This window comes from Aythya marila (genome assembly GCF_965140915.1).
Source record: "Aythya marila genome assembly, chromosome: 8".
Classification (NCBI taxonomy): domain Eukaryota; kingdom Metazoa; phylum Chordata; class Aves; order Anseriformes; family Anatidae; genus Aythya; species Aythya marila.
The window spans coordinates 16,026,973-16,157,462 of record NC_139049.1 but is presented as its reverse complement, the minus strand read 5'-3'; the positions used below and the strand labels follow the sequence as shown (position 1 = coordinate 16,157,462).

Genomic DNA, 130,490 nt, shown 5'->3' with positions numbered 1-130,490 from the left:
ATGAAGCTCCAGGGAACAGTGCGTGCTGTCTTCTGCCTGGGTGACACTAAAAGAAAAGAGACGTGATTACAGTGTGGGCCACAGGTGACATGAAAGAGTAACTGCACAAGGAAAGGTTCAGCATATGACAAGAGGAGAGTTCGATCTATTTTGCACAGAACTTTGTATCTGGGAGCCCTGTGATTGTGTATCATGGAAGGTTTGCTTCCTAGTATAGTACATACTTTGAGAAACTTTATCTCAGGACAGGTGTGTAAGGACACAGCTTTGTATCAAACACTTCTGCATAGTAAGTACAGCTTCCCTATTCATTCAGAGGAGGTCTTGAAATCTTTGGATTATGATAGCAAATACAACTTTACCAAAGCTTTAGAGCCAGTACCGTTCTTCCCATACCTGTGTCACAAGTTCAGCTACAACTGATTATCTAGGCGCGTTGGCCTCAGTAATGATCCAGTACATCTATGGCATTGCCATGACCGCAGCATGAGGAAGGGCCATTTTCTGTCCCTGGCTGTCAGTGTTGGCAAGTGTGGATTCACTGCTGAAGGCTACCTTCTCAGTAAGCAGATGTGATTCACATGAAGTTATGGTTGTTTTCTGCCTGAAGAGAAGAGAGCAAAGACTTTCTCTTCTTTCTCTTGTTGTCCCAGCACATTTAGTACCAAGGGTTGGCTACTAACAGACCTCAAACTGGATTTTCTCCTACTCTGAACCTTCTCAATGGTACTGAAGCTAATGGGCTGGAGCAGGTAGAGTTGATCTTGCAGATGCAATCTCTGTAATGGAGAGGGTGACTGAGAAGCAGTAAGTTGACTTTGTAAGCTAGCGGCCAGAGAACAGCATCAAAGCTTTTTACTTTTAGCTGAGCATGTTTAGTACAGCACGGCAGACAGGCCAGAGAATGGAAGAGCCCATGTTCATTAATCAGAGAAGGACAGCACTTAAATAATGGCCCCTCACACAGAAAAAATAGTGTTTAACAGCTTCTGCAGTAATTTTTGTGCCACAGATTAGTGTTTTTTGCAGAGAAAAGGGACAGAGAGCTGAGCAAGCTGTTCATTGGTCTTCCTGTTTCAGCATAAATATGTTCTCACATTCAGCTGCACTTGGCAAACCAAGTCGTATTTAGCCTTTAGCTAGAAATGTTTACAATTTGCTCCTGAAAACAGCCCTGAGCATGTCATTGCACAGGAAAGAGTTCAGCCGGTGCCAGCTGAAGTATGGGAGGTGTGCAACTCTCTTGTAAGGAGTCTGCAGATTCAGGTACATTTTGTATTAAAATACCCGCCACTTGGTTCAGTCTGGCCCATGTGACAGGCTGAACTGCTTTGTAATTTATTTTTACATATGGCTGGGGGCAAATCATCTCTGTAAAGGAAGATTTAATGACAAGTACTGACAGAGACCTGTCTTGCTCCTCCAGCTATTTTATGATGAACTAGCATCTCTACAGCAGACAAACTCACTGGTCAGGCCAATTTAGTATAATCAATATTTCTTTTAAGTTTACATTAAAACCACTTGGGATTTCAAAAGAACTGGAGGATTTGGACTGGCACTTGAATACCCTGACGAGCAAGCATTGTCCCATAATGGCATCCCTAAGGCCACTGGTACAACCAAGACAGCAGTTAAGAGTTCTTTGCTTCAGGAATTGTGCCAGGTGAGGAGTGCAGAAGTAGTTTTCTGAATAAAAGAGGTCAAGCCCAAGAAGTTCACCAGAGAAACATTTACCTGTAGCTGGGCTTGCAGCAGAAACTAACCAGAAAACCTGCTTTGAAGACGTGACCATCTTAAAGCCTGGGAGGAGTCAGGAGCATGCAGGCATAGTCATCTGTCAGCACTAAGCCATGGCCGTGGGCTCTTTAGCTCTAGTTATGGCCAGTAATTTTGTAGGCATCACAGAAGAGAAGTCATCTAATATTAAAATATTAGACTGCAGCTTTTCTGTAACAGCAACAAAAAAATAAAAAATGTTATATATATATATAGGGAGTATCAGAAGATAATGTCAAGGTGGCTGGGTGTTAGAGGATTTTCCTGACAGGCAGAATTCATATTCCTAGCCAGGTCTTCATTTATATTAGGTAGAGAAATTGAAATTCTGTTTTATTTGAAGAACTTGTAGGCCTGAAAGCATGAAAGCTTCTTCTCCCTCTACCTACCCTAATAAAGACATTGCTTCTACCCAGAGCACTTGTCTTGCATTCTGTAGCCAAGTAGATAATTCTGAAAAGCCATCCAGACCATGACTGCTTTTACTGTTCATGACAGGAGTTTGTGGCCTGAAAGAAACACTCACCCAGGGTGATATATCTGAATGTTTCCATTTTCTTTGATACTATTCTTACCTCGTGAAATCATTTATTCTCACCCACTTTTCCATTTACAGTTTAATATGGCACAGGTTTACATTGTTTGAGTTATTATCAGCATGCAGGATTTTCACTCTGTTCTGGGCAGACATTTTAATTTCTATCAGCTGTCATACCCTGGGAAAGATAATTAAGCACTTTTCATTTTCCATTTAAAATGGTATACAAAAGCTGGACATTAAAACCAGAGAGATTTCCAAATCAGAACATACGAGTAGCTTCGAACTTTCCTTTGGCAGAGAGCCAACTGCAAGGTTCAGCAGAAGTTCACCATTTCCCATTGTGTAAGGCTATTTGTTTAACATTTCTTTTGTCTGAAGTGGCCTTGTCAAATGAAATCTCCACATAATTTTCATTTGGCCCTTCACTCACATCTGAGCTGTCACTTCTGTAGAAGCAGTTTGACTTTGGGCTTAACAAGAATGTAAACATAAGTAGATACAGTTTTTAAAAATTCACATAACTTTTCAGCTAAATTGTAAAGTCAACTTTCAAAAAACCAAGGACCAGCCAGCCTCAGAATCTTATGGCATAAAAACCCAAAGACATTTCCAAGGACCAGGATTCAACAGCTTGGCTCACTTCATGTTTTTAGGCAGGATAGCCCAAGTATCGCAGCCAAACTCAAATATCTGTAATTATATTTTGACTAGATAAAAAAAAAAGAGCCTCACATTGTTTTGAGTGAGGAACATATCCTTCTTAACATCCTGTTCTGTGCTGTGTAGCAATGCAGCTTGTCACCTTCCCTTCCTTTAGCATGAAGCCATCCATGTGTTGTAGGTACACAACATCTGTGGTGCCCTACAGGGTCCCTCTGACACAGTGCTTTCTCATGAACATAGTTCACGTTTGCTCTACGTACATGATACAATGACATTCATTTAACAAATTAATGTCATCTCCTGGCAGGAGTATGTTTCAGAATTTAACTTGGGGCTGAAATCTGAGCTGCTGTTACTGTTTTAGTGCTGTGCCATGGTTGTACACACAACTACCAAGATCAAGGTTTTCAGCTAGGGCATGTACCTGTCTGTGTAAACACTTACCTAGCTAATATGGAGACAGTACAACAGTATTTTTCTCTCTCTCTTTTTTTTTTTTTTATAAGACTATAATAACAATAATATGGAAAGAAATTTGCTGAAACCTTTTAAAGTGTTATCGGTGAATAAGGAATGGGCTCAACAGCCACATGCAGAGCGTGGTGGTCAATGGTTCTATGTACAGGTGGAGGCTGGTGACGAGTGGTGTCCTCAGGGGTCTGTCTTGGAACAAGTGCTTCTCAATATCTTTATCAATGACATGGACAATGGGATTGAGTGCACCCTCAGCAAGTTTGCAGATGACACCAAGCTAAGTGGTCTGGTTGATACCAAAGAAAGAAGAGATGCCATTCAAAAGGACCTGGACAAGCTTGGGAAGTGGGCCCATGTGAACCTGATAAGGTTCAACAAGTCCAAGTGCGAGGTGCTGCACCTGGGTCGAGGCAATCCCAGATATGAGCACAGGCTGGGGGAAGAACTCACTGAGAGCAGCCCTACACAGAAGGATGTGGGGGTTCTGGTGGATGAAAACCTCAACATGAGCCAGCAGTGCGTGCCTGCAGCCCAGAAGGGCAACTGCATCCTGGGCTGCACCAACAGAGGTGTGACCAGCAGGCCAAGGGAGGTGACTGTGCCCCTCTGCTCTGCCTGTGTGAGGCCCCACCTGGAGTCCTGCATCCAGGTCTGGGGCCCCCAGCACCAGAAGGACGTGGGGCTGTTAGAGTGGGTACAGAGGAGGCCACAAGGATGCTCAGAAGCTGGAGCAGCTCTCTTGGGAAGAAAGGCTGAGAGAGCTGGGGATGTTCAGCCTGGAGAAGAGAAGGCAGATAGAACAAGGGTGAATGGTCTTAAACTAAAAGAGGATAGATTTAGACTAGACATTAGGAGGAAATTCTTCACTGTAAGGGTAGTGAAGCACTGGCACAGGTTGCCAAGAGAAGTTGTGGATGCCCCATCCCTGGAGGTGTTCAAGGCCAGGCTGGATGGGGCCTTGGCCAACCTGGTGGGTGGGATCTATAATAGGGGGTTTGCAGTTGGATGATTTTTAAGGTCCTTTCCAACCTGAACCATTCTATGTTTCTATGATTACATTAATAGGTAACATCACTAAACATTGTACAGAACAACCTCTACTAGTATTTGATACAGAAATGAAAAAAACAAACCCCAAACATGATTGCTGGTACAGAATCACACAGGTTGGAAGGGAACTCCAGAGGTCCTCTACTCCAACCTCCTGCTGAAGGCCGGTCCATCTCTTTGGGCAATCTATGACAGTGTTTCTCCACCATCATGGCAGAAATTTATTTTCTTCTATTGAATTGCAATTATCGGAAAGTCTTACACAATCAAAAGGAAAAGAAGTTCAGCCCCAGCTGGTTCAAGAAGGCACACACATTTCCAGCATGGTTTTTTCAGCTCTCAAAAATTTTCCTTCCTCCTTAGCATTTTTGAGCTGCAAATAAAATTACATTTCTCACCAATCTACTCAATTGTCTATATACTGCATTTGTGTTCTAGAAGCTGCCAAGGCCACATCTCATTTTAATTCCCTGATGGCCTTGCTCAAAGGCCTGCTGTCACTGTATGGAAGTCCAGTATACTTAAAAAATTAATTACAGAAAATTACACAGTTACTGAAGACTTCCAGACAGCTTCTTTGGATTCATTACTAAAGATTTAAATGGCTGCAGCAATAGCAGCTGCAATCAACAGAGTTGTCTTTTTAAGGGTCTGGAACACAGCACACTGCAAAGATCACTGCCCTCCCAGAGATGCATTGCCCCCTGGCCCCAAGAAGTCACTGCTATTTCTCTTTTGCTGATCTCCTGTGAAAGCAGGGAAGAAATGAGTTCAGCTAATGCCCCTGCTAACTAGGAACAACAGAGCATAATCCTTATGTGATGGCATATTTCATATTTTGCATATCTTTAATTTGGAGATGCATGTCTCATTATTAATGGGACTGGGACTCTGGCTGCTGCAACATGCCAACAGCCAGCACTGTGCTGCAGAACCGCATGTGAAAGGGAGCCTCAGCTCAGCCTGATGCTCCTGGCAAAAATCTCTTTGATTTTTTCGGTTGCATTCACCAGACTATCCCTCACTGCTGACACGCAGCACTGCAGCAACATCTTTCTGATGCTTCATCTGATCTACTGCACCTTTCCTTCGCTGTCTGAGATACAGCAATGCTAATATATTACACATGAAATGTCAGCTGAGATATGGGCTGTCCCCAGGAGAGCCATTCGAACTGATAAAAGATGAACAACTTGATGTGATCATAAGAATTAACAATACTAAACATGTCTCTGTGAGGCTTTTGACAAGCTCCTGACTGTCACATACGTTTGACTAGCTGCTCTTTGCCACAATATTGTTTTTTTTTATATCCTTGGATGATACAATATAATGCAAGGTACTTGTATGTTTGCCTTACACTGGGGATGCTTCAGCTTTTCCCTCTCTTCATCATTTACTGATACATACCTAACCACAGAGTATTAATCAGAAAATTGATATCCATAATTAGAAAGATTTTTCCACTAACAAAACGAAACACTTCTGAAATGTTGCTCTATGATGTCAAAGAGTTGCTGCTTATCATCTCATGAGAACCTGTAGCTCTGCAGCAGGAGACATCTAGAAGTTTGTAAATTAATACATATTAAAAAATTTAGAATTAAATCAGAAAAAAAACACTATTATTTTATGAGATTAAAAATATTTTTTTTCAATTACTCATGACATTGTGAGGGAGTTTTGATTAATCCCTTCCCCACACCAAACCCCACCAGCCATGCTCCAAAAAGCTATGGTGGGATGGCAATAAGGAGGATTCAGATTTCAGAAAGAATGTGGAAATGTTATTGAAAATGGTGGAGTTTAGTCTTCAGTTTTCTAATCAGGAAAACAAAAATTAGGAAAAATGCAAAGACCTACCTTTAACATAGCACATTTTTAATTTAACAGTGAAACTAAAGAAATCATTTTCAGCCCATTGGAAGGAAGTGCAGCTATTTGCACAGTGTATTCATTTAGGCTCCCTCTGTGTTAACATGCACCACAAACTGCAACTATTTTAATAGTTTTTAGCGACTGCATTCTTACATGTCATTGAAAACATCTGGCTTTCTACGAAACAAATTTGTGTTCTAACAAGGTATTTGTCTAGAGTATCTATTCCTTTACACATTGTCAGATAGGAAGTTTGAAAATGCAACAGTGGAATACACACAAGCCAGAATTCTTTTCTGGATATCAAGAGAAGATTTATAAATGGCAAAACCTCATTTGCCCCAAAGCAGTTAACTCTTTTACAGCTTTAGAACTGAAAGAACTGAATATGTGCATTATGAATTTATTTAACATCCTTCTGCTTTGACCTTCACCACACTTTCTTCCCAGAACTGATTTTCTTGTTTATGGTTGGATCTATTTTCACTTGACTTCCTACTAGGTCATAACTTTATGTGTATTTTTGCTCTCAGAAAGCAAAAAATCCCACCTGTGTTTACCGGGAGGTGCAGACACCACTGCACACTTCTCAGCCAGCCAGCCAGCCAGCCTTACCTCCCCTGGGCACAGAGAGAGCCCAAAGCACAATCACTTCTCAGACTGTCTACAAAATGGTGGGAAATTTAGTCATCGTACTGCTCTCTCCATGATCAGAGTTTTCAGTTATCTATGAAACCTCATGCAAACTGTCCCTGTTATGTATTTGCTGCATGTCCCCAGAGCAGACTGCGACCCCTTCGTCCTTATTTGTACACTGCCTGAACTCACCCTCTCAGCTGCATTGGAGATACTTTCAGTGTTATCTCCTTTGATGTCTAGTGTGTTGTTTTGCTCTTCTAAAATATCACTTCCCGTATCACCTCTCCATTATATCCAATAAAGTTCAAGCTACTAGTTGCATTTTCTCTTCCACTCCCAGATGATTCTTCTATTTATAACATGCTTCAGAAAGTAAAATTACAGAAAAAGGGCATTTTTACTCACCTACTTACTCTTGCAAATTGCCGCAGCATTTGGTTAAAAAGCTATAGCTGACAGGTATGTTTTCAACCCGCCTCGCCAAATTTGCAACGGTTACTCCAGGCTGTTGTGAGAGAAACTCTTGGTCTCACATAGAAGCACAGTATACCAATAGTAAGGGCTGAGTATCAAATCCACAGGACTTTTTATTTTAAAACCTAGTTAATTCCCAGTTAGCAAGCTCCTTTTCAGCTGCCTTCAGCCCTTACCCCATTCCTGGATAACTGCTTTCTTCTAAAACCTCCTCCTCCTCCTCTGTGCTCACTGACTTCTCCATTCTCATGTCTCACTCCTGTGGGACTGTCCCAAGTCTGTACTCACCTGAAGAGCAGAACTCCAGTCCCATGTCCCTTTCAGGAGAGCCTGGTGTCATAGCTTTGTTCTTGATGCAAAGCACCTGTCTTCCTTGGGGAGGTTTGTCATGCTGTCTGGTTTCATGCATCCAAGTTTGGTGCCTAAGGAGACATTAAAAAGGGAGAGGGAGGAGTCTTCACTGGAGAGCACAACTCAGATGGCCTGAAGGAGTCTCCAGTGACTGTAAGTAAAGCCAAGGTAAGTCAGCTTTCTAATGTGCACATTTAAATTGGGAAGTGACCGCTTGCACCGTCACTCTAATGAATTTCCATCACCTGTTCAGCACTCATTCCAAGTTTGCCATTTGGCTTTGATACAAACCTCAGTGTGATGACGTGGGAATTACAGCTCATCCACACGTAGGGAAGTACAGAACTTCATCAAGCTCAAGATGAACACAACTGCTGGGTTGTTGTAAACCAACATCACAGTACTGCTAACAACTTCTTAGGACAAAAATGACATTATGGACTTTTACTTTCTGTTGTCTGAGGATCTAAACTGTATTAAAACATTTAATTTTGGTGACAGACTTGTAATTAACCCAATATGTAGTTTAGTGAGGAATTGCAACAAATACACACTGACATTTACAATATCATTCAAGACCTTTTTGCATGCTGAAGCAATAAAGCTAATTCATCATGCATTTTTCTGAAGAGATTCTTTCTTCAGCTCTCAAAATATTTATGACTGCCAGTCCTTCCTTTTTTTTTTTTTTTTTAAAAAAAATCTATGCAGATCATCAGTTTCTCCCTGAAACTAGCTGAAGCTAGCTTGGGTATTTGCCAGCTTGAAAGGCATCAAGTTTGCTGTATATCAGACTGCTTTGAAGGATGCCTTTCATTTAAAATATTCTGTCCTTTAACACTACATTTAACCTACATTTTATTGGACTAGCTACATTAAGGGTCTTTATTTCTAAAAGTTTATTTCACCTCCCACTGGCATCAAGAGGAAATTTTGTGGCAGAGCTAAGGTAAATTAACTGACTCTTAAAGGGGAGGGTTATTTTTGTTAATAAAATCAGTAAACGTCTCTGTCAGAAAGTTATGAATACCAGAAAGGACAGTTGCTTCACGTCAAATAGAAATAGCATGTTACACGTATTTATTTAGATAGCACATTTCAATCCACATTCTGGGCAGTGGTCATCAGAGATGCCAGGGCACAAACAGGGCACTGAGAGTGCTCAGGAAATGGTCTGGCTTGCACAGAAGAGGTACAGCTTCATGAAGATGAGGGAAGCAAGCAATTCTCCTCTTCGCTTTTAGCAGAAGATAAGGAAGAACAGCAGCAATCTGCTGCACCAAGACCTGCACTATGGACTAAAACACATAGAAGCACAAGTTCCAAAACCACACATGCCTACCTTATGCACAAAAATAACCTGGTTTAGATTTAATGCAAGGTTGACAAGGAAGTTCTTTAAGTCAAGCAACCTTCCCTGCACAACACAACCTGAAAATGAGTAAGAAATACTTTCCAAACAGAATCACTGAGTTCCCTTTCCATATGATTATTACACTTCCCTTTGTCTTTGCTCTGGGATTCAGGCAAAGAGCAGAAAAGACGCTGTGTAACTATATCTCTTCTCACAATCTGGAGCCCACACAGAAATAGGAGCTATCCGAAACGTCCCAAGGAAAAACATACTGGTTCAAATTTCACTTGGCTTTACTCATTCCTATTGAGCCATTGTGCTTTTGGGTACTTATCTGCACCAATGTACTGTAGCTCAACCAGTGGCAGAAAGGAAGACATGGGTAACTTCCTTGGATACTGGAAGATAAATGCCTGGAGCTTTACTCATACGGTGCAATATTTCTTTAGCAAGTATACCATGAAACCCCAGTCCCAGTGAGATAAGAGTTGCTCAGTTAAATTGCTGCTAACAGGGAATTTTCTTCCTTTCACTAAGACACATTATGTTCTTGGTTTACACATAGTTTTCCCACTAGCAACACCAACACGTGTATCCCCTGAAAAACTGAGAGTAAGCATCAACTGATGCAGAGGCACATGTGCGTTTTGGTGACTGAATACAAGGTTTGGCGTTAAATCATCATGTTGGGACTTACTTGCTACTCTCAACACATGAAAAACTATCTTAGATGAATTATGGACTTGATCCAGTACAGATTAACTTTACTAAATTCATAGGAATAGTCTAATTCCTTTGTAGTTCTGAGCACCTAAACCTCTGCTATAACATCACTATGCAGAACACTGAATAATAAGAACTCTTAGGAGCATGCTGGGAGGACTATTTTGCCATCACTTTTAAAGATAAAAAATATTAAATAATGTACAGTAATACATGAAATAGCTATAGTTTAAGCAGAGTAGTAACTTTGAGTACAGCAATGGTGGAAAACAGCAATGGTTACTAGCTAGAAATTGAGATTTTTCAGTAGCAAAGCATCTACTACTTTCCAGTGACCCTGTCTTGCAACCCCTGCTGTGAACAGAACTATTGATCCAGGAGAGGTTGTTTTGCTCTGAGGTTTGAATTCAGATTCCTGTAAGCATGCAGCTCTCCTCCAAGTGTGCTGCCCAGCAGTGCACTCAAGCCAAGTAGAGATGACCCTGTAACACACAGTCTGTTTTCTCACAGATATGTCCCAGCCCAGCTCAGGTACTGGTTAGCCTTCTGGCTGCATATGGGCTGATAACTTCCTGTGAGTCATTTCAGCAAATGCAGTTCCTCTCTCTCTTGCATTCATCCAGAGTTCTGGGAAGCTTTCACTTGCCTTCTGATTTTTTTTTATTTTATTTTTTTATCATCTGCAACTGAGTCATCCTCCATGTCTTCCGCAGTCTGGATTAATTCCTTCTTTGGCATATGGGATTTCCCCTCCCACTCTTCTTCCACAAACGCTTTGAGCAAGTCATCTTGCTTCCCTGCCTTAGTTTTTCCACCTCTAACACAGCAATCAGTACACTTCCCTTCCTCAAAGCTCTTTTAAGAAAAAATCCTCTTCTATCGGCAAGATACTGTGATAACTACCACAGAAACTATGTAAGCAGTATGACCCATGGTGTGCTTTCACAGGAGTATCAGTGAATGAATAAACGTGCTTCTTTTTTCAGCTAACCACATCTTTGGAACAGAAAATAGTAGTCACAGCAAGCAGATGCTGCCAAATAGGAGCTGTTCTACAGACAGGGCTGGTATGGAAGGTAAGGGGCAAAAACTGGGGTTTCCCACATGGAGCTGCGGATTTAAAGGTGGAGAAGAAGGAGGAAGAGAAGACACTTAATGGACAAAGGACAGGCAAGCTGGTTTCTGGGGCAGAGACAACCATGATGAAGCATAAAGCTTGGAGGCACTTCCAGCACCTAATTCAGGAATTAACCTGAGGTTTTAGCAGGCAGACCTACTGAGTGCTCTTCCTCTGCAGCCCTGGTCTCACTACAGTGACAGAAAACACACTCTCCCAAGAAAAACTGCAGCAGTATATACAGTGCTGAGGCTAATGAAAACATCAGCCAACTTTCCACTCGGCGCTGGAACTGTGCCAATACTGACCAAATTGCTGATGTTGTTAAATAGACTCCCTTTCATTTGAAATGCAAACAAGTAAATACTAGTGCAACCTCTAATGAGACTTTGAGAATGCACATACCAAAATAAAAACGTTCATTACCCCTCCATACTGCTTAAATTGTACAAAGCGTTTGGGGATGATGTACTACTACAGCTCAGACAGATTAGACTCAATGATAAGAAAGCTAAAAGCAGGAACAGCTTGCAGTCTATGCTGGACACTGGCTTGTGAGTTGAAAATGATACCTAAATATTTTTTATTCATGCTTCATCTGTATTTTTTCAGCTCAGAGTTAAGGTCTAACAAGCTCCCCACACATCACAAGCGTGTGAGCATACTGCAGAGCTCTCAGGACAGCCTTTTCTGAGAAACCTCACAGGACCAAAAGACACCTGAACACTCAGCTTCCAGGGATGCTTTAATTTATTTTCACAGTCACACAAAACCAAGGAGGATCCAACCCTGCCCATTTTGTGTTCATTCTTTGCAACAAGTGTGGACTCCTTCCTCGGATAGTAAATAAAATACTTGTAGTCTATAAATCTTGGGAAATAGCTGTCTCTTTCAGCATCAGATCTACTTTCCTGGCTTGCTCCAGGGCAGATTGGGTAACAGTCTCCGACTCATCTCTTAGCCCAGAAGGTTTATACGTTTATAGAGCATCCTGGAAAAGATTTTGTAATTTACCTGCTGCTGGAGAGGATATACAGCACTTCTCCTACAACAGAAATAATATTCTGCATATATTGTTAAGAGAGTCCTTTGTAATACTGCTTTGTAGTACACAGTGGGTTTTTTTGTTTGGTTTGGTTTGATTTGCTTCACTTACATCTGGTATCTTTTATGGGCTTTGGACCACTCACATTTCTGAATCACTTGCATTATTCTTAATACCATCATGACTGAGATGAGAGTTTGGCTTTTATACTGCAATTTACTAGCAGGACATGCACGTTGAAACAAATTGTAATGCGAGGGATTTGTATCTTCAAGTACTGTTCCAACACAGCATAATAAAACTTTGCACTGCTCAGGTTAGGAACCAAGAAGTATTCTTTCTCTTTCAATGACAACTGAGAAACGGAGGCACTGAAGTTGATGCCACGCACAACCAAGCCCAGCGCAGAGCTCAGGCTGGGTTCCCAGCTCTCCATCCAAAGCTGATTCTCATCTAACTGTCCTGATCATGCCAAGCGAAGAGAAGGCTCCTTGTTCTTTGCAAATAGACACAATGAAAGAAGCCTTAAACCTCTTTTGAGCCATAGGACCTTGGTGCTTGGCAGGGGAGGGGGTATTCCCACTCAGTCTCACAGTTACCAGGCTAGATTGCTCTTCATCCAACACCACGGAGTTTGGCCGAGAGGGAACCTCCTCCAGCACTTCTTCAGCTGTACAGGCAAATATCTAACAGGCTTATGTACAGCTTTCAGTCTCCCTTCTGGTCACAAGATAACAAGAATAGGTAACGCTTAATATAGTAAAATGGGTAAGATTAATGGAGGTAGCTGTTTTCTGGAAGGAACACAGGTGGTGGCTATGAAACTAAGATGAATATTCCTGTTCCCCAGATATTGTGATGTACATTGAGACATTTAGGAGCCTGACTTGGTCCTCACTGAAACAGAAAAAACACTCATTTTATATTACGATCCTCTCCTTGATAACTAGGATTTGCTCAGTTTCTTGTTTACTGTTTTTTGTTCACTTAATTGTTCCACCTCCAGATAGAGGTGTCCGCTGAAGAGAGTACAAATTGGTCAGTCTTTTCCCTCCACCTTCGTCACATTAAATGAGCTAATAAAATATCTAGTCCTGCTCATCCAGATACCTCAAAGCCTGCTGTGGAGCAGGTCAACGTAATTATGTATATTTGAAGACAGAGCAACAAAAAGAAGGAACTGGGATGACATCCATACAGATCACATGGCAACACAAATGAGAGGTGAACAAGGCCTGCTACTAAAGTATACCTTCAGACACACTGCTTTCAGTCAACGGTCAAGCTTCAGATTTAATCAGATTTTTCAGGCCTTTCAAAGATTATCTAGGGAATCGAGTTACGGAGATGTACAGGGACAAGATGAAAAGTACTGAACAAAACTGATGCCACAATTTTTGTTTATTTTTGAAATGTTTTGCTAGGCTGACAAAGAGTCACTTCTCTTCAAGACACAAATTCCTTTAAAACACCAGACCACTCACTTTCAAGTTTCAAGAAGTAGACAATTAGGAGGAAATCACATCTACAGCTAATCCACTTGAGTTCAGCAGGGTAAAACTTCCTGGCTGATCTGATAATGAAAACTACAGCCCCCTTTTTGGTCAATGGTAGAAGTCACAGGTAACACAGAGGTTTGGGTTTGCTCCATACCTTTTAGCTACCAATAGCAGCTCATGGGAAGGAGAACACATCCCACTGTAACTGAGGGAGGAAATAACACTTTCTATTTCTTTATGGTTGCAGTGCAAAGTGAAGAGAGGTCTACTTCTGAATACTAACAGACACTTGCTTATCTTTAAGTAGCTTTAAAGAGCTATCTATCTTTAAATCTGTCTAAATCAAACTTTCCTTTAGCTTTGCACCTGGAACTCTGAGTTGCATTGAACTTCAGAGACTGGCAGGTATTCCCTTCTACCTCTCCTCACCCTTCTCAGAAGAGCACATATACACACAGACATGTACACAAAACAAAAAGCAAACCAAGTAACAGATGTTTGCAACATGTCAGGCACAGTATGTCATAAAAAAAAATTACACTGCTATGATGCTTGGAGGTAGGTTAATATTTAGTTTCGCTTATAGTTTCTTCAGGGAACAGACCCACCTTAGGGGAGATTGCTAATTGTTTTTGGAAGCCTGGATCACCCCATCCTACAAACAGCAGGCTACAGATCTTATAGCTGATGTAGAAAGGCTGCAGCTTTCCCTTCTTTTCCTGTATCACGGGGGTAAGACCTTCATCTCTTGCCTCCAGCTCAGAAAAGGCTGCATTATCTCTACCTATAATTAGCTTGATCAACTGGGTGGGTATTAATACCACATATTTCACACAGTAATGTGCCTGTCTTCTGCCTCTGCTGTGGCTTCACAATCTACAGAAGCTGCTCGTGAACTTCCGCTAGTTTTGCAAAACTGTAACAACATCCAGCAACGTCTGTTTGTAGAAGAAATGTCTCTCTTTTTTTTTTTTTACCCCTCAGGTCAGATTGCCTTCCAGCCCCAAGGCCATCAGTGACAGACATTCTTGTGGCCTTACATTGGGATGTACAATTTTTTTAGCTGAACATTGAATTCGAATTTCTATATCCAATCCAGTCCCCATTGTTTGGACATTAGCTCAAAATGATGGAGAGACCAGTTTATCGTTATGGTTAAACATGAGTAAATAACAGCCAAACTATGTGTCACATCTTAACACAGTTCAATGGAACCACTAATTCTGATTTGGCCTCAAACCAAACTCAACTTATCTAGAGTGAACTCTGTAGCAATTTTCTATTTTTAAGCACGACAATGTTCTATTATGACTTTGTTGCAGATTTTTTTGAAGTGTAGTCTCAGATACCTGCCTTTTAATTCCCCCTTTTCCTACCATAATCAATTAGAGCAGAACCAGGTACAGAACATGCTGATTAATGGGACTCCACGAATAAACCAAGTCCTTTATGTCACTTTTTACAACCCTTCAAACATGACATACACAAAGCATTATTTCTACTAAGCTATATGATTAATTGGTTCTGTTAGGAAGTACGCTAATACCTCTCTGTTCCACAACAGATACCGTGTAAAGTTGGCAATAACTCACTGCTCCAATTCCTCTCCCTGCCTCGAAGCTACAAAGATCACTAAGAAAAGACTGCTGGCAACACTCTCCCTGTCTTTTTTTGGAAAGAATATCCTTCTTACTACTGACTGTTTTTCTTCTTTCTCCAGGAGAGAAACTTTTGAGCAGCCTAGGGAGCAAACAAGTGTGTTTTGATAAGGAATTGAAAGCACTTTTTCTAGTAATTAATGCTGAGGGGGTAGCATTTCCATGTATTTCTGAGTTGAACATATTCTTCCTCTGGAGGAGGAAAAACAAACTCTAATAAAGCAGGCAAGCAAAAACGGCAAAACAGTTTACATGTTTATTTAGAGAAAGCTGCCTAAAATGACAATGGAATGATTGCCTTAATAAGAGTTACTCCCTGAGGATGGGATTCAGCTCATTCAGGTAAGACATCACAAGTTAGTTGCCCGTGCTCAAGCTAGGTACCTGAACACAATGCAAGCCTCCATGAGGTCATGCACTTCATCTTAGGATACTCACCCAAGAAGGTCAGACAAACAAGCCTTTGGAGGTCTTTATTTCTGTCCCTTACTATTTCTCTCCATTGGCTATTAAAGGAGCCATGGATGACTAGCTGTAACATGGACATTTAACTTTGAGATGCCTAAGATGAGGGAGACAAATACTACACTATAGCTCTGTATTGTAACTTATATGTAAAAATTATAATCAAAACACAACTGTGATTAATCATATATCCTTATAAGTTGTGAAATTCAAAGTAATAGTTCCCTTATTGATTATAATACATATATTCCATCAGCTTAATATTTTCTGTAAAGGTGCATAGTAACAGTAATTCCAAAACAGCTCAGTGTTTTGGACCAAGTTACTATTTCTAAGGGAATCATAACTTTGCCTTGATTTGAATTCAATTAAATTCTCTGCCATAATAGCAGCATAATGGCATAGAATATTTTTCTTTATTTCCTCAGCTTGGAAATTAAAAAAAGAATAACATGCAATGTTGCACAGTGAAATAGACCTTCTCTCCCATATGGACAGCACTATTCTAACATCAGTATGGTTTCCTTTTGGTACAAAAAATAAACAGATAAATCCATTTATTTATATATTGCTTTACAATACCCACCTTCAGTGCATAAAAAGGAGGAACTCATGCTAGCTCTTAAAACATGTTGTATTAGCCACAGCTGGTAGCTTTTCTTCTCTGAGTCTGTGTTCTGTAGGCTACTTATTGAATCACTGTTTGTCCCTGCTTTTCCATCTGTGTAAGAGATGTCGGAACCTGAGACCCTGATCTAATAAAAGTTGTGTACATGTTTATCTTTGTACATGGTGCACAGTTCCTTACTGAAATGCTGATAAATGTCTGGGGTAATACACAAATGATAACTTCACCCATCTTGGCTTTTACTGTTTGAAGCAATCCTTCATCTGGTTAAAAACATGGATTTTTTTTTTTTTGTCTGGCACATTAAAATACATGAAAAATCCTCTAATTCTACATTATTATTATAACCTCCAGTTTTTGTTTTATGTTCTTGCTAAGATTATCTTTATGGGCCCTGAAAGATTGATTTGCGTAAATCTTAACAATGCATATCTCCTAAAATAGCAGTCTCAATATTCAACATCAACAGCTAAGATCTTATCATAACAAGTAAACTGCTACTGTTGTATTACAGTTGTCCCACCAAGGAATCATTACATAGCAACTCTTATCTCCCATCATACCAACCCAACTATTTTCCAAATACTCAGACAGCAAACTCAAAATAAAGTACCCTGTATGAAGGATGGCTTCCAAATAACCCTTCTAATTTAAGCCACAGTTTTGGGAGCCTCCTCCATGACATTTGCCACAACAGCACATCTGAATGCAACCTACATGTATAGTCTGTATGAGCAGGCAGTGCAGATCCCAAAGCAATTCTGGATGGGGTCTCCTTGTGGGACAATTTCCCTTTTTCTAACGAATGGGGTCTGATTTCTAATGCAGACAAAACCATACATTTCTGATGGAAAGGGGAGGAGTGGGAGTGGATGTGTGCTTTGCAAAAACCTATGCCAGAAGGAGAACTCACTGGTGAGCAGAGTGTCCTTCAATGCTCCCAACAGGAGAGTGCCACCTTTCCAGATCAGGAGATGCAGCTGCTCACATAAGTGCTATTTAAGAATTTAGTGTCAAAATGAGCTATGTTAGCTTAGGAGGAATAAACAGAAGACATGCTAGCCTGTCAAAGCAGAAGTGAGAAGCAAGTGTAGACTAGAAGAAAATGTTCTCCACTTTTGGTGCTAACTCAGGAACTAGCATTACTCAGCATGAGCTTTGAATCCAGTTCTGCACAATAAAATCAAATGGCTTTTCTGTTGGTGTCTTAAGCAGGAGCACAGTATCCAGTGCTTGGTTGTCACTAAATTCCTGTATCTTCAGATCATGTACTACCTTGTTAGAGGACAGCTTTCCTAATACATTAATCTGGAATTAGGACCTCAGAATTGGATGCTCTGACACTGACCTTTATTTTCATTTATACAGCATCCAAAATATTCATGGCTTATCTGAGGACTTATCTACCTATTTTGTCTTATCTTGCCTAATTGCAAGGCCAGGTATAGACAGAATAATTTAATCTGAAGAGTAAAGAAACAAACATTGCATGTAAAACTGTGATCAGTAAAGCTTTTCTGAAAATTCCCTGAAGTACCTATAGGTATCTCCTACAGCTGGGCTTGCTTTCGGTCCCAAGTTTTTAATGTAGGCCCTATTCTGTGATGACAAAAACGTAAACAAGAATCTTCAGGAGTATTACTCAGCTATAAGTAATGCAGATTAATCTTTGACTTTTTTTAAATATTTCCATCACCACCCTGCCATCTGAACAGGTGTACTGCCCAGTGAGGTGAATAAGAGCAATCCACATTTCCAAGGGCATTATTTACTCTAAAATAATTATTTCTTAAAATGCATTCTCTAATATGCTGAGAATTTGCAATCCATTTTTTTTTCTTTATAGCAGATTAACACTTTTTCCATTTTAATAACAACAGTGAATGCAATGAGCAGGGCCGGATTGTGCAAAACAAACATGCATTAATTTGTAATCATTTAAATATGTAAAGCTAGACTTTGATGTTAATGCACCATTAAAAAGAAGCCAGGGAGTTCACGCATCTGTTCCTGTATTGCTTGTCAAGCAGCAGAACAGCTCAAAGAGCAGCTCCTTGATTTACAGCATCAAACCCACTTCAGCAAGTACAAATTTTTGTACGTGACATCTGTAAATTTTACAGGGCATGGAAAATCCATGAAAGGAGACTAAATCTAGATAGCCTGTGCATTTCTGTCCTCTCTTCATTATCAAGCAGCACCAGCAATCTCATCCAAGCGAGCCTGGCTCTGATTCTCCTCCTGTCCTTAGGGACAGAGGAATGGCTTAATCATCCTGGATGTCATAATCCTTTCACAGTAATTGTATTTTCCAACCCTAAAGATTATGTTTACAAAGACCTTTGAATATCAGCATGTTTAGGTAAGAGTTCCATGTTTTGGAACTATTATTCTTAAAGGGAAAATGAGCGTGCTGTTGTTGAGGTTTACATTAGCATCTCCCAGGCAGGTTCTAGACACCTATTGGTGTCTATTGGCCCAACAACAACTTACACACATTTTAGTTTTCCTCTCAACTAGCATTGACTGGGAAAAATGTGTAGCAATTTCACCTATTTATCTGTAAGCTGGGCCATGACTTCTCTAATTTTTCCTGTTTCTGAAATACAGAGCTTCATTAAAGTGTCAGGAAATACTGACACTTCGATGCCAAATACTTTTTTTTTTTCTATAAATGGCTTAAAGCAGTGTTTCTAAGCCACCGTTTTAATTACCCTCTTGCCTTTTCCAACACTCCCTTTTACATTTTACGTCTTTGAGGCTTGTTCAGCACATATACCAGCTGCAACACTTTTAAATCTCCCTACATACTTAGTGACAGTGTACTGAAAATGCTCTTTAGTGAATGTAAGCATGCTATAATGTGAGTATGAGCATAAGAAAACAGGCACACAATCCTGCCACAACTGGATCCACACTGGAGATAATACATAGCAGCCAGGGTAAAAACCATACTCTACTAAAGCAGATTTATCAGAATAGAAAAAACATGTCGATCAAGCCAATAAATAATCTATCATAGTGTAAATTTTCAATCTGAGACACCAATTCACCACCTTGTGCACAACTTTAAAGCTTGCTGACTTTGTTGGGAATTAAATTACACACGTCCCTGTCTGCTCCAGCTAGCTCATTGCTGTGTCAGGGTCAATATGAACAAACCTCCCACTTACGTCAGACGCAGCCTCACTTGGTAACAGCTTCCCGATTACAAACCTATTGATTTCAGTGGAACACAAGCTATTATCTTAGAGAAGAAAGGATTCTAAAATCTAGCATGGGAGAATTTAGCCTGGAGTTGGAGCTTCTTTCAAAAGAAGATGATCAGTTGTAGTCTGGAGCTACCGACTCTCTTGGTATTGATTTCTACCCTTGTTCTTCTCCTTTCAAAGATTTTTGAGTGTCTTGCAAGTTTTGTTTTTTTTTTTTTTTTTTTTTTTTACTTTTTCTTACATTAATCCTCTGACCAGAAAAGGCTGGAAAGAGTTTTGTCTTTGCAAGTTTTATCTCTGTCTACCCTTTAAGTCCCTGGATACTGCACTCGAAGTCATTTCATTCCCACAGCAACAGGAGCACCGAATTGAGAAAGCTGGTTTCTTTTTCTTTCAAGATGAAAGCTGTTGTCTTCTCGCAGAAACAACCCGCTGCCCTTGGTTTTGATATTAAAATCATAATTTGTTCTCAGGGCAATGCGCTAATACTCAGGTTCAGGCACCACTAGGCAGGGGCAGAGAATCAGGTTCAGCGGACACTTGGTACCAAATAGGTTCTGGAGATCAGAAATTGTTTACACTACTTATCATCTTCCAGCTTCCAAAAACAACTGCCCAGTATGCTGTCTCAAAAAATGAGCAAATCAAGCATGAGAAAACAGGGAAATAAGTATTTTCTTCTTTTAGAAGTAACGTTGACTATACTACAGCAGTATACAAAGAGTTGATCGACAAATTTGTGCATGGGGAAGTATATATACATGTAAGTAATTCCATTATGAACGTTAACTAGCAGCATGCATCACAAGGAAAACATCAGAGACGTTTGTTCATGGAAGCTAAACAAAATATGTTTGCTTTATGCTGCTCTTTTTTGGTTATTTTTATTGGAATCACAGTTACAGCAGCATAGCAATCATGTATTTTTCACTGTGAAAGATCCATGTGTCTTAGGAAACACTATCAGGCACTCTGTAGCAAACAGGGTAAAAAGCTCAGTTGGCCAACTTCAAACTTGTCAACCTAGAGTTGAAAATATTCCCTCTTCTGGAATCTCTTGATGTTGTTTATGTCCACCTTTCTCCTAGTGATTTCCAATTCTGAGAAAAATAATTAGATTGCTAGAAAGAGGAAGGTAGCAGTGACTGCAAATGGGATCTTGCCAATGATTTGGCAAACAAACTGTTATTTATCTTAACATTTTCATAATGGTGAAAGAGAAATGTCCTTAGATATAAACATCTCTGCCTGGTTTACTGGAAGATGCTAAAACTGTAAATGATAAGAAAAAGTATGCTTACTAAAGTCTTTCTAGTTCACATGGTAGCACTTGTTGGCAAAAAAAACAACCTGAAAAAGCTACACAAGCCTCACCCCAGCCTCCATTTTTTCAGTCAACAGTCCTTTTCATGAAAAACTATGCCTCCATACCCACAGACTGCTTCTGTGGATACAAAAAAGGTTTTGCCTGTGAAATTTTGAGCACATGCTGCAATAAAGCTAAAAAGGATTGAATTTCAGGGGAAAAAAAATCACAATAAGGTAGAGAACCACTCTGCTGCCCCATTGCTGAGCAGGAGAAGGACACCAAAGGCAGAGGAATCTGTTTCGGCATCTCTTACCCTATCTAGATGTCTGGTGTATTCTCACCCCAACACACTTAGACTTCTACCCTGAGATGCTCTGGGTGCTGGGAAGTTCTCCAGAGCATGCTGAGAAGTCCATCCACAGAGGTTTCTTCTCTGTCACAAGACTTTTAGGTCAAGGAGTGAGAATGAAACAAATCCCTGCCCTTTCGCTCACAGACACCAAGTATTGAACTGCTCACACAAATACTGCACATAGAATCAGAGAGCATGTAACGACAGCTTGACCTGATAAAGTCCTATCACTGCATGACTGCCACCCCCGGTGTGCAAACAAGATTTCAGTGTAGTAATTAAAAAGCAGAAAGTAGATAATAACTGTAATTGTATTTGTAACAGTCAATGGAACAGAACAAACTGGCTAGTAGGGAAAATTTTTAAAGGATTTTCAAAATGACTATAAAAATGACACAAGTACTTTACATTACCCTGTCTGATTATTTGTGTTTGAAACAAAGCATTAGAAAGTGGGCATTTTTAATACTAACTTACTACTGTTAAATGGGCCCTTATGAGGCTCTTCACTTTAATTAAGGACATGTTCTTATTTTAAACATCTTCAGAACCTTAAGTGTGATGCATCTGTTTCAAAAGTACAATATGGCCAAGACAGAGCAGACGAGTCTGTGCAGCATTCATAAGCCTTCGGGTTAGGCTACTTCTGCAAACAAACCCGTACTCGTACGCAATGTCAGTAATACCCATCGCCAGGTGATTTATCTGTGAGATCTTTGGAGGCAGGAAGCTACGCAGAAATGTCTCAAAGCCATAGCGTGAAGTAGAGAAAGTGTAATGAGATATTTAGCTAATGTTATCGTTAATCCTACAAAATAAGGAAGAAAGAATGACGGGGATAGTCACAGAAGGGAATGGGGTTTAAACTTAAAGCCAAAAGGACTTGAGCTTAGAGGGGTGGGAAAAGATTCCCAGGGTTCAGCCTTACTGAGAAATCTTTGCCCAGTCTAGCCCAGTTGCCTCTATTTAAGCAGAAAAGGGGACGTATTTCTGCATATTTACGTGGCCCTGGTGTGTCCTTACCCAACATCAGAGAGACAGAGACGGCCATCAGCCCTCCAGCTCCCCCCTGCCAGGGCAGAAGGTGAGGCCAGGTCACCGCCGGTTCAGCACTTCTGTAGCGACAGCCCACGCACAAATTCTCATTACTTTTAAAAGCACGAAGCGCTGAGCCCCAGCCCGTGCAGCAAACCGCCCCTGTGTGAGTCAGGGCCCGGTCCGACCCTACTCAGCACATTCAGGCACTGCCGCTCTGCTGGGAGCTTACCAGCGGAACTGGGAGGACAGGTTACGCCACCGCATCTGCCTCCCTCAGCCCAGCAGAGTTGGGGCAACTCCGAGTCAGGGATTTTCGCCGAGGCGCGACAAATCCACACTTCGCATTCGGGGGCACGTGAGGCGCTGCAGGAGGCAGTGCGGCCGCGGGAGGCCTCGCACCCCGCTACCCTCTGCCCTTAACATCGGCGGGCCCGGCGGCGGCCAGCCAGTCCCGAGGTGCGGGTCGCCGCCTCCGCCTCCGCCAGAGCCCCGCGGGGCCCCCAACGCAGGACGGTGCCGGTGGGAGGCTGCCGCCAGCCCCGCGGCTCGCCCGCAACGCAGCCTCGCGGGGTGGGGGGGAACAGGCGGCGGTGCCGGGCAGGAGGGAGCCGCTGCCCCGGCTCCTCCTCGGAGCCTCGAGGGCAACCGCGAGCGGCCGGCGCAGGGCAGGGCTGGGCGGGGCAGGGCTGGGCGACCCTGGAGCCCGGCGTCACCCGGGGGGGCCGGGGGCCGGCCCCAGCAGCGGGAGGAGCGGGCGGGCGGCTCCTCCTCGGCTCCATCCGCCCCCCGCTCCGCTCCGCACCGCCCCGGCCCCGCCTCGGCCCGCCCCGGCTGCCCGGAGAGGCCGCTCCGCGCCCGGCTGCCGCCGCCTTCGCGCTCGCACGCTTCGCCGGAGCCGCCCTCTTCGCCCCGCGCCTCCCCGTCCTTCTCCAGCCCGCGGCCGGCGCCCGCTGACGGCGGGGGAGCCGCTGCGGGGCGGCAGCGGCGCCTGAGGTGAGCGCCCCCGGGGCGGCCGCGGGAGGGGGGCGCCGCTTCCCCGGCGGAGGCCCGGGCCTGGGCTGCCGGGAGCGGGGCCCGGCGTCGCCCCCCGGGGCGGGAGCCGTGTCCGTGCCCGTGCCGCGCGGCCTCGGCTCGCCTCGTTCCGCCGGGGGCCGGCCGCCCAGGCTCTGCGGGCGAGCCTTTATTCGCGGCCGGGCTTTGTGCGGGCAGCGGCGCCGGGCACGGAGCGGGGCCGGGGCCCTCCCTGCAGCCTCTCGGCCCGCAGGGCTTCCCGGCGGGGGGAGCAGCGCGTTTTTCGTGTCAAAAAAAAAAAAAAAAAGAAACGCCACGTTCTCTTTGAAGGGGCTAGCGCCGGGCGGCCGGAGCCGGGCGGCACGACCGCCGCTGCCCGGTAGGTGTCAGGCTGGCGGTGCGGCTGAGCCCGGGGGCGGCGACTCCCCGCTCGCCCCCCGCTCGCCCCGGTCCTGCCCTGCCCTGCCGGCACCCCGTGCCCCTGGGGCGGCCGGGGCCGTGGGGGGCCGCGGGGCAGGGCAGGGTCGCCGGTGGCCGCCGCCCGGCGGGGTGAGGGGGCCTGCGGGTGAGGCCTGCGGGTGGGTTTTGTTCGTGCTGGCTCTTGGTTCCTCGGGGCCGGTGGGAAGTGAGGTGCCCAAACGCGCCCCTTGCCCTCTTCGCTTTCCCTTGCGCCCGGCCTTTGCCATCCCCGTGCCCCGTTTGCTTGGCTCCTGATGCAAGGCTCCCGGCCTCAGCCTGCTGGGAGCGATCCGTGCGGCTGGGTGTTGCTTTCTGAACTTGCCAACCAGCAGGTTTAACCAGCAGGTTTCTGAATGTCTGCCACATACAGGGGCCGGAGGTTTGTGCCCTTCAGTGCAAGCCGAGCACAGTGGCACTGATGCTCCTTAACCTTACGTTAGCCCTTGCGTTGTATAATGGGGCAGCTGGGTTTGTGTAAGGCTTGGTGGTAATGTAATAAAACGCAACTAGAAATCTTCCCGTCATCTACAGAACCTTTAAATGTTACTCTGTCTTGGGAGGTGCCTTGTCTGTGGGTGTTTCCAGAGGGGTACAAGGTCTAGGGAGGGCAGGGCCAGCTTGGCACTGCTGACTGGAGATCTCCCGTCTAGGCAGCAGAGAGGCTTTTGTGGGACCCGCCATGGAAATGATGCCCTTTGTTTGTACACATGCGATCGCTTGTTTTGGAAATCCGCTGTATACATGCAGTGTAGTTTGCCTAATAGCCTATGTGATAGCTGCGAATAAGACGTGACAGAGTGCGCTTTAATTGCGCAATGTTGTGTTCTGGTTGCAGACCTTTCACATTAGCTTGTGCTAGCAGCGTGGACCAGGTGTGAAGTTATTACGCCGCATCTGCATGCTGCGATACGTCTCATGCTGTAGCCAGCTCCAAAAGCAGTAGCCAGGTGCTTGGATTTTCTTCTTTCTGCATTATCTATTTCACTTTGGTTTTTGTTTTTTCCAAAAAACAGGGTGCTGAAATGACTGATCTGTTAGTTGTCAACAAATCTGGAGACTGCTGCCTAGTTACTTAAGGCTGCTGTAGGTTGTTATGCAATCAGATTAACAAAGTTGAAACGATCATTCAACTTCAGGTAAACAAATGATATTTATAACATCATAGGTTAGGTTGACAGCAGCTGAGAGAGGCGCTGCAGGTAGCGCATTACAAATATTTGACCAAAACTCAAGGGATGGACACATTGACATAGTAAATATATCTCGCTAAACTTCTCAGTATTATAATGTGCTTACTATTGATTGTCTGTATTCCAGGGGCTTCTGCAGTGCATTAGGCACAGCCCGCGTGCATGGGCAAAGTTGCTTGCAGCCTCATTTAGTTGATGAGCAAATGTCTTTGTGCCCAGCCTGGGGTGCTGCGTGGGCTCTGCTTGTTGCAGCACAGGTGTTGCGTCCAAGATGACCAATGCTCAACTGGAAGCTTTAGAAGAAAAAAGTCATTCCAGACGTGTTTGCTGAAGCTGGCAAGCCCCTCAACCAGTCCATTATTAGTTGGCTGTTTCTCCTTGTTGTCGTGGAAGCAGCGTTGCGGCAGGAGCGATTTTTAAGGCTCGTCTCCCTGAATCTACTCAGAGAGGAGGCGATGGGGCATGGCTGGGGTGGGATGGGCTGTGTGACGTAGGCATCAGCAATGCCGGCACAGCGAAGGTGAGACCGTGCCGGCAGGGCTGAGAGCTGGGAGGCAGGAGAGGGAAGCCTGTGATGTGGGGGAAGAAGCTGGAGAGGAGGGAGGCGTTTATCCGTGTTACGGCAAGGACCGCTTGTCCGAGTCTCTCTGTGCAGGGTCTAGCTGGGGACCTATCTGTGGTCGCAGCTCATAGCGCAGCCATCTTGTGTGGGCTCTGGTGCCGTGGAAGTGCACCTCACTCCAAAAATACTGCAGTGTGACATATGCCCACCGGTATGACGGTGTGCACCGGCGTGAGGCGTTTGGGGGCAAGAAGGAATAACTGACTCATGTCAGGCAGATGGCCGGAGTCCTTTTACATTGATGTGGAACTTGAGCCCTTCCAATCTGTCTCTTGTTCAGGGAAAGGTAAGGAAGACCTTAATGTTTCTCCTCCATCTTTCTGCAGAAGATGATAGAACAGCACTTTATTTTTTATAATCATTCAAAAAATATTCTGGAAAGTTTTTTTTGTTCTTAATTGTTGTTACTTATTTCCTTGTTGCCTCTGTTTAAGCAGGCATCTAATTGCAAAGGGATTTCATAGGCACTTGCAAACAGATATTGCTATGCTACTGGCTTATCCTTGCGCTATATAAAATACATGCAACTAAATGTATGCAAGCACATTTTGGGTGTACTGGAATCTAAAAAGGTACTTTTGGCAATTGGAAATACTGTTCAGGCCGTATTATTGCAAGATGCTCAGAGAAGAGGCGGTGTGTAATGGGATGAGCAGTCAGTAACTTTAAGACCATGTCTTCTACTGGTACTAGTCTACTTCACCTCCAGTTTATTGACAGGTCAGTGTCTTCTTTAGCTTTGTGAGCTGAACGAGATCAGTTGCTCTTGGGGAGACCAGAGCTCTGTCTAGCTCAGCGTCTGTCCTCTGATGGGGCTGCCTAGCTGCAGTGCTGTCGCTGTCCTGGTGCAGTCTTCCAGCAGTCCCCGCTCTGCGAGGACTTTGGGCTGGCAGTTCCAGTTGTGTGTAAGAGCTGCTGATGGACGGGCTTCTCTGGAATTGTTGAGTGTGTTTTGAAAACCCGTTAGTGTTCACAGCATTAGTGTTCAGTGTTGGTGAACTTACAGTGCAGCTGTGTACTCCAAAAAGTATTTAAAATCTTTTTGTTTGTTTGTTTTATGGCCTGCCATTTGAAGCACCTGTCTTGTGATTTTCATCTGTGTTTGGGGAGATTATCTTCCTTTTTAGATTTTTACATGGAAAATGCTATGTTTGGAGATGTTGACAAGCCTTAGAATGTATGCAAAGATAACTGCCATATGTTTGCAGTAAGGTATGCTCCCAGCAACACTTTCAGTCACCTTTCCTAGTTATGTACCATTGCAGCTGTCACATTTAGGTGACTGTATGCAAAAAAAAAAAAAAAAAAAAAAAAAGTTAAAACCCAAGAAGTAATGAGATTTCTGTAGCTATACATCCTGTACATAGATTTCAGTAAGTCTCGGTTCAGACCCATGCAGACTACAAAAGAGTTGCTGTATGCCAAGCAGTGACTTCAGCAGTGTTGTTTGAAGTTCCTGCCAAAGTAAATCTGTGCAAGGTATTTGGTGCAGCAGTTTAGGGGATGTGGAAGGATGAGGGAAGCAGCACTGAAAAATAGTAGTAAAGAGCTTGAAGTTAAGAAATAGGGCTTCCAAGAAGTGTGGCATCACACAGCAAAACCAAGGACTGGCTCCCTACATTGGTCTTCTGGTTAGCTTTCACCACACCATCCCAGACCACTTAGGGAATGGGTGGGTGTTAAGAAGTTGCCTTTTAAATCCCCAATTTCTGTGTGGGGTCTTTGGACTGTGAACCAACCTATGGTAACTGCTTTTGTCGTGGTGGTCCAGGCGTCTGCGTGGGTTATAGTGGTAATGGCAGTTAGGTTTGGTTTATTATAAGAGGCCCTCCAGCGGTTCGTTCATTTGTGTTTTATTATTCTGGCAGTTCCTGAGATCCTGTTGTTGAAAGTGGGTCAAACTTCCACTTTTTAAACCAAACAGAAAGTGTTTGTCTTGTCACTTTATACTGCTGTTGCACCCTCAAGCCGGTGAATTTAGGATTGAAGTGGGTGGCATTTCAGTTTACTGGTTTACGGATGGGATAATAGTAGAGAGTGACCTGACAAACACTTTCTGTTTGTTTTAAAAATAGAGACTCTTACATAGTGATGCTCTATGAAACAACTGGGCACGCACATGGTTAAGATCTCCACAAGAGAGCATTAATCCAGCAGCATCGCCTGCATGGCTGTCTGCCGTAGCGTGCCTCTAAGGGAGGTAGCTGTGGAGTGAAGAGATGCCAGTGCCAAACGGCTTCACTGGAATATTGGGCAGCCTCTGGACAGGGCTCTTCTAAACTAGTTGAGCTCTTAAAGTGGCCTCTGTTTTTCTTCTATCTCTGTATCTTTAAGAGGAAGCTGTAGATGTGATCTTTTTCCAAAACCGATGAGTAAAAAGCAAGTTTGCTTGAAATGCATGTTTAATAGGAAGAGCGTGGCAGGATCTATATATACAGGTGGGCATTTTCCCAGCAGGGTGTGTTGGGTGGTTAGGGCCATAGCTATGTTGCCGCTAACCAAAATTCTAGCTCTGAGCATGTCTATAAATACCATCGCCTCACCCCTTGGACTCCGTAAAACGATATTTAGCTGGAACCCAGTCATACGTCAGAACATAAAAGGACCTTGGTCATCGTGTGCTTTTATAACAAACAAGGAAAAATGTATCCAAGTTGCCCAATATGTGCATTGTCCGCACAAAGACAGCTTTTTATTCGGTGAAGGGGAGGCACTTACCTTTTAAACTTTTCTCCTTTGTATTTGTATCTCATCTCTTTCCAAGTTTTTATTAATAAAAGCACGACAACTTTAATGTAATTATGCATATTTGACAAACAGATCTCTATGTTTTCGACTCATGGCTAATTAGATTTGTGGAGCCTGTGCAGTTCAGGATGTTGGGTGGGCAGATTGTTTTAGCAGGAAGGCAGAGCTGGGAGCAAGTTATTATTCTTGCCTTTCTTACGGTGGCGCAGCACTTCCCGTGACCTTGGCAGGTTTCTCGATGGCATGCTGGTGTTGATGCCCAGATCCTGGGGAAAAGGGGATGAAGTTGGCCTATGTGGAGTACAGTACATTTGCCCAGTACGTTTCTCTGAACGGTTAAATAAAGTTCTAAGTATTTGCACATCTTTACTTGGAGCAGTCAGAGAAAAGAACCGCTTGGTAAAAGCAAGCCAAGGCTGCCTTTTTAAGGCTGGGAGTGGGCTGTAAGCCCATTTCATCTTTCACTTTGAGGGATGACTAAGATGTTTCTCTCTTCCGGCGATACCCAGCTTGGGCCCTGCTGCTTCATTTTGCCAACGGGCCTCCTCATCTCAGCCACGCCGTTGTGTGGAGGCAGCTGACACACAGTCAGCATGGTGAGGGTCTCTCTGTGGGGCTGGATGTGTGTGGTGAAGCTGCCTGCAGCGGCTGTGTGCCCGCTGGAGCCGGTGCGAGTGGTGCTTGAAGGTGCGCTTGTGATGCTGACGGACGGGGGGCTGCTCTTTGCCTTCCAGGGCAGTTGCGCTCGTTATGTATGCACGTGGCAGCTGTGGTCTGGTGGATGCCCGGAGGCTCAGCTTTCTCTCCTGAGCTTTTATTTTTGCGCAAATCTGAAATAGCAGAACTGGAGCCACTGAATAAGCCAGGGGAGCGGATATGGCTGCTCTCCCCTCCACCTACTGCAGAAACGCACAGAGGAGCAACTGGTATGAGTATTTCGGGGGTGAAAGAAAAGGCAGCCGGTCTAATGTTGTCTCTGTTATTTTTTCCATTCAGGGTTCTTATGAAGATAGTTTTTCCTTATGATAAATGTTTTTAATTACTCCCTAGTTGTCAGGTATGGTGCCCTATCATTTAAAAGTGGCTGGCCTGTACTACCCAAACGAAAATCAAAACTTCCCAGTGAACAAGTTTCTGAAATAATTTCTGTCGGGTTTTCTCTGTTTAAACAAACAAACAAACAAAACAAACAAACAAAAAACACGTAACCTTTCTACTTTGGTTGCATCATATGAGTATCTTTGAGGTTGAAACTTCCCTGATGCTTGTGGGAGAGGGAGAATTTATTTCTTTTGTCTCAAATGCTGTAGTGGTGGATGCTAATTAAAATCCAAACAAACTGGGTTGAGGGGGTAGTCTTCCTTTGCCCTCACAATGAAAATCATTTCTTTGGAAGAGCTGTGAGAATTATGCCTGCAGGCGTTCATATAGAGATAAATTAGCCCCTGGCTGCCCCAAATCTTGCTGTTTCAGTTGGCAGAAATCTGCCAGGAAGGCTTTTTGAAATGGCAGCAGCCTGTCTGCGTGTTGTGGAGCAGATTGTGTACCGGGGACCACGGCACAGCCCTGAGCAAGGACGTCAGCAGCGGCTGGCGTCCCCAGCACAAACAGCCAGACTCCGTCAGCCTGACAGAGCGGAGAGGAGTGGCGCAACCCTAATGGACACATCCTGATGGCTGTCAGCTGAGAGCATGGGGTTTGTTTGTTGTTCTCCCCCAACGACAGGAGCTGACTCTGAGGTGGATTTTCCTATGGCTAGCGTTCTGCATCTCTGATGTTTTGGCAAGAGTGAGAGTGTTTCCTAAAGAGAGGAAAAAAAAAAAAAAAAGGAATAAGAGGCCTCAGACTTAGTAACAGCATTTAGGAGAACAACAAATGCTTGGCCTTGTCGAGCAGTGTTTCATTGTGCATTTAGTTGGGCATCTTTACCAGCATAATGGAAAATTACGTGCTTGATGCTTCACTGAGTTGCGATGGGATTTGGAGGATGTAATTTCTCTAAGACTTCTAAAATCCCAAGCTTCGTGGTGCAGTTTTTATTTGCATTTATGTTTCTGTGCTAGTCTCCGAGCCTTTTTTCTTCCGCAAGAGATGGCTGGGTGCTATCAAGGAAAGAGCTTAAAGAAGAATGGATAGAGAGCAAACAAGTCAGAGCTTCCTAGCAGGTGAGCGGGGACTGGGGCGGGCTTGGTTTGGCCTGAGGGAGCAGTCTGGGGCAGGAACCATTTGAGCGGCTGGCTGCAGGGAGGGCTGCGCGCCGTGTCCCGCTCTGTGGCGTTGGTGGCACCGCAGTCCCTTCTCTGCCTGGAGCCCAGGGATCAGGCCAATGTCCCGGTGATGGTGTTGGCCTGTGCTTCTTGCCATGCTTCTGCTGTGAGCCAGTGCCTTAAGAGAACCTCGTGAGGTGAACGGCTTCCCAGAAAGTTGTTAGGAGCTTAATGCTGCAATGTAACGAGGTTTGCGAGTCACCTGTGGCACAAGAGTGCTGACAGCTGCTTTTCAGTTATTAGTTTTCGTACAGCCTGTTTTGGCCATTAGGATTGGTTGGCTATGCAAAGTGGCTCCATAAAATGCAAATTATCAGCTTCTATGTGGGTCAGAAAGCATTGCATACTTAGCGTAACTCTTGTAGTTAAACGGCCTCCTTTGTTAACCAAATGATTTAAGCACCGGCTGACTCTCAGCAGTGTCAAAAACATACAGTAATTCTGACTGAGTGTAAATAAAGCATTTCAGCTTGGAGTGATGACTGCAGGACTGGCTTGAAAGCTATTTTCGGGCCAAAGGCACAACCCAGAGCAGGGGGACGGCCGCGGCTCCGCTCCTGGAGCGGCGTCAGGCTGGAGGATGACTCAGTCAGCCCTGCAGCTTCCTTGTTGCTCCAGAAAGGTGGCGATTTATTGCAGTCTCTGTCAGCACTAAGCAGCCGCCCGCCCGGTGCTGATTCAGCTCCCAAAGCTGGGTAAGGCTGCGCACCCGGTCTCTGCCCATCGCGGCCTTCCCAGCTCCCTTCCCTCCCATGCCGTGGGTGCCGAGGTTGAAGCAAGAGCAAACGTGGCCAGATCATCACAGAGTGCCCTTGCTGCTGGGTGGGAAGCGCGTCCAGACCCAGCCAGGCCCTCCCTTTGTAGGCAGAACAGGTTGGGCAGCAGCAGGGCACCGGGGGAGACGCAAAGCAGAAGGTGGAGCTTGCTGAGGACGTTCACTACGTGCTGCAGTTTGAGGGCTCGTGTTTTTTGGGGTTTTATGTTGGCTTGCAGTAGCCAACCTAAAGGAGGAGGAATTTCTTAGCTCCTGGTGTTATCTGATGATTAGTTGGAGTGAGGCAGTTAGTTGTATTGCTATCTTTCTCCTCCTGCCTTCCCCCTCCAAAGACAGGTACAACACTGCCAGTCCTTACGCCTGGCTGTGAAATACAGCACCTGGTGTTGGGTATAGGGGCGATATTGTGCATATCAAGGGTAAGGATTGTGCTGGAGGACAGCATCATAACGGGCACATCTCATCCTCTCACTTCCACCCTGGGGAAAGCACATAAAGAACCCACTTGCTGTTTCTTGCCATTGCAGCCCTTTTCTTTTAGAGGAAGGCAAAGGCTGGAATAACTGTTGTGTTCTTGTATTTTTTTCCTGAAACAAATCTCTTGTTGGTTTTTCTTGCTTTCAGCGTGTGCTTGGAAAAGGCGCGTTTGAGTGGTGCCAGTGGTGGTCAGTGTTGCCCACTTTCCGAGATGTGACCTTTCGCAAGGAGGTGGTACGTTTTTTGTGTGGCAGGGCTAGGGCTGAAGGTCACGGGCGGATTAGCCGTGCCGAGGAAGCTATCCAAGACCATATCTGCTGCAGGTTTTCTGAGTGTGTGAGATGAGTTCTGCTTTTGATCTTGGTTGTGACTCTGAATATCCTGAGGAATAAAGACACATGTAAGGAAGGAGGTGGCCCTGAAGACTCTTTGTTTTTCCTTTAATGGTTCCTACCAGGTGAATTGCAGTGTCAGAGAAGCTGGCAGTCAACAGCAACGAGCAGATCAGTGACCTCTGTGCTTTCCCAGGCATCTTCTCTTTGCTCTGACAATGCTGAGGGTGCCTGGGTATGAAAAAGTCACCTGTGAGCTTCATGGTGTGCTGCTCTGTGCCAGGACCGCCAGAGCAGCGTGGGTATCGGAGAACGCTGGGTGAGCTGAGGCACGCTGCCTGTGGGAACGCCAGCCTGGCCTCAGATCCAAGGAGCCACCAGCACCCTGCTGTAGCATCAGACTGCCTGACTGGTTTTGTAACTCCATTTGAATGCCGAGGAGGAGATGTAAAACAGGAGGCAGGGGTTACTTTTGCCCGTGAGGTAGCGTGTGCCTCCTGGCACTAGGGGTTGTGGGCTGGATTATCCGCCTCTGTCTCCTCATTGCCTCCCAGGGATCAGCCAGCATGTCTGGTAGGTTTGGCTGGTCACCGGAGATACTCTGGGACAAAGTTTAATACTGGTTAAAATTAGAGTGCTGTTTTTGGTGTACTTACCTGGCAATGTCACCCCCCTGGTGCTGCGTGCAGCTGCCTTTAACGATTCGCCTGGGTTTTATCCCATTTGCTACTTGGTCACAGATCTGTTCCAGAAAGGCTTGGATGAAATGAGTGCCCGCAAAGAAAGTGTTAGAGAATGTTGGGAAGAAATATAAAGGAGAACAAGCACGCACCAGAAAATCAGTTTAAAAGTATGCAGTAAGGAGGCAGAAATGGGCACGCTTACAGACACAGCCGGAGGGGTGGTGTGGCAGCAAGTGGTGCTGCAGGCTGGGAGCTGAGGAACTTTGCCAGAGCTGCTGTGCTCGGGGCCCTCTGGGTGCCTGCGTGGTGCCCAGCATGGTAGGACTCTGCCCTGGTTTGTGCCTTGAGGATGTCAGAAGAACAAAAACAGGTCCCTTTGCCTAGTGTGGAGACATTTCTTTTTCTAAATGGAGTGAGCTGTGGATTATATTTCTAGATCCCATGATGAGCTTGAACCTCAGTATCTTAATTCAGTTCTCCTAACAGATTTGCTTTCCAAATACTATTCCTAAATCCAGTTATGAAGAGCATTTTCTGTTCCTGCTGTGACCAACGTTGATGCTCCTGATGCTGCCCCGGGGCTGGGGTAGCTGCTGCTGTTTCCTGGGGGCTCCTGGAGCTGTGCTCTGCAGGGCAAAGGCAGTGCTGGGAGGGTTAATGCTGCTGCTAACTGTAACTGAGAAAATCTGACTCATTGGTCATGGAAGACAGGAGTACAATCAAATATTGTGGCTAGATTGATTTGTTTACATATAGTGAAATTATGTAAATATCAATGCAGATTAGGTTTAGGCCTTTTGTTTGCTTGCATTCAGTACCCTGGAGCCAAAACCCGGTGCTGCTGAAGTCACGGAGAATTTTACTACTGAGCTTAGTAAGTATGGGATTTAGCTTCTGAGCAGTTAGAGATACAATAGTTTTTAATACTGTTAAGTGCTTTAGAAGAAGGATTTTTGGTGTTTTTTTTTTTTGTTTTGTTTTGTTTTTGTTGCTACTACTATGAAAGCCATAACTGCAGGCATGTGAAAGGACATCTGAAAGGTTGGTTTATCTTCATTTTTGGGGTAGGAGCAGAGCCTGGGCCTGTTGTTTCTGGGTTGTCATCATCAGGAGTCAGTATCAATGAGCAGAGAAATGGTGTGGAGAGGGGGAACTCTGCAATTGTGCATAAACATGTTAAAGAAGGAGGTGACAAGGTGGACATCTGGAGATGAAATGTGAAGAGCTAAACAGCTGATGGCACAAGGCTGGAAATGTGGAAAGGAGAAGATGATAAAAGGCTTCCTTTTCTGTTCTTTATACAGTGTGTAGTGTGAATAAAACTTTTCTGAGTGAGAGGCTCAGAACCAGAAGAGTTTTTGGTAGGTTGTGATGGCAGGATGCTGGCTTTCACGTTACTTCTCCTTGTCAAAGTGGCAATGCAAGAAACGAGCCTGCCAAAACGACGAGGACAGAGGCTGTTCCCAGGTGGTGGGCTGCAGCCAAGGGCAGTGGTGTCACGTCCTGAAGCTGGGTCATGGGCGATCACCTCCTGCTGCATATCTGTTTCCATATGTCCCCAGCTGAGCTTATGGGAGAACAATGATTCTGGAAAGCTCAGGATCATAGTGAAAGGTTGCTGTTAACTTCTTTTTTTTTTTTTTTTTTTAAAAAAAAAAAAAAAAAAAAAAAAAAGGTTTATTTATGTGGCACAGGTAAGACCAGAGGTCTGGAAAGGTGAAGCCTTCTTTTGCCTGTGCTGTTCTGCTTGTACTTTGGTTTCATGTATGTGAGATAATATAAAAATGCAAACTACCTGTACAGAGCACAGGGTGGTTGAGGAGTAAAAGCTCAGAGAAATTGCAGGGTATTTCCCCCGTCCGTAACCAGAAGAAACTGCTCAGTTGTGTTGTGGGGTGTGGAGGGGGTGTTACTTGTCTCTCATTTTTTACAGGGTTTTCTAGTCTTCCTCTCGGATGGGTACTAAAAGAAGTGCTTGCATGTCTTCATTCTCCAAAGGGATGATGGATTATCATCCGATAAGGAGTTGAATGTCCAATTTAAAGGGTGAATTTTGAGCATGGTGAGAGTGCTCTGACTCCCTGCATGTCGTTCAGTGACTGTGGCATATGAATGCATGCTTGTGTAAAAGCTCTTTCTTGTGTTTATACACTCAATGGTTTATTTTGGTAACAAACTTATTTTTAGATTCTCTTAAGCCAGCAGAAAAATGAGCCTGTGGAGTTGGTCATTTTTGTTTAAGATTGCACTTCCTCCCCCAGAAGTCTTCATAAAACACTTTTCCCCAAGTTTTCTGCCTCCCTACCTTATGAAATCAGGATATAGTTGTTGTGTCTTTTTTTCTGCATTTAAACTTTTACCATAAACTTGCACCGTATTCTTCAGTTCTCCATCAGACTCTTTTCCCTTAGCTGAGGACAGCATGCAGGGACAGAAGTGATCAGCCAGCAGCACTTCAAGCACCCAAGTTTGTAATGCCCAGCCAGCTGAAATGCCTCTGTTCTGCAGATGAGTAAGGGCACCACAGGCGGTTACTGCATTTCATCTTTCGGTGTCTCCTCATAAGCTGTAATTGCTACTAGGCCTGGCTGAGGTTTTATTTCAGTTTATATGACAAAAATGTACGTAGGATTTGCAGATTTGGGGTTGTGCCTTTGTATTGGGTGCGTGGTTGAACAGCATTAGGGCTGTGCTGTTTCTTCTCTGTGTTTTTCTGTTTTTCAAGCAAGTTCACATCAACTTTTTTTTTTTTTAGTGAGTTAATGCTTTGTAAGCTAAGTAAATGTCTTTTTATTAATTCAGTGTGGATACGAGCAAAAATACAGAACAAAAGACAAATGCAAACATTTAAGAAAATAACTATAATAAAGGTTCTTCTTACAAGAATTGTTCTTAAGTGAATTGATAACACTCATTTTCTGTATGTGTGTGTCTGTGTGTGGACACATATATATTTTTTGCATCTCAGAAACTATCCCATATTGTTTGGTAGTGATACACCATGGTATTTGACTGGGTATAGAAGGCAGCAGTGGAGGGCCATCTGTTGTGCACCACTTAGTAGATGCAGGCTGGTGGCTGCAGGCTCCCATCTGCGGCTTCCAGCCATCTCACTGCTCACCCGGTGCCGCGGGACTGTGCGGGTAAGAAGACTTGCACAAAGCATCGATTGCTGCAATACCAATTTCTCTCTTACTTTACTTAGTCATGGTATCCGCTGACGCAAAAGAAATTCCATACTCTGTGCAGGCATGAAAGCAGTGATAATATAAATGCGTGCACTTCTGAAAAATAACGCTAAGGAAAGGCACGTGTCCCTGCATAAGGTATATGTGGTAACTGGAAGTGTATTTACAACACGCGTAACTTCGTTTATTGTAGCTTTTAAATACCCAGCAGGAGGCACGACAATGCAGAAGGACAGGCTGCGGAACCGGCCCGCTGCCCAGACAAACAGCCAGCGTCCCCAGGCTTCCCGGAGGTCAACGGTGGCGGCCAGCGGAGCCACGGCCTGGGGTTCCAGCTTTGGTGCCCTCTGCATCTTGTGCGATAGCTAGCCATGTACGTGCAGTTGGGTTGGATCACAATGGTTACTGTGATATATGTCTGTAAGGAATGGTGTACAAGTAAAGATTTTTGGAGAAACAGATCAATAAAGTGCAAATAGAGCACGGCAGTGCTACACACCCAGACCATGGAAGCAGTGCAATCCAGGCTTTGCGTTTGTTCCTCTGTTGGCTCCTTTTGTTTTGCCATGTGTGCCAAAGACTCCCTTTCCCTTAACTCACTCTTCCCCCCTTCAAATTTGTTAATTGGCCTTTAGTGAAAAGATGTTGCTGCTGAAGGCTTCAGAAGTGAAAGCCAATCTAAACATTCAAGCATTGCGTATAGTTATGCAGCACTTTGGGTGATCTTAAGAAGTGTGAAGTAGCTACAGCAGCAGATCTGCCTGAGCATCTTGTGTGGGTTGGGTTTTTGGAAACCTGTCTGAGTTGTGTTTTTGGTGTCAGCAGCTGCACAGCTCTTGGTGGCTATCCACTTTCATTTCTCCTTTGCCAGCTTTGGGGGGGAGCAAACTCGAGGCAGAATGAACAGATAAGTGGGGGCTGAAATGAATATTTAAGCACTTCTAGATTTATTTCACTGACAGATAAACTCACTGCTTGATTTCTGCGGGAGGAGTGTTTGCCAAAGCCTTGCCAAATGCTCCAAAAAAGGAGCTGCAGAATGTTCAACACAAACCCCACAGCATTTGATGAGAGTTTATTCGGTTGTTTCAGTAGTGACTCATCTCCAGAATGATCCATCCGTTTCCCTCTTTGCATGTATATGTGGGAAAAGAAATCTGGCAAAGGTCTTGGAGCCACCTACGAAATCCAACGTCCTCCTTCAATTATTACTTAAAGCAACTGAGCATCTTAAGCCTTTGGGCAATTTTGCGAGTTGTACTGGCAAAAGGTGTTTACAGTCAAACCTTGTTCACTTTCGTGCAGTGTATCCTATATTTTTAAGAGCGTGGGGGACAGAACAGAGGAAGAAACAGTATGCATGGCTTTCTTTTTCTGTTCTCATTCAGCCACTAATTTTTCTGCCTGTGGACAGGATTGGTTTTGAAGCTGTGGTTGTTAGGACATCACTTTTTCCTTTCTGTGCATCACGGCTTTGGCTATCTGACCTGAAAATTAAAGCTCAGCAGTCAGTGTGTGTGTTACTATGCTTCCTGACACGGCTGTTCAGAAAGCCGAGCGCTCTGTCTGAATCCTTCTCCTGCCTCCACTCCTCTGAAGGCAGCAGCGAGCACAAAAACAGGAAATGGGAATGATAAAGTGTGGGATCATGGAAATGCTGAGCTAGGGCTGCCAGAAGGAAACAGCTTTCTGGTGGCAGTGGGGATGAACTGACTGCAAAAACTTAGGAAAAGTGAATTTTTTTTTTCCTTTTTTTTTTTTTCCCCTGTGACTTCTTTTACAGTTCTGTAAGGCTGTGTAGTGGAAAGGATTCCTGTTGTCTTGAATGGATGCTGGTGCTGGCATGTTAGTGAATGCTTAGGCAGTGTATGTGGACTGCATTAGCTAAAGGACTTGGTAATGCCTTGTCTGCATGCAAAAGAAAGTGATGATTGGGATGGAGGCTTCCTAAGAGCAGAGTGGACTTGGATCCTGTATATTTTACTTCTACATGCAGGAGCTACTACTTTTGCCTTCAGCCTTGTTTTTTCCTGTTTTTCATTCCCCAGATATTTTGCAAATTGATTTTTGCCATAATGTTCTTCCCCCCCCTGGAATTGCTAGGAAACCAGTAGAGCATCATATGGCAAAACATACTGCAGGCCGGGAAGGCACGTTATGGCTTTTCTGCCCTGCCGGAGCTGCAGACCTGCCCCGAGGGTCTGGTGGGGCTGGCTGCATCCATCACCCCTCACACCTGGGCCCCGATCCTGCTCGTGGCGGCCAGCACAGATGCGCTTTTGGCACTTCCATGTGGCACTGACGTTTCTCTCCTCAAGAAGAGCGTGATGCCACGGAGGAGTGGTGTCCGTCGGCTCTTCATCTGGAATTGGTTGAGTCTGCTCAGTAGCACCACCGTTAATGAGTTTTGAGGGCAGGAGGGAGTCTTGCAAGATGCAGTTTTTTTCCATTTCTGTCCAGGCTCAGTGAGTACCAGCGACTGGGCACAGACAGTGCAGTAGTTTTACAAGCTTGTTCCAAGCAAGGGGAGACCTATTCTGAGGCACGGACGCTTGCATCTCAAAGTCCTCAAAGTTCAGAGCTTGCAATGGAGCAATGGGCAGCGTGCTCCTGAGGACAGCGGTTTTTAAGCAAAAGACTTTGAAAGAAAACTGCTCTGTGTGTACCTGTTCTGCCTTTCAATGTTGGCCTGGTCCTGTGCAGAAGATTTCCTGGAGGTCTGTATGGTGGTACGGGCAGGGCTTACTTTCCAAGCAACATGGAAGAAATGGGGTGAAGCGTTGTATTTGACTACAGTTTGTCATGTATCAAAGAAAATATGTCCTGACTAAGAATAGTTTTCTAAGAAAAGGAAATGAACTGTCAGGAATTATAGTAAACATTTGGGAAGTTTTGAAATTATTTATTAGGAGCAGCATATCCTCTGGGTTTGCAAAAAGGCTCTGCTTTTAGCAGGAGAAAGTTATGTTTACATTAAGATCAATGTGATTCAATGGTAACTAACTGATTACAAGGATCTTTCCTTAATAAAAGAGCTGCCAGTGAAAATGCAGAAGATTAGGATTGCCTCATGGAGGATTTACATTACCTGAATTTAAATAAGTGTATCCTCCTTCTTGCAGAAGGTGCAAGTAATAATTTGTGCTATGCCCCGCCACCAGCAGTGGAGCAGATTGCCTGAGCAGTTGGAGGCAGATTCGGTGCTTTCCTTTCTGGCCCCAGGTGTGCTTTTCCTGGCCAGGAGAGCAGAACAGTGCACCCCTTCTGCTCATCCAATTGTGGACATACAGAAAAGCTCCAAAGCCAGTCTTCCCCAGATGTCAGTGGAAGTTATGCTTTGGAGAAGGATTAGGTCATTGTTACTTTTTTCCCTCTCTCTTTGCTTTTTCCTCCACAAAGAACGTTCATTGTTTATGAGCAGGTCCTTTTCTCTCTGTCAGCTGGTGTGTGTTTTTTGTTCTGAGGGACTTAAGATCTTTTTTTTTTTTTTTCCTATGTTATTTACAAGGGACTTAGGAAAATGTATAGAGATGCCTGCCCAGTGCTTTTTGTGAAGTTTATAATGCAAATAAAATAGCGATGGAGTAAAAAGCCACCTGTGAGAAGATATTGTTAAGAAACAAGTTGTTTTGGAGAAAAGTTAAGCAATACTTTATTTGATTTTGTTTTGCTTTTCTTTGCTTCTTTGGCTTCCAAATCAGCATTGAAAAATACCTGCCAGCTGTAATTATCTTACTGGAAGCTTAATTCAAGGTCTAATTTTACTGGAAGCCTGAAGGACAGGAGGAAGCCAGAGCTGGAGAATGGCGTCTTACGTTGACTGATGGCTGTGTCAGACGTACATAAGGTAAACTTAATAAAATAAACACGCAGTGCTGCTTCTGGCCCAAAGTGGGCAAACTGCACGGAAGCACTCACAGCAAGTCGTCAGTTTTTGTGTCTGGCCCAAAAGCCTTTGCTAGTGGTTTTGATTATTTATCTCTGACCCAAACCTCCTGGCGTACCTGTAACTGACTGTTCAGTTGATAGCGACTGAAGTGTGTTTAAGTGCTTTAGCTGAAGAGAAAATCAGGACTGTTTTGAGCCCAAATGATAAGGAGATTGAAAGTAATAAATTGCTTTAAGTGCTAGCCTTCCATAGTGGGGCTCAGGTTCACTGTTTCCTATTATTCAAAACTCACTATCCTGCCAGTATTTCTCCATTAGGAACCTCCTGAAGCACTTCCAGCGTCTCCAGACAGCTCTGTTAACACCTTCATTGTCCGTGTTTTCTCTTAAGAAAGAGAGAAAGGAGAGAGAGTGAAAAGAGCAAATTTTCTGAGTGAGTAAACCCAAAGGGCAGAGAAGCATTTCATTTCGTCCAAATTCTTGACTTGCTTCCATGGCTGGGCTATCACAGATGTGCAGGCACAAAGAGGAAGCTTGTGATGAGCCCGGTGAGTTCTGCCTGATGGCTTCGTGTCAAGCCAAAAAAATGTGGTGATTTATCTCCATGCCTTAGAGGAAGCATCTCTTCCTTGTTCTTCCAATTGTACATTTAGGGAAACGACCAGAATCATATCAACAAAATTCTTCCCCCTGGATTCAGATCCCCAAATCTTTTGGGTAGCCTTCATCAAGAGTTCACATGGCATGTATGCCTTTCTGGTTTTGCTATCCATTGCAAAAGCATGTGAGGAGTTGTAGTGCAATTCTGATAATCGCAAAATATTTCTGTAAGTAAACAGATTGTAATAAATTGATGTTTCAGATTTGCTTTGTGTGAAGTGTTTACGCAGCAGAAGCAGGAGCAGTTAGCAATGCATTCTAATAGTTCAGGCAAAAATGTTTGGAAACAACACAGTGGGAGATTATTCCTGTGTTTTCAGGGAAAAAAAACAGCCATCCAGTGTGCACTGGGCTGTACAGTGATAGCACTGCGCACAACTTTGGTTTTGAAGCTTGCCGTGAGTGTGAAGAGGATGAATAGGCTACATGGGGAAGGGGACTCTTTTCTCCCTTGCCTGCTTTTAATTTAGGAAAAAAAAAATCTCTCTTTACCTGAGAATTGAATAAATAATAACTTAAAATGACTTCAAAAGTTATTATAAGCCACTGTGTTTATCTGCTCTGTCTGGTTAGGCAAATCAGCAGAATCTATTTGGGGAAGGAGCCAGGGAGGGTATCTGAGCCTCACTTTTATTAGAGTCTCGGAATTAGAGGTTGCGGCACATCCCCTCCAGCATGTTTCATGCAATTTGATATTTACATACTGAAAACCTGTCTGGACTCTCACCAGTAGCGTTTATGGTGTGCAGTGTCTATCACCGCGTGTCTGCCTGTGTCAGTTTGTGCATAGAGGATTTATTCTGATCTTTTTTCATCTCCCTCACTGTTCATTGCCTCTCCCCTTGGCCCCACAAAGGTGCTTGTGCTGGGATCCAGCATCGTGAGCAGCAGCTTTGCCTCTTATGGCAGGGTGTCTCCAGCTCTGCAGGCATGCTGCACAGAGCTTGGGCTGCTGGGTCAGGGTTTATACACCCATCTTCTGAGCCCAGAGTAATTCATTGTGTGCTGGGACTGAAGCTCGGTCTATTTTAATCTGGAACCTGCTGCACTTATAGGCCTGGTGCAGTTACAGGTTGTTGTCAGCATGCCTGGATGCAAAATGGGATGTATAGTGCTCTCCATCTTCTGGAAAACAGCCCCAGTGCCTGCTATGAGCAGTGTTTTGTAAGGACTGGATGATAGCAATAGTAATGTTTATTGTTAAGCTTTATTTTCATTTATTTATTTTTAGTTTTCTGGTGGGTTCAACCAAAGCAAAATGATTTTTAATAGGAATTTTAATTTGTCTTCTGTTTGACTTTGTGCTAATGTTTGTCTTCTATCTTACACTTAAACACAGGCTTTTTGGAGGAGGCTGCTCTTGCTCTGTTTGCAGTGTCCAGCACAGTGGGAATCTTTTCCATGCTACTCCTACGTACTACAGATACTTAAGTAATAATGAAATTGCAGGCAGCTATCTCTCCTCTCCTGCCCACACTGCTTTAAACCATTCAGCCTGTTCTTTTGCCTGTCTCATTTGAAACCCTGTGATTTGTGACTAGAATTGTACTGAGCTTGTCAGAGCTTTCTGCTGCCTGTTTGGTAACAAGCAGCAGTGTTTACTTACGTGCCGGTAAATCCTGTGTATTAAACAGCAGCAGAAGCTGTTTCTGTGTTCTGAGGGCTTCAAGAAAACTTGAACAACAAACAATTTTCCCCTTTTCTAAACACTGAAATATTTACTTCTAGTCTTAATCTTGCAGAGACATTCCTCACAGAACATGTGTTTAAGAAAGAGGTGAATACAAGATCTGTAGGCAAGGGATTGGGAAGTCAAATCCCAGTTTGGAAGGTAGATGTATTTATTCTCTGTGTTCACACTGTTTACAACAGATTACAGCATTTGGTTTTTGTCTGTCTGTTGCTTCTTCTGTAAGCACTTTGCATATTTAATTAACACTTCAACATTTGAATTATTCCACAAGAAATTCTTGCTTCCCACTATCATTTGCTTTTCTTCTGCTGTCATCTGAACCTCTTCCTTTAAGATACAAGAATTAAGCAAACACCAGAGGTCTTGTTTCTGTGGATGTTTGTGAATGCAGCTTTCACAGTATTAAAAGGCTGAAAACCGCAGCTGGTTTCTTAATAATCATACAGGTGCCTTGCCTGTCCTCCTGGGACTAAGCCCTGTGAAATGTGGTGTGTGAACCTGTGCATCCCTGTCGAGGCTCGAGAAAGCACTTGCTTAATTTCAGATATCATTGACCTGTCTGAAAGTGCTCTTCAGACAGCAGCCTGTAGTACTGCAAGGAAATCTCATATTGCCAGGGCATCTGAATTGCACAAGGTGCTGCTTTTTATGACTGGCTGAATGTGAAGGCTGCCAGCAAGGACTGTGTGTGTGTGGGGGGGGGGTGTATAAGTAAGAGTCGCTCATCCCTTGCTTATAAATAAAATGTATGCACATGCGCATGGAAGGAGAGGGTGTTTATTTGTTTGATGGGATCGAAAGCCTACCAAAGCAGTAATAATTGGTTTATTGGCTATTTTTTTTTTCCATTGTTTTCCTTTGCTTGTGTTCAGGTTATTTTGCTCTGCTAAATTCTGCTACCTTTCTCTTCCCTCCTTGTTTCCCCGTTGTTGGGTGCTTTCCTTCTTTTCCCTATCCTGTGCTGCCTTTCCCAACAGCCTTGGCTGTGGTTTTCCTGATCCATGGCTTTGTAGTTGCTTCTGATAGGAAGAGGCAGACTGTAGAGATAAGGTTTTGTTTTCCTCATTTAGATACTGTAGCCTATGGTCATTTTGCATCACTGAATTCTGTACTTCTAGAAAACATATAAATGCACTATTGACATTAATGATACGAGTGGTCTCCTAAATACCTTTGTGCACTGTTTTTGTATTTCAATATTTCAAAAATGCTTAACCTTCATTTCAGAGGTCTGATGTTTCCCTAGCATTGAACTGAAGTGCATGGGAATATGCTCCCTGTAAATACTGAGGGACGCCCTGTTGTAACAGAAACTCAAGTGCTTGTTCAGGCAGATGTATTTTTTTTTTTTTTTTTTTTAACTTTAAAGAAGAGTTCATCTGAATGTTCTCCCAAGGGAATGCCACTTCAGTGAGCAAGTTGGTTGACTTGTAAGAATTAAAACATATCTATCAAAAAGGCAGCCCTGCAGGCTGTAATGCTAAGGGAGGATGCTGAAAAGGGTGTAAAGCTTTTAGGATTTTTTGAATAGGCATTCACTCATATAGGAAAGTTTGGACTAAGGCAGAAAACTAAGGTAATCCTTGATCAGGTAAATGAAAGTACAGTAATGGGTGCTTACATAGTCTAGACCATAGCTTGTTTTTCCTTTTTTTTTTTTTTTTTTTAAAGAAGTTTGAAAAAAAAATGAAGGTGATTCTGTTTTGCTTTGCATTTCTTACAGTTTTCTTTGCCAAATAAACATTAAAGAAGCTATTAAATTGGTTAATCTTCATCGTTATTATCCAGTTTTCTGAATTTTGTAATCTTTGGTACTTCAAGACCTCCATTTTCAAGTTAGTCTGAGTCTTGTGCTTCTGTGAGCATTTGGGATGAGGAAATACTAAACCCCAGAATGATAAAATAAAATAAAAAAAGTTAGGAATTCGGTAGCATTTCACTCCCTGCCTTTTTGTTCACCAAGCGCCATTACTGCTTGCAGCGAGCGCGCCGGGCTTGTGCATGGAATCCAAATGCGGCCGTTGCGGAGCCTGAATGGGCTCCTGCCCTGACCCTTAAGATGGCTGCAGGAATTTCAGGACTCTTTCAATTTGCAATTTCAATTTGCCATTGCCTATGCAAAGCTTTTATTCTTTGGTCTCTCTTCCTGGTATGTTTGCTTTTCCTAACTTCAGTGCCTCTGGCTGTCTGGTTAGACTTCACAGCCGTTTGGGGGGTGATTTTTAATTTAATTTTATTTTTTCTGAAATACAAACTATTTTAGAAAGTGGATAATATGCTGAAAAATTCTTCTGTGCACCTCATATACAATTATACATGTTTGTGGGGGCAGGCTAGTGTCTTTGCAGATTCACAGCTCTGTCTCTGTGTTCTCTGAAATCATTATTTTCAGTAGAACTATTTTCTTACTAACTGCCTTGCTTATTATATTCCTGGTAATTGAAATAAGGGGAATCCTAAATTATGTTGTGCTTTCTGGCTCCTGTCCAGTTATTTATAAAGCATGGTGAATAAACTGTCCTGGAATGCCTGGTAGGTATCATTTTTGAAGATGCTATGTTAAACCGTGTTTTACTTAGTCTAACACCTCTAACTATTGCTCCTCACCTCTTTGCTCACCTTCAAGAATAGTTGGGATTTTACAAGCTGACCGGGACATGATACTTTCCCTGAAGAATTCCTACTACCAGCTGTTGCTTGGCAGAAAATCAGCTGCTCCTTAAAAATGAGATCTCCTATACAATGAAAAAAAGCAAGTTTTTCTTTACCCTCCTGTGCAATTGCTAATGAGTTAATTTGTATGAAAACATCACACTTCACATAGTGCCACTTTAAAGGATAAAGCCAGTGAACTAAGTTTTAAAATGCCATTTAAAAAAAAGTGATAAGCAAAAAGGTCTCCCATATACACAATCCTGTAAGAAAATCACTCATAGGAGAGCCAAATCCCTAAAGCTTTAAGCCTCTTTTTGATCCATGGGATTAGTGGAGATTTCCATTTTTGCATGGCAAATTTGGGGACTGTTAAGGCTGCCCAGAAGAACCATGTTTGGGTAGAAGCGATGTTACAGAGGGGTGTGCTGCTCCAACCCTGCTTGCTCCACACTGGTTTGCGTGAACTCTTGGTCTGAACATTGCTCTTGAACCTGAGCAGGGTCCTTTCGTTATTTAGTTGCCGAAGGAGATAAAAGCCCATCTGTTTGATGACCCAGGCTGTCACCTGCAAAGCGAGCTAAGCTTTGAAGCAGCTTCATTAACGTGGAGGATTTATGAGGCAGCATTTATAGGGGTCTGCGCTGGTCAAATGGGCAGGTGGCACTGCAGGAAAACATGTCTCGCATCACAAGTTGGATTGGAAGCTCCCTGATGAAGGCAATGTTTTTCTTCACCTTCAGTGAAATATTTACAGTATTTCTGGCTGATGTAGTAGAAATCTCTCTAAGGGGAATCCTTAGGTCCTTACAGAGTTGCCCTCTTGCCCATGCTGTGTTAGAAGAGAGAAGGGGGTAGGCATGGGATTGGCTGTATAAGAAGCAGCACTAGAGCTGGCTTGTATCAAACCCATCTTTTTATGTTTTGATCAATTAAGGAAGTGAGATGACTTTTACATGGTATAACATTTTATGGGAAAAGTCTACCATGCTCTAACCCATGCTGAGCGTGGTTGGTCTCCGTGAGGCACCTTCCTACAAGGAGGCTTCGAGGAGGACCATTGGCTATGGTGGGAAAGGCTGCTGAAACCCCAAGAAGGGGATTTTCCTGTGCAAGGAAGAAAATCATGTGCAAAATAAGAAGCGATAAAGGATGGTGGTATTTAGAAGAATATCAGATAAGTATTCTGTAAGCTGACACTATCTGTGTGTATCTGCTGCCCAGGCTGACCTCTTGTGCTCCATTGAGGCAGGGCAGGCACAGGAGTTGGGGTTAGATTTATCTCATTGACTGCCAGCGGTGTTCTCAGCTGTACAGCCCCGAGTCGGTGGGACTGTTAGAAAGTAGTTGGTATTGTACTTGGTGAAACAAGACAAGGTACACTGGTGGTTGTTAAAACCCAATTTTGTAATTAATCTGCTCCCAGTAGGCTGTTAACGTCTGAGCAGCTGCAGTTCCCCATCTGCAGGTAGGAGCCACGAAGGTCCTTGATGAATGCTGCTTTGCTAATGAGCGTCTTTCAGAAGGGCTGTCCCTGGTAGGGACCAGAGATGCTTGGCAAAGAAACTCAAGGTTGTGAAATATACAAGTGCTCTGTGACACACAGCTTAACCTGCAGCGAGAAGCCATGCGAATGCTTCCCTTCAGACTCCGCTCATTCTGTTATTCTCTAAAGCAAAAGAACCAGATTCTGCTAAGCAGATAACAGCAACATTTAAAGTGGTGGTAAAAATAAACAGGCAAAAACTTGTAATGCCTTCTTTATGATTTCAAGTGGAACAGCTCTCCCACTGTTTGGCTTGAGGTAATTGCTTGGTGGTTTATTTTCTGCAGGGAACAGGGTAGATAATATTTATGAATGGCGTGGGCACATTTTTTTTTTAATCTATGTTTTTTCCACCCATTGTAATGTGAGGCTGTAACAGTAGAAGCCTACAATTATGTAAAGATATTAATAGTAACTGAAAATGTCTGTAAAATAGTTCTTTGCTATAAGTTTCTCAGCATGTATACTTTGTGCTCATCTCTTCCTTTAAACTCCTTAATAGTGTTCAGTGTGAAAAGTTCTGCTTTGCATAATGAGCATATCGTCAGTGCATAACAAATGCTTAGCTTTTAATGAAAAACTTTCCAAGCTAAAAATAGTGCTCTTTGTAGCAGATACCCAACTGATGCTCCTGGACAACTGTGTTTTAATTAAAACCTGTATTGTTATTAGTTGCAGCCAAAGATACTTGCCCTGTTGCAAGACATGTCTTGTCGCTTGAATCTGATACTCACACAGCCTGTTAAATATATTAACAATGCTTTATATGTTTAATTTGATGTTTGAAAACAGTGTTGCAAGCATAACCCGAGCAGGGTACAGCTATTTCTTTGCTTCTCATTGTGCATCTGGAATTTTGCTGTGATTTCCTTTCCTCTTAACCCCAAACATCAGAACAAAACTTGGCAGAGGCTGCTGGCTGTTGCCTGGCATCAAGAATTTACATAAATCCAAAGGCTTGGGTTGTTCTTATCAAAAATGAAGTGTCCCGGATTTACTGAAAATTTATCCTGAGTCACTTTGGATTAGACAGTTTGACACCTATTCACACATCCTGAGAGGAAAACTGCGGAATAGTAGAATAGGCTGCTTGCTTGAATTTCAAAGTGCCTTACAGTATTATTATTGAGAGTGGTCTCATTTGGATTAACGTTTAATCAAGGTCACTTGAAGGCGAAGTTAAGGGTAATAAATACAAGTAGCTTTTTATAATCATAAGAAATCATTTTCAAGGTTGTTGCATTTTTTTCTTTATACAGAAATTAACAGAAAAGTGTTTTTAAAGCTTGCATCAGTGTTGAAATTCAGTCTTGCTGTTTGGGGATATTTCTTCCCAGCCTGGTTGAACTGGGAGAGTCTGGCACCACAAGAGGAGGAGGAAATGAGGTGAAGACAGGCGTTTTGAGGAGTCTCATTCTTGAAATACAAAGATGGGTTCTTGTGCCTTTGGAATGTTTTGTTTGGCTCTGTAAGAGATGCACGCACACACGGAGTTTCACGTCAGAGGGAAGGGTGTAGATGAGAACGCCAACACGTGCTGGTGTGCTGCACAAGCAGTGGTGTTTCCTTGCTGCATTGCTTTCACTGAGCATCTTCATCCACAATGTGATGCTTGTTTACAGGGAAAATGCCTACTAATAGGGCATCTCATGGAATGGGAAGCTTAGCTTCAGATAAACACTTAACGAATGGGTGGTGGAGAGGAGCTGCCTGGTAGCATAAGCTGCTGCAATTCTGTTGAGGAGTACAAAATTCTCCCCTCTTTGAAGGAATAAATTCGATGGTGCACATGGAGTTTCTCATGCTAAACATGAAGGATTCATCCAGCTGGGTTGCTCCAGCCTGTGGAGCTTGGGGAATAGCTCAGAGGTAGGCGCCGTGCATGGCAGCGAGGTGTTTTGGAGCTTTAATCAGGGTTTATACAACAGGCCAGAACAGTGTGCGGGAGCACTCACGCATGTTATTAAGGTGCATCATGACAGCTCTTCCAGATGTCTCACACCGACTGAAACTTGCTCCAAAACGGTGCTGTGCCTTGAAGAGTTCAGAAACTGTGAGATCTGAATGGCAGTGCATTGGGGTGAAGCCTTCCAGTGGTAAAACTGTCTGGCTGTTCATGTGTGTAAACAAAATGTGTGTGAGGATGATTATGAGATATAAGCCTGATCACTAAAAAATGTGTGTGTCTGTTACACCCCCCTCACTCTCTTCTTGCAATACAAATCAACACAGATGAATCTTTCCGCTGTTTTGATTCGTTGTTTTTTTTTTTTTTTTTCCCTTCGGTATACAGAACTTCCTGTGGGAAGTAACGAGGTGAAGGCAAGAAATAAAATATTATGGATTCGCCATGCCTTTGGGTATTATTTTCTGTCACACTTTTGCAGCGTTTTGCTTGGTTAATCCCAACTGTACGTTGTCACTGAGCTGTCTGCGGTGGAGCCCGGGTTGCAGTTGTGCATTATTCCTTCTAATCTGGGTTACCTTGCGCTTGTCAAGATAAGTTTATTCCACCGTCAGCTTAATTGTCTGGCTTTTCTCTGGCACTTTGGGGTTTGTCACTTTCCTCCAGTCTTGATTAACTTGCATCGTTTGGTGCCACCCATTGTGTAGGACTCTTCCCTGGCTGCTCTCTTCTGGAGGTGTGATTTAGCTCGTGTCTCTGCGTAATAAAGGGCACTGATGGGGGTTTGGGCGGGTTTCTTCAGTACTGAATTTTTTTAGTACTTGGAGGGAGGTTAGTGGGGAGTAAATGAAGGAAGATGGGCTCTAGGAGCACTCAGCACTCCTCAGGCTCTGGCTCTGATGCATCCATGGAGGACCCATTTCCTTCTGCTGGCATTACCAGAAACCTGCTGAGGGTAAATTTGCCCTCTTTTCACCATCACAGCAGGCTGGATGGCTTTTTAGGGTGCCTTCCAAGCTGCCTCTCCAGGCTCCTGTAGCATTGCCCCTCTGAGATACTGTCACTGCCTCTGGGGCGTTCATGTAGCAGTGATTTTTTTCTTCGCCTGGACAAAGACAGCAAATGCATTAACTCCAGTGACTGAAGCCACATTAAATCTTTTCAATTCGATATGTTTCTCTGGCTCTTTTGAAGAACTTTCATTAATTCTGATTTCAAACAGCTTGTAAGGCGGATTGAGCTGTAATTTTCAAGATCGTGTCTGAGCATTTCCCAGTCCTCCCTTTAGCTGGCTTGGATGGAAAATTGAGTATTTTTGCCTGGTAAATTTTGAATAACTCAAAGATTGAATGTTCTTGCATACTCAAGGTCTGGAAAACAGCAGAGACAACCTATGCATCTTGAGTGCTGAGCCCAGATCATACTGCCTGTAATAGCCCCATTAGCTACCAGCTGCACAGCGGGTGAGAAGTTATTGGGGCAGTGAATTTATTTTTGTATGCTCAGTTTGGGATTTGTTCCTTTTGAACAAATGGGATTTGTTCCTTTTGAAAGCGAGGTTCCTGCCTGCAAGCTGCTGGTGTGTTTCGGAGTCCCTTGTCCGGGTTCCCAGATGTGTCATCCCTTTTCATTGATATTCCACAGGGGTGTGTGGCCGCTTGCAGGGAATGCCAGCCGCAGGACTCAGGCCTCCCGGAAGAGGCGAGAGCCAGCACAAAAGTGCTGCATTTTAGCACGAGCTGAACGTAAAAATTAGATTACCTGCACCCTTCCTCATGAAAAGGGCTGCTGTGCTCTGAAGTAATTAAAAAAAAAAAAAAAACAAGTAGAAGATCCATTTTGTGGAAGGACATAGAAATGTCCTTCCATGAACCTGACCGTAGGCTTGCACAAAATCAGATCCTTTTTCTCTAACGAGGCACTTAAGTAACCTTAAATGAAGGTTAATGCTCCATTAGACTTTTATCAGTTATGTTAGAGATAGAAATGCTTTGGCCACAGGCATATTGATCTCCTATGTCAAATAATAGGAAAAATGGGTTACTTTTTACTAGTCCAGCTGCAAAAATGCATATTTGAATCAAGTAAACCCTTGTTTTATTGAGTCTCTCTTGGGGATCTGTGCGCACAAGTGGATTGTCCAAAGTGAATATGTTAAGTTAGCCTTAAACTCTGAGGAGAATCCACATCGCTCCTCGCATCCCATTTTAGTATAATGTTATCACCTGTTCTTTGAATTCAGATGTCTGTGTAAGATCCTTGTATTGCCTAAAAAGAGAAGAGAAGCCAAGCTGGTAGGGTTTCAGCTCCTGTTCTAGCAAGTACAGGCTAGCAAGCACCTGAGGAGTTGTTGTCCCTGTTGGGGTATCTTGGCAGTATTTATAGTTAGATCCCTGATACTGGCTCAGAAATGCATTTCAGGGAGGTTGGGGCAGCTGTTGGCATTGGGTTAATGAAATCCAAGTGGCTGCTTTGTGTAAGAAGTTTGCAATGTATAAGTACACATAATGTTTGTATAATCCCTTTGCCCGTATACTTTCAATTTCTTTCACCCAGCTCAGTTGGGGGAATAACAGAGCTGCTTAGCATCTTCTGCACCTCTCTGACTGGCGTGGTGACGTTTCTCTCCTTCCCCTCTGCTTTCGGGTCTCTTCTGTCCCGGCAAGCTGTCAGCCTTTCCATTGCCTTGCCACATGCAGTTGCCGCTACGGGGGCCAGGGTGGCGTTGGTGACACAAAGCCTTCCGATTCCGGACCAGAATGGTGTACATTTCGGTACAACCTCTTACACAAACTTCTTACCTTGGCGGGGAGCAGGGGGGGTGTCCTTGATGAGGGGCACCCTTGATGGCCTTAGCAGCAGTCAGCGTTGCTGATAAGCTTACGCAAAGTTGAAGTTATCTTGTTTTATACTGAAAATACACACATGTAAATTGTATATTGCTCTAACCAAAGTTCTTTCACGTACTTAGATGATGTTCCAGTTTGGCCAGAGGTGCTGGCTGACAGGAAAGCTGCTTTTCCAGCAGCGTGTGTGTGTGGTTTCCAGCCAGGCGGCTCTGCTCGGACCATGCAGGTGCAGAGTCCCTGCCAGGAGCTGTGTGCAGTGATCCCGGGGCTGGCCGGTGTTACAGGGGAACTCTGATGGGAATGGGGATGGCCGTGTCGTAAATGGGAAAGCCTAATGTTTATTGCACGACAAAGGAACGTGGTAAGGGAGTGTCATTTTATGGTACAGTATTTATTAGGAAGGAAGCTGAAATTTCAAGGCAGAACATGGTAACCTTTTTTGGTTTTATGCTTTACAGCATATTTTTGAAGCCTGTACACTGAGGCTGCTTCCCTTTTAGCAAAGGGATGAAAAATAGATACCCTGTCAATTCCAGAGTTGATTTTTATCCAGATAGCGTTAATCTTACAACCAGACGATGGTCTCTGGGAAGATGCTCCACACTTTGTTCAGTGGTGCTGATATCTTCTCATCCTGCTGTAGGATAAGGTGCAGCTGTGTGTTCACAGCAGCCCTTTGTGTGCGGAATGGCACCTCTCTCCAGGTCATCCTTCACCAAGCCTCAATGAAACAAATACTGTGTCCGTCCCTGCTCTTTTTTTGCTCTTTCAAGTTTCAAAGATCTGAATTTCACTGTGATGAAGTAGGGTTTATTTATGAGCAGCCAGCACATGCTGGATGATTCACTGTATATGACAAAACAGTGGCTATTCTTTATATAATTTCCTAATCATCAAAAGCATGATTGAAGATAAACAAGGTGAAAAGAGAAGAATCTTGTTTGTTAGCTTCTGAGGTTTTCTGTTGTCTATCCTAATGACACTTCTGCAGTAGGCACTTTGAATTAGTCTGTTTAAAATAACAATTGGAAGTGCTCACCTACATTATTGCAATTCAGCTGCTCAGAACACGCATGTAATGTGGTGATGGAAAAATACAGTAACACTGACTGAAGACTTTATGGTGATTGGTGCACATAGCTCTTGAAGCTGATTTTCATGAGACTGTTTATGGGTTGTCTGGCATTGTATAATTTACAGGTACTATAAATGACGCCAGCATTTACAATTCCCTTGTTTTGAGGACAGGATCTGCCAGAAGTTAATGCCACGCTAGGAAACTAGACTCAGTTATATGGTGTTTCTTACACATGGCATCAAATTAACTTCCAGTTGCAAGCTCCTTGCTCAGCCATGACCATCCATGTTCGCTTGCTTGTCAGGAAGGTGCTGTTGGAGCAGCGGAGCAGGGGGCAGTAGTTTGAATTCCCTCCCCCCACCCTTCTCCCATCCCACTGCCACTTGTCTTATAAAATAAAATATCCAAATTCAATGCATTTTGAATTTAGATTCAAAATTGCTTTCCTAACATAATAAAAACATATCTAAGAGAGCCTGCCTGCTGTGAGAATTCACAAACTTGTTTCTTTTTCTAATTTTAAAAAGAAATCCTTCTCACCCAGGAAGCTAAAAGGGAGAGAGGAAGACTATAATGATATTGCAGGATTTATTCCCAGGAAAGCAGCTGCTATTTTCATGTGCAAAAAAAGCTAAGTGGAGGAGTAAAGGGCCAATGAGCTTAACATTTTACAGCTGTTGGTTGGCTACATTTTAATGCTGGCTCCAACTGCTTTGAAGTTTCACTGTGGTGGGGAGCTGCAGAGCCTGGCCCCACAATGTGGTCCAGCACTGAAACCCGCTGGGCACGGTGAAGGTGGAGGAGAATCAGCCTGCTGAGTGATTGCCCTTAATCCTTTATGGGCATAAAGAGGGAAATAACAACAAAAGGAAGAATGAGCAAAGATATAAATGAAATTTAACCAACATGACGTGACTTCTGCAACATAGTAAAGCTGCCAGGGCTAAATGCTTTGAGATGAGTCCCTAAGGAAGGTAAGACAGCTTTGGGTAGGGCTATACAGCACCCTTTTAGAGCGGATATCAAAATAATCCCAAAGCAACGCTATGCTTTTGAGTTCAAGCACTGTTTAAATGCAACAGTTTTCTGCAGTTTCTGCACCAGTATCAACACTAAGTCAAAATCCTTTTTGTGAAGTTGACATCTGCTAAGGCAGTGTTAGAAGTTCTTTGGGGCTCATGTGGAGAGCACACGTTCCTCATGGTGGCTGCAGTGTATAATAACTAATGTCCTGCAGGTCCTGATGCATTGGCCATTGAGTTGGAAGAGGAGCAGTAGTTGAGCATTTGTATAATAAAGGAATTGAAAGCAAAGCTCAGTATGGGCCAAAGGAAAAGGAGCCCAGATAGCCCCGTGAGAAGGGACGCCTGCCAGGAGGGTGGCAGAAGAAATCAGAAAATATTCCTGAATCAGGGTTGTCCTTGTGGTGTCGAGATGGAGAAAGAGGGGCAGCAGGTGAGATTTCCCCATGTCTTGGATGTGAACGGAAGGCACTGCTTTGCCCTTTCTTCTCATCAACTTTCTCTGCCTGGGTGAGTGCTTTCTGGCACTCTGCAGACCTTCAGTGCCCTCAGGTGTAACCCGTTGCAATATTTTGGAATGGGTTATCCACCAGCGTTACAGTCCTGTATTGTTCTGACAGCTCAATTCATACAAAAAACTCTTACGCATCGGTTCCTACTGATTGCATTTATGGTATAGGGAACCTTGTTCAATAATTTATTACACACTTCTCTGCTCCTGCAGGTCAGCAGAATGTATGATGTTGTACAGTCTGTATGACTTTCTCTTCTTGCTTCAACTCCTGTGAGGCTCTAATGTTTTCAGCTGGTTTTTTTTTTCCTTCCTATTCATACACAAGTTTGGCAGAAAAATCACTCTAAGAGCTCAAATGTGTGGCCGGGTGAGTGTGAGGGGGCGTGGGAGAACACTTCATTCGCCATTTGCTTTCAGGATTATTTCCTCTAATTTGTTCATGCTCTGTTATACACCTTTCACAACTACAGGAATCATGCCAGCAATTCAGCTCCCTGCCTTTGAAAACTTCATGGTCTCGCAGCCAGACGGCTACTGCTGCTCCTCCTTAGATGCACTGTGCTCCATCTGCCATGCGGAGGGGGTCAGGAGCATTACTCGAAATGCCTCTGAATGGGTCTTGGTCCTCGAGTCATTTCCAGCTTTAGTTTTCAGTAGTGAATAGCAGTGATTAATTTATTTAAAAATCAAAATCGCAGAGTTGCTGCTGTGTGCGTGCAGGAGTCACTGCCATGGCATATGCATGCATTGATGCTTCCCTGAAGATCTGCTGACCTGGAGGGGTTGCAACACTTACACAGAAGTGGTTTCAGGCCAGCTGTGCATCAGCTGCTGGTTAATCCTAAATCCTGCCTGGCTGCGTTTCAGAGCAGCAGCCAGATCGGTTGCTTTTAAAAACTTTTGATTGGATTGACTGCAAATAGCTTTGAATTCAGCCAAAACAAGCCATTGCAAAGAGGAGTCTGGGCGCAGCGTGATGTGACCTTGATGTCCTGGTAGGGTGGAGTGGCAGACATTCTGCTCACACTGCTGGGACCAAGCATCCATTAAAGAGGGGACAACGTGAGTGGCTGGGAGCAGACGTGCGTTAGGAGTTGGAAGCTGCTGAGCGACAGCACCCAACCCAAACCAGACTTTCTCCAAGGGGTATGGTGTCCTTGCCCTTGCTGCCCTTCTGCTCAGGGCTACAGGTGTTTTGCCAAGCTGGCGTTCATGGGCAAAGTGTAAATGCTGGCACAGTCGTTCCTAAACCTCCTCTGTAGCCAGCACTGCTCCGTAAGTAGTATTCTGCATGGGCTTTGGTTTAAGGAAGTACAAGCAACATCTAGAGAATGTTTACCTGACTAAGTAGAAAATTGTGTGTGGTGTTTTCCCTAAAATTTCAAATGGGAAGAATTGAATTTGTTTGAAACACACAATTTTTCTGAGGTAAAATAGATCCCTAGGCTGGGGGTGAAGGGATAAAGGCACAGGAGCGCTGAGTAGGAGACAGCTGCCCATACGTGGAAATTTAAAGCAGTCACATTAGCAGGAACATAACATCAGACCAAAGTACAGGGCAGGTTGCCAGCAACCTGAATAACATGCAAGCTGGGGCAGAGTGGCTGGAAAGCTGTGCAGAGGAAAAGGATCTGGGGGTGTTGGTTGATGCTCGCCTGAACATGGCCCAGCAGTGTGCCCAGGTGGCCAAGAAGGCCAGTGGCATCCTGGCTTGTATCAGGAATAGTGCAGCCAGCAGGAGCAGGGAGGTGATTGTCCCCCTGTACTCAGCTCTGGTGAGGCCGCACCTCGAGTGCTGTGTTCAGCTTTTGGCCCCTCACTACAAGAAGGATATTGAGGCCCTGGAACGTGTCCAGAGAAGGGCCTGGAGCACAAGTCCTGTGAGGAGTGGCTGAGGGAACTGGGGTTGTTTAGTCTGGGGAAGAGGACGCTCGGGGGAGACCTCATTGCTCTCTACAAGTACCTGAAGGAAGGTGTAGGGAGCTGGGGGTCGGCCTCTTCTCACAGTTATCTAGTGATTGGACTAGAGGGAATGGCCTCAAGTTGTGCCAGGGGAGGTTCAGGGTGGCAATGAGGAGACATTTCTTCTCAGAAGGAGCAGTCAGGCATTGGGACGGGTTGCCCAGGGAGGTGGTGGAGTCACCGTCCCTGGGGGTGTTTAAGGAAAGGTTGGATGTGGTGCTTAGGGACATGGCTTAGCAGGTGACACTGGTAGTAGGGTGATGGTTGGACCAGATGATCTTGAAGGTCTCTTCTAGCCTTAATGATTTTATATGCATTTTAGGGGATTTTTCAGGGAACACCCCGTTACTGAACACCAATTGGAACACCAGCTAACTGAGTCAAGGGGACTTTTTCTTGTGGAGCTGTTAGGATACCAACAGATCAAGGGGTCCAAAGGAGGGCAAGACCCTGAAAGCATGCAGTTACAGCTAATTGAATCAGAAATCCTTGTGCTTAAAAAAAATGCATGCTGGTCCACGGGAACTACTTTTTTATCTAAAGCAAGAATGCATACAAGTAACAAATCTGCCATTACCAGTTAATGGCAAGATTCCTCTGACATTGTGCTGGAGAGCGCTGCAGCATTAACCAAGGCTTGTCAGCAATGTGTGCAGCTGGATGTGCATCCCCAGCAACTGATGGGAAGAGGGCAGGGGGAATTCAGGAGGGCAAAGTGGCTTTTTCCCTGGGTGGTTACTATCCCTCAAGTTTTTTTTCCAAATCAAACATTCTTGTTGCTGCTGCTGCTACAGGTATAGTATCATTTTATTTAAGTTTAATCCTAAATGATGTGGTTGATTGGTGAGGTGTAATAGTTGCATCTTTAAATTGTTTTTAATTAGGCAAAGCAAGAGGAATTTTCAAAAGTGAAATAATGTTCAGACCCGTGCTTGGATGTGTACAGAACATCACATAAATCACAGTTCCCATACCTCAGGGCTTTCTCTTATATCTTGCTCAGTAAACCGTATCTTGCTTTTAAGCCATGAAGACAGAAATTAAATTAAATAGGAGAGCTGAGCTTATTCTTGGTTTTCTTTATACTTTAGAGGCACTTGGGCACCCTACCCATTACAGTGGAGATGATGCTTAGATATCAGGAAACTCCTGTAATAAGAATTGAAGCTGTTTTTTCCGTCGTCCTGCTTAGTATCTCCCATTGCACGTGCGCGCTTAGCTGGAATGAGATCACTAGCAGGCTGTTTCTGAAACCCCTTTGGAAGTAAATTACAAAACAACCTTTCTTCCCTGAAACTTGAGTTTTAGAAAGTGACCTCAGGCCATCAACTGTCAATGGAAAAGGTCTTGTTGCCTTTAATCAGGTCCCTAAAGCTGTGTTGTATTGGATTTTCAATCAGTTAGCTCTGACTGTAACCTGAACGAAGTACTGTGTAATGGACTGAGATACTGCAGAAACCCACCAGCTCTGAAATAGGCTCTGAAATGTGTTTGATAGCAAAACGCCATACCTGAATGCTTTCTCTGTTGTGAAGGGTCTCCACTGTGATTCTGTAATGTCTTTGTAGCAGATGTAGCAATTGCTCACAGAGAAGTGGGAAATGCAGCTTAATTTCCATGTCCTCTTTCTTTTAATGAAAAGGGCTTGTTTTCTGTGAAGGACAAGAACGTAGGATGAAAGTCCTGATTCTTTGGAAATCCTGGGAGAGTAACAGCATCTACTACGGTAAAGAGAGCTGTAGCACTGGGACAGATGTGGAAAAGGAAACAGCTGTACAGGTGAAATACACTGTACAACACGCTTGCTTTCTCACCAGAAACATACTGTCTCCTGCGTGATTTTGCCAGCCCATAGTCTTGCAAAGTCTCATGTGTCTTCAATATTTTGTGTGTTATTTTTTCCCCCTCTTTCTAGGAGAATTATTTAGATGTTTGAACTGCATTTTGTAATGGTGGTGGTAGTCTTCCTGTTGCTTCTCCTAAGGTGTTTGGGGTTTTGAAAAATAACAGGAAAAAATTAATTAACTTTACGTAGAAAAAGCAAAAGTTGTAGGTCCTGTGACTTGCTCCTGGGTAGCAGGTCTTTTCCAGTTGCTGCCACTTGAACCCACCCTGTATGAATTCAGAGCAAGACTGAAATGCAATTCCCCTTTCCTTTCTCGTTTCTAATTTACTGTGCATGAAATCTCATCCCAGGGGCTCACTACTACTCTTTGCCCTTATGAGACTGAATGGGGAGCAAACGCTCCCACAAGTACCATGCTGCTGTCGAGAGCTGTTCTGTACAGAAAACACTTGTTGCTTTCATACATCAAAACTATGCACTGGAGAAATGCTGACTGCCCAAAAAAAAAAAAAAAAAAGACACAAAAAAACAAACAAACAAACAAAAAAACCCACTAATTTTTCACACAGAAGTGGTAATATTAGCCTCAGTGGGACAAAGTCTCTCTTATAATAACCTGGTGATGCTAATTATTAGCATTCATTCAAGCCAGGCCCTCCCTGCTAGGGAAAGCCAGGTAAGTGAGCTTATGTGCCTTTTCTGCCCAATCTCTTAGCTGTCAAATCAGAGTCTTCTTGTTTGTCCTTTGCAATGTGACTGGTTAAGCTACCAGTTCTGCTGAGCGTGGCTTTGCAAGGAGGATGCACGCAAATTGTGTTTCAAATGTCAATTCCACCTCCGTCCGACTGACTGGCTGGGTTTGGTTAGTTTGTTGATGGTATTTTTAGTGCAGGTCGAGTAAAATGCTATACAAACATGGTGTGCTTTCTCTTTGCTTCCTTGTGCATTATTAATTTTATAGCACTGCACTCATTCTTTTTCTCTTCATCAAGATTGCCACTGCATTCGCCCAGCTGGCCAGAACAGCATGTTTCCAGTTGGATACTAAAATGCAGGAATAAGCACAGGAATTATGCATCATGGGGCAAACGGTTCATGGAAGGGAGAAAAGGTTTAATATCATGGCTAGTAATATCAGCAGGCAGAGGGAGTACTTTGTGGCCGTGTGCTCAAAGGAACAGAGCATCACTACTCACTCTTCCTTTTTTCCTGACTTTTATTTTTCCCCTCCTGCCTCTGCAAGGTGTTGCTCCAGCATCTGCCACCCTTGTTCTCCTGTAACCTTACCCCTCTCATTTAGTAATTCATGGCTTAATTTTCAATATTGCTTTGCTATCCACCAGCAATACTGGCTTGAATAATTTGAAGAAGGAGGAAGAGAGCTGTGTGTTTTTTTTTCTTCTTATTCCCTTAGGCCATTGGTGCACTTCAAAGGCAAAAGTTCTCTCTTTTTGGCTCAAAAATGTCTTTTGGCAGTTGAAAAACAATAAAAAAAGCCATTGTTTGTGGCACAGGTGGGTGAGGGTAGCTGAAGAGGAAGGATATCGTAGTGGAGGGACTGTGGTGCTAACCTCCGATGACCCTTGTGGAATGCAAATTCAGAAGATGGTGCTGCTCTCTTTGATTAGAAAAAATAACTTGAAAGCCAAGTAGACCTATTTCTTATAAGAAGTACATATAATTAAGAGCAGTAAGTTAAATCCTTGGGTTCTGTCTGGACTACGCTGTGTTACAGGAAAAGATAGGGTGGTTTTCTTGTGTAGCTTAGGTTTTTTTTTTTTTCACAGGTGCAGAAAGCTCATTGCTTTGATCTCTTTGGCTCTGTGAAATTTTTACCCAATTTCCTGTGTGGTCAGCACAGAAAGAAGCTTGTAGATGTATCTGCAACATGAAGAAGATGAAAGATTGGTTATCTCAGTGGAAAAAAAAAAAAAAGAAAACAAAAAAGAAAACAAATACACCTCTGGTAATAGAAGAATAAACATTCATTTACTGCAAAACACTGGACGTGCTCCATCTGATATCAGGGAATTGCTTAAGGTTTCCAATGGCAATATCTACCGTAATAACGAGCTCCCCTTTTGAAAGCACTCAGGTGAAACTTGGGGGACCAAATGCAGCATCTGAGAGCCGGTACAGCCATCTTCTCTTGACCTGCACCGAAGATGTTAATAGTAAAGCTGCCACATTTTATTTGGGGGTGGTGTAGACACTTTTGATCTGTTGAAGAGGTTTTTCTCACTAGCGTTTTGCAGATCAGAGCTTGTAAATTGCCTCTCAAATCTTGATAATTAATGATGGTGGGTGGTGAACATGAGTAGCAAATGGTTGGAGGTTTTCTTACGCTTTTTATTCTGAAATCTGTATGCCCCTAAAATGCTTAGGAAGACAAAAGGGAAAATTATATTTGAGAAGAAGTGGGGGAGCAGGCCACGTGGACACGTTATTCCACTGCCGTTTCAAGTGCTGCATCGCCAAAACGATCAGCAGGCAGCCCACTGGATGAGGACCAGCCCCTCATTTTGGAGCAATTCCTGAACCTTGTCACTGCTGGGACAGGAAAGGCTGAAGAGAGCTGGAGCGTCATGGATTTTCTCCCTTCTGCAGAATTAATGCTGATTTTCTTTGCAGTGTCATCTATTTTGCTGCTCTGTATTAACGCTTGTCCCAGCAATGCACCTGGATATGTGTGTGGGAGATCGTTTCGGAAGAGCTTTCTTAACCCTGTTTACTGGCACCAGAAGTTGCCGCCCAGTATCCAAGTGTTAGTTGTGTGTATTTCTTTTCAGACACTGCTAATGCAAAGGATAAAAATGTTTAGTTCCCGTATTTGTGATGCTTCTCTTCCATCACAGCCTGCCTTCCGATGGGGCCGTATTTTTAGGAAGGCTGGTGCATGCTACCAAGGTACCGCAGGAGATGTGGCTGGGGATGGTTTTTCCTTCCTTCCCCAAAGAGCTTTAGCCTGAGGTGTTCTTGTTCTGCGCTGCTTTGCTCCTGTTCCCTTCTGCAGCAACTGGTTGTGGGTGACAGGGCCATCACAGGGCACTAATCAGTGATTAAGGTGAACCCTTTTCTAACATTTTTCATCGTTTTCCCTTATCTGCCCTTTTGCAGTGGCAAAGCCCTGGAGCTGAATAATCCCTGCTGCAACTGAGATGTCTACACGGTGCTGCAGCTTGCTTTGAACCCTTTAATTTTCTGCACGCTTGGTGCTTGTGTAGCCCCCCCAAAACATCCCCTCCCCAAAACCAGCACCACGTGATGCAGTACATGTGGTTTGTGTCGCTGAGCGGCTTCTCGCCCTGGTGGATGTCAGGACCACGGGGGTTTACAGACAGAGGAGGCACACGTGGCAGTGCAGTTTGACAGCCTGCTCCCGGCACTGACTGCTAGGGGACACGTGGAGCAGTACTGAGAACTAACTGGCTCTCAGCAGGGCCACGGCTCTGTCTGTGCCCCTGCCAAGCAGACTGCAGGCAGCTTGGAGAAGGGCCTCGGCCACTGCTTGAGCAAGCAGAGAGCTTCCCTAGCCTAATCCTGGCCTCTCCTGCAAAACCTAGGTTTGCACTGAAAAAAACATACGTAACCTTATAGGGCAAAACAATACATATATTTCTTGGAAGAGGGAAGGCAGCTCAGGGTCTGCTCACTCCCTCCCACGCATGGCAGCAGGGTGCCGCTGAGCACTGGGAGCTGAGGGAGGAGAGAAGGATGGGAGAAGGGGAAGGCTGTGCTCAGGGCATGTATCTGGGAGGGAGGGTGGAAAAAAAGGATGCTGTCACACAGAGCAAATGCGTGGAGGGCTGCAGAGGACAGGGAGTGGGTGCGTCAGGGCAGCTGTAAGCTAGCTTTTTTTCTCCTCCCTTTTATTTTATGTGACATCTGGGTTCTTCAGGGAGCGTTATTCTGTCTTAAAATGGGCATCGCTGCCTTTTTGAGAGGCAGAGCTTTTACAGATCTGGTAGAGTAATGATCACATAGGAAAAAGATAATAGAGCTGGCTCTCCTCTTTCACATCTATTAACATAAGATCTTTAATTGATTTAGGGGGTTATTTTCTCTGAACAATTGCAGTTAGCAGCTCTTAATCACCAAAACACTTTCTTAGGAATCCGGCTTAATGGGTAGATTGTTTAAAGGGGTGGGAGAAGCAGATATTGCCAGTTTCTTATCATCTTCTTTCAAAAAAAAAAAAAAAAAGAAAAAAAAAAAGAAAACAAGAAAAGCACTCTGTGGGAATAGATGGGTGGGTGGGAAACATATCTGTGTGTGGCTCGCTTTCTTCTAGCCCCAGGTTAAAGAGAAGGGCTGGAAGGGACTTCAGGATTGACTCCACCCATACGGTACTGATAGGTATTACTGAATATATTTTAAAAATGTAATAGAGTGGAGACAGCCTGTGCTTTCGTATTCCTCAAACCCCGTTATTTTGCTTTCTGGAAGCACTGCATTTAGCGGTTCCACGTTATCAATACGTGTAGTTCAATATTTTTCTCTCTTATGCTGTCTTTTAGGTAAAAGCCTCTTGACAACCACGCAGGAAGGTGGATTATTTTTAAAACAATGAGCATGCGTCTCTAGACATGATTTGTGGTTCAGTCCAGCTGGAGCTGTCTGAATGAAGCTATGGGCTGTGCGTCAGCCAAGCATGTTTCTACTGTTCAAAATGAAGAGGAAACTCAGAAGGGGAAAAACTATCAGAACGGCGATGTGTTTGGTGGTAAGTGGTGTGGGATTTTACCTTTTTCCAACATCACAAATGGTCTGGAAGGTATTTTTAGGAGCCTTAACCTTTCACAAAATAGAAAGGGAAGTGTTAGACTACATCACAATAATAATGCACTTGGACCCTTCTAGGGATAGTGCCATGGTAGCTGAAGTAGAGGTTGAGGTGAAATCCTTAGCGGCAGATTAACCTTCTGAACGACGTACAGTACTGCCCTGTCTTTAACTTCTCAAGTACTAGGATACTTCAAAGACAGCCAATTGCACAACCCCCCTATGTTTATATATATATGTCTGTGTGTATATATTTGTCATTAGGTGCCAAAATGCTTGACTCATTTACTAAAAACAAAGTAAAAAAAAAAAAAAAAAATTAGTAAGAAAGAGAATTCCCTAGTACTATTGTTCTGTAAAGCAATAAAACACTAATGCTGGAATCCTGTAGCAAACAAGAGTTGAAGGTACAGTGAGACTGGAAATACCCTTCTGGGAAGGAGTCGGTGGTACTGCGAGGCTGGGAGCATGGCATGGAAACTGCCCAGCACTGTGTGGGCAGAGGTCTCGAGTCAGGGTCTGATCACAGGCACTTAGGCTTCGGGAAAGGAAAAGTTGTCTGTAGATAAAATGTATGGCCAACTGCAGGATTATTTCTCCAGATTCTGACAATACAGGCTCAGTAGTTTTTAGATAATGATCTAAATGGTAATGTAGTTTTTAAAATATTAGGAACTGTCTGGAAGATTATTCAGAAATGAGAGTTCTAGTTCTGCCCAGATATTTATCTGAAAACTCCTTACTGTGACTACAGCAACTTGGTACTGTTCTTAAAATAGGTGCATTGCTACTGAGTATGCCAAACTTCTCTTCTCTGGTGTTTTTTATAGCAATTGTTTGTGCAGAAGTGGGTATGACACATCTAGCAGCAAAAAATACCTCCCCTTAATTTCAAAAGCAATGATATTTTACTTTTTCAACCTTTCTGGGGGCTGGCTCCCAGCAATTGATCCCAAAGTAAGATTACCCGAAGTATTATTCTGAAGAGAAACAAATTGTTCAGGAAGCTTCAAGCCTAAACTGCATGTTATTTTCCCACGTGTACTTCTTCATGAGCCTGAAAGATGCCAGTTTTGGAGCTGAGTTCAGTATGTTAGTTTTATTTAAAACAGGCTTTAAGTGCTGTCATGAACAAAAAGCTCTCTTAGTTTCTGAAAGGAATTTGAGTTGATCTTTTAGCTAACGTTTAGCAATGGAGCAGTTTTGGCAATACGTGTCTCCGCATTTTTAGTAGTATTTTTAAACTGCCAAAAGATTCTAACTTTAATGACAAGAAAATTAAAGTAACTTCTGGAGGCAGAAGATCAAGAATACTGAAGGGATTTTGAAGAATTGCCACTTTGCAGAGCTGGACTGGTGTCAGTGGTATCATTTAGCTTTTCTGGGATCCTTCTGAGGACTGTTAATCTTCCCTATTTTACAGAGATCTTCCAATATCAGAAATACTACCTGCAGTCATCTATTTTCTGGTACGTGTTTTAGTTCAGGTACGCTGTTTGTGATAGTTAAAAATCCAGTTGAGCGACGGATCCTCTTTTAGCAGAGTTTACTTACCACTGGTGTCTGGGACTTGTTGATTTGTTGAGTGACAGCTGGAATGGGCACAGAAGGTGCGTTTCTTCCTTGCTGCTGAGGGACAGGCTTCAGCTCAGGAACTGGGTGAATGAGAAAGGTGAGCTGGAGGTGCCTGGCTTTACTGCTATCCTTTTGGGACCTATAAACGATCTCCAGGAAGCTTAGATGCCTGGCTGGAAGTGGCATGTTTCATGTGTAGCATGCCTTGCGTAGTTCCTGAACAGGATTTTTGATGTGAAGATAGAGACAAGAAAATTACACCTTAAGATTATATTTATCATCCTTGTTAACAGTCTTCTGGACTTGCCAAATGCCTAGACATTTATCAAACGAGAGAATACTGTTCCTAATCCCCCTTCTTCCGTGCTGTAAATTGTAGTGGCTGATTGCATTATTTGGTACAAGGTAGGTCTGACAGCCCAGAGTATTCTGCCTGCTTCATTTTCTATTAAACTTTCCTGGCGTGAGACCTGAATTCTATGTAACGTATCTGCAGTTATTCTGTAAGTCATCAAGGAGGAAGTCACTCTGCGCTGTGTCAGAAGGCTCTCACAACCAACTCCCTGCAAGGAGAGAGCGTAGTCGTGCTGGTAATTGCAGCTAGGATGATGGAGCGTAGCAGAATAAGCTCCCAGATATAGGGGTGGATGCAGAGAGTCAACAAAGGATAGAGAACACTGCAATACTTCCATCATGCTTTTCCCCATCCACTGCCAGGTGCCAAGACATACTGAATGTTTCCTTGCTTACTGCTTGGAAGTGACAGAAGTGTCTCATCCAGCCAGTGGCCAAGAGCAGAGCATCTCTACAGCCTGTAGGGATTGAATTTTAACTGTGGAACTAAGCAAGACCAAGGTGAGTGGCAGAGAAATCAGATGAAACAAGAAGGTAATAGAAAGGGAATTAATTAGAGTCAGTTGCTAAGAAAGGTAGTTTTGTGGTAGGAGTTTGCCTCAGAGGACTTGTAACTGGAAGAAATCCTGAAGCACTTGGAACAGCAAGGATGGGATTCAAAGAAAACACCTTGGTGCTGGTGCTACCTTCCCTCACCTGAAAGACGTGGCGTACAGTGTGTTGCCCCTCACTGCTTGCCTCGCGTCTGAGATGGAACTGGCACTCTTCTTTCTTCTTTGAACATCATCTGCAGACAAGTTCCCAAAGGAATCAGTAGTAAGGACTGTGTTTTCCACCCTGCTTTTGCATTAAGTAGGTTGTTTTGAATGAGGAGAGAGATGAAAATACTTGACTTGGTTCTCACTAGTTCTGCTCGTACCTTTGCCTTAGGCTGCTGGGAGTGTTTTTGCCACTTAAGGATTTTTGTAACGCATGGTTGAAAGAAAGCAAGAGCCACAAAGCTGGAATAACTTCTAGCTTTTACACACACCATCCTTTTCCACAAGTGGGTGCTCTGACAAGCAGATGTTCCTGTGATCTTCTGTGAGCTCTGTCTCCTCTAGTTCTCAAGAGCTTTTTCACTTGGCTGCACTGCTGTAACTGTGGCTTCATGATAGCAAGAAGACCTACCTACCAAGGGATGAAGGAGATAGCCATCACTGCCATCGCAGCTGTTTTTCAGGTAGGAAATGAGAATTGCTGGTGCCTGCCTACAGCAATGCCAAGCGTGTGGCTGCTCCATACCATCCTTGCTGCCAAGGTTGGATATGATAGAAGTTTCAGAGGTCAGAGAAGAAGGGGGTTAGTCATAGCCTGGGGTTAGTAGGTTGCAGCTTGTTACTGATGGAAAAGAGATGTAGCTAGAATGAGGATGTTTGCTGGGGTAAGTGGAGCAGACCTGTGTGGCTGTAGCTAAAGATGGATTCTTGCTGAGAACAAGGTCTGTTGTACGTGTAGCAGAGTCTGGGAAATATCCTTCATTGTCTGAACCAAAGAAGGCATTGAGGCAGTCTCAGAACTGTGTACATGGTTATATCTCCAGGCTTCTCATTTTAGGTAAGCTCTAAGTCATGGAACAGGATTTCATGGGAAAGGAAGGGTGGAAAGGACATCAGTAACTGCTATGCAGCTTTTTGCCCTCTGTGCCTTTGATAACAGTCCTCTCCTCACATCGCAGAACTTCCCCGAAGAGCATCGTTACTGTCGTCAGTTTTGCCTTCCTTTGCTGTGAACATCCTTGCAGTCTTTCCATACTTTCTCCTCTTCCTTACAGGGCAGAAGCAGGCAGAGAAGCCCTGCAGGCATTACTAGTGCCAGTGAGGCTGCAGCTTTGCCCTCTGCCTTTTTGTTGCCACTCATCTTACACGCTGTGAGCCTTGTATTTGCTCTGGAGCCCTCCCTCTGAGCCCTCCAAAGGTGGCCTGTCTGAAGATCACTTAACGTTTCCAAAGCTGTTCTTAGGGGTTGGAATGTTTGTTTTATGGTTAACCCAACCTTCTGCAGAAGAAAAGGAGACAGTTATCAGGTGTACTATGTCTGGATTTTCATTTTTTCCTGGCCAGTGGGTTTTGCTTGACTGTAGGTGACACTGGATCCACGGAACACTTTCTGAGCTGCTCAGAGTGGTGCAGTTCACAGCTTTTGCTCTTCCTCAGAGCCTCTGAATGCTTTTTCCTTTTTTTTACTGCTGGTGGTTGGTTGTAGCCAAGTCTAATGACTATTGGAGAGATCAACACTTCTGTGAGAGCTTTTTTTGGACTTCCGAAAGTCACTGCAGGTTATGATTATGCTTTAGCGCCTTATTTCTTCCCCAGATTTTAATGTTCTTTTCAATTGAGGAGACACATTGAGCCAGGTGTGCACTGTCTGTTTGAATCCCTCATGTTTAAAACCAAGAAACTCACCATGAGACCCATGGATTCTGTAGGAACAAATTCTGGTTAACTGCAAACAAAACATTAAAATTTCTGTTTCATCCCAAACTGTAGAAGGCACCCTGCATTTTGTTGTAATGTATATTTAAATAATTGAGTTAGCAGGCCTATCTAAGGAGATGTTCTAGAGAAGATTGAATATAATATGATTATTATGCCTTGTTGGTCTCTAATGACTTTAAAATCCCTCTAATAAGGATAGTAATAATAAATCTTCATCATTTTACTTCAAAGCTGATTTCCAGAGCAATACGTAAGAACTGTAATACTGTAAATACCAGTGAAGAACAAAATGTCATGATAGAGCTTTGAGTGTTGTTGATTTCAGGATATGTTTTAATAATGTAACATCTCTGTTAGATTAGATTATATTTGCTCCTTAAAAAAAAAAAAAAATCATGTGATGTTCATTAGGGGAGCAGTAATTATTGACGTAATTTTTGTGTAAGAAAACAATTGGTAATGTGTTGTGGTAAAAACTACTTTAGAATCTGTTCATTAATCTGGGATTCTAATCCAGATGTTTATATGGAGCTCCTGGACGCTTTTTTTTCTTGTAAGAGTTTTTTTTTCTAAGAGAAAAACTCTTATGGCAAATTGGTAATATCAGAGCTGCAATTGCCAGATAGGATTTACATGTATATTACTAGCAGCAGCTCCAGTTGCTAAGCCAGTCTAAATAAAGCTGAATGCAAAGCACAATAGTATTTAAACCAATTTATCTCAGAACAACAGGGACATTGCAAGAACAGGAAATCTTTAGCATTGAGGTATGATAATGAGATTGAAAAACTGATTGATGAACATTTGCCCTGAATGGTGGCAGCCAGTCTGCAGTGTCAGGAAAGCAGAGACCCCCCTGGCAGGGAGGGCTCCCTCCTCTCCCCAGATGGAGGAGTTCATCTGAGCCACCCAGAGGTGCTGCTCTGGAGCTGCTCTAACTGAGCTGGAAGCAGGTATCTCTGCTTAGGTTCTTGTTCACCTATGCCACAGTTTAAAACCCAAAGACTTTTTCAAGTCATCATGAGTTTTTCTTGCTACCTGTGTGTTTTACAGCTTTGTCGCACTCCGGATAACCCCTGCTTTGCTTGTTTCCACCTTCGTGTCTGCCCTGTCTCATCCGTGTGGGCATCTGCCCACTGCTGCATACAGCAGAGCTCCGACTTAATAATTAAGTTTAAATGGAGTGCTGAAAGGTGATAAAATAACTGAAACTTTTAAAACATACCCACTGTATACAGGAAGAGAAATTTGAGGCTGGACCTACCTTTCCTAAATATGCATAATTTCCCCCCAAAATCTTGTGCCTGAACTTCTGTGGAGATGAGTTTGCTTTGAAGGCTCTTTCCTTGACTGGCAGGACCAGAAGCATCATCTTATTCAAAGCTTAGTCTCAGATTGTTTGGGGCGCTTGTTGTTTGCTGGCCTGTGAGCCCAGCAGACTATTCAGATATCCTTAAATAATGAGAGATAACTTCCCATGCCTGTCTTTCTCCATCCAGCTCTTGTGCATACAGTTCTGCAGATGGTCTTCCACACATTGGAAGCTCTTAAGTAGTGAAGCTTTTAGATAAAAACTGCAGTAAGAAAAATGTATTGAAAGCATTTTCAGTGAATAATATCTTCCTATTACCTCTTTTTTTCCCTTGACTGTCAGAAATAAGTGGTAAAGTTGAGAATGAGATTCTTTTTTTCTGGCCAAGCTGTCTTTTATTGTGGCCGCCCATACTGAACTCAAACTGCCTAGAAAGAAGTAGCTTAAGGACATAACTTCCGTCATTTTCGCCCTGAATGCATGCCATGATCATGAGGTCCTTCTGCACTAGGCTTCACACAAACCCTCAGCTCACTCTGCCTGGCAGCGTTTATTTTATTGACTATCTTGATCAGCTGATGAGCACTCAGTGAGTAATTGCTGCAGCTCATATGTCTGTCTTGCCATGCTTCTGCAGTGTCACACCTTACCTGTTTTAGGAACAGTAGTGATTATACATAAAGGGACCAGCACCATGCAGTGTTCTAATACCAAAGCCGATATTTTGAGACAATAACTTCTAAAGACATTTTCAAACATGAACAAATACATCTGGTACAACCACGGGTGCTCACTCCAGTGGCGCTGAATTCTGCCCTGCATGGAGGTGAGTGGCACTTTCTCTGAAAACCTGGTCTCAGGGGGCAGAGTTGCAAAACTTTAAATATCACAGTGCATTTTTAAGGAGGAGTTTTTCATTGCATAAATGCAAATTCCAGCTGAGCTCCCGAAAGGGTAGCTCTCATGTTGTTTGTGATTTCAGCAGCTTGTGTTGTGAAGTAGTTTTTGCTTAAATGTTTAAAAGACCAGGAAAAGGAACTGAGTGTGTTGCATTGTAGGGCAGAGCTACATCGCGGTATGTGAGCATCTTCCACATTACACTGATTACACTGGACTCTGGTTTTCCTCACTCTTTTTTTAATTAATTTTAAAAGAACTGTTGCTGAAGAACAAATCCCAAACGTGGTAAGGTAGAGTGTCCCTTTTGAATAAAATTGTATTTATTAGTTTAACAACAACTTTGTTTTTATCTGCAATGTTCTAGCCTGATTTCATGACAGTCTGGTTTCTTATCTAAGTAAACATGGGTCAGTATTAAACGCATCTGTTTCAGGAAGTGAGAGAGAAAAATAAAACAAAAAAATCTTTCAGTGGGAAATGTAATAACATATTTATCTAGACTTATGGTGTATTTGTTTAACTAGGACAACACCCTTAACAAGTGAATAATTTACTATTTTATTTCTACAAGGAAGCAACAAGGTTTAAAAAAAATTTCAATACAAAACCAAATCCTGCCATCATTTTTTTCTAGAGACCTATTAGCAATCAGCACTTGCAAAGAAAGCATTTTTCCCATCAATTCAATCTCTGTGTTTTCTTCTTTTGTGAATAAAGCTGGCTCATCTTTATAGCCCTTTTGTAATAGGCTCTGTTTTGCAACGTGAGGAGGAAGTTCTGGGCTTTGGGTACCACAATGGCTAGCATCAAAACAAGCTCTTCATCATGCTCCAGCTAGTACAGGTAGAGAGAAATGTGTAAAGAGTATATAAAGAGCCTTCCGTGGAAGGTGTAATGGGCCAACATCTCCCTGGGAGCAGCATTGGGTTTCTCCAACGAGGGTTGATGAGCTGGGAGTTGAGGGTGACCCCAGTGCTCCCAGTGTCCTCACTGGTGGGGTGAAGTCCTGTGGGGCTTGTGCACAGTGCAGAGCTGGGTGCAGGTTTTGTTGGCAGTCCCAGGCAGTGAAGCAGGGCTGGGGACCAGCTGGGGAGCACAGTGAGGAGCAGCAGGAGGCAAGGCTGGAGACAGGGCTGAGGACAAGCTAGGGTCTGTCCAGGAGATAAGGTACCTCCGATGGGGGGTTGAGGTCCCTCCAGCAGACAGAAGCAGAGGCAGGACAGGAGACAGGTGTACCGCTCGAGTACTGAAGGCCACAGCTTGAGCCAAAAATGATGTTCTTAGATCTGAGGGCAAAAGGTGCAAGCAAGGTCTTTAGGGGAGGCTGGCCGTGGTCTCCTAAACACACTCATGGCCCTGACAGCATCGAACAGCTTTACACGATGAGTGTGGTTGAACTAGCTCTCCTCCTACACCTTCCCCTTCTGTTTTTGCTTGTGAGTGGAGCAGTGTTGGTCTGGAGGTCCTCAGGGGTGAGATCCAAGGCAGTGGGTCCTGTAGGCTCCAGGATGATACCTTGCCACTTCTACCAGGGTTGGTTTTCAGCTTCTAGCTTCCCTCATCCAGCTGTGATGAAAATTGGCTCAGAAGTCACAGTAGAGTAGCTCCTTAAATACCCAGCTGTTGGAAAATGACTCAGTTGTACTGCATTCTGCTGCTGTAAACCACTTCAGTGAAGACATTGGCAGTAGTCGAAGGCATTCCTTGGGCAGGTGCAGTAATTCCTGTGCAACCCAACGTTAGTGGTAGCAGTGGGGTTCCCCTCCAGGAAGGGTTAAGAAACCTGTCCCCACCCTACAGGGCTGTGCACGAGGTGGTAGGTAACTTCTGTTTTGATGGGACACCGGGGTCAGGCAGGACTGGGCATGACTGGTTGTCTGACTGGTTAAAGCTGTATCACACTTTTTATGCAGACCTTCTCTGGTACAGTTACTGTTTCTTACCTATTTTGCAGCAATGCCTGGGTTTCCAGGCTGAAGTCTGAGTACCGTGGCATTGGTATGGCACGCACGTAATCATGCCTGGCACCTTTGGCAGGGATTTATTATATAAAGAGAGGAGATGACCAAAAGGTGGAGAAACAGTTGTTATCCCCATTTTGAGGGAGGGATGAATCACAGGCAGGTTGTAACTTCCCCACTTCTTAATTTAATGTAAGCTTTCACCTTCTGCAATCTGCATGCTAGTGTCACAGCACCTGAAGGAGTGCCCGTGAGGCTCTGCAAGCAGTGGATACATGGACAGAGTTTTAGTCTTGGAAATGACCCATCCCACAAGCTGTTTAGCTCCACAAAGACTGTGGTCAAAGTTGAATAGACACAGAGTGTATGGCATATGCATTTCACAATTGCATTAGTGTACTATAAATAGGGACATACATTCACCTTTAATATTTGCTAGGAAGAAGCTGCGATGCATTTTCTGGCAGCCTTGGTGCAGAAGGAAAACGTTTTATTTTCTGTTACAGACAAACTTATTTTTTACTTTATCTTTTAAGACAAAACTCTTAGTATTTATTGCCTACCAGTAGGTAGAAATGAGAAAAATCACAGTAAAAAGGCCACTGTTCTTGCAGCCTTCCTTTTGTCATTTTCCAAGCACTGTAATTCTTGGCCACAAAGAAAATAAAAACCAAAGACTGAAATTTGTCCAGGAAAACCCCAGTCTGGGAGAAAATCCTCAAGTTTTCTGGGTAAGGCTCAGGCCTGGTGAAGCTGCATGAATGTGTATGCACTTCAGCAACTTGAGACCCTAATTTTATAGTAGGAGTGTCAACTAACAGAAATAACTACCAAATGCAAGAAAAAGATAAGGAATAGGTGAATATTTGTGTACTCCAGCATACACAGACACAGGTTAGTTGCTGTGAAAATTTAGTTTCTCCAGAAGCTGCCGAAATCTTGCATTGCCTGGTGGGCTCAGACTACTGTGAAGCATCTGCTTCCTGAAGGAGAAGATGTTTTTCCACTGGGTGATTCTCCAAAGCAGTGAACCCTCCTGGGTATTTCAGATAAATCGTGTAACCCAGTACATCATCCTGGTCTGAGGCCCCTTTGTCCAAAAACCATGGGAAATGTTCTGATTGCTGTCTGGTGAGCAGTCAGCGAACAAAACCAGTGGGTTTTGGCATGCCCTGCCATGCGTCTTTTGTTCTCATTTGTACGAGGCAGGGCTCTGGCAAAAAGGATCGGGTTTAGGGTGCACTTAAATTCTGTATTTCCCTTCCACTCTTCCGGTGGGAGCTCTGCAAGGGGCTACTTGGGGGAAGATTTTTTAGTTTATTGTGTGAAAGTCTCCTAAGCTGTATTCATGGTTGTATTCATTGAAATTACATGCATTTGATCTTTTTTTTTTTTTTTTTTTTTTACTTCAAATATATATTGAATTTCTAACTGTAGGAATTGGGAGGATCTTGAGATATTTTTAGGATGAAAATGTTTGACTAATATGAGCACTCTAAGCACACATTTCCTATTTTGATTTTTTTTTAGCTATTATTTAAAAACTGCCTTTTCTTACACTTTTTTTTTTTATTTCCCACCCAATCATTTGCACTTCCAGCATCCCCTAAATGTATGTGCTCATGTATTATTGGCATGTAGCAGCTTTAATTTGATTTCAAGGAAGCGGGCAGTGGGGCAACGAATGGGACCAGTGCTTCCAGTCTCAAAAGCAGGTTACGTGCAAGCGATGGCAGTAAGGACAACGGAGGAGATGAGTAACAGCACAAGGTGGTGCGGAAGAGCACATGTGGCTTGCTATGGAGAACTGAGAGCTGATTTGTGACTTGGCACATGTGGTGTTACACAAGCCCGTGGGACTGTATGTCTCTTGTGACTGCACAGTTGGTCCCTTGTGCTGCTGTAGCTTCCTTAGGGTGGCCCCTTTGTTGTCATCACCTGTTGAAGGTTGCACCTCCTTGGGTGGTGGTACATGACTGCTCTTGGGGCTTTGGATAAAACCTTGCAAGGTGGATGCTGCTGGGGAGAGTGGACATCTTTCAGAGATAATCTGTTATCTCTGAACGCTGCAACAAGGATAAAATATTAATCTCTGCGATGGGTTAATTTTGTAGCTCATCAGGTGGCCTGCAATAAAGTAATGTAATTAACTTTTGTATCTATTGCATCTGGAAATGTGTGCTGTATTTTATAAATTCAGTTTTCATTTTTCATTGGTCCCCCCTCCCCTTTTGGTTTACAGAAGTACCAGCATGAGGAGACATCGGTGCTCCTCGTGAATCTTCAGGACGTGGCTGGTCTTGTATAATCATTCTGGCCTTTCCATAATGCAATTCGTAAAATTAAATAGCTGAGGATTTACAAATACTCTTTCTGAGGTACATGAGCTGTGAGAATACGATAGACTAATATTAATAGAAGAAAGCTCTAAGCCAGGATAGATGTGAAAATAGATTCTAAGCCATACGTTGTGGGACAACAATCTCGTTTAATAGCTGACTGATTGGGAATGACATTACTTCTTAAGAAAAGACAAACCAACACTTTATTGACAAGGAAACTGAAGACACGTTGTCATGTATTTGCAATGACAGGAAATGTGTAATTTTGCATGGTTTTATTCCTATTTTTTCAAGGAAGTCTTGGGGCCACTCAGTTCAGGGAAGGTTTTTGGTATGCAACAGTGGAGATTCCAGGAGGGCTGTAAGGAGCCAGTACCTCCATTGCTGTCCAGCATCTGCATCTCCTCCAAGACACAGGTTTTGTCACTGCCACCTACAGGTTTGCTTGTCTTGTGTCTCATGGTTGAATTGCTGCTCACTAAGTATATTGTGAACTCAGAAACTTTCCCAAGGCTTACAGTAGTTACTGTAGCACAATTAAATTTGTGATGTGTGGAAGTTGCCCAGTTATGTCTCCTTGTTTCTGAATTGCTGTGACCTCTGAGTTGTTTAATCACCAAGGGTGTGGTTTTTTTTGTTGTGCTTTTTTTTGTTTTTTTTCCACCTACAAAATGAAGGCCGTGCCCACCTGGCTTAGTGTTCACAAAGGGCTTTGAAAACCTCCTATGAGAGGTGCTCTGGAAAACCTGTTGACAGATTCGAGGGTTTCTCTGTGCTCTGTACGTCTGAGCTGTGGGTCTCAATATAATGGTAGGAAGTTTTAGCCCTTCTTGTATTGTAGTTTGTTATATTCCAAGGCAAAGTTTACTTGTTGCCCACTCATATTCCCTTTTTTCTCTCCCTTCCACTGCTCCATAACTGAGAGGCTTCTCAAAGTGAAGCCAATTCCTTAATCTTCTGCAGTATGAGTGGTGCAGAGTTTTTTCTTCAGGGCAGGGCCACACAATTTACTTGGTCTTGCCAACCACCAAATCTATTTATGGTTTTTAAATGTAATGGGTGATTGGAAGTGAATTGCTGAACTTTCAGTTCCCATAAGATGCACAAGACCTTTCCTGGGTTGTCCCTGCGCAGCAACAGGGCTGTGGTCTGGTGGTGCCCTAGCAGAAAGTTGCAACCTGTGTCTGAAAACCTGTCTACTGATTTCACCTGAATAGCGGTGTTTTTCAAGGCACCAACCCTTTGTTTTCCAGACGGCTGTTCCTTTAACATCTTTCCGCTTCTTGTTTCCTCTTCTGCTTTCATTTCTCAATTTGATCTTTTTAGTGGGCTAGATAATTGCATTTACTGCTTATCCTTCCTGCAGAGCACCATAGTTATAATCTGTTTCACCTGAAAAATGGTTTCCTTTGAACAACCTTGCATCTGGCACCATGTTAAAATGAATTAAATATAAAAACAAAAACAAACAACCCAACAAAAATCTGTGTGAATGTACATATATATATATATATATATGTATGTATGTATATATATATATATATGAGTTGTACAGTTTAAGCATACAAAAACTGCATAGCTGCTAGATAGTTATGCATGCAGAACATCAGAGCTGTTTTTTGGCTGTTTAATTATGCTCAAGTGCATGAAAATCTTTAATTATATTATCACATGGCTGTTTATTCAATGCCATCGTATGTGTAGAGCTTCCTCAGATCTAAAACTGAAATGGGTATTTAAAAGATTTGGAGATTGTGTAATTAAAGACTGGAAATTGTTTGTTTGGTAATTGGACAAGTTCTTCTGTTGGCCTTTTGTGCAAGTTTAGCTTCCTAGAAAAAAATATGTCCTAGAAATTGTTAAAAAGATGCAGGGAGCTGGCTTCTGGAAGTTGTTTGTCTCTCTGGGGGAACTGGTCAGGAGCATCTCTGACATTTGCACCTGGGAGCCTTCATGAAGCAGAGCAGAAGCAGTGTTTCTTTCCTCCACAGGGTCCAGGAGATGTTCAGATATCTTATCCTCCCCTGGCCACCCCCCCACCCCACCCTCCTCGAGATCACTTGTCCCCAGGACTTGGTTTTCACCTACTTTTGGAGTACTCACTGTCGTCTTCTTGTCTGTGCATTTTCCCAGCAGCCCTGTGAAGCAGCAAAAGATACTTTTGAGCTAGCGGTCTGTGGTGTAAGGAGAATTAACCCTGAGGAACATGGAGGAAGGCTGAGCTAGAGCAGTTTGTCATACCCTGACCGCTGATTGTCGTCCCTCTCATCCTGTGAACGTGGGGCAGATGACTGACATGCATGGAGGCCAGCCATGCAGACCATGGGTGGTTGGCACTTGTCTTCCATGGGATGTTAATATTGAGATTGCATTACTTCTCACAAAAAAACTCAATTGCTTGCATACCAATGCATATATATATATTATTTTTTTCCCTGCCAAAGTTCTTGTCTGACCTGCTGGTGACAGAGACCTAGCTGGCATGAGGCACTGCAGTGGGCCAGTGCCCTTGGTAAAAGATTGCTTAGCACGATCCTTTATGCATGATGCGATAGAAAGTTATGCATACCACTGTAGATGTTTATAGTACTTGGATTGCGTGTTAGTCCAAATAGAGAGTAAGCCTAGGAGCTTTTTGGCCAAGAAGAAACCGAAGTGGTAGAAAAAAAAACAAGTGATGAATTCCTTGGAGAAGTTGTGAACTCTGTTGAGGGTGGAAAGCCCTTGAAGAGAATCCTGGACAGATGGGAGAGCTGGGCGATCACCAACCACATGAAGCTTAACAAGAGCAAGTGCTAGGTCCTGCACCTGGGACAGGGCAACCCTGGCTATATGTACAGACTGGGGGACGAGACACTGGAGAGCAGCCCCGCAGAGAGGGATCTGGGGCTTGTGGTTGATAAGCTGAATATGAGCCAGCAGTGTGCCCTGGCAGCCAGGAGAGCCTACTGTATGCTAGGGTGCATCAAGCACAGTATCACTAGTCAGTCGAGGGAAGTGATTGTCCCGCTCTGCTCTGCGCTGGTGCGGCCTCACCTCGAGTACTGTGTGCAGTTATGGACACCTGTGTTGGGTCTGTCTGAGCTGGAGTCACCTTTTCCCTGTAGCAGCCCACACAGTGCTGTGCTCTGCACTTGTAGCTGGAACAGCACTGATATCACTCAGGTGTTATGTCTCTTGCTGCATACATGTAGTGCTGGCACAGCGTCAGGACTCCTTCCAAGCCCCCAGGAGCCAGCAGGCTGGGGGTGGGCAAGTGATGGGGAGGGGACATTGCCAGGGCAGCTGACCTAAACCAACCAAAGGGATATTCCATAACACCTGATGTCACACTCAGCAATAAAAGGGGGGGCTCTCGTGGGGGAGGGGGCTGTTCGTCCTGAACAACCACTACGTGTTCTGAGGCCCTGCTTCCCAGGAGGTGGCCGAACATCGCTCGTTGATGGGAAGTAGAGAATAATTTTTTTTTCCCCTCTCTCTGTGCTTCCATGCGGACTTACTGTTTCTTTTGTTTCTTTTTCTCCCTATTCCCTTTCTCTTTAATTAAACCTTTCTCATCTCAAACCTTGAGTTCTCTGTGTTGTATTTTCTCCCCCTTCCTCTTGAAGAGGGGGAGTGAGAGAGCGGTTGTGGTGGAGCTCAGCTGCCCACCTGAGTAAAACCACCACAACACCACAGTAAAAAAGGATGTGAAACTGCTGGAGAGTGTCCAGAGAAGGGCTACAAAGATGGCGAAGGGCCTACAGGGGAAGACACATGAGGAGGGGCTGCGGTCACTTGGCCTGTTCAGCCTGGAGAAGAGGAGGCTGAGGGGAGACCTCATTGTGGCCTGCAGCTTCCTCATGAGGAGGAGTGGAGGGGCAGGCGCCGATCTCTTCTCTTTAGTGACCAGTGACAGGACCCGCGGGAATGGTGTCAAGCTGAGGCAAGGGAGGTTCAAGCTAGACATCAGGAAGAGGGTCTTCACTGAGAGAGTTGTTGCACACTGGAACAGGCTCCCCAGGGACGCAGTCACTGCACCAAGCCTGTCTGAATTTAAGAAGCGATTGGACTGTGCACTTAGTCACATGGTGAAAAATTTTGGGTAGACCTGTGTGGTGCCAGGAGTTGGACTTGGTGATGTGGTGGTTCTGCTTGAATGGGCAGCCACCACAACCTCCTCAAAGAGGAACAGGGAGAAAATACAATGAAAAGAGCTCAAAGGTTGAGATGAGGAAGGACAAGGAGATCACGCAGTAATTATTGTAACGGGCAAAACAGACTCGGCATAGGGAGACAGTAAGATTTATTGCTTATTACTAACAAGCTAGAGAAGTGAGAAACAAAGGAAAAAAACCAAAAGCACCTTCCCCCCCCCATTCACCCTCTTCCACCTCCTCCCCCTGAGCGGTGCGGGGGAACGGGGGAATGGGGTTATGGTCAGTCTACAGCACTTCTTCTCTGCCGCTCCTTCTTGGTCACTCTCGTCCAATGTGCTAAGGGGTACCTCCCATGGGATGCAGTCCTTGATGAACTGATCTGGCATGGGCTTCCCACAGGCAGCAGCTCTTCCAGAACTGCTCCAGATATGGGTCCGTAGCACGGGGTCCGTCCCTCAGGAGCAAACTGCTCCAACCTGGGTCCCCCATGGGCAGCAGGTCCTGCCAGGTCACCTGCTCCTGCGTGGTCTCCTCTCCATGGGCTACAGGTCTGGCCCAGAATCTGCTCTGGCAGGGGTCTTCCACAGGTGGCAGCCTCCGTTGGTGCAGGTCCACCTGCTCTACTGTGGTCTCCTCCACGGGCTGCAGCGTGGAACCCTGCTCCACCGTGGTACTCCATGGGCTGCAGGGGGACATCCTGCTTCACCATGGTCCTCACCACAGGCCGCAGGGGACTTATGCTCCAGCACCTGGAACACCTTTCCCCCTCCTTCTTCACTGACCTTGGCGCCTACAAGGCCGTTCCTCACTCCTCTCACTCTCCCAGCTGCTGTGTGGCGCAGCATTTTTTTCCCTGTCTTAAATATGCTCTCACAGAGGCGCAAAACAGCATCGCTTATTGGCTCGGCTCTGGTCAGCAGTGGGGCCCTTACCAAACATGGGGCAGCTTCTAGATCCTTCTCACAGAAGCCACCCCTATGGCCCCCTGCTACGAAAACCTTGCCATGATAAACCCAGTAGAGGTGATCCTTATGGGTCCCTTCCAACTCAGGATGTTCTATGATTCTATGGTTTCTTGGTTCAGCTGCACGTGTTCGGCATACAGCAATGTTTCTCTTTGCAAGTCGTGTACTGAATTCGAAAATTAGCCTGATGGAAACAAGGGAGCTAAATTATGGCTTCATCATTAGCTGTCACTCTATTAGATCAGGGGAGAAAAGAAACCAGAAAACCCAAGGTACAAGCACCAGCATCACGGGCAGCAGGACATCATGTTCTCCCCAGGCAGGAGTCAGCCTATGCTGTTCGTGTCAGAGCACAGAGATAACAAAAGGATCAAGAGGTGCAAGCAGTTTGCAGCACTAGGAACTCCTGACAGCGTTATAATGAAGGGTGGGTTGATATGGCAGTGAAGTTTTTTGTGCTTTTACACAAGCAAAAATCTAGATGAAGTCATTTGAGTTAATGGAACTGTGCTACTGTCAAACTTGTTGGCCCAGGAGGAATGTGTTGAAAGCAGTCATGATTGGGGCCTGGAAAAGGATAGTCTGATAAAGCAGGAGGGAATTCGCAGAAGTTTTCCCTTGTAGTTTCAAGCAGGTTTTTCTCAAGCAGGTTTCAAGGTGGTTTCTGCCCTTGAGGGAGCTGATATTCCATGAAGCATCATGAAGTGGGGCTGTAGAAGGAACTGCTCAAAAAAGCTTAGTAAGGAGTGGCCCCTGTCTTGCCTTGCTTCAGGGCAAATGTCCTTCCTGCACACAGGGAGTGGTCTGCTTTTCTGATTGTTTGCCTTGGTCCCCTTTTTCTCTCCCCCCAAAATAACCCTAGCAGCCACATCTGCTTTGTGCAGAAGCAGCATTCGGCATTCCTCAGGTCCATATTAGGATGGTGTAGGATGAAGAAAATACTTTTATGGTGATCATTTCAGACATGCTGAAATCTGTGCTGTACATTCAGGTTTTTAAGCAGCTTTTCTATCTGATGATTAATACCTTGCTGGCAATATTGGTGTGTTGCTTGTGCACCTGGACTGTGTTTAGTATCTGGTGTCCACCACCCCAGCTTCCTGCAGTGGCTTATTTCAGGTCGGATTAAGGTACAGGTAACTTCATTTGGGAAATCCGAATTAGCATTTTCAGATAGACCTTTGAGAGAACTGGATTGGCGTACTTCCTAAGCTATTTTTTCCATTTAGTTCACATTAGTACAAACAGCTCAATCACCAGGATGACGAATTGCCCAGGAGTAGATAGATCTGAGGGCTGACGACAGAGGACAACAACGGGCCACTCGCCCACTGCTGCTCTATCTCCAGTGAAGTTTCACTCTCAGCCCACGTGCAGGTGGATCAAAAATCCTCCCCCACAGCTGCAAATCTCAGCAACTAAGTCAGAACCAAATTAACAATGTCGAGTTGAAATAACCATTTAGATCCTTCTTTCTTTAAGTTCGGTGAAGCTGAAGCTAAGTAGGTAACTGGGATATCCCACATTATCTAGAAGTTAATTTGAGAAACATTCATTTATAGGATTTTTGTAACTTTTCTCTAACTGTTGACTTGTTTTTGATCTTTGACATTACTTTAGCTGACATTCATGCAGCTGATATCCACATACAGTAATAGAGCTGGAATATTCCGTTGAGCCCATCTCATCCATCTCATGCTCCCAAACTGAACAAAATTCTACCTGTAGCAGTCAAGGCTGGTGACCTAAAAGGTCTTTAAAAACCTCTGAATATGGAAACTGCAACCATCCAAGCTACCTAATTCCAGTGCTTTGTTCTCCTTCCAGCTAATGATCTTTCCTAATGTCTGTTTTTAAGCCATAGCTGCTTGTCCAACCAGTGTAGCAGTATTCCTCCTCCTCCTTTGCAGCGGCATTGTAGGTGATGTTTGGCGTGGTTTGCATTTAGCATCTAAGTGTCTTGCTTACTGCACAGGGCAGAGAAATTTGTTGGACAAAAAGTTTGTATTTTACAGAACGGTCATGTTTCATTATGGATGAAGGATGAATCTTGGTACATCCTTCATTTCAAAGGCAAGAGGTGCTGATGAACACTATGAAGCACAGGATCACGAAGGGGTAGTTAGAAACTTTCTTCTTGGTGGTGTGACTGAAGTACCACATATCTCCTGTGCTGCTTGGTATGTCACTGAGAAGAGGGGCTCACCTGTCATTTGTTTTGACAACAGCACGGACAGATCTGTCCATCTGAGATGAAATGGGAATGGGAATGGATATGAATATAAATCAGCCCTCCTCTTTTTTTAAGACTACATTCCTCCAAAGATTGCTCCAAAGGTCTCAGTGAGTCCAGATATGTGTTGCAGTTGTGCTTGTTTTTTGTGTTTTTGAGGTTCATGTTCTGGATTTTATTTTTTTAACTGGGCCAGAAATAACATCATAACTGATGTTGCTGTGGTAATGGCACTTAGAGCAATGTCTGGAGGTGCTGAAGAAATGTTTTTCATTGGAACAACCACAAGGTTTATTTCTTTTTTTTTTTTCCTCTCCCCTCTAGTAATTGTTTCAATATTATATGTTGCTATGCTCATTTATCACTGAAATCATTATTAATGAGTGCTGTTTTTCTTCGTCGCATCTCCATGGCAACTGGGTGACATGTTTGAGTAGAATTATCTGTTTCCAGATGGAAATCTTCATTCATAAGATTTGCTTACTGAGAATTTTTACAGCACATTCAACTTAAAAATTCTTCTTTCATCACCCTTCTAAAGAGTTGTGTCAGAGGTGTTGCTGCTTTCTAGTTTATATCCTGTGATGGTTTTTATGGTGGACATTATGCTGGAAAATATTTCTGGTTTTAATTTGTGGTTCATTTATGTTGGTTTTATTTTTGGGCTGCATTTCTTCAATGCAGTATTTGCCATGGCAGCCCTGTAAGCCCATTCCTCTCCTATTTGAATTATTGCAACTCCGCTTTTTTGTATAAAAAAGCACACACTGGAAGACAGTACTTGATTTTTTACTTCTGTACATGAAAGAAGCATAAAGATTTATTTCCCTTTATACGTGATGTACTACACTCTGAATGATAGTGTCCTAAATTTTTATTCATGTTCACTGCTTGATGTTTAGTTTTGAACATGAAAGAAGCATAAAGATACTGCATTTTGTCCATTTTGATGTAAAACTGTATTTAGGAAAAATAAAAAGATACGGCTGTTTAGAAAGATAAAGCAAGGTAAATATGCACAGACCTCTATAATTTTATTTATTGTGAACTTCATACAATTTTAAAGGTCTTGTTCATTGTCAGATTTGATTGAGATCAGGTAGGGCCTAATTAACGTTTCAGGATGTCTCTGCATTGGCTTCTGATCACTCAAACCAACGTATCTCAAAATGCTGTATTTACTGTAGCAGAAGTCAAAAAGTAAAAAATCAGAAGGTGAATTTAGCGTCCTTTACTTCTTCAGTTGCAGATGCACCCTTACCTGATGAAGCAAAACCTGCTGAGCAGTTTTCACAGAATCACAGAATGCTTGAGTTTGGAAGGGACCTCCAAAGATCATCTAGTCCAACCCCCCTGCTCAAGCAGGGTCACCTAGAGATATAGGATGGCATGCAGGCAGGTTTTTTGAATATCTCCAAAGAAGGAGACTCCACAACCTCTCTCTGGGCAGCCTGTAACAGTGCTCTGTCACCCAAATCATAATGTAGTTCTTCCTCATATGGCAATGAAACCTCCTGTGGTTCAGTTTATACCCATTTCACCTTGTCCTATGACTGGCCACCACTGAGAAGAAATTGGGCCCATCCTCTTTACATTGTCCCCTCAGGTGTCTGCAGAGGCTAATAAGATCCCCTCTCAATCTCCTCTAGGCTAAACAGGCCCAGCTCACTTAGTCTTTCCTCATAGGACAGATGCTCCAATCCCTTAATCATCTTTGTGGCTCTACGATGGATGCTCTCTAGAAGTTCTGCGTCCTTCTTGTACTGGGGAGCCCAGGACTGCACACAGTACTCCAGGTGTGGCCTCACCAGAGCTGACTAGAGGGAGAGGATCACCTCACTTGACTTGCTGTCCACACTCCTCCTGATGCAGGCTAGGATCCCATTGTACTTCTTAGCCACATTAAAGCCATTAATGATGTATACCCTGTGACACTTCTGGGTGGTTTGTCGGTTGCTGAAATGTCCCATCTTTTGCATGTACTCTGCTTTCATCCTGACAGTAATTTCAGAGCATGAACAGTCTCTTAAATACATCAGGATTCATGGCTTCTGAACACCCCATCTTACATACGTATATCTTATCTAGAGAAGATAAATGTAATCATCACCTCATCAAAAAGTTTATGCGTAGCTCTGCCCTCCTAATAATAATATGATGTAAGACTTGTCTTCTCCACCTGCGTAATTGAATTTTGTTGGTCTATTCAGTGTATGTGAAGTAACGGATGTTGTCCCATCCACAGTGTTAGGTGTCAGACTCATTTCTTCTCTGTTTCACCAAGTAGTGATGTCCCACCTAGCTAAGCCACTTAGTACCACCTTCTCCTCCTCCTCTGCACCTCTTTGGCTGCCAAAAGACTCATTGCAATCAGTGTTAAAGGGCTGGGAGAGTGCAAAATATTGACCAGTCCCCTTGGTTTCAGGGCTTGTTCTGCATTTCCCATGTCAGATCCTTGCTTGAATAGATTTGTGAAGGGCTCATAAAAATGAAGAGGTTTTATGGGTTAGCTTGATCCAGGAAAAAGAAGGAAGTTTGACATGAACACGAAGGACGAAGCTTCTGTTAGTGAGCTCTATAAATGCCAAAGAGAGGCCTGCAAGCAAAATTTAGTGTTTCTCATCAGATAGCAGGAAGGTTTCAGATATAGACATCAGTATATTAGCTGGGATTCAGGCAGTTCTGGCACTGAAGCAGCTTAGTTCAAAGGCCATTGGAATTCATTAGAGATGGGTATTTTCATGGAATCATTAAAGTTGGAAAAGACCTCCAAGATCATCTGGTCCAACCGTCCCCCTGCCACCAATATCACCCAGTAAACCATATCCCTAAATGTTTTTCCTTGGTGAATTGGGTGGTTTGGCAAGTGGCTGTTTCTAGCAGTCCCTCACCATACCTAGGAAGCTGTAGGGTTTATAGTCAGCTGGATAGTCCTTTTTCTTTCATTGACAATATAATTACTTAGCTGTTTTTTCCCTTTGAAAGTGGAATCATAGCTATTTATACCTATCTCCAACAAGTGACTACTCAGTATGAGAAAATGATGCCAATATATTGTATTTATGCTCACTATTTTGAGGAAAATATTTTGCCTGTGATAGGAAATTACGATAGCTTATGAGTAATGATACTGCTTCAAATGTAACATTGCTGGTCATTTCATGTGTTCTAGATGCAGCACTTGTGCATGGTCCTGGCCTTGCTTCTTGCGTTATTCCTGAAGTTAAGTTGATCGCTTGCTTTCTGCAGGCCACTGTTGTGTTTGCTTGTCATTGGTGTGTGCATCTCTTGCTCAAAACTCATGGGTTTGATGGAGTTGCTGGCTGTTTGGCACTCCTGCCTGTTAATCATTTATTTAGGCACTGAGGTATGAGTGTTGTCCATTCAGACTGCCGCTTCCTTCATGTGCCTCATCCCTCCAGAGACTGCCTCTTGGCTTTTAAGGTAGGTTGTCAGCTTAGATTTTGGCAAATTAACATTGCCATTGCTTTTGGAGATACAGGTAGAGATTTCTAATGCCCCAATCCATACTACATAATAGAGCTATGGCATTAAGTTTGTAAGACACTTCCTATTAAAAGACTAACTTTACTAATTCACAGAGGCAGATGTCTTCCACTTTGACCTCCTGATTATTTCTATTTCAACTGGGGCTTGGAGCAACCTGGTCTAGTGGGAGATGTTCCTGCCCATGGGGTTGGAACCAGATGGTCTTTAAGGTCCCTTCCAACCCAAGCCAGTCTGTGATCCTCCTAACAGGAAGGCAGATTTCTCTCAAGTAAGACTTCCTAGTTTACATGTTTTTTTCAACTTGTCCCCAAAAATGTAATGAAAAACAACTTTTATTTTTGGAAGCTTTCTTGCTGCTGAGTGTGTCAGGCCTTAATTGTACCAGGCATATGCACTTCTGCCAGTCCCAAGGATAGAGGAAGAGTCACGCTGTCTGCACTGCACCACACAGATAACTGAGTAGCTGTTGTATTGATAAGTAAAGTACTGGGGAAAAACACTTTTACTCACTAACGCTGTTAGTCAGCTGTGGAACTTATACAAGAAATTCTTTAAATGTCCTGTGTCCACCTCATAATCCTCTCCCTTGCCTGGCCTAACTCTGTCCACAGTTTCTCTAACATCTGGCCTCTTTACAAACCCTAGACGATTCAGGAAGTTCTTTGCTGAAGAACTTCATTAGCCTATTAAAAGCAGTCTGGATTTGTAAGTAGCAATACTGCAGTAATTACAAGTGTGGCCAAGATGGTGGGGATGAATATTTGGAGGCCAGGTTCCAGCATGCCTACTGCTCAGGTACCTGAACAGCAGTGCCCCTCGGGACTGGTGGCAGTCAGCTAGAGGAGAAATCCAGAATTAAGCTGCCAGCTAGAGCTTCCTTCCCATCTTACCTCCATCCTATAGAACTGCATCAAACTTTCATACAAAAAGCTGATTATACCAATTATCAAACATGGCCTCATCAGTGCCCTTGCTGCATGCACCAAGAAAGAACATGCTTCATGTGGCCCCATACCTGCAGTCCACGCAGGGAGGTCTGCTGCCCGGGCAGGCGCTCAATGTTCAGTTACAGTAAGTCACTGGGGATAGGCCGGAGACACCTTGCAGAAGTTATTTTTGCCCCTGAACATCAGAACCTCCATGCCTTGCTTATTCTTTACAAGGCTGGGTTGCTCGTTCCTCTCAGCATGTCTTGTTGAGTTGATGTGGATGAGCCGCAGGTTGTGCAAACTTCCTTTGTTCCATTTTCTCTGTCTCATCTGGTCCCTTATTCAAATCCATAAATGCCACTGTGGGAGCTGTGTGCTTTTTCTACGTGTGGGTTTCATTGCTAATCGCAACAGAGATCACTGAAAGAGTGAGGAGAATGTAAGTTAGATATTGCAGTCAATCAAGTACTTCTAATTCTCGGGCTTTATTGTGTTCAGCCTTTTAGGTTTTATGAATTGTCATCTCCTGACTACCTAAATTCCATTTAAAAAGAGAAAAAAAGTTCAGCAAGCAAGTTCACATCTACCAGTCTAATGATTTCTTAATTCTTCGTTCTTAATATTTTTAATATGTTTAATATTATTAATATGTTTTAAGTTCTTGCCTGTTTTGAGTCTCTGCATCTGAGTTGCTACTATGTAATAAATTTACAATTTTATTTAAACTCTGTAATAATCTTAAAAAAAATAGATATGTACTAGTCCAAATGCAGCTTATATCTTTAAAAAACATATAAAAAAAAAGGCTTATATAACATATACTACCTGATTAATAGTTTCCTCAAAACAAGCTTCCTTCTAAATTACTTCATTTTTGTGTTTGTTTGTTTGTTTAAATACAATAGACCCAGGAAAATCCATTTGTGTTTTGCTTTTCCCTTAGCAAGATAAATTGCTTGAAAACCCAAAGAAAAATAATAAAGTTTGGATGGTTTCTTTTCATTTGCCCAGGTTTCACTTTTTATTCCCAGTGTATTCTCATTTCATTTTGCATCGAGGGAAAGGAAGAGAAGAATTTCTTTTCCCCAAATCCTTGAGAATTTGGGAATGTCATGTCCTACTAAGGAAAAAACCATGGTTCCAGCTTTAAGTGATGTTGTTTGCATCTTATGGCATAGCATCCATACATAAAATAGCATTACAGGACTGACACCAGAGCTGGAAGTCAGTATTCGAAAAGCTGCAATATCTAGCTGATAAATAGTAAGGGCAGGCCGGGAGTTTTACTGTTCTTATTCCTTATTTTCATGCTGGATTTCTCTCTGGGTAATGTTCATGTGCAGAAGAAATGGTTGTGGTAGGGACTGGGGAGACGAGGATGGTCAGCATGCTGCCTCTTCTCCAGAAATCCTCATGTGACTGGCACTGGGTACCTTTTGGTTTAACTCTATTAAAACAGTGCAGGAAAAAGAATGAAAAAAGACGCTGTGTTTGGGGGTGTTTTTTCTTTCTTTCTTTTTTTCTTTCTTTTTTTTTTTTCAGATTATAGCCTATTTTTTAAATTGCCTTCATTAGCGTTGCTTGATTTATCAATGCAAAGTACGTACATGAGCAGCCTCCTCTGCATAGTCACTACCTTACATTGCTTGCTTGCCCACTGATAGTAAAAGACTAGGGAGGCTGCAGTAGCAGAGTTTGCTTGTATTAAGACAAATCATACAGAAAACTAGGGAGGTTGAAAAGGGCTTGTCCTGCCATATTCCCTGTACCCACTGTTCACAGTACCGAGGCTATTCCAGCTGAGAGAGCTGCCCACCCATTTCAGGAGGCCAGAACAACTTTCTTGGTATCAGTCCCATTTAAGTCTTTGAAACTATATACCTGTGGTTTTTTGTTGCCGTGTTGAATTAGGATCTTTTCTAGTCAGCTGTTTTGGGTTTAGTTTTTTATTTTTTATTTTTCCCCAGCTGCTGAACTACAGTGGTTCAAAACTTTTTTTTTCTTTTTTTTTTTTTTTTTTTCTTGGTGTTCAGATGAGTATAGGATCAAACCAGTGGAAGAGGTCAAATACATGAAAAATGGGGGAGAAGATGATCAGAAAATAGCAGCCAGGAACCAAGAAAACTTGGTAAGGATTGAACTTATCACTTCTTTAATGAAATAACATGGCTCTGCTTTTGTAATGAAATATGCAACATGCAGCACATTGAGACTGCAGCTTACACACAGCAAGAGGATTTTCCTGAAAATGTCATACCTGTCTGTGAAGCTCACATAGACAGTGCAAAATACTACTTTTTCTTGTGCTTGTCTTTATGAATTAGGCTCTACTTGATCTTGGAGGGAGTGCTTCCATGATTATACTCATCTCCTTTGCAGATATAAATATACATGGTTTGAAATGTCTGTGTCTATATTGCAAACGAGCTGGTAGTAAAACAGCAGTGCCCTGCCATTAATAAAATGACCCACTTAAGTAGACATTATTTGCTCTGTGCCTCGTGGTTTTACATATTTTAAAATTCACAGTTCATGATAGCAAAAGCAATATATTCATAACAGAGCAGTCGCAAAAATCATTTTTCACATTTTGTATTTTCCCTGACTCAAGCAACTTGTTGGCTCACAGTTCTGCCGTCAGGGAGGAAATCTCAGGTAAACTCTCAGTGCTGCTAGAAATAGCTGGGGTGCTGTTGAGGTGGCTCAAATTGTGGCCGAGTCACATGAACGGACTTCTGAGAAATGCCACCTCTGTTCTAAAACTGAAGAAATGTACATTTTGTAATTGGTTAGCTGGGGCTTCACCCAGTTTAATTTTTTGAGGACATTTCACAGTGATAATAGTTGTGTGTGAAGTTTCAGATCTGGTTCCCTTCACTCATCACAGCTTTCTTCATATAGGATTGTTTTTCTTCTTCCCCCCGTCAGTAGGACCAAAGGGGGAATGTAATTAACATCCACTGAACATAATTCAGTGGTCCTATGACCATTATCACCAGCTCAAGATTTGCTCTTGCTATGACTGGGCAGCTGTACAAAAATACACCGTGAATTTGTCTTTTGTTGAAGATGTGTGGAGGAGCGTAACAGAGCTGCGGGAAACCTGGATGTGCTTTCCTTCCCTCTTCTAGATGCATGTGCTTGCAGAACAGAACAACCACACATGCCTTCCTGCTCTAAACAGCAGTTAGTTTGCTGTGTGCTGTCCCAGCCTAGGTGCTGGAGTGAAGGTTGAGCAGCACACAGAGCTGTTTCTGCTTTGCTTTCCATGTGCCTTGGCTACTTGCAGTTTTGCATTGCTGATGCTCCAGTGAGGACACACCTTCAGCTTGCAGCAGGATGCTGGGGATATTTTAGTGCAACACTGCTGAGAACATCGCCTTTTCTAGCAGCATCCGCAGTGCCCTCGGCATTACTGCAGTTTAAGCATGTTTGTTTTGAACTGGGAGAAGTGGGACTGCAAGAATTTTTGCTCATTTTAGAGACCCCAGTACTTTGTTGGTAAACAGGAGAGAATTTAAAAAAAAAAAAAAAAAAAGGAAAAGAAAAAAAAAGAAAAAAAAAAGGAAAAATGATCCAAATATGTATTTTTGATAAAAGTAGAAAAAGCCTAGCAATTTAACTTATTTTTTTCATTTATTTATTTTTATTTTTTTTACTTTCTGCTGCACTTAAAGTACTGGCAGAAGGTAAAATGCCACTTGCATGAGAACCAGGAAGAGTTCAGGAAAGCATAGGTCTGCAGAAGTGACACAGCAGATACAGATATTTTGCACTTTGATTGGTTTCTGCATTTTTGCAGGACTTAAGTGTTAGTCTGATTCAGTTTAGCAAGAGACATTGCTACAGCACAGTGCTTAATGTTTTATTATTGATGGGTCATGCTTGATGGGAGCAGGGGGTTGGTGGAAAGTATATCTTAATGTGGGGCTGGAGGGCTAATATAGCTCTCTTGTCTGTCATATCTGTTGGGAGAAAAAGCAACAGTAATGCAAGAAAGCCTTCAATCAGACTGGTTGCATGTACTTTAAAACAAAAACCCTCTTGCATGCCAAAAAGATTTTATTTTCCTTTTCCTCATCTTACTATAAGGAGATTACAGTGACTGTAAATGCATGCAGCTTAATCCTGGGAATTGTCAGGTCCTCGTCATTCCTGGATTTTTAAGTGGGTTTCGCTGCTCGAGTTCTCCCAAGTAAGCATGTTTAGCGCACTGCTTAGAGGATGGGTTAAGCTACCCATCACTCAGGCTTTACTTTTCTTAACGTGAAAAGTTGGCAAGCACTTACATAATCCTGTCTTCTCATCAGACATTTCCAGGCAACAGAAATTGTCAGAAAAAGAAAAGGCGGTGGGAGAATCATCCAGCCCTTTTCCCTCCTCCCTTGTTCCTTAATCCCACATTTTGTTTATTGTCGCAGGGCTGCTAATTCACATCTCCTTCAGAGATGGGGCCAGGATGAGATGCATAACCCACGTGTCATTACAGTCTTTAGTCAGTTCCCTGGGAACTGCTTGTCTCAGGGCTGTCATACCCTCTGGTACTTTGTCCTTGAATGTCCTTGAATCCGACTGTTACTCGGATGAGAGAAAAATTTTGGTCCTGTTACAAGCATGTCTCAGAATTACCAATCCTCCTTTTTGAAGTGTTTTAAAGGCTGGCTTGAAAAAAAAAAAAGTGTGCTTAGGCAAAAACAAAACTGTTTCCCTTACACCCGAGGCTCTTTGAGTTGCTGTCCTGTGGGGAGCTGGCACCGCTGTGGGTATCGCTGGGAGAAATGAAGCCCCATCACTGGTCCCTGTCTTTCCAGTGTCCACCTGAGGTTAATCAGGGCTCAAAACTGGCGCAAAGCTGACACTAAAGCAGAAATGCTGCAAAAACATACCGACAGCAGGAATGGCTGTGCTAGGGCTGTGTGCCAGGTGAAGCAGAAGATGCTCCATGTGAAGAAATTCTCTGGCAGAATGAAAGGCCTCATGGAATTTAAATGTAGGCTCTTGGCAGGAACAAAAAAAAAAAAAAAAGAATAAGAAAAGCCAGACTTGTTTCATATTCTGTCAAACAATGATTCACTGCTTTACCCAGGTTGGTTTTGTTGTTCTGTGCTTGCTGTCAAATGTTGCAGCTCCTGGTTTCAGTGCTGGTGTCTCCAGACACAGGAGGGCTGCCCGTGGTGCTTCATGGGGCCAAGGACGACTGGGGCCAGGAGATGGTTGCTGTCTCTCCACGTACCAGAGGCAAGCTCCAGATCCAGCATCGTCCCTGACCTGCATGCATTTCCCCACTGGAGGCCCCGATGGCTTGCTTATGCAGTACCGAGGATGGTTGCAGGCTTTTAGGATTGCTGTAATCCAAACCGAAGGGTTTTACCAACTGATGAGTGTCTTACTCGGCAGATCTGGGATGGTTTTGTTTTTTTTTTTTTCTTTACCAGCAAGAAAAGCTGATCATGGCTAGTAATATACCTTGCATGCTTGGGTGAAGAACATTTTGAAGAAAAACACTTTGAAGAACTAAAATGCAAAAAATCAGTAATATTAATATTTTAAAAGGCTCAATCAATTCTAAAAGATACCTGCTACAAGCAGGAATAAGTAATAAATTTTTACCTTCTCTAAAGACCTGTTAATTTTTGTGTAGAAGGGACTTACTGTTTAGCTCTTCAATGTCATGTTAAGTGTATAAAGCACAATCACAACAGCCTATTTAGCATTCATCACAGGACTAATTTCATTGTCCTTATTTCCATCCCCTCAGAACACTGTTGGTTTTCCACTGTAAAACGTTATTGCCGAAAAAGGTAAGGTAAGGTGTGTTGTATTCATGCAGTGCTGGAAACTCGATGAGCTGTATCAATTTTCCTTTGAGATGGTTTGCAATAATACAGATGCCTCTTGTTGCCGCTCTCCGTGCTACCCCAGCCCGAGAGACAACATCGATTGGCTGCCTGGACGTCTGCTCCCCAAGCAGGGACACCAGAGATGGACACACTGTGTCTAGCTCAAGTGCCAATTTATTGCTGCGTAGCATAGCTTCTTATACCAGTACACGCGATCGCCCAGATCCCCATGACCCTCTGTTCCACCCATGGTCCCTCCCAATCCTCCCCCCACATCTCCCCCCTATATATATACTATATATCACGCCTCTTTTTGTCGCACCCCCTTTTCCCGTTACAAAAGGTATTAGCATAGTACAGTGTTAGCTGAAGGCGATCATTCTCTTCTTCTTGTGGCAAGCACTGCCATCCATTATTAAGAAGCAGGTTAATATTCACTGTTCACAGGACTAGCTTTTCAAGGATTTTTTCTGTCGCAATAGTCAAAAGAGCAGGGGCAAGAAGAGCACGCCGACATCCAATCCAATCCAATACCACTGACAAAACTGCCGATAAAAGAGAGGTTATCCATGAATCTGATGTTCCCAGCCAATCTAGCCAGCCCTTCCCCCACCAGTCTCGGTAAATTCAATCTCCATAAGAGCTCTTCAACAACTCCTCAACTGCGCCCTTAGCTCGCTCAATTGCCGTTGTTGCATTCTTTGTCCAATCGATACAACGAAAAACTTTGACGCCAGCATCCTCCAACTCAGAGCAACCGATGCCGGTTCGAGCAAGCAAGTAGTCCACAGCCAGCCTTGTCGAGGACAATCCTTCTTTAAGAGCTTCCATGCCGCCGATGGGATTTGTCAAAGCCTTTGCTGTGCAGTTAGCATTCTTCAGTGCCCAACAAGCTAACCGCTCAATCATCTTAGTATTTCGAACGAGCTGTGGGAATATAAAAAGCATCTCAACAATTGTTTGTGCTCAGGTAGTCAAATACCATCCGTCATCATAGTCAGGATCTAGAGTGGGGTCTTTCAACGAGTGCCTGTGATGGCTCACCTCCTTCCCTGTGGTGTTCCTGATGGGTGCAAGCGGACTAACTGCCAAAATACCAAGCGCGCAAGGTCCGCCATAAGCATTAGGGGGAATAGTCAGGTAAACCTGACCACCCCCACAAAGCAAGAAGATTCCCCACGGCAAATGCAGAGGTATCGAGGGACTGTCAAATACCACGATAGTCGCCCACCTCTTATCATCATATTCTGCACCAGGCATCTGATCATCGTGTCCCCCACCATCGTCCACCACCTGCCTTGACCTTCCTCCGTGGTTTTACTCGCAGGTAGGGAAACCTTAAAGACAGGGGTGCACCAAGGTGCCCCACAGTCCCCTACAGGGATCCCGTCTTCCCCTGAGTCCTTCCCTGCTCCCTTCTCCCTATCACTAGTGTCCTCTGTCTGCGTCCCTTCCCCCCCCGTCTTGGCTGCCGCCATTTTATGGACTGCCACCACTGTGTTTTCCAACAGAGCACTCAATGACTCCACCTTCACCTTCTGACCCTGCCTATATTCCTCTGAGCCTTGCAACATTCCCGCCACCAACTGCTATATGGAGAGCTGCTCCCTCGCCTGCTTAAAGGTCTTGAGGATCTTCCCAAAAGCAGGAATCAACCCCAGAGCCTCCTTATTCCCATTACAAGCCGCTGCCCAAAGTTCCTCCCCCACCTTTTCTAGTGTTCGCCGTTCCAGACAATTGGACGGTGAATCAGCACCTCTGAAAAAAATAGAATATAACATTTTTTTGTTAGATGGTTAACTTAATATTTATTTACAGAATCACAGAATCATCTAGGTTGGAAGAGACCTCCAAGATCACCGAGTCCAACCTCTGACCTAACACTAACAAGTCCTCCACTAAACTGTATCACTGAGCTCTACATCTAAACGTCTTTTAAAGACCTCCATGGATGCCCACTTCCCTGGGCAGCCCATTCCAGTGCCTAACAACCCTTTCAGTAAAGAATTGTATTGTAGCTCAGTTCTTGGATGTTTTTGTAACTTTTGCTAATGGAGATCATTTTCTGGTCTGCAATGCTGCAAAAGGCTACCAATTGGAATTTTTATGCTTTGTTATCCAAACCCTCAAAACAGTTGGGCACAATCCTCTGTTTTGTCCTGGAGCTCAGTAGTGAAATTGCATGTTGGAGCTTGAGATGAATTCCTGCTGGAGCTGGAAGAAAATTACCTCTTTGTGTTTTTCTTGCTATCTCTCACTCCGCCTTTAATAATATGAACAATATTTTGAGTTTTCTTTTCCAATAAGTATAAATTTCCACTCCATTTACCTGCAAATGTCATTTTTGTCAGCTTTGCGTGCGCTGTTATTTCCTATGTCTCGAGCTTCTCCAACCAGCTGCTGTTCTGCATTTATCATTCAGCTTGGTAGTACTTAATATTGCACAACCTCAGTAGCCATCGTTTTGTATTCAACAGCAGTTGTCATTTTCTGCAGTGATACATTAGAAGTAGACAGTAGTAACTGATAGATGAAGTGTATGAAATTAAAAGCCTGGCAGAAAAGGGTAAATGAAGCAACTTTAATAACTATATAAAATGTAACACATGAAATACTGTGTCTAATATCAATATTTAAATAGGTACGCAAAATATATAGTATAGATCCATCAATCAGATAAACATTTTGTGATGTTTGGTGCAAATCTGGACAGATGCCTGAACTTCTGATTGATTTAGGAAAATAAGTTTTTAATTCTATTGCCAAGATCACTGGTCTATGTACGTAAAAGAAAGAAGCTAACTATGACTCCCTGTGGTTAAATTTACTGCAGATATTTCTGGTGTTTTCCTTTCTACAAAAGTAAAATACCACAAGTGGCTCTGGAAACTTAAGCACGGTAATACAATTAATTTTGTATTTTAAAGTGTTTAAATCCACTGCTACTTATTGTTTCTAGATAAGCTTTGAACTGCTGTGTTTTAAATGTCTAAGTGCATATGTTAATCATGGTGCTGTTTTAGTACATGGGTAAAGAGCTTTGTAGAAATGAAAGTATCATATTAATGTATACTGTAGTATAAAGATTTCAAGCTGTGAGTTCCCTAATTATTTATTTTAAACCGCTTTACAACAAGAGCAGTTCAAAGTATGCTATTTCAGGGTGGAATTTGCTCACACTCTGCCTGTCAGGGGAAGGAAACCAGAAATGCCCAGGACCATACCCCTCCATCCTTAGCAAGAACAGGATTTTTTGTTTGTTTGTTTTTAAATTTCATCTGCCCTGTGTTAAGCCCCGGGTTATTTGGCTACAGGAGCAGGGAAGTTGCGGGGTACAAAACAGGGATACTCACCCACCCCACCTCAACCCATTTTCCCACAAGTAGAGACATCCACTTTGCCTGGCTGCAGCCAAATCCTCCTATCCCAAGGGAGGTCTGCGCAAACAGGTCAAGCAGGCTGCTTGGAGATGCTCCCATCTGGACTCTTCCTGCCTTGAGTTTAAGGGAAAAAAAAAGAAAAAAGAAAAAACAAACAAACAAACAAAAGAAAACAAACAAAAAAAAAAAAAAAAAAAAAAACAGAACAAAAGAAGCAACTACAAAATAAGTAAATGAAAGGCATGGATTAAAATTTAAAAGTAACTAAATGACAGAGTAATAAATAAATAAATCCAAGCTCCTTTCTGTTGTAGGTGGCAGGGTTCACACTAGGATAAAGGAGGCAGCATCCCAGCATCCACCAAACAAAGTGTCCTTTCCTCCAGGCAGAGCAGCTCTGAGTGGTACCTGGACAAAGCAAGTGCTTTGCACCACCAAGCCACCAAGAGGAATTTTCCTTTTCACTTTTATGAGGTGATACCCCCTAAATTCCTGTGAGAGTACATAGTTGCTTATTGGATATGTTTTTCTGCAGTCTTCATTGGTAGAGTCTGGACTGGGGCATTTTGTGCTGCACGTGCTCCCAGTCTGCCTTCTATTTTCCCCAGGGAAATTAAAATCTTGAAATCACCCTTCAGACTTTTTCAGAGTTTGGAACTCTAAATGAGTGCTGCCCTATCGGTACTAAAGAAGAAAGTAATTACACATTTCAATTTTAATGAGTCAGCCTCTCCCAATATTTTTGGAAGAAATGCATTTGAAGCTGATTTAGAAGTGCACAGAAAGGATATTGTTACTTGAGTCTGTTATTTTAAACACCATGCAATTAGCTTTTTTCCATAATGCCTATTTCAGTTAAAATTTGCAGTGATATCCTTCAAAGAATGGTTTCTCATAATGAATTTATGTCACTTAGCTCATTTCACTTACGGGTCACTGCACATTATATGGAGATCAAAGTAAATGATTGCACTAAGTATTAATATTCTTTTTCCTCTGGATCCCATAACAAATTTGATGTAAGAAGTATTAATTTTTCCTCTAATACCTAACTTCTGAAAATCTAGAAAGCAAGTGGATACTGTTAATATTTTAGCAAGTCAGAAATAATATAAATGCTAAATATGATCCAGATATGTTGCTTCAGACTGTTCTACTTCAGTCTTCACCCTCCAGTAAGTAAACCTGCAGAGTGCTCTGTTGAGAGGTAGAATGAAACATATCCAGAATGTGATTTTAAAGTAGAAAGCTTAAAAAAATGTAATGGTATTTCTTTCTAAGTATATTAAAATAACAGTGTCCAGAAGCAACATGTAATTGCAGTCTTATTAATGTTTGCCAGGAAAAAAAAACGTGTTAGTCAAGGTCTAATGCCCAAGTGTATGTTTTGCTCTAGCTGGGTCAAATATAAATCTCCAGCTCTGTGTTTGTGATCCATACGCCATTATTTCCTGCAATGTTTTCCATAGCCATTCGAAAATAAAGTAGTTTAAAAAAAAATAAAGTAAAAGACAGCAACAGAAACCAAACAACTAATGGCTACAATCCACTTTATATTTTCAGCATTTTAGTTCAAACATCTAGGTAAGAAGAGAGGAAATACTTACCTAGTGAAACTTTTATCTCCTTTTTATTTTATAATGCTTTGAAAATCAAAAATCGCTTGTGAAAGGCTTGTTCTAAACACAAACAATCTAGGTGCCCAAGGTGCCCTGGCCATTATGTGCAGCCCTGGGCAGGTGTCAGGAAGGAGCATGGTTTCAGGACCAGCCGTGGAGGAGTGTGAATAGAAACATTCACATCAGTTGTGGGAGTTGATTATTTTTTTGTGGGTTGTATTCTTCCATATTTGCATTATTTCAGTGGGTGGGTTCCTGCCAAGGATGGGTTTTTCTGCTCTGGGGAAGGCGATGTCTTTGTGAGGGCAGATGGGCACAAAGCTGTTTGCTGGCTGGAGCAATTGGCTGCACTCGTCAGAAATCATCTTGGCCAAGGAAGTCCCTTCTCGTGGGAGTCTGACCTGGAAGCTCAGCTGAAGGGCTGAAGAGCTGCAGCTCTCCACGTCTGTGTGGATGACCACCTTATCCAGGACTTGTATACAACAGTGCCTGAAGCCCAAACTGGACGTCTGCTGTGGTGAGCTCTGGCAGTGGCAGCAGGTGGGCATGGCAACATTTATCTGTAGTCTGGAGCATCCTGGCCCACCAGCAACACCAAGGATGTGACTGTTTCTCCTGTCCTTTCATCATTGTCCTTGTGCTGGAGATAATCTACTATATCAAGGCTGTGGATATAGCGTGTATGTTTTGAACACACAAATTTAATGATAATCTCCAGGAGCAGGTGTAGAAATGCATACTGCTCTGCAGCAGCTTGCTGTGCACTTTGTGGCAAGCCTGCCTGCATCTCAGTGCTGCTAACACCAGTCATTTCGAGATGAGTCAGCTGACCAAAATATATAGGTTATGTATGAAGTTTGCTATTTAAAAGCATCATAAAAAACTCTGGAAGCCTTTGGTTCCAGTGTGTCTTCCATGATTGTAAGAGCTACCCCCCCACACCTTTTTTCTGTTTTTTTTGTGTTGTGGTTTTTTTTTTAGAGCTGAGGTTCTTTTTCTTTGAAAGCTTGAGAGTCTCTAAACATAACTTGAAGCACTGAAGCTTTAAGAGAGATGAGCAATAAGATTTTGAAAGCTGTCAGCAATAGGAGTTCTCCACAGCCTCTGTTTTGGTACTAGTTTTTCAGTGTTTGCCAGATAAGCATTAATTGCTAATTCTGCTGTTTTGCAACAGCGGGTAAGACAAGACCAGGCAGAAACAAATACACAAAAATGCCTAAAATCATAAGAAGTCACTAGTGGGGAATAAAGCTGGCAAGTCCAGGCAATGAGGCATCGTTAGCCAGCTGTGCTTTAAGCTAGCCCAAGACACATGGCACATTCGCATATAGGTGTTATGCAGGTTTGCTCAGACCTTCTGTTCAGGCACAGAACCCCTTCAGTTGAGGCAGTTGTGGAGGAAAATATAGGCCCAGGATTTCTATATCTGGTGAGACGCTGATTTAATGCTGTTTAAGTACGTGGAGACAATGGGGAAATGTATCCATCGATGCTTCATTAGATACTTAACCGTGCAACCTTAGTAATCTTAAAATTTTGGTTTGAATACCATACCACACCCAGAAAAGGAAGTTTCAGGGGGCTGAGAGATGACATGGGCTTTTAGACTCAAACTTGAAATTGAATATATTAATCTTGCTTTGAAGCAAAAATGTCCACTTTTGAATTTTGACAGAGCTTTCCTTCTATCTGTGTTTTTCCTCCTCTTCCTTTTATCCTGTATTTCTCTGACCAGTGTCATCACCTGGATCTTCTGGCCTGGAATGCATCTTTAAAGTGTTTTCCAGTAGCTGGGAGCTCAGGGTTGTTCACAGTCAATTATGGTGGCTTCGCAGAGAGCTTCTGCTGGCAGTGGATGAGCAGAAGCACCCTTCCCATAAGCAGCAAGGCACCCGGAGGTAGAAAGATGGCATGTGACTGTGGGACGTGCACTGTAACAGTCATGGTAGGAACATGTGAGGGTTTCATCCAGCAAAGGCAGCATGCCACAAGTCGGCGTTGTGTTCAGCAGTAAATCTGCACGGCATAGCCAACCACACTCGTCCTCTTGAGGGCCTTGAAAACCAGTTTTGTTGTGGTTCCTTTGGTGTCATTGAGAGCCTGTTTGTCTGCACCCATCAGGGACGGGGCTGTTCTCAGGAGTCCGTGCTCGGCTTCTCCCTTGGGATGGCCCTGTTGGCCCTAGCAAAGTAGAGCCGTCAGCCAGGCAAGTCAGAGCTTTTGTCACTAACAGTATGTTACAGCAATGAGATCCATAAGCTAGAGAGCAGTTATTTGGAAAAAAAAATAAATCTAACATCTTTTTTTCAAATGAGCATTTTCAGTTTGGAATTTGTGCTTTCTGTAACAATGCCGCTGCTGCTGTGTTAAGAGACTAGAACAGCAGAAGGTCCCCATCCGCCTTGCATCACGATAGTTTTGGAACACTTGTGTTTTGTCTGCTTTTTTAGGAAAATGATGCAAGTGTTTTCCAATATCCAGTCCGCACGAGACTTCCTTCATCACCCAAATTATTGTTGGTTTGTTCCCTTTCCACTCATCTGGGTTATTTAGTAAGAAAAGCAGTCTACAGTGGAAGATCCAAGAGTGAGGAGTGCTTGCAGGAATACAAATTGTGGCAGGAGAGCACTAATTATTCAACTAATCTTCAAAAAGATAACGCCTATTGCGCTGAATGAGAATGAACTGATATTGTGTATATTTTAAACATTCACAGCTTTTGCCACTGAGAGAGCAATGTTTCCCACTGCACCTGACAGGCAAATGTACACTCACGCTGAGCAGGAACATTTTGCACTGCTTCAGCCATCGTTTTGTGTTGTCTTGCTTGATATTTTGGTTGTGCTCCATCATGATATGTGAGTGACGTTGGCAAATCTTTAAAATCTAAATAGGAGTTTTGCAGAGGAGAAACTGATGGTATTTTAGATTAAATTATTTAAAACCATAGGGGACATTTTTTAGTGTTGGGTGGGGGTTTGTCTTGTATTCTTTGGCAGTAATGTGGAGACCATGTGGATAACGGCCTGCCCAGGCATTTTGTCAGCGTAGGCTTGCTGGAATGGTGCTGCAGTGGAGGGGTGTTAGCGCCAACAGTGGGCAGAAAACACCCTGACACTAAAACACCCTGATTTAATGATGCCTTTTCTACAGAAAGTGAAGGGGAACTGGTGAGAGCTGTTGGGGAAGCTCGTTGGCTGTATGGCATCGCTCCGGTTAGCTTTAGGTCTTTCACCGTAAGTCCTGCATGCCCAGGCTGACACTGTGGTAAGTCCAGGTCTCCCTGAAACTGGGAGCGAAGTTGTGACTTGCTCCCCCGACTGCAGCAGGAACACAGTGCTTTTGGGGGCCACAGGGAAGGTAAAAACGTTCCTCAACCTGCTTTGGTACGCCCCATGCTCAGGGTTTGCTCAAAGCTGTGCTGATGCTCACACCGAGACCATCACCGTGGAGGCTGCCAGGGCTGCGTGAAGCTTCAGGTAGAGAGTTGGGGAGCAGGGAATGGGGAGGAGGGCAGTTGCAAGGGGGGAATCTTCAGCCTTCCATGGCCGAAGGTGTGGGCTTGTGATCCTCTTTTCAGGGGACTGGCACCGGTCTCCTAGCTGCTGGCACCAGCTGGAGCAAAACTTCCTGTGTCGGGTCTCTGTCTCAAGTCGAACTACAAAAGCTTCAGCCACACATGGGAATTAAATGAAGAGCGTCTCCATCTGTACCGTACCATTCATGCTTATACTTGCAATGGAAGGGGCTCAGCCTGAGTTTTTCACTACAGTTATGCTGTTTACCTTCAGTTGCACCCCTTTGCTTTTGTGGGTAACCAAACCAAGCTAGCTGTACTGCTGCTGGGGCACAGGCTTACGAAGATATGTGTTGGGAGGGTTCTGCCTTTCAAGCAGTGGGCAGGGTGGCACTGCATGACAGAGGAGAAAAGGACTGGATTGGGAGGAGGGGAATCACTATAGATGATAACCTTCAAGGGCTTAGGGTTTTTTCAATAAAAAGGAACAAAAAAAAAGACGAGAAAAAAATGATGAAATACATTCTTGTAAAAGCAAACACTTTTGATATTAAGGAAATGCTGGGCAGATAATTCAGGCTGTTGTGTGTAGGGAGGATGATGCAGTTTCGGATTATACATAGGCACATTATAAAATGAAGCTGCTATGAGTACTCCTACATGAGTACTTCCTAGTGTAAGTTACTAACTTAGCAAAGCAACAGTGAACTGAGCTAATACACAGCTTACCAAGTTTGTTCTCACCGGGCATAAAATCTTTTTTGGCTTAAAAGTATTTGCTCATTGTTCCTGCAACATATCCAAGTTCCAATACAGCTCTACAGTGCTCTGTTTTCATCACCCTCACTCTGTGCTCACCATGCTTGCTGCGTGCTTCTTCTCACTGCTTTATCGGAGACGTAATCTTTCCACGGGATACCATCAAAGGCAGGCAGCTTTAAGTAAATAAACAAGCTGCCTGATAGTCTAGGCATGGGAACGCAAAACCAATGAGTTTTAATAATATAATAATATTCTATTTGTGTGTATGTATATGTTTAAATAGCAAATGCAGTTTGTATTGCAGCAGCACCTGAAGGCAGTAGTCAGGAATCAGAATCAGCTTCTCTGCCTGTGAACACAGCATGAAGGAGCCTGACCCCTAAAAGCCCATACATGACCAGTTCTGCCAAACAATTTCAAAATGTAATAAAAGTGCAGGTTTGCATGTGCTTCCAGGGAAGCAACTCGGGGGTGAGTTTCCAATTCCCAAAGTAAAAAATTAAAGGCAAACACTGAAGAGAGTGAGGGCATAAATACAGCAGAGCTTGGTGCACTGCCCTCCTTTCCCCGGTGTCTGGAGGTACAACCCTGCAACATGGGGGACGATTTGGAGGAGCATGGGAAGGAACACAACTGTCAAGCTACTCTTTTGCCTTGCTTTTCTTTCCTTTAGCCATTTGGAGGAAGGAGGCTGCTGTGATGGAGAGGAGACCATCAAAGGGACAGGTAGTGGCAGCAGGAGGATGGTTTCAGGATTTGAGAGATGCTTGGAATATCCTTCTGCCAGTAAAATGCTGCCTGTTTTCTAGATCTTCCTCTTCTTAGACCTGGGGAGCATGCAGTGCTTTGTTGTTTGATCAGGTCCACCTGAGTTACACATGGAAAATCCTCAGACCTTTCAGGTGACTGGGCTCTGAAATGACTGGCTTTACTGGAGTCATTTCATAGTTTTTAGGAGTCAAAGGCAAATCATGCTTTATTTTTTATAAGGCCTTGACTGGATGCAGAAATTTAGCAGCTTGTGTATTGATGGGATTTGGTGCTCCCATCCCTGTAAGTCACTCCATCCTGCCCGGCCAAAAGATTAACATCTGCATGGGAACACTGAAGTAACGCTTACACTGATTTCCTTACTGGTGAAAACATTTAGCAAGGAAACAGGACTTCAGCCGCACCAGGGAATTGCTGCCGGCAGATGTGACGAGATGGCGGCACCTCTTTCCACAGCACGGTTTGTTCGCAGCATGTTGTGCATTGAGCTGCTTTTCTGCATCCTCTTTTTAAAAAAAAACAAAAACAAAAACAAAACAAAACAAACAAACAAACAAAAACCACCACCAACAACAACAACAACAAAAAACACACACAAAAGCAACAAAACAAAACAAGCAGAGATCTTTTACCGAGCTTATGCTGTGGCACCACATCAGCTAGCGTTGCTCAGCCTTGCAGCAATCCCAGCCAGGGCTGGCCGCTGGCCAAGCAGTTGCTAGCTGCAGCCTGCCCATGACAGGTCCTCTAAGAATAGCCCCAGTGCTCTTTTTTTTAACTAAAAAAAAAAAAAAAAAGTAAATAAATAAATGTTTTAGCAATTGTCTGTGCTATAAACGTGGAGCTTTTCCTCCTGACAGTCCCTTCGTTAGGTTGTGTCTGCAGCGAGCCATTGCTAACACTGAGAAATATTTTTGAACTTAGTGGGGTGAGTCAGGGCTCAGCTGTAACTTGGTCATGGGGCAGCAGGGATGCGGATTGTCTGTTAGCGAGCGTCTAGTTTCAACAGTTTCAGGAACATGAGCAATTTCTCAGCTCTTGTTAATTAGACTCATAACTCTTTCTGAGATGATCTAAGGCAAGGATTAATTATAAAAGTTTCCCAGTGTTAGAACATGTTTCTGTAAAGATTGGCATGCTTTCATTTTACAATTACCATGAAAGAATTTTCCTCTACTTCAAATCCTTAAAATACCATTCTATCTTTATATGTAAATAACCACATTTATGAGTTTATTTAAACAAATCTAACTGTTAAATGGGAAAAACACATAAAAGGCCCATGCACTGCCAGCCCATTCAAAGGCTCAACCAAGTGGACTCGCATATTCCTCGTGGGCTCAGTAGCATTTTGGAAGCTGTTCTTCTGGCTGTACTTGTTTTCTCTCTTAAATGAAACACATTGTGGATTATTTTTCTATCTTTTAAATAATAAGTGGTCTAACAAGGTGTCCTTATGTGTTCCTCCTTTTGTCTCCATATGTCTCTTCCAGGTCAGCTCAGTGGAGTCCAAATGGAGATGTGGATCCAGTGGGCCCCCTGTTAGACCATCCTGTTTGCTGTGCCACTCCTGGCTCAGAGCCTGTAGCCTGAACTTTGGCTTGAGCACCTGCTAAATCTAAGTGTTGTTAATGCCATGGCTGCGTTTCCTTAGAGGAGGAAGGAAGTAGATCTTGATCAGGGTCCATAAAGTAGTCTCAGAGTGAAAATACCCGATTTACATCAACCTCATTTGTTCAATTTTGAGAAAACCAACGTAAAAATGGTTAAATGGGTATATGAAAGGCTTGTTTTGGCTTGGTATACAATCACAAAAGTCCAGATGAAACAACATGTCTTCTCTATGTCTTCTCTGTCTTCTATGCTGCTTATTTTCCTGGGGGTAAATTTTAACAGGTTCTCAGAGTATGATATCTGAGTGTTCCCTGTTGGGAATCCCTGTACCTGTTTGGAAAGCTTGGCCAAGTTTCCATTTTGTTTTCTTTTTTACTTTAAAAAGCTATTTTCTTATGATTAAGTCATGCAGCCAAATAGTGATGTCATTTTTTTCAAACCCTACTTCTGTGAGTGCCTGAAAACAGAAAAGATTCAAATCTAGTTCCTGTGGCTGCTGGTTTTGACTTTTTTTTTTTTTTTTTTCTAGAAAAGCATTGTGCTAGCCTGTTCAGGAAATTGAGTTCAGGAAATGCAATAGAAGATCATTGGGGATTTTTGCTTAATTTAGCTCTTAATTTTGCTTTAAATTTAGACTATAGGTTCTTCTCAGATGTTCATGTTTTTAATAATCTGACACTATAGATCTCCCTGGTCTTAAGGCCCATACTTAGGAGTCATGGATTATGTATGAAGATTACTATGTGCATGTAAGTTATTGAACTTGGTTTTAACATGGTGGCATAGGCCATAAAGCTGAGGTAACTTAAGGAAGTAAAAGCCATGCAAATGCAAAGCACTAAAGTAATAATGAAGCCTTTGGCATCATGTTGGGTGATGAACTGCAGTGGTATTTTTCATTCAGCTTTTCACTGAAACCCTTTTGTGAAGCGGTGCTCCAGCACTCGGTCTCCCTGAACTTCTGGCCCAGCTGCAAGTGAGACAAAATGCATTGGATCAGCTCTGAGTTTACAAACGCGGACAGATTAATTTGGAAAGACAGATTGCAAACGCACATCGTGGCCACAGTCTGAGTTCTATAAAAGCGATGTATGGCTGGTGCAGAATGATAAAAATTTGTATCAAGGGAACAGCTTAATTAACTGTTCTTGATTAAAGTCGTACAGTATGTGAATTTAACAGCTTGTCTTCAAAAGCAGAATGTGAAATCACTTATTACCGTGGCGCATCTTACTAGCAAATTGTGGGCTGCCAGAGGTTCTTGTGATTAATTGAGCTTAGAGGAACTTAACACTGGGGTGGGGGATAGTGAATAGTTTTTCTGCTCTTGCTTCAAGCCCAGTGCCTCGTGCAAGAAGAGGAGTTGTCAGGAACAGTCACTGGGGAGCACATAGGGGCTTGTGGAGAGGCCTGGTAGCTGCAAGGACTGGGCAGGCAGGGGGCTGCAAAGCAAGGGCTGCAGCAGAATACCTCTAGCAAACATCGGGCAATTGCTAACAGCACTGCCATCCCAGCCTCCACATCGATGGGCAATTTGTGCATCATGGTTGGCGGGAGCCTTCGGGCTGTGGAGAATGGCCTGCTTCAGAGCAGCACGATGTTCTTGAAGTTTGGTGTGTCTTGCTTCCGTCATCCTTTAGGTTGGGCAGCTGTTGTTCATGCAGAGTTTTCCTGATGGTCCCATTTTGTGGAGCTCCAGTCGTTTTGTGATTCTCGTAGACTTCAGAGCATTGAGCTGAAGGAGGTGATGTGTTCTGCAGCCTATTGTAGCCTTTACATCCATCAGTACAATGCTGGTCCTTTTTAAAAGAGCAAGATAAAGATAGCTTGTGTCCGGCAGGCTTCTGGATCCCATTCAGCAAACTACTGTATAAGTTGGGGCTTCCATTTTCTATATGTCCAGTTGATTATTCCTGCAGAAATGTAATACCTTGCACTTAGGCCCCTGTTTGCATCATCTCCTGTCTCTTTCAGTACATCCCTCCAAGTTGTCAGCATAACTTGGAAACCTGCAAAATTCAGTCCTTCCTGGCTTGATGCTCTTTGTGGTTTTGGAAAGCTGACGTAGTCTCTAGTTCATTGTTATTCATCATCCCAGTCCCTAATGAAAATTCAGCTCCTGGACAGATACCAACAAAAGCCTGCTCAATACATTCCTCCATTTTGACAGTGTTCAACTGCAAACTACCTGGCGTGTGGCTTCCCAGCCAGCAGTGCACTTATCCTGCAGTGTTTTCATCTAGCAGGTCTAGAAAAACAGACCCGCTTTTCCAAACTTGTTTATGAAAGTGTCAGGAGAGATGGTGACAAAAGCCTTATGAAAATCAAGGGGTATCACATGTTTGTTGCAACCAATATAACTGAAATAGAGTATTTACATAAATATGAGTTGTTGTGTTGTTTTTTTTAATAGGTTTCAAGTATTGTTACTTTACAATGTCTTGCCATTATATTTTGTCTAAAAATGGTAATACCACAAGATGGATGTTTGCTTTAAAATAGAAGCTCAGATTGTGATGGAAATAATGGAAAAGCCCAAGGGTGAATTTTGGGAGCGAGTTTATTGCTGTGACATGAAGGGCGCTGACTGCTTTCATTACACAACACTTCACTATTAGTCAAAGCTCACATTCAGTCAGTATGATCAATTAGCACAGATGTGTAAGTAGTGTACTTTATCATTAGATTATGTCAAAACTGAGCTTAAAAAGTGTTTCCTTGTCTTCTTTAAGATAACATAAAACTCCTGCTTAACCTTTCAGAATCAAGTATTTATACTTGATCTCCTCTGAAGGATCCTCCTGATTCCAATCAGAGAGTGTCTTCTGTGTGTTTTTTCACTGTGAATAGGTAAATACGCTAGATGGGTGAGCATTACGGCAGCTTGGAAGCAAGGTGGGTGAAAAACACGAACTTACAGCAGGCATACTGGCTTTTAGACTGGGCAAATGCACACCTGCCACTAATCCAAGATAAAGAATTAGTTTTTGTTCCTAGTGTACACAATATCTCACCTTGACCATGATGACTATGATTAGCGAAGGTCTGCTAAACAGCAGAGGTATGTATGGTCTTTCTGAGAGATGCTCGCTCCTCCTGGTACCCTTTTACTGGGAGTGGGGCTTGCTGCATTACGTAGGCTCGCTGAGATGAGTAGGACTGTCTGTGCCTGCAGATACTCTGATCTGCAGTAAGTAAATACAAAAACCAAACTTCTTCGGGACATATCTGTGACAATACATTTATCTCAGAGATGTATTTATTTCAGAAACTGCCTGTGTTGTGACACCTAATAGTAAGACGCTGTTTTGTATTTTATGAGTGCTTTGAAAAAATTAGCAAAATCCACTAATATTGTAGTCAGTGAATTCATCTGAAATTGCCTGACAACGCTGTTCTATATACGAAGTAGAAAAATCAATAAATTTAATCCAAGGTAAAACAGTCTAGCTCTCTAAAGGAGAAGGCTGCCTTGTTTGCTCAGTGCTGGAAATGATTGCCTCATGCTAATTGAATAACATCCAGCAGTTGCGTGGCTGAATCTTTCAGACTAATTTGACTCATGGGGACCAAAGACTCTAAATGAAGTATATTTGTCATGCCACAGTCCTACAGGATTATGAGCACTTGGATTCATTTGATCTGATGCATTCCAACAATATTAAGTAAGTCCATTTTTTATTGTCCTTTTGCACCTTATATTTTCCTGGCTGTGGAAGTCCAGCTTCTTACTTTTTGGAAACTGAGCTGTGATATGACAAATATTTCTTGGCCAGTATTTCTGGCTCTGGCAGGGTTTGAAGAATTCTTGGCTGGCTTTTACAGTAGGCTGATAGCTTAGACCAAATATAACAAGAGGGAGAGTACGGCATGTAGAATTTAATTATGGTATTTGTTATATTATTTTTCTTGTCTTAAAATTCTTTGCTGTATTCTGGGTTTTGTGCTAAATAAGCAGTCATTCTAAAATGTTTTAATCGCTACTTAGATACTAAATAATTTTAAACAAAATATCTGAAAGATCCTTTTGTCTTTTAGCAAGATAATTGTGCTGTGAAACTTGCTTTCAGAAGTCATTTGGGAAGTCGGGTTGACGGAGTGCTTGGCAGGCAGGACTTACTCCTGGAATGTATGGGTTCTCTTCTGGAACCTTCCTTGCAGCCATGGTCATGGGCACTGTTCATAACGTGCAGAGACATGAGTTGTATAAAGACTTTGCAAAGGTAGCTAGTGGATGTGAGTAAAGCAAAGGAAATAATGTGAATGCAAACCCATGAACTAGTTACTGTAGAGGCATCGTTGTTCTTCTCACGGTAGCATTTGTACATAAGTAAATGACAGCTGATGAGGTGGGAGTGGGTACAGAGGAGAGCTGCTAATGTGCTGCAGCTTTTCACAGAAGCAAGCTTTGAGATGGGAACCAAGAGAGAAAATGTTTCCCTTGGATATATCGCTTCCCTGGTGTGTTTGGCTTTGGCAAAAGTTCACTTTCAGGCAGATCAGTGAGTTGAAAGGACTCCTTACAGGGCCAGACAGGTCCTATACCTGCAGGAGCATACCGAAAGCACATGTCTGGGACCCTCCTGGTGGCAGACCTCAGTAAAATGGCCATAAACTGAGTGTGCAACTGCAGTCTTAAGGAGAGAAGGACCTACCAAGAGGTAAATGCCTTTCTGCACTGAAAAAAGTCTCTGCACGAGTATTATTAGCCTATTAATGTTGGCCAGAGTTTCTGCTTGGTCCAAGAGAGCATATGCCTAGTGTCAGTGCAGCTACCCTGGGTCCCTTGGGAGCCCGTGGAGACAAAAATTTGCTTACCCAGCAAGCTCGCAGTGATGCAGCTAAAATTAATTGGATGTGATTTTAAGCCTCAGGAATTTGGGGCTTAAACTAAACTCTGGATTTGAGGATTAGGAGAAGACCACCTAATCATCTAAATGTTTGTCTTCCCAGATAATCCTTGATAACATGGTGAGCCTTCATATAACTCATATTGAATTAACAAGTTAACGTGCCCTTCTGGAAGCACAGACAAGGGTTATAGCTGTGTACTGGGTCCAAGGCGAGAGGCTGGAGTAGTCACAGCCCTTGGCGCTGCCTGAGCAGGAGGAAAGCATGTTGATGGGCTGGAGGAGAGAGACTGTGGAAGTCCCATGGCACAGCAGCTTGCACGTTTGATGCAAGCACCTCCATACAGGTACTGTTACAGGAGGCCACTCCGAGGCAGAAGAGCCAGCCCTGGCAAGACTGAGGCATCAAATATTCATAGTACCAGAAAGGCTTTAATGATCCTGGAGCGTTAATAGGACAGTACCATGTTACTACCCACTTATTTATAGCTGAAAGTTTGAGGCAGTGTGTGACTGCCCGCGTTTCATTTGGAAGATGTGGATAGAGGAGCCTTGGCTGAAAGGAGCGTTTCCTTCTGTTCGTTGCACTCAGCTGATCTCTGATGCTTACGTGGGGCTTAAACATCACAAAATGGGCCTCTTGTGCTCCCCCATCTACTGTATGCCCTTCCTTTCTCCTCTGAAGGTTATTTTGGAAATTCTGCCCATACGCAGCTGTGGCTCCTTGTGCTGGCCTCCATGCCCATCCTGTGGCTGGTTGTTTGCCCACCTTCTCTCTTGGCTCTCTTTCCCTGCTTGCCTTTCCCAGATGTTTGGAACAAACAGAGCAGTATTACAAAGAGCCCAAAAAACTGTTAGCAAAGATTCCAACAAATCCATTTGATTCCTCAGGGACCTGCTTCATTGCGTGCAGTAGCCTCAGCAGTGGGAGAGGCTGCGCTCTCCACCAGCAGACAGTGAGAGCCACCCCACATTGCTCTGGCAGGGAGGAAGGTGATCCTGACACGAGGGTCACGTCTCTGCGTTTCAAAACTGCTCCTGCAGTCCTTCAGGTTGAGAAGTTTGGGGCGAATGTTGTCAGAATTGGCTAAGCACCAAGCTTAGAAAGGACGGCGTTTTAAATGTCTTAGTAAAAGTTGCATGATCCATTCACCGGGACTGATAAGCCTGCCTCTTGAAGGCCAAGTGTGCTGCTTGCTGGGTCTTGAGGTGTGAATTCTTGTCTGTTATTGGCAGTTTGCAGCATGTGCCTTTTTCCAGGGCTTCCCTTCCTAAAGAAAGGCCAAGGAAGGGTTATACATCATTTCTGCTGAGGGTTGTTCAGAAGTTGCGAGTTCATCGCACAGAACAGAAGACCTACTGCGGTGTTTGGCAGAACGCTTGTATAGGTTCTGTAGAGCCCTGATAGCCATGTCTTGGCTGCTTTTCGCTTTGCCAGAGACATGAACAAGCAAGAAATATTGATTACAGCATACTCACATTGTGATTTCAAAGTAGATGTTGGTTTTTAATGCTCTTAGCAGCAATCGGAGAAGGTTCTTCGCCTGTTGCAGCTGCTCTGCTTTTGTGTGGCTCATACTGTTATAAAAAGGCAGAGGGATTGTGAGGCTTCGGTGACTTTAATAAAATCTATTTTTGCTGTTAGGATCACTGATGTAGTATATGGCTTGAATTAAAGTTCTCATCACATTGAGATTAAGCAAGTAGTTAATTAAGTGTAGGGAAGCAATTGATAATACCGCAACAACTGTAGTGAAAAATGGGACTATTTTCTTACTAAACTCTTGTTTTCTCCTACTTTTCAGTACCATTCCTGTGAAATGTGCATTGGAGTATGCTTCTGACTCAGGCAGATAGCTTTCATGTTTGGCAATATTGCGTCTCATGGTAGTAACATGACAGCACATAATTTTTTGAACATTCCTGGGATGGGAAAACCCTATTAAATTTTAGAGGTGCTTTTATTATTGTACTTTCCTGGCTTGAAAAGAAAATAGAGTTTGTGTTAAAACTTGGCATCTGCAAATGGCTGAAAGCCAAATTGCAGAATTGAAAGCTGGTTTTGATTAGAAATAGGAAAATTGAAGATGATGTAAGAGTGCATGGTTTGGTTGCATGGGATTTTTGTTAATTTTTGGAAGACCTGTTGGACTGTGAGTCATGGAACAAACAGATATTTTACATTATTATCATGTGTTTGTACTAAAGCATTGTGGCCTTTTGTTTGTTTATTTGTTTGTTTGTTTTAGTAATCCGATGGTTGAGGCAGGAAGACAGATCATCCCTTACAGCTCTTTGACTTGAGAGAGCACCATACCACAAATTTTAGGTACCCATTAGAGAAGCTGAGATCTGTTTATTTCTCCTGCAGCTTTTATTTGCCTCGTTTTTTTCTGAGGTATGAATGCACAGCGTATAGGTGTCGCCTGCATATGTGGTAATAAAACTTAGGGACATGTCAGCTGTAAACCATGCTTTCCAGTAACAAAATGAGTACATGCTGAGTACACTTACAGAAGTCAAAGAGGCTTGAACCAGTGCTGCCTCTGTTTTTGAAAGAGTTGGGCTTGCAACCCCAAAATATGTGATCTACCCTGTTTCTCAAAGCTAAGCATATTTTCTATTTTTAGGGAAACCTCGAAAGTAAAAATAGTTGGTGGAGCCACATGTAGCTTCCGTCTGTTTGTTCAAGAGTCTCAGATAGGGCTGCTGTTAGCAGAGATATGCCATCTCTGGATGTGCTGGGTTAACCTCAATGGTTTGAGATGCCACATCTTGCATCTTGTGAGATGCAAGACAAACAGGAGCTTGTCTTGCTCTCACATGTGGCAAAACACGTGATACGGCCTGACTTCAGTAAGGCTTTAAATACTGTGACTGAAATTGGAAGCACACTCTGTAGGAAAGATATAGGCAGAAGGGAAAGAGCCCAGAGGGGAGTGACAAGAATAGGAGGTTTAGCAAACGTAAGCTGTAATGGAAGATGGAATCAATTGATGTGTTTAGCCTAAAATACAGAAGGAAATGCAAGTCACCCGATATATAAAAGGTTACTTTAAAAGGCATAACAGTCATCTTTCCTCTGTGATCGCAGGAATGTGGGAAGACATTGGACAAAGATTTAAGCTAGGTAGAAGGAAAATGTCTGAACTTTCAGGGAAGTGGCACAATGACAGGCTGTTGAGAAAACCTGCAGTACTGGGGTTTGGAGAACGAGTTAGACAGAAATCCTTTGATGTGGTTTAGATACCAAGTGGTTTAGATGCCCTCGGGTTGTTCGTACTCTGAAATGTCTTCCTTTAGTGCTATTTAGTACCATGGGAGGCTTTCAGGTGACTGATCTCCCCGTTTCACAATGCTATCTCACATTTTGATCAAGGGACTGCTGGCATTCAGTGGGTGCGTGGTGGACCCATCCCTGGCCATGCTGATCTCGTGTGGTGTATCAGACCTCCTCTCCTGCTGCCAGTCTCTCCTGAGGGAGCAGATGCCATTCCATGGCAATGCCACTGCTGGGACTGATGCATGGCAGCTGCAGTGTCAGCACTAATGTTTTACTAGACAAAAGAAGATTTGCTGCTTTCCGGCAAAAGCGGGCAGAGCTCATTTTGAGTCTTTTCTGTGCCCTCCCCTACCTGTGAGGATTTGGGAAGAGGCAGTACAGAAGGTGAGCTGACGGGCACTGTAAAATCAAAGTGGATAATGATGGGCTTATCAGGCACACAGTCACATAGTGACTCTTAAATATATGTTGGACATCAGTATTTTCAGGCCTGCAATTCAATTTTAAGGTAGCTTTTCACCCAGTATTGGTTTGGTTATCTTCCTCTAATCTGCAATATCCCAAGCATCCAAAGCTATTTCTGTTCATCCTGGATGGAATGTGTTGACTTTGTTGGTGCCCTATTTTGCTAACACTGAGGAGACACACTTATTTATCTGTTCTTTTTCGAAGGAAACTTAGAGGAGACAAACACTTAAAAACCCACCTTCTGTAACTGAATGAAATAGCTTATAACATTTTTAAACGGCTTTTGATTTCTTTCATTCTGCTGTATACCATATCTGTTCTCATTATTAGTCTGAGATAAATTTGTTTGGAAAATCCGGGGAAAATCCATTCCTATACACCTGAGGACCGGAAGCTCAGTAATTGAGCAGGCTGCTGTATTCATTGGGAAATTATAATATTTTTTTTCTATTATTCAGAAGCAACAGCTAAACAAAGCAATTAAAAGATTGTACAAAACATATACAGCAGTTTAAGGTTCCTCCTGCAGCCATAATACTTCACATGTACGTCATGGTATATTTGTCACACTTAATAATATTCACACTGTTATGCCTATGTAGCGAGAACTGTAACTCTGCTCTCTTGGGCCTTAAATTTTGCACCACTTACAAATTTTAGAATTAATGCAAATAAAACAGACACTGAGAGGAGCACAATGCAGACATTGAAAATGTGCTCCAGTGATGGCATTTACATAACTGCAATCTACCAAAAATTTTAAAATTTTCACTTTGGACAGTGCTGGTAGTATGAGAGCTTATTGTAGGGAACTCTTGCTGTTTTGAAACATACATTAATATGATTTTATTTCCTTTGTCAGACACACAGCAAGTGGAAGATGTTAGCAGCAGTGTCCATTCGGCATCAGCCTGACATATGCAGCATAGTTTTCACATGTTTAGGAGCTGTGTTTGTCAGCGGTCTTGGCTGGCTTTGGCAGTGCAGGAAGATCTCAGGGTGCTGTGCTTGTGTGTGCCTGACTTGGAGGCACCTCTCAGGGAACTGCTTCTCCAGTGGGGGGTGGGTGCAGAGCATATTCTGCAAGCAGGCTGTTGAAGCTCAGTCTTGCCTCTGATGAAATTTTAGGTCCAGCTATTTAAAAATCCATGAACAGCACATCTAGTTCTCTAGATATTTCTCTTGTATATCTTTGAAGGGCATAAAGCTCTTCAAAGCCATCCCAATAAAAAGCTCTGCAAAAATTGTAGTAGCAATAACCTGCTTGCCATGCCAGCAAAGTGCTTTATTCAGGAAATACTGGATACATACCCTGCTGCAGACAGGCTGCATAATACTCCAGGTTACTTCTAAGACCATCTACACTGTTTATTCCTGGCTATAAATGTTTTACAGACTTCACGCCATACCCTTGTTTCATAGTTAATGCCAGCTCTTTCCACGTTACTACATTTGATGGCAAACTACTTTTGGGAGACATACGTGAGAAATACGAGGGTATGAGTAATATATACATTTACTGTAAATGAGTGTATTTCTGTGAAAGCTTGTTGAGAGAGAGAATAATTAATGACATAGGCTTAATAAGCAGTAAGTTAATTTTGAGCCAGTTTTTGTTATCCAGGGTGGCCGTACAATCCAGAAGACTGACATACCCAGAAAAGAGCAAGGTTGATTGTGCTTTTTGTTGCTAAGTACCCTAAAAACCTCTGAAGTTTTCTCAGGAGTCAATCTAATCTTGTAATTTGTCGACAATGTAGTTTTTAACTTTTATCCATCTATTTTTAATTTGCTAGATAAAACTTTGAGCCATACTGATGTACCAAAGCCATTAAAGGTCTGATCCATTAGGAGAGCTGGTGAGCAGGTCTCCTTTCTGCCTACAGCATGTTTTTCACAATAATTCTGGATATGTTTCAATGAAAGCAAATGTTCTTGATGCCCTGGAGCAATCCCATATCACCTTGGTATCTGTTGTACACAATTGTGAGGGCCAGTATTCAGTCAGTTTTTTCCCTTGCAAAGCTTAACAGGGGGTGTTCCTCAACTTCATTTTGCAGACTGTTGCCCTCTGGAAATTGAGAACCAGGAAACCCTGAAGTTTAGGGTGGTGCAAACCTCCTGTTACAGAACAGAGGCACTTCTCAAGTAATCACACTTCTGATCTTCTGTAAGGGACACCTTGAAGTTTGGCAATCTATCTGCAGAAAAGAACTTTGAGATAGAAATAAAGGTCATATGTATTTATGTTCCTTATCATTAATTTCATCTGTTTACCTCTTTTCATTTCCTGTCTTCATGCCAGCTCTTCCCATGTCTGCATTTCAGTTTGTCTTTAGCCTTCCTGGTATATGGTTACTCTACAAAATTCATTGGAATTCCCATGACCAAATAGCCTCATGTTCATAGTGGGGGAGGAGGAGTTGAAAAGCTGATGGGTAAGTTTAAAAACTTTTAGCTGTTAGATGTGGTAAATATTAATGCCCTTTGAAAACCCTTTAGTGATAGTTTTTCCCCTTTTTTTTTTCTTTCTTTTTTTTTGTTCCTGCTCTTCAGTGATGCTATTCATCAAAGTTCAAAGACCAGTAACTTTGGCTGAGAGTGAACTGTATTGAGATATTGCAGGAGAAGTCCTTCATTTTTCTCCGGAGAGACCTCTTTGCTGTTTTGTTTGTTTGTTGTTGTTGTTGTTTTTTAATTATTTTTTTTAATTATTATTTATTTATTTATTCTTTTTAACTTCACATTTCTGGTTGGACTTTTCAGATTTGTTGCTATCCTGCAACCTGAACTAAGCGTAAGAGGCACAGTAGGCTTTTCTCTAATAATCACCCCCTGGTTTTAACCTCTGTAGGATTTAAAAAAGCAACTACAAATTACTTACCTCACTAGTTGATCTTGCTTTCAATATGCAAACAACTGATCCAAGAAAAAAAGCAGGAGGGTGGCAGCCAGAGCAGAAAGCAGGCAACGGCAGGTAAGTTATCCTTGAAGAGGGAGATTAATGCAGGGGAGCCAGCAGGGTGAGAACTGAAATGAGACCAAACCTGCAGATAGAGCATGCTTGTTACCCTGCCTCCAGCCAGAACCACACTCTGCAAGCGCTTTGTTTGCTTACTCTCTTGGAGGGTTAAATTAGGCTTTGTTCAAACTGCTCTCAGAGGTTGGAGCAAGTTCTCAGGTAGTTTTTTATTTACTTCATTTTTTTCTTTCTTCTGTCTGGTCTCCAGATTCATCCAGCCCTTGTACCCAATACGCTTCTGCAGCCTCATTTTATTCTTCCAAGTCGTGCTTGCCTTGAATTGCTGTGTTGGCTTCTGCAGTAGGTTATCTGGTGATAGTATCTCCATGTGGATTGTGTTTATTTTGTACAGGCACAACAACTGTTTCTCTTCTGTGCTTTGAAGGCCTGGGCTGAAAGCCACCAGCACTCAATGGAACAACTCTTGTTGACTTTAAATCAGACCTTGCTGAGCAAGATGAATAGGTGTATGCGTGCTTATAGGGTATCACTGACTGGTAAATAAACACTAAAAGAAGCATTTCTCAGATTACAGCATATGGACGACTTTCTGGTGGGCTGTAGAAAGCCGCTCAGGATTCACCCCATTTTGACCTGCTTTTATCACTTTTCAAGTAATTTTTTTATTTTTATTTTTTATTTTTTTTGTGTGTTTTCAGAATCCCTTTCTTCCATTTTACATTTCAGGAGCTAGAGTCACTACAGTAAAAATTCTCCATAGTACCTGGCAAGGAGCAGCATGTTTCAGGATGAGGCCTCTGGAATGAATTTGAGGAAACCATGGACTGCTGATAAAAGCACAGGATTTCTCTCTGCCAAATACGAGTTGTGCTCCTGGCATCTGTGCAGGCCCCCAGCGTGTTGTTGGCTGGGCTCGTGGAATCATATTCTTTTCCAAAATAAATGCCCAGCTGTGTGTCTGTTTCTCCCTCCCCTGTCCATGCTTGAATGGCCACAATTTCAGCCAGAAGTCTTCAGCCTTCACTTTCTCCCATTTTGTTAATTGGGAATAAAATTTAACAAACCTACTCAAAAAAAAAAAATTGTTCCAATGTCCAGTTTATTAAGAAAGACCTTTTACAAGAGTAAGGCATCATGGGCAGGTCCCTCATTCTTAGTTGGGGAAATTTTGGCCTAACGCTCAGTGCAAGGTGCTCCCCAAAACGGGGCTCCCTTGGCAGACAGCATTTTCTAGGAGCCTGGGGCAAGACGTGCGTCAGTAGTGGAGTAGTGCCAGCACCCATTGACTTGTGTCATGGTTGTGCCTTCAGGAGTCTACGTGACTGAGTCCACGTTGTGAAATATCAGTAGTCACAGGTATCTGGGATGTGTTTGGGAGATCAGGGGAGTTTGTGCCAATGTTTGCTTTTCTCATAACCAATGTTGATAGACTTACCATGGAAAGGTATAAGGTCCTTCTAATGATGGGGATGATAACAGCTTTTTGAAGCATCTCCTCAACGTGAACATTGTCCCTTATGACTTGGATAGGATCCCGAGAGGAGGAGCAGGGTGGGCTTTGTGTGTTAGCACTATCTGATGTACACACTCCATGCCATGCTCTGACTTACTGAGAGTGTCCCCAGGACTCCCTTCTGGACCACACAGTGTATGTATGTATACACATTATGGTAGGGATAATGTGATTCATCTGGTGAATGGGATTAAAGAGTAATTCTCTTCCCCCTTCACCAGCGTCAGAGATTTTTCAATGTTCAATTTGCCCCTGCACTATAAAGTTAGCAAGTTATCCTAAATAACATTTTCAGACGGTTTTGCTTCCAAGTAACAGGAGAAAGAAGGAGGAGGCTCTGTTAGGCCTGTACAGACTTCCTGCAAATAGGGATATAAAAAGTCAGTGCTTGCATATGTAGAGAGCAAGGAAACTCTTTGTACAATCAGTAAAGTCTGTCTTTCTCCCATGTTCCCCCTCATTTATCAAGATAATCCATGTAAAATATCACTACCTGAGGCTGGTTCTCATAACTGAGGGGCACAAAAAGTGCTGAGCTGTCAGACTGAAATTTTACATCTAATTTTTCAGACTTTCTAACTGAGCCATTTGTTCTTTCTTTTCAACTACTATTATTTTAAAGAATGGTACGTTATAAAAATAGAAAAAAATATATCATTTTTTCCCTGAGTGATTTTAACAGTAAATCAAATAGCCCCAGAAACCAGTTTGAAAGGTGCTGCAGGCTGCTTCGAAGGAAAACACAATCTTGATACAAATGAGGAATGTTGTTTATAAGTATTTGAATAGTTGTAAACTACCAATATTGAGTAAAATATGATCACTGTCCGTACCCTTTATGTTTCTGTGGACCGTGTTTTAGTAGCAAAACATAAGTTTACAGATGTAAATGTATCTTAAAAGCAGTACTAATTTTGGTGCACGTGCCATTTACAGACATTGGTGACTCCATGGTACAGCTGCAAGTTGGATACTTGAACCTTTTCTGAGTTGCAAAAATAATAGTGTTGAAACAAAAAAAGCTCATTTTTCTTGCACTAAGTTTTACTATTCTGTGTTTTTTTCCCGTTTGGTTGCATATTTGCTCAGTTATTGCAACATTGGAGAAAAACACCTGAAGACCAAAATGTGATTGCCGGTTAATGAAAATTAGCCATTAGGTGGCAGAATTGCTAATTGCACCTTTAATATTTCTCTCTGGACAATCTCATCAATTAAGAAAAAAAAAAAAACACATAAAATGATATGTAGTCTCTTCACTAAATATCTGAAAGCATCTCTGTATTGGCCCTATGTTATTAAGCTTTTGGTCATGAGTGTTCGAGTCAAGCAGAAAGACTGTTTGCAGCTTACTTGTGTCCATCTGTGGTAATCTGAGGAAGAAAAGAAAATGCCTAAAATGAAGCTCCCATGGCTTTGTAAGAGGGGAAGCATCAAGGGGAATGCTGACAGATACATAATTATAATGGCAGTAGTGGCTGTTGCTGTGTTAATAGCATCTGGCAGTGGAATCACTGCCATCTGTTAACACCCTGAAATTCTGAAATGGCACATTCTTTATGTAGAGATTAACAATAATTAACGAATCTATCAGATGAAATCACCTTGATTTGATGACAGCTTTACCCTGATAATGATTACTTGAGAAATAATGGGGAGTAAAATGCCCACTTACCAGTAAAATGCCTTCTTACCACAGACTAGCTAATGCCTCTATCCAAGTACAGCATTCTGCATAGCTTATTTTTAAAGTTGTGGTGAGAGGCAATATTTAATGTGTTTCCTTCAAATAATCCGTATAAGCAGAGCTAGATTAAAAGCTAAATTTTACATATTAATTTCTACTTGCAGCAGATTAGGACTCTGAAAACACTTGCAGTTCTGCAGATGCATGGTAACTTACTCAGTGTTAATCACTGACTCATGTGCCTCAAAGACAGAGAAAATGAGTTTGAACTGAGAGAAGTGACACTTCAGCCCAGGTCCGGTCAGCCTCAAAGAGCAATCCGACTGCCTTAAACTATTTCGGGTTTGTCAGCTGGGTGTCATCGTGTTGTCTGTCAGATGTAACCTGTGGTTGATGTTGCTAAAATTCATCGCTGCCTGATGCTGCCATTAAACAACTTACTTGTGCAGGTGAATTACTTCAAAAAGTATTTTGAATTACGCAGTGGGTTGGGCCCGGAAATATGGGGGGGATGAGGAAGTCTTTGGTAGTAACTGTGAATGTGTGAGCTAGCCCAGCCATGGCTTGTGGCTAACAAACCATCTGATTTTGCTTGAAATTAGAATCCAAACCATTAGTTTCTGATGAATCAGTGTCTCTTCAACAGCGATGGGAAAAAATATTCCATTTATTTGTATTTTGAAGAATTATTTTTGAATATCTGTTTTTGTCAAAGCCCATATTTTGGTCAACGTAATGATGTATCAGTGCTGTAAATAAGAGGTATGAGCAAAGTACTGAGCCAATTCGGGGGCTGGTTGGATTTCATTTTTCTCCTAATTCCTCTTCTGTTTACTCCTGCTGAGGAGCAGATGGAAAAGGTGACATGTTCTCTGATTAAACAGAAGAATTGTAAGAAATAAATAATTGAGGCCTGTTAATTATCAGAAGCAATAGGAGGGGAAAGAATAAACTTTGCACTCTTGAAGTCAAGTAAACCTAAATTTTATTTCTATCTCCATTTGTAAGTCTGATAATATGGTAAATAACATTCTGGGCTCCACATAGAGAAGGCAATATGTATTTTTCTTGTGTCTGTCTATTTGTTCCTAAGTGACAGAAGTTTCTATATACTGGGATTTGTGCTGATGCCAGCTACTGATAGAGCTGCGCTGACGCCAAACCACAAGTGGAGGTGTGGAAAGCTGGGTTTGTGTCACCCTGATTTATCGCAGCTCCAGACGCGGGAGCTGTAAATCAGAGCTTTCCTTGCCTTTTAATGGGAGCAATGGATTCACAGTAGTCTTTTGGTGGAGAACAAATGAGCTGGCCGAGCAGACTTGCGGATAAAGGCTGGGCTTGCCTGGTGCATGAGGCTGGAGTTCATCTGGCTCCTGGGTTTCATGTCCTCTTCCCTGTGCAACCTACTTCTCTTATTTTGCTTGACAATGAGTTCACCGTGCAGATAGAGAGTCATTCACAGCTAAAATTCAAAGATGCTTTGAAAGCAAATGGATTCATCTTCTGTTCTGCTGTGTTGACTTTTTGTCATAGGATGCTGGGAAGGCAGTGGCTGAGGGAAGCAGGGGTGCTTGGTAGGGCTGGGAAGGAAGGCTTGTTTCTCTCTCACTGTTATTTTCATGCAAGACACTTTTCTGTTTGGGAGGATTAGAAGATATCCATTGAACAGTGTTAAATATGCTGAGGTAGTTGATGTTTACATTCCTTGTAGAATTATTCATTAAAATATTAACTGCTAGACAGTCTATCTTTTTTTTTTTTTTTTAATTCAGTGATTTAGTAGCCCTCTTATAAATCATGTTGTGTCATTCAGACATTCAAAGACTAAATAAGACAAAACAAAACTGTCAAAATTACCCACAAAAGCACTAATTCTTGCTTTTACATTTCTTAAATTGTCACGGGCTTGATGCACTGAAGAAACAGAGAAGGATTTGTGTGGCGGGTGGGCTATAAAATTTAACTCAGCTCTCTTCCATCTGTACCATCAGCTTTCCCTAACACACTGTGCTGATGTGAAAAGGGCTATATCCTGCTCCAAGTCTTCTCAGACAACAGAAGCATATGCACTTTGGTTCACAGCAACTTTTGGCACAAAAGCAAGGGGTACCTTGAAATGCTGGCTCTGGACTCAACTCTTTTCCCTCCCCACCGTTTTGTTATGTTTTGTTGTGTTTTTAGTGGTTCTGGTTCTCCACAAAGGACTCGATTGTGTGCTTGTTGATAAACATGTTCTGGTGGCCTTGCTTGGGCCCCTTGTGTCCAGTTTCATGGCTGAGCCAGTAAAATCTGCCACTGGTGTTCTCCTCTTCGCTGGAACATTTAACGTGTGGTTTCTCCCATATTTAATATATGTTTTCTCCCGTACATTGTTCTCCCCGCAATGCTCGTGTCTCACCTTCATTGTGAGCAAACCTACAGGTCTGGGTGACTCTGGGGCTCTGCCTCGTTACCTTCAGGTGCTAATTAGTGGCGGTGTTCATACAGCTCTGTGAGGAGCAGCCCCCGGTGCACTTGGACTGCAGGAGGGCCATTAGCCAGCGCAGCATTCGATGGCTGCAAATCCCCCAGGGACTTGCCCCATGACCCGGGGCTGTGCAGCAGCAAGCCCCCAGCCACTGAACTGGTAACATTTAACAATTTCCCACCCAGGGTGATGGCCCCATGTTTCACAGGGTTGTAGCATCAATGGTTTTGCCTTTAATTTTGTTTTTTTTGCTGAGCTTTTCGCATTCGGTTGCACAAGTGGCTGGACCCAGCAGCATGTGATGCAGTGATGCCAAATGCCTGTCGTGCTTTGCTGCTTGATAAATACTGATGGTACCTCTACTGTGTTTTCTGTGTATTTCAGGAAAAAAGTGCCAGTTCAAATGTAAGACTTAAATCTAATAAAGAGATCCCAGGATTAGTACATCAACCCAGAGCAAAGTAAGTTCTATTTTTATTTTCAATTTAGTACAAATATGTGCAAGATTAAAGAAGTATCTGTGAAATTCCCAGTTATTGCCAAGCACAAACCAATTGGTGGTTCCAACAGCCTGAAATCCATACCCACTTTAAATAAAACAGGTAAGAACAAGAACACAGCTGGGTAGCATTGGTGCTGACATCCCTGCAGTGTCCGTCCTGTCCTTTGCACGGCCAAGATGTGCCATACAGTGTTACTTCTCAGCTTTCCATGCAACTTAAGCATAAACAAAATTATATATGCATTAATGTTCCTAAATACTAGCAGTTAAGTTCCCAGGGAAGTTTTTGCTGTCTCTTGGCTTTGGTTATCAGATGTACAGCCTCACAAACCCCTGGGATAAGTAACGGCAAACTTTTCCATTTAAAATAGTGAAGTTGTTTCTCTAAAATTAGGGTTGATGTGCAGCTGAGGGTTTATCCAGTCCCTAGCCAGAGTTCTGTGCTGTGCCATGGCTGAGATCAGTACACATCGCATATGCCATGAAATATTTAGCTCCTGGGCTAGTAGTAGCTCCTTTCTTATCTAAATCACTGTTACATTTTAATCACTAATTGGGTTGAAAATAACATTACGTGGAGCCATATATCACGTTCTTAACGAAGAGGTGATAAAGCTTTGCTGTTGAGTTTTGAACAATAGCAGAAGTGCTGTTCTTTATGCTCTGCCTTCAGGGCACTTATTAACTTTAACTTGCTGCATACCAAGTGCATTGTGTGCAGTTTCAAATCTGGAAACTTCAATAATTTCCTACTGAACTGACAGTGTAATTCAGCCTCCTTTCAAACAGAAGAAATCAGTGCTTCAGTTGTAATTGCAAAGAAGTTCACAGCAAGGAGGTGGAGGTAAAATCACCCTTCAGCAAAACTGTGTTTCATTACTGTCACCTGGTTCTTCCCAGCAGGGTCAGAGGTGCATTTAAGTGCTTTGATACTGAGGCACAGTCACCTTCCTCTGTGACTGCCAGTGTAAATCAGCCTGGGCCAAAAGAAGAGACATCCCTTTTCATGGGTCACCTTCTCTGATGCACCCAGGACAGAAGGATTGTGTGGGTTCAGGGACACCAGTCTATCCTCAGACTCCAATATTAAAAGTTCCTGTAGAAATCAGAACTGACTTTCATTCACCAAAAAGCACCTTCCTAAAAATAATAGTTTGGCAAAGGTAAATAATCCGTAACATTCCCGCAAAAACAAAGGAAGCTGCTAGGAGAATTGCAGAATGTAACATTAGGTTGTTGGGTAAAACACTCACTGTTTGCCTAAGCCTCTGCTGTTTACACAATACACTGTTGATGTGTACCAGTGGATTTCTCTTTGTGAAGTAGGTACATGTGTTTGAATTCCTAATCACAAAGTCAGCAAATATCTGGTTACCATGTGCACATTTGTTTTTTTAGGTTTATAATCTGAAAACCAGGAAAATTCGGACTGCAAAGGGGAAGGTAGCATTGTGTGGGAAAGGGCTACTTAGCTAAAAGAGCAGAAATAAACGCAGAAATGATGTTTCTTGGAGGACCCTTCTTGCAGAATGGGTGTTATTTCAAAACAAAAAGTAAACTATGTACCAAAGTAAGATTGCAAGGGCTCTTCCCATACATAGGAGGATTCAGATTTCTATATCTAGAGCCCTGGACTCAAAAAGCAACGTGTGTAAGGAGCCCATAGACCAAGGCCAAGGAGCTGGTCCTCACTCTTCGTGATGGGTGCCAATACCTGCCGGATCCTCCTTCATCCCTGCACCATGCCTTGAGCTCTCAGGCACTTGCTCATCCTCAAAAATGACTGTGCTGACATCTTTGGCAAGCTACATGATAAAGTACGTTCCAGTGAGGACTCCTGAGACATGTTAGAAACTCATGGAGTAACGGTGCCTGAAGCATAAAATGAAAGAAGTGGTATTTCATACCATTTTTATCCTGCTAGGAATCCCATGTTTTCGTAAAATGTGTTCCATCAGCCTGCCATGAAACATCTGAAAAAGCATTCACATGCCTTCTGATGTGCTTGTTAGAAAATAATGATTTCCACATTTCTATTTGGGGAAATTATTTTCTTCTGAAGGAATGCCCAAAAATTCTGCTTAGATTCAGTGGTTTTCTGTCTCGTATTCATTAACACTGTCAGTTCCCTGCTAACGTTTTTATAATTTCACACAGCTCCTCAAAACCAACACGCTGTCAGCATTTGTGTGTTGCATCTCTAAAATAGCACATCAGTCTTACTGCCCAGCTAAACTTTTCAGAAGATCATGGCCTACCCCCAATGGGATTTCTGATGTATATGGCAGTGCAACGCTTTTTTTGCCCCCTCCATTTAATTTCCTTACAAATGATGGTTGATGTGAGTTGCGACAGTATCATCTCATTTCACTAGAAACTGGGTCTGTGCTGTTGCAAAGGGAAGAGTATGTTTCCAGTGCTCTCTCCATCTCGTGAAGTGCTGTGCTACGAGGTGGGTCCTTTCCCTCCCTGCCATACTATTCAGGTCCTGCAGGGTCTCTGCTGGGGCTAAATTCCTGCATCTTATAAATTGGATATACCAGAGTCACACCTGGGCTCATGCTGACGCTGCCTTCTATCTGCTTAGAAGTCTTTGTGTTTCAGTTGTCAGACCAAGAAGTCGCTACAGGGCAGCAGCCTTTGCCAACAGCGGTTTCTGTCCAGTGGTAATGCTTGGAGGACTGAATTCTGCAGTCTGCTGGGTTTTCTAAGTGTAGGGTTTTTTTCAACTGCTTCTGAGAATTATTTTATCATCTATGAAGTGAATGGGTCTCCAGGGCTGAGAGCTTGCCTACCCAGGGAGAGGTGGACTGCCCCTCTCTGAGTCACCCAAATGTGCAAGTGACAGGCAATCCTGCCCCATACAAGCACTTTTTCCCTATCTCAGGTGGAGGGAAATGCAGATAGCTGGAGACAAAAACTCCAACAGCCACTGAAAGGTGAATTGTTCCCTCACCTGAATCAGCAGCTTTTGGTTTTAATGCAACTTCTGAGAACTTCTCTTGTGAACTGAGCCTCTGTTTATGTCCAGCATAGGTGTATCATTGTATATGTTTATCCCAATATCAAGTGAAGTGTGAATGCTGAGCTTTGTAGGAAAGTGCAGTGAGCTGTTGGTTATCTGGGAGAAGTATTAACTCATTACAGCTGAAAGGATTGTACCAAAGGAGAGGAGTCTGAGATGGGACTTGAGCAAGGTGAACCAGCTTTTAGTGTTGAAGAAAAGCTCCAAAAGCTGTGCGTCTTTCTGACCATTTGGCAGCACGCTGTTATCACTGGCACCAGTGTCCCATCCTTCCTTTTTTCTCCTCCTTTTTCATCCTGCATTCAGTACCTGGCATTTCTCTGCAGACCCTATGTGCCAGGCTCCCCAGACTCTCTTTGCTGCATTTACAGAGGATGCTCCACCTTCACATTGCAGAAGGGATATCGTTATTTCAGGCAAGAGGCCCTTATCACCCTGTAACTTAAACAGAGCAGACACACACCAAATCCCATCTGTTCAACATCCTTATCTTTGTCTTTCTCATTCTTTCCTTTGTGTCTGACCTTCCTCTATTTTGGGATTGCAGGTCCCCCTTGGGGAAGGGTTTATTGTCTTGTGCCACCATCAGCATTTTAGAAACCACCAGAAATAGTCTTTTGCAGCCAATCACTAATGCAAAACCCCATCACTAACCCCTAAACCTCTTGATGCTGCAAAATTACATGTAATCAAAGTGAGTGATCTACTGGGTCTGCAGGGTCACCCAGCCTGAGCTTGAAGCCATACATGGGTACTTGAAGCAAGAGCTCAGATGTAGCAGTGCTCTTGTAACAGTGTAACAGTCTTCAAGAGCAAGGCTGTAATTTAGACCTTAATTTCACATTGCAGACGTCTAATTTTGTGCTGTCGAAGCTGGTGGTCTGCAAAACCTTGTCTTGACACAAAGGGACAAGCCCAAGGAAAGGTAGCAGGCTGGTAAGTTCCTCTAATCAGCCTGACAAAGGGAATCGTTTCCTCTGGAAGCACACAGGTCCTAGTTACCATCCCAAGTCTAGCACATGTACACAGAACCAAATGCAGTAATTTTTCTGTGGGCAAACCTTAGATTAACCCAAGAAAAGAGGAGGGGGGAGGGGAAGATTAAAAAACTGTCATTGTAGACCAAAGTATAAAGTGATTTATTTTCCACAGTGGTAAAAGCTTACAGTGAGGTTCCTTGACAGTTCTGGACTACAGCAGTGTCAGCATTTTAAATTGGGAAAAGTCCTGTTGGTACTGATACTCTGCCTTTGCCTTTCAGCATGCACATCTCTGAAAGCCAACAAGAATTCTTCAGAATGCTTGATGAAAAAATTGAAAAGGTAAGGAACAATACAGTAAACATACATTTTCTTGCTTGCTGTCCCAGGCAGTGGACAGGCAGGTTTCCCAGCTCCATGGGGAGGAGAAGTGGACAGCATCCACACCCTCCAGTACTTGAAGAGACCCTGGTCTGAGACACCCTCCCCCCACCACTCGTTGTTTATAAAGTTCTAAGTCTTTTAAATTAAAATCCCGGCTTCTTTATTTATCGTTAAAGAATCGTTATACCACAACACAGATGAGAAACTGAGACTTTAGGAACGAAATGGGCTATTTGGATCATGTTGCCTGTCTACAACAGAAATGATATTTCAACTCTTGTTTACACCTTGAGCTGATGTTGTACTCTTTATGCTTCATATTTTGGAGTGGCATACATTATTTAATATGTGGTATGAAATATTTGATTCCCCAGTTTGACTGAAGTAATCTGTACTACTGAATTGTAAAGAAGGAGGGAGATTTTTACTTGGATGACTCTGAATTTCAGTCATTTTTGCCCACACTCCTGATCTTAGGAGCTGGAGTGCTACGGTGGGTGAATCCCTTCTTTGTCTCAAGCAACTAATTTGTTATGCTACTCTAATAAAAAATACTTACAAAAGTAAAAAATGAGATTAAAAAGGAAGAGTATGTGATGAGAAGTTGGGAGTTTGTATATTCCTGAGAGAAGTATATACTGGTATAAATATATATACCAGTATTTCACAGGAGAAGGATTTTGCTTAACCTGTGACATCTCTATAAATGCACTTAAAAATAGAGTTTATACATATCTGCAATAGAGCTACATCTCCTTTGAACAAATGCATTCACCCTATAAATACTTAGCTGCTTTTTCTGGACATCATCGCCTTCCATAATGTCAAACACAGAATGTCCAGTGAAATGGGTTTTCCAAAGATGTATCTTATCTACAGACCAGCCCATCTAATGACTGTATCTAATTATGAATTCAGGCTAGTTTTGTTTTCTAGTTTTGTTTCAGGGCAGTAATACCATTCATTTGCCAGCTGCCACTTTGAGAAACAGTTGACCATGTCTCCTTGCTGTTTGGATCATGCTCGCAGATCCTTGCAGGTGTTCTCCAGGGCTCTTATACTGATTTATCATATAGATCCAGAGACTGTCTATTAAGATGAAATACGTAGTTTTATCCATGAAAGAGACAAGACAGCTCCTTTGAATTTCAAGCTGCTGACATCTGATGAGATTGGCAGGGGTTAATGCACAGCTGAACATGGGATCTGCTGTGTATGGGATCCTCCTGTGCCTGAGAAAATTGTCTTCATAAGAGAAGTTTGCTTTCTAATTAGTCTTTGCCAGCAATATATTGTTTTTGTAGGTATCTGCCACAAGTGCCAAAAATATCAGAAAATACTAGTTTTGTTTGATTCCTAAACAGCTTTCTGAGCCCCTTCTCTGTGGAAGTGAAGGAGCAGTGGAACAATTAAAAGAATTAAATCACTGAGCAACTCACTAATTTCAGCTGAAATAGGCAGCAGAAGGGGGGGGCTGCCCGTGGTTGACGAGGGCCCAGACCATGTTGTAATAGTAATTTGGTAACCGTGGCCATGTGTAGCACTATTCGTAACAGAGACACACTGTCAGTCGCTGACTCTGCAGGCTACCTGGAGAAACCTTACAGTCAGAGGGGAGATATCCCTCAAATTGCATTGAAAACCTGAGGGGTGCTGGGTCATTTAATAGGAATGAGTTACAACAATTGTAACATGCACAATAAGAATTATAAGGAAGATTAAAAGTGTGTTTTGGATTTAGCAAAGGGAAGCCTGGCTGAAATAAAATTTCTTTAATCCAAGTGTAAATTCTAAAGGACAAAAGCCGATATTTTAGCAACTGAAAACAAAGTGTTTATGAGTCCTGGAGGTCAAAATATCCTTAAATAAATGATCTGAAGAACTTCTCTGAGACAAAGTTCATCGCCTGTTGATACTCCACATGTACTGTTTTCCTGGCTGCATGTATTGGAATGGCAAAGCTGAATAAACTTCTGCAAACGTAGCCCAAAGGTAAAAATCAGACTGTTACACCCAGTGCATGAAGCTTCTGCCTACCAAAATTCCATGTCAAAACACCGTGAAACATTCATGGGGAGACATCTGTTAGTATCTCTGTTCGAGTGTCTATCCTTGAGAGAAGAGCGAGGACTGAACTTGCATTATGGAACTTTATGCAATTATGATAATTAAAGACATAGGATTTGTGGGGAAAAAAGAAATCCTAAAATAAAGCTTGATGCTGAATGCTCAGCTATGAATGCATTCAGCTACATTTTGGTTCTGCTTGAGTCAACTGGACTCTTGTCCGATAATCTCAGGGTCCCAGAATTTGAAAAAAAAAAAAAAAGAAAAAAAAAAAAAGGAAGAAGGCCTGATGAGAAAGGCAGAATTATAAAGTGGGAGGATCGGAGTAGCTGGGTAGAGTTAAGGAGCTGACAGCACAGGAAACAGGAGTTCTGGAATTCATTTAATCCCCGACAGACCACGGAGCGCTTCTTGTGGCAATGTTCCAGTGGCATAGCAACATGCATCCAAACAGGCAATTAAAAAGCTGAATGAATAAATGGCGAGGGGCTGTGCGGCTCTGTGTTTTCAGCCAACAGACATGGTGAGGGTCTGGTGGCAAATGGTGAACGCAGCTTCTGCTTGACCAAAAGCTGGGTGTGCAAAGCATCAGGAGAGAAGAGGAGAAGGAATTAACAGGTCACCTGTGAGCAGCACCAGAGCTGGGACCTAGGGTGAAAGCTGGCTCACGTAGGAATGCTGCCAGCATCTGCCAGGAGCTGCATCAAGGCCTCCTGGGGTTTTCATGTTGTCTGAAACTCATGTTGCTGTGAGTGTAGTCATGGGCTTTACTTTCGCAGCATCTCTGCGGCGCGGCGGGGCCTTGCTCAGCACCCTGGGCTTCAGCTTCTTTCCTTCCTTGTCTGGAGCAGCATGCTCCATTGTCAGGTATTGAACCAGAGAGCAGAACAGCGGGAGGAATGGGAAGGAAGAAAAGGAAGAATTAAAATTATGAGATTCACAGTGACAGAAAGGGAGTGACTTCCTGTCCTGGTTTTGTGCAGATCTTCCAGAAATGGTTGTAGGAGTTCCGCAAACTCCATTGCCTGTTTTTCAGTTTCTCCCTACCTCTGAACTTAAGTGTCCTTGTTTCACAGACCTGAAGTACGTTATTTGTAAGTATTATTTGCTATTTGTATCTTCAGTTAGTGATTTACAAAATACCTGGCTTTTTTCCTTCCAGGGTCGTGATTATTGTTCAGAAGAGGAAGATGTCACATAGTGCCAATTCTGCCAATCAAACCAGGAATACTACTGTGTAAATAGATTACAACCCAGTTGACACCTTTTGGAAGTCTTCTAGAGCGAACAGCACTACATAACAGAAGAAGATCATTTCCACATTATATGCTCCATTCAGTTACAGTGTTTCTTAATGAACAGATGAGGAATATTGCTAAGAACTCGTAAGGAACTGTTTTTGTTGCTGCTAGTTAAAACCTGTTGCAACTTTTCACTTTCTCTGTGTCCAGATACGCAGCAAATCCTTAAAGTTAATCTGAAAGACATTGTTGATTTTATTAAGGCTTCTGGCCTGTTTTCTATCTAATAAGGTAGTGTTATACAAAGCTTCCATAAGTGAACATTCAAGCATCTGAGAACACCCTACAGCTGTCTGTCAGTCCGTGTACGGGCTGGAGTGCTTATTAATGCTGGTGATTTCAAGCTTTGGAGATGGGATGTTTTGCCATGGCAGGCCTTGTTTCTCTGCTCAGAAGAAAGCTGAGAAACTATTATCCATTAAAAGCATGTTATCACTGAAATACTGGAAGTGATACAGGAGCGGGAATTTGTATTTTAAGAGGAAAAGAGTTTCATTTAATAGGTATCTTAATCAAGGACTAAGCTTGCAGTATTGGCTTTGCTGAGCACGAATGGGAGTGTGATCACAATCATTTTGAATCTCTTTTTTTCTAAGAAAATAAACATTTTACTGTTTTTATGTATTCTTGTCTTTTACCATTCATGCAACACACTGTTCTAAGAGCCTGGGAACAGGGAAGGCAAAACCAACTCTTCACATTTCTGACTCTGTGGATCTGATCTTTTAAAGCAGCTCTGTGTCAATTGGGGGTGTCTGTTGCATGTCCTGTAGAGTTTATTTTTCCATATTATACAGAGAGGATGCTATCTTCTCAAAAGCAGATGTAATATTTTTAACAAATACTGTCATGAGTAAAAAAAAAAAAAAAAAAAAAAAAAACACTCAAGGAAAAAAGACACTTTTTGTATTTATTCTTCAAGAAGAGATTGTTACCTGTGCTGATGTTTATTCTCCACACTACGATACCATGTGAGTGCCAGGTCTGCCCTGCATCCCAAGCAGTGAATCTTCAGGATGTAGGTTTCAGTAGTGTGTTGATGTCAGTGCACTGTGTGGGACTGTGTATGTCAAACAGACCAGAGACTGCATTTACAGTGTCATTTCTGATGTGACAGATGTCAGCTTTGGGCACGCAATGCAAAACCTTTTAAAATACTCCATTTTTCACTGGCCTAGTTCTCAGGGCCTTTTGCAAACCAGATTCTCTTAAAGTTTTTCAACCGAGTCCCTCAATGATCCCTTCTGACTTCTGAAAATCTCATAAATATTAGGGAGTTTCGTCTCTAAAGAATTTCCTCCATCATTCACTCTGAGTGGGTTTGGGCAGTCCACAGCAAAAGATTTTGTGTGAGTTCCCCCTGGTAATGCCATTAGTGCTGTCCCACACCTAGAGCCTGTCAAAAACCATAGTTTGCTTATGCTTCCTTCCCCACACTGGGCTTTCCTTTTGCTTTTGGCCACAGATGAGGCAGCGTGGTAGGGAGGACATGTCAACCTCAGTTTGAGCTGAGTGGTCCCTCACAGGACAGGGCCAACTCAAGTGCTCCGTAGTGTCAGTAGTTTTCCATGTAGATACTCAGCATCAGGGTCCTCATTGGCAGATTTCACCACATGCATCTTTAACTTGTTAATGGTCAAAGATTGCTGGCCAGATCCTGAATCTTTGCTCCATTTTGGCAGCAGCTTTGGCAATGCAGCTTTCCTGGAGATCTTGACCTCAGTGGAGATGATTTTTCACTGCCTTCCTCCCATCAAATCATCCTTAGGTAGGGCTCCTGGGGTCTTGGTGCTATAGAGCCATTTAACCTGTTAAGCCAATGCTATCTACTGAGTTGTGTGAATGCAAGTGTATGTGCAGCAAGAAGGCCCTGTGGCAGTGCGTTGGGGGGAGACGAGGCGTAGGGGTGTTTCAGAGAGACAGGCTGTTCGCTTTGCTGTTGGGGAGGAGACCTGGAGGTCAAACATTACCTAAGAAGTTGGGTAGGTGCAGAGTGAAAACATTCATATATGTTATTGTGCTGCTTCAGGCAGAGTTTTCAGTGAAGGGAGCTGAATCCCAGCTTAGGGAAACTTTAAAATGTGGAATATGGTAAAATAAAAGTCGGACGTAGAAGTACCAGAGTGAGGTCAGAGGAGAGCTCCTAAGATGATCAGAGGCCTGGAGCACCTGTTGTACAAGGACAGGCTGAGAGAGCTGGGCCTGTTTAGCCTGGACAAGAGAAGGCTGAGAGGAGACCTCATTAATGTATATAAATACCTGAGGGGAAGGCGTTGAGAGAATGGAATCAGTCCCTTTTCGGTTGTGCCCAGTGACAGGACGAGAGGCAATGGGCACAAACTGAAGCATAGGAGGTTCAATATGAGGGGGCACTTCTTTAC

General features: G+C 43.1%; 1 protein-coding gene across 2 annotated transcripts; it reads left to right on the top strand.

The window, feature by feature from the left end:
* The first annotated feature begins 23,054 nt into the window (after positions 1-23,054).
* On the top strand, positions 23,055-128,990 carry LOC309880616 (uncharacterized protein C1orf21). Of its 2 annotated transcripts, none has more exons than XM_082765731.1 (6): positions 23,055-23,242; positions 62,135-62,340; positions 87,130-87,224; positions 120,235-120,311; positions 124,639-124,699; positions 127,971-128,990. In XM_082765731.1, exons 2-6 carry the CDS (start codon positions 62,247-62,249, stop codon positions 128,007-128,009), a joined length of 366 nt encoding a protein of 121 aa, XP_082621857.1. In that variant the 5' UTR covers positions 23,055-23,242; positions 62,135-62,246; the 3' UTR covers positions 128,010-128,990. The 2 variants fall into 2 exon arrangements, with proteins under 2 accessions (XP_082621857.1, XP_082621858.1); XM_082765732.1 differs by lacking the exon at positions 23,055-23,242 and adding an exon at positions 59,361-59,583.
* Positions 128,991-130,490: the final 1,500 nt, after the last annotated feature.

Bases quoted from the DNA above. Each gene is read 5' to 3' on its own strand.
- LOC309880616 (XM_082765731.1), top strand. From the start codon at position 62,247: ATGGGCTGTGCGTCAGCCAAGCATGTTTCTACTGTTCAAAATGAAGAG. The intron at 62,341-87,129 runs GTAAGTGGTGTG...CTTGGTGTTCAG, and splicing joins GAACGGCGATGTGTTTGGTG to ATGAGTATAGGATCAAACCA. The intron at 120,312-124,638 runs GTAAGTTCTATT...TTTGCCTTTCAG, and splicing joins GTACATCAACCCAGAGCAAA to CATGCACATCTCTGAAAGCC.